Source organism: Gordionus sp. m RMFG-2023, chromosome 2 (assembly GCF_954871325.1).
Source record: "Gordionus sp. m RMFG-2023 chromosome 2, tfGorSpeb1-WG-v2, whole genome shotgun sequence".
Taxonomy (NCBI): Eukaryota; Metazoa; Nematomorpha; class Gordioida; order Chordodea; family Parachordodidae; genus Gordionus; species Gordionus sp. m RMFG-2023.
The window spans coordinates 24,081,285-24,200,513 of record NC_088776.1 but is presented as its reverse complement, the minus strand read 5'-3'; the positions used below and the strand labels follow the sequence as shown (position 1 = coordinate 24,200,513).

Below are 119,229 nucleotides of genomic sequence, written 5' to 3'. Positions count from 1 at the left end.
AAGAAACTCAGATAGTTCGATTAAACTTTGCAACAATCTGGCTCAATAGCAACGACATGAGATATAATCAACGGGAATGCCATCATGATAGAATATGATTCTGGAGCTTATACAGCAGTAACTAATTTAAATATTTTTATGATTTGAAAGGCTAAAAATAATCCAGGGTGAAAAACTTGTGCTCATGGTAATAATAAATTAGAGGTTTAAAATAATATTCAAATTAATTCAGCTATTCTATATAACCTTCATCTATAAAATCGCAATAAAATCAACACAGCCTGAGTAGTAATTTTCTTAAATCTTGTGTAAGTTGCTTGGCGAGACAAGTATAAAGGTTTCGTGATGAATAAGAATCATATAAATTCTTTTGATTCTTTTCGGTTTTATTAAATACAAAATTTTGGCCCTGCTCGTTAAAACACAAATTTCTCGGCAATATTTCTCCCCACGAATTAGGAGTTTCTATTGAAGAAGGAAAAAATCCGTAAAAACTCGTAGCAACAAATTATATGCATTTAAGCTATTTTATAGATAAGTGAATAAACGCACGAGATAACACAGTGATGATTGAGGAAAGTTTAGGTTGGAAATCTTAAATACAGACGATACATGAGCATGTTATGTATGGCTATGTCCTCAGTTCATTTAGTCATTATGAGTACTCAATTACCATATGTCAAGGGCTTTAAATCTATAGTCCAGCTTCCCTACCATGATTCATGGGCCGTACAAAAAGAGTAGATGTGCAACTGGAGCAAGTTTCAGAAAAGTTATAGCAAAAACATGTCAGGATCAGCAGCAAAGTTTCCCTTTGCCGTTAGTGATTAAATCTCCAACACCAAATCTATGTAAATATTATTCATCGTCATAGTACCAATCACACGTCATGCCTTCAAACAACCCCACCCATTATTCAAATACAATTGCGTAATAAGCACAAAGGGAGGATATCATCAACCCTCGAGTCAATCCTAGAAAGGGGTATAGTAGAGGTTTAATCTCGCTCTCCACAGTAGCCATCTAAAATCTGGTAGATATTAACCATCGAATAGCAATTGGTTGTAATCGACAACGGATCATATTATATAACGACAAATTATCTAGCTAATCACACCTGAAATTTAAAAACCCTTCACGGAATATTATATTTTCATTTAAAAATTCTTTGTTTTATTAATATCCTTAATTATGGAGCGGAGCAACATAAAAGCGTGAAATATAACCTAAAAATACTTGCTAGTGATCTGATCTGATTTCAATTTTAATTTTTAAAATACTAATTTTATTCTTTACATGTAAACAATAATACTAATGGTTATAAAAGGCACGTCATAAATTTGCAATAAATTATTAAATTTAAAAAATAAAATATTTCTAATTCATTAAGAAAATAAGCGGTTCGGGTTCGGTTCAGGGAAATATTATATTTAAAAATACAAAACATAGTCATGTATCAATAAATTTTATTTAGACATATTAGCATAATTTCAAGAGTTGTTTACTCATCCTCGAACCATGTGGTGAAAGAATGAATTTCAAATGTGAAAAATATCTTTCAACGCTAACCTATATTAAATATATTTATTGAAAATATGATAAATTAACTTGGGTTGCAGGAACAGAAAATAGGATTTTGGATAAAATATATAAATCAGGGTGCTCCAGCTTAGCAGACTCCCAAAAATGCAAAATATTTTCCTTCTTATCTAATCTTTTAAAATCGCCAAATCCTGTAATTATAGTTCCAATACTTTTCTCTGCAATTGTTGGCCCTCTTTTAAGCATTTTCTTCTACTTTTCTTTAAGTTGTATCAATTTCTCTAGATCATCTTCTTTTTCAATAACTTCGTCAGAACTAATATCACCATATAAAATCGACGTTGTTATGCTTTTAATCCGACTCCATATATTTACAAGATGTCTGCAAGAGTTTTTTTTTATAGCTTTGATAAAATTTGCACCATTGTCAGAATTAATTGTGTATATTTGTTTAATATTAATTTTAAATTTTTGTAAAGTTTTTAATATATTCTTGTAATTCTTTCCTTGCTCTACAATTCTAAGATTTCTCAAAATTATAATGGACTTTGATATAAATTAAATATTTACACCAATAATTGACCTGTCTAGTGGTTGAACTGCATCAACTTTTAAATTTAATATTTTTCCGTCTACCTCTCTTGATATTTTGTCTCTAATGGATTGGGCTGTTCGATTAAAAGTTCAGGATAAATTAACTAAATTAGCCCAGATAAAAGTGGATTTATATTTCTTTGAAATCCCGAATTTTCAATAATTAATAGAGGTCGACCATTTACAGTAACCAGTTCTATGATAGAACTCATTAAATTATTAGATTATTAATTTATATTTATAGATTTTTTGGAAAAAAGGTTTCTATATTAATTTTGGGTTTTTTTGCAAATAACATTTCCTGATATTTTGTTTTTTCATTCAAATAATTTAGATATTCATTGTTGTGATTTTTTTCCAGATGTCTTCCTAAATTTGACAAATGACTACCAGACATTTTTAATTATTTTTCTAATATCAAGAATAAAAAGCTTCTCAAATATGATTTTTTTTTTGGATCTTTTATAATACAATGATGAACTTTATTAAACTTTCAAATAAAGAAATTAAATTTTTTAAATAGCAATGATTTCATAGAATTAAAAAACAGATATATAAATTTAATTTCATTTTTAATATGCACTTCATTAATTATGGTAAAAATTAATCTGAATAAAAAATAAATGATTAGTGTTACATGTTAGTAACTATATATTCTTTTTAACGATATATTCTTATTAATATACTTTTTCATTTTAGAGGTTTAAGGCGATCGTTTTTTAGTAACGATATATTATTATTAACGATATATTAGTATTGTATTAATATATTATATGTTGTAAATTGGATAACGTGATTTTATATGATATACATTCTTTATATTATTGATTTACTTTGGTTATAAAAAGAGATTTTATTGATAATTTATCAGTTAACCATAATAAAGAATCATTTAAAATCTTATATTTAAATTAAATTCCTACTTCTAATATACATTATACCAAGCAATTCCCCTCAACAGACTTCAAATACCCTACTAATTCCTATCAACTCTGACGTCCAAGAAAAGCTAATTTCCCCGCTTGTCAACAATTAGCATTTATAAATTATAAAATGATTTTAATTATTTTACAAAAACTGCCTTATATCTTTGTTTAACAATTTTTAAGTTAGATTTTAAGAATTCTTTAAATTAACAATATCCAATATAATAATTTTTATGACTTGTTTACTTTCATTTTCCTCTAATTAATAATCTTTGAGAATAAGTTAAAAATTAAAAATAAATGGCCTAAATGAATTTAATTGTTTAAAATGAATGTATTAAGACTCCAATAGGAATCTTTGAGAATAAATTAAAAATATGGCGTAAATGATTAAGTTGTTTAAAATTTATTAACATTTCACTTAATTGGAAATTTGAAAATATTGTAAAATCTCAAATAAATTATTAATATTTGTATTTACAATTATAAAATATCTTAATATATGATTTTAAACAATACACTAACCTGGTTGAACTCTGGTTCTGAAAAATTTCCGGTTCGGTTCGGGGTTTTGAAAATTTCATAAACTGGATTCCGGTTCTGTTTGGGTTAAGATTTTTTTTCAAAAACCTGGGTTTTCTTCTCTGGGTTTGGTTTTGGTTCGAATCCCTGGTTTTAACAATAGATTAAAATTTTACATGATTTTTTGAGATATTTAAAATAAAAGATTCTTTACTCAGCTCAGTTATTATAAGTTCTTATAATATTTACTTGAAAAGAGCGGAATTAATTGTCATAATAACGTAAATAGTAAATAATTTGTGCCATGAAACTTTGCAGTCCGACAAAAAAAAATATACCCACATTTAGACAAGATATTAGTTAATTATTATATTACTCCTTTCAAACACTTTTAGAAAAGTAAAAAATGTATCGAAAAAGTGTGGAAAACTTTGGTAGATCAAGTATATAAGATATATTAAGTATGTTAAATGCAATATTACGTTTTATAAACTTTCTGGTATGTCCAGACCACAGTCCAAAATCGAGAATTTATTGATTAACTAAAAGCGAATGAAAAAATAATTTCTGCCAATCTTTATAAATAAAGAGTATATCTTTAATGATATATAAAAATTTAGCCTATAAATCCTATTTGTTATAAACTCTTTTAGACTATACAATGAGTTGCGTTTGATTCCCATATAATTTTAGTTTAACGATAATTTTTATTTTATATCTGAACGAAAAATAATAAATCATACACAAACTTGAATTTTTTTTAGTCGTTTTCAAATTTTCTGATGTTTCGGAAAATCGCAAAAGGCCATTTAAAGGTTTCCAAAGTCAAATTTTTTATGATAAAATTTTCCTTTTCAATAAATTATCATTTTTTATTTTATAATATCATTTCTCAATGTTTTTACTATTTGTACTTATATGATGGGCAAGATGGTGAAAAATAAGAAAAGAATGAATAATAATTGTGGGATTGTATTTCAAATAGTGAATCCGCGAAAAACTTAAGAAATAATAAATTATTTTCAAAAATAACCAAGAGATAAAACTAAAAATTAAAATAAAAGGGAAAATAAAACAAAATTATTAACCGATTTTTAGACTAAGCCTAATTATTCTAAGCCGATTTTTTCAAGAAAAACTAGGGATTACAGAACACTATAACAAAAGTCACTTTTTAAAAACCAAAAGTAAAACAATGATTTTATTTTCTATTTAAAAGAATTTTTATGGCTAATATTTATAGAAAACCGTATTTGGTTTGAAATAGGAAAAAAATTAAGTATCTTTATCGGCTAGAATTATAGATGATAGACAATTAGTGGATTATTATAAAATAAAATTTTAAGAAATAAATACCTGCGCATATCTGATAAAAAATAATTGTTTAATTGTGTAGTCTACATCTGAAATTCGATAAACTTTATTGAGTGAGTTATGCAATTTAATTTCATCAACAAAGGCCTAAAATTATATCAAATTATATATAAATTTGGTTAAAAAATTTGAAGTACGCATCTATCTAATTATTTAAATGCAACTAAAAGATTTTCTGACTTGCTAACTAAGCTTTTTTGATCAAAGATAATAAAATATGGCTTCATAAAAACATTCTTGAAGGGTAAAATATAATATATAATAATATTACTTCATAAACAACTTGCAGTGCTATTGAGCTAGCCATTTTATATATATCCGAGTGACTAGTTGTTGAAATATTATACACCGTATTTTTTATTGGTTTCCTGAGAGATTCAATATATTCAATAATACCACGGACTGGATGATATAAAATTAAAATAATAAAGTTTATTTATATGATGTAGGGCATTAGAAAGTCAAATTTTGCCTAAAATTTGTTTCATTATGGGTATAGTAACTGTATGAACTTCACAAATCTTGAGTTAACTTGAATTAATATATCTAAAAATAACAATTTTAAAAAAATAAAATTAACTCAAAATTTTATAGTGTAGTTGCCAGAAATGGGTATTCGCTATAAATATGTCTAAATATATTTTAAACAAAATGATATCTTCTAAAAGTTTATAAAAGCGAGTTGTAAATTATTCAAAGCTGGAAAATTGGCAAATGAACTGAATTTTCGTTAATGCGCTTTGCTTTATAAAATTTTTATTTATATATTAAAGTCAGGTATATCAAAATCTTATGTCGCTGAACTTCGTTCAGTCCATCTATATTTTATATCCAAATCTCATTCACGCCAGTCCACGTTTATTTCTTAACCGATATCCAACCTGGCCCATTGAAACTAGGTAAAATTTTTAATTTTTGTTAATATAAATTTTTTTTAAAATATGAATTAAAATATTTGAAAACTTAATATTTAATGTTGAGAGAAATTCGATATAATTTTATAAAAATATTTATACCTTTTTAAATTCATTAGTTAAATCTTATATATTTTCGATTATATATAAATAAAAATTTTACAATGCAAAATCCTTAATCATAAAACTCTTAAAATCTTTAATATATTATAGGTGGTTGCCACTATGTAAAACATATATAGGCTTTAATCAAAGTTTATATTTTACAATATTCCGCTACTTAATGTGTAGAAGATGCGTAACTGACGTTGTTAATTTTTATGTGTATTTCATAAAATATACATTAGCGGGGTAAACTATCCTTATATACAACATTTATCACCTTTTATTCTAGTTGTAGCACAGGAGTTAAAAAGCTGAGCTAATGAGATGCAAGCCCTGGTTTGAACCTGGTATGGGCCAAAAAATATTCAGGTCGCTAAAATGAATTTTTTATTAACTCTCTTTTAGTGTGAAATCTAACCGAACAACTTAGGGCTCGATCATCAATAAATGTTTGTTTGATTTCACAAAAAAGGGAAGGAGGGGGAAGGGGAGGGCTATAGGCTAAAATTAAATTCGTTATAGAAAAAAAATAAAACATGGATGGTCTAGGAAAATTTAAGCGAAAATAGAAAATTATAAATATTAAATAAAAATATATTAAAAGAGAAAAAATTATAATATATTTGAAAAGGATTTATGAAGGTACATTATATACATATAAAGTTATTAATATTTATCTTAAGTGATGATGCTAGGAGATAATAATTCCATAAAAATAAAAGGCCTTGATTGAATAGATTAGTATTGAATTGAATATTAACATATTTTTTATTAGTTGTTCTCAATCTAACTGTGATCTAAATTTATAACCATTCATTAATAATAAAAATTGTATCTTATTATTTTAATAAGTTATATCAAGGCCAATTGTAAAAGAGGAATAGTATTATGCTAGAGAAGAATGATCCTATCATTAAGTCTTAGTCTCAATAGGTAGTAAATTTGATATTATTATGAATAATTTACATATTTTGAAATTTATACTGATAAAAGATCTGCAGTAAATTTTCTTATAATCCTTTATTGATCAATAATATTATATTATAGAGAATACAGTCAAAAGCATAAAATTTGCAATAGAGTTAAATTTGCTTATATTTTAAAAATATGTATATAATTTATTTAGAAACTTTTCCATTGATATAAACAATTATGTTCAATTAGAGGAAAGACTTTAATATATTAGAAAGTATATAGACCACCTAATAATTAAAAATTAACAAGATCCTCCTAAAAGGAAATTAAGATTTCAATTTAGTTGGTTTTAAAATTGGCCATGGATGGCCTACTCACCTTCACAAAATGGGGTCTAATATAGCCTAAGAAAACCCGGCCAAAGGTCAGGCAAAAGTGTGTCGAAGGCAAATTTTATTAATCCCCCTCCCTTAGAAAAATCCTAACTACGCCTATGGTATCTAGTAAATTCTTTAGCAACTGCTGTGAAAATGTTAAAGATTGAAATCAAATTACTTTACTTTTCTATAAAAAAAAAACTATATAAAATTAAATGTGAATTTTAAAATCAAGGGATATCTACTGTTATTTAAAATTTACATAATCTGCAGGGTTAATAAATCAATATCTTCATAATTATTTTAGCTGAACAAGATTGTTTTCAAGGTTTTTTTCAAAATTTCGATAAGACGGATAAATTTGGGAGCTAAAACTTGATATTTTTTCCTTAGTTATATTATGGATAATATCAATACAAGAATTTTAAAAAAATTTGAGGGGATCTACTGAATCACTTGCTGATTTATTGTAGGACTCTATTTTAGAAAAAATAATCTGAATAATACCTTATAAACATAATAAAAAATATTGTTGGTATTTTATATACCTTGCATAATTGATTGGGCTAAAGGTCGTATTATATGGGGTCCATAGCTAGGAAAATTCCAAAATCTTTTTTTTAAAATAAATATTTATATATTATATATATAATTCCAGTTCTTTTATAATAAACGTTATTATTTTTATTTATGGTATATAGTCATCTATAATGGCAAAGAAATGATAATTATAACCTATAATGACTTAGAACTTAAAAAGTGGAATAATAATTAAAATGTAGTTGATCAGTGAAAATAACAATTTATTTATATGTTAGCATATACAGGCGCGTAGGCAGCCCCGCCAAAAATGTAAATTATTAAAATATTTGTAAAAAACCTATCAATTATATTCAAGTATTTTATGTAGTTGGAGGTGCTTATTAATTCCTAGTGACATGGAAAATAACCTAAAAAAGATTTCATCAGTTATTGAACTCGATGATTTCTTAACATAATGTATCAACAAATAATTTAAAATTATATATAGCCTTTTATGATTATTTTTCCAAAAGAATATATATTAATTTAGTTGATAAGATACCATAAAAATTTCAGTAATTATTAGATTAAAGAAATTGGTCAAATGTTGATGAGAAATTTCAGAAATTAAATGATTGCCCAGTTCAAAGCAGAGTTTTGTGAATTTAATATTCGAATATCTCAACTGGCATAAGACAAGCTCAGCATTCAAATAGTACTGTAGGATCAGTTGAATAATATTATAAAATAATTTTTTTTTCTTTATTCCCCAGTTTATAGTGTTGTTTAAAACCAAAACCTTGAAAGCCATTGTAGTAAACCTTCAGATTTTACCAAAATAGGGCCAAACCTTGGAAACCTTGCATAATCGTGTTGATAATATTTTTTGCTAAAATATGATCTATCTTTTTTAATATTTCGTTAAATCGAGGTTTTCACTCCATTTTGTATACTTTTTTTATATGAAAGAAATAAGAGGTTCATGATTTATCATGCATTCCACACAAATTTAAGAGTTATTTCCTAATATATTGAAATTATTATATGTACCATTATGTACATTAGATTTGCACAAATAAATGACATTTTCATAAGAAGAGAAAGACCTACATAGGAAGTGATACCTCAGAAAATAACCTTCTAAATGTATACATAGAGAGTTGGCGTCAAATACTGATGAAATCATTTAAGAATTAGCTCCACAAAGGAAGCAAGATATAATTCGTTCATAAATCATTAACTAGACGATTTATATACAAATACAAAATTTCTTAATATTTTTATGTATTAATTTATATATTCAACATTTTAATTATATGTATAATTAAAATTTGTATTTGCGACTATTTTTAATAAATAATTCTTTAATGCTCAGAAAATTTATATTTTTGAATTTTTTATAGCACACATTTATTTTATAGTGATTCATAATATTCAGGCTATATTATTAACCCTTTCACCCCAAAAACGACTAAATTGAGTTTTCGTTAAAACTTGTAGTTATGACGGTTATATATATCAAATATTTTAAAACAAAATTTTTGTATATAAATTTATATTATATATTATAGTAATATATCTTTGATCTTACAAATTTATTGCTATTATAAGGATTAATATATATTTGAAAATGAAAATAAAAATTTCCATTTTTATCAAAATCGCATTAAAAAAGAAAAGAGAAAGTATAATATTTCTTCATTTGTAAAAGGAAATGGAAAGAAAGAAATAATTATAAGTGATGAAGGAAAGAGGGAAAAGGTCTAAATTATTCCGGTTACTTAGAAAGGAACCCATGAGCATATGAAAATAGATTTTATAATCTGAATTCCAATATGCTGACAAAATACCTTCCTTTGAATCTGCTGATTTAATCCCTAGGGTTTTGCCAAGCCTTTTAATTAGGCTAAGCACATGCTTCCAAATGATGTTAGTATTGTAGTAAAAAATGGTATGAATTTATATTCATCTGCTACAAATGGTATGCATTTATATTCATCTGCTTCCGTAGATTTTAAGATGTCTTTATTGATGTTGGAGGGTATCATCTATATTAAATAATTTTACATATTATTAAGAAATTTTCATTATTTAGTCATTAGTTTTAATAAATTTGCGAAATTTTAGATACTCATTTTGAATATTTTAAAAATTGTTCCCCTTTTATCTTCGTTAATGTTAACCTAGCGATTCGCTAAACAACGCTTACAGTTTCTTAAAATGCTATATGATCCCTTTTTATTATATAGTAACGGATGACACTTCGTCCAAATCATACCATGGATTTATATCTAGTATATGAATACCATGTATCACAGAAAAACCAAGGTTAGCTTCTATAAAAATAACCAATATCATCTGGAATCGAACCCAGTTCGAAGTTCATATTAATTCCGCACTCAAAGCTTCTAACATCTGAGCCACATATGCCATTCAAAACAACTATTTTATTTGTATATTATAACCTCTAAACAATAAAATTATAAAAAACTTCTTCGTTCAAACACACTAAATGGTCTATTCTAACACGAATCCATATATATTCTAACACTGTTATCTTATAAGATCGTTAAAATTTTTAGAATTGATTTTTCCACAAATTACCTTTTTTTTCGTTAGATAAATTTCTTTGCCCACATTATTATTCAAATCTAGATTACATTCTTAGATATTTTTTATATTTTTCAAAATATAAAAAAATGTTACTTGAGGGAATAGTAAGTTTGATTTTTTTCCCCTCTATCATTGGTTGTTGAATTCATTATCCTATATTCTTAATATTTACCTCTTATTTGCGCCCTATCTATCATGAGCGGAGGCTAATTTTAAACTCAGGAGAATCATATTGGAATTGATGTCATCTTGTGAGATAATATATCTCGCCTTTCCTTTTTTCCAGAAGATTATAATTTATGGCTGATTTTTAGTTCTAACAAATATCTCTATGAACAATCTCGATATTTAGAAATGAATAGAAAAAGCAAAAAAGATTGTAAATTAAATTTGAGGGTAATGATCTCCACAAATGCTTAACATATTTTACCCAAAAAAAATATATGTTTGAGGGGTCAAAAAATAACAACTTTTCTAATACAGCAAAAACAAATGAAAAAACTAATCACTTATATGAAAAAAATATACTATATCTAGTTGATAAATATTATAAAAAATTAATTACTCACGGAGAATTAGGTAAGATGACATCTTCATGCAACATTCCTGGATATATATCTAATAATATTCAAGAAAATATAATCATTAAAGATATGCTATAGTGGTGCATAAAAACCATTATTTCTAATATTTTTTTTATAAATTACTTAAATATTTTCCCGTGGACTGGGTATATAACAACGTTACCATATTTCTATTTTAATTGTTTTTATTAATACAATAATTATTTTAGGAAAAATACATTTAAAAATTTATCCATATGGCTAACATTAATTAGTTTTTATTTCTTAGGCAGGGATCTAAACAGAACCTTTAAACCAATATTAACTTTTATTACTTATAGAACCTTAATTGAACCTGAGAAGGTAATTTTGTCACCCAGACCTGAATCAAACCCCTAGAAAGGTTTATGAACCGGTTTGAACGTTTGATATAACAACTCTTTTAAGGTATCTTAATAATCGATTTTGATTGATAGTAGTATATTTAAAATATTTTTGTATAATGCTATTTACACATGCTAATCATCGGTTAGCGTATAGAAGTGTTCTCAGTCATAGAATAATTTGACAGAAGAGAATATTAATAATATTTAATTTTAAATTTTTATTTGTATATGCTTAATATTATTTTTTAAGGGATAGGGACAAAATTAAAAGATGTGCTTCAATTTACATAATTCTAATAAGGTTGTATACGAAAAAATTGAACCGGTTATTAATGATTTAAGCCGAACCGATATTATTGTTTCATACGAACTGAACCTGAACACGAACCTTTATTTTGCCTGAACCGAGCAGGCATTTGTTATGGTTCGAATACTTGTCCTTAGATAAAGACTCCAACGATCAGTAGGCATAGGCACCATATAACAGGAAACATTAAATAAAGAAGCACTAGTCTAGGATAGGGGTAGATTATATTCAGGATTTTCTTCCTTCTAAACAGGCCCTGTTCAATTTATTCTTAAATTAGTCAATTATCTTATCCTCCTCAATACTATTTGAGATCACAAATTAATTTTTTGCATGCATTATATAAAATTCTTAATTTGACAATTAAAAAACAGTCACGGTTTCTTTTTGTGATAGATTCATTTTATTTCCAGTTTAACGCTATTTAAAATAGAAATGTTTTAAAATATCATTTGAAAACTAATATTATGAGACGTTTACGTTTGTCAATTCCTATAATCTATATTTGAAATATTAAAGACCAAAAATGCCAATATTCCAATCTTTCTTAAATTAAAGGCCTCATATCTTCCCGTGATGGTATGATCAAAATCTAAATTTTGACAAATTAATATTCATGAATGCTTCGTATACTAAGTTTCAGGTGGCACCATGAAAAATTTTAACAATCTGTCGATTTGATATGGAATTGACTATTTGGAAAAAAAGTCTGTGGAAAGATAAAAACTACGGAAAAAACTTGACGGAAAAAGATATACTAAGGATAAAAATCTTAAGGTAAAAAACCCTGAAAGAAGAAAAACAACTGGAAAAAATCTTAAGGAAATTAAACCTGCTGACTTAAAATTTAGTCTCTCTTTTAATTATAGACTAAATTTTCCTCTTTTTTTTTGAAAATTAAATACTGATAAAAATTTGTTATTTATTTATTGTCTATAAATATTATGTGTGATGTAAGACATTTGAAAAAATGAATGAATGAAAGTGAATAAATGAATGAATAAGAATGAATGAATGAAAATGAATGAATGAGAATGAATGAATGAGAATGAATGAATGAGAATGAATGAATGAGAATGAATGAATGAGAATGAATGAATGAGAATGAATGAATGAGAATGAATGAATGAGAATGAATGAGAATGAATGAATGAGAATGAATGAATGAGAATGAATGAATGAGAATGAATGAATGAGAATGAATGAATGAGAATGAATGAATGAGAATGAATGAATGAATGAGAATGAATGAATGAGAATGAATGAATGAGAATGAATGAATGAGAATGAATGAATGAGAATGAATGAATGGAGATTGAATGAATGAATGAGAATGAATGAATGAGAATGAATGAATGAGAATTGAGAATGAATGAATGAGAATGAATGAATGAGAATGAATGAATGAGAATGAATGAATGAGAATGAATGAGAATGAATGAATGAGAATGAATGAATGAGAATGAATGAATGAGAATGAATGAATGAGAATGAATGAATGAGAATGAATGAATGAATGAATGAATGAGAATGAATGAATGAGAATGAATGAATGAGAATGAATGAATGAGAATGAATGAATGAGAATGGAATGAATGAGAATGAATGAATGAATGAGAATGAATGGAATGGAATGAGAATGAATGGAATGAATGAGAATGGAATGGATGGGAATGAATAAATGAGAATGATTGAATGGGAATGATGAATGAGAATGAATGAATGAATGAATATAAATGAATAAATAAATGAATGAATCTGTATTAATATATAATATTACATTTACTATTTAAATAGTGTTTAATAAAGATTTTCATATATTTTTATTTTTAGGTTTTTAATTCTGCAGATTTTTTTTCTTAAGTTATTTCTCCCCAGTTTTTTCGGTTGAATTTTTTTTTCCCACAGACTTTTTTCCGCGATTCGGAATTGACAATATAAATTATTTAAAAAAATTCTTTATTACTTGTTCACGAAATCATTTGTTGATGTTATAAAAAAATGTAAATTTTGCATCATGGTCATATATCGTATTTGACAAATATTGTTGAAGTAATCGCTGGTAAAATTGAACTATAATTATTTTTCTTTAAATAAAAATTATCAAAAGAAATATTATAACATTTTTAAAGCCTTCGTAAAGCGAATTTATTTCTAGAAGTGATTTGAAGGGTTGGTATAAGATCACTTCAGCCTGGTTTATCTAAAATATATAATATACATTTTTGTTTATTATCATTTGGCCACCAGTTAAAATCTAATTATAAGTTAATTTAGAAATTAATCAGTAATAAATGTAATAAATGTAATAAATAATTTTAGAAGGACATTTTTTTAATAATTAAATAATTTCATTCGGTTATTTAAAAAATTTTAGTAATTAACTTGGTGAATAATACCCTTTTCTTTAATGGACGTATTATATTGCAGGATGTCATAATATTTGGCGATAATCTTTTTTGACAAATTTGATATCTAATTTTTTTTAAAGAGGGGGTGTATTATATATAATTTTAATTTTTCTTAACCGAATAATTAAGATTATCCATATTCAATGTTCCCATATATTCTGCTAATAAGACCTTTCCAAAAACAAGCTTAATTTCGTCTAAACACGATTTATTTGTTTCCATATCCTGAAACCCATCTATTGTATTAAAACTTTTTATCAGGGCATATTTCAATCTTTTAAGAGTATCACTCATATACCAGACAAAGCGATCGGCAATATATGTAAGCATGTAATGATACAATGTTCTGAGAATGGATGGTTTCACAAATTGATGAAAATGAATAAAAATATGTTTACCGTCTATCTTCAGTAGAATCCATAACATTGATCAATAAGAAGCTCAATTTTTGCAAAAAGGAATCTTGCACATAATATTTTATATTGTGAAGGTCTATATTAATTTTTGCGTCAGTAAATCTCTTGTATAAAAGTAAGGTCCAATTAATCTATAACATATTAACCAAAGTGAAAATTTTATATATTCTAATCTTAAATAATAATTTATAATGCCAAGGAGAAATACAAACGTTTAAGTTAAGTAAAATTTAATATAAAACTTTTGAAAATTATTACGAAATTTAAGAATGAAAAGGCTTATAAAATATTAATTAAGGTAAAAATGAATTCTTATCAATGTGGGATAATTTATTTACACAATAGGCAAGCATTAATAACTTACAAATTTGTAATTATCATTCAGTTCATTTAATGTCATTTTGATTGGATCTTCATTGATGAATGCAGAATAAATCTTATACATAAATTTTTTAATGTAATAAATAAAAATATAATGACATTCCGATCAAACAAACTATAATGCCAGCACACTGCATCATTGCCGGCTAAGCAAAGAGGTCATAGATCCAAAGGATATGTTGGTCATTTATGGTACTGGTTTGTATCAAAGCTTGAGCCAATTTTTGACCCTAAGTTCTAATATTCACAAATAATTTATAATAAACTAATATAATTAGCATGGACCACGGTGTCTGGGCAACAGAGGTAACTTACAATTCGCTGGACCAAACCGAATTTTTACAATTAGCTGAACCGAATCTATATAAATTTTTCTTAAGAATCGTAGTTAATTGTTTTCATTATGAATTTTTATATACTGAACCGTAACCAAATGGAACAGTTATAAATAAAGGTTCTGATTCCTGATTAATTATAACTTGTTGATAATACATAATTGATGATTTATAAGATAATAGTGAATCTAATAGAAATATCTTATAATATTATTATTTAACATTATAGACTAATTTATATTTGCTATTTTTTTAGTAATCTAAACATCAACAATTTTGAACAAATGAATATTATTGTGAACTTTTCATAGTAAGTTAAAAATATTAATAAAAAATATTTAAAATTATAGGGTTAAACTTATATTAAAATTTTAAAAAGTGACCTATACCTTAAAAAATCTTAAAAGGAGTGCCAGATCCAAGATTCCATTTCATGTCTCTGATTACTACTCTTGAGAAAGGTTCCAGAAGGTCATAAAGAATTATGATCATCATAACTGAATATTTAATTTTAAACGCGAAAAATATGTAATGCTAAGTTCCTAGTTTTCGCCTATATATGCAAAAATTATATAACCACTCATACAACTTTACATAATTAAACTGAGAAAAGAATGTAAGAGATAACCTGGGAAATATAGGGAGTGGGCTTAGATGCAAAAGATATTCAATATCATTTGGATTAAAAAAAGAGGAAGCATATTAGAATAATAAATTGATAAATAGTGAGAACTCGGTCACGGGACAAGTAACTTAATTCTAAATTGAATGAAGAAAATGAAAGCATCTCTACAAAAAAATAACATCCCAAAACTGTTGTGAATATGAACTAAAATAATTTGATCGTATGCGCGGGAAAAAGAATTGTTTGGGATGGGAATTTACGAAGTCAAAATAATGGAGGATCAGAATAAAAAGAAATTAGATGATTTTAAGAAAATATATTTTAATAAAATAATGAAGTCTGTGGATATGTCTATAGAGATTGAAATACCACTATATATTGATTTCTTAGTATAGGCTCAGGTTCATATCAAAAATAACAGTTCAGATTTAAGTTTAAATATGCCTATATCTGGACATGTGCGCCGCCAGTCAAATACGCCGCCGCCGATGTAAAAATTCGATGCCGTGGCGGCGTGATACATATTTTTTATAATTAAAAATGATAATTATTTTATATATTATTTAGAAATCGTAATTAGAAGAAAAATAATATTAAATATTGTTTGAAATATTAAAAAATGCGATTTTATTTTTTAAAATTAATAAATATTATTTGCTATAAAAACATTTGAGTTGTAACAATCCATATAATACACTTTCGCCCACTTTTTGGGACCAATGTGCTAGATAAGATAAGATTAGGCTAGTAATTTACAGAAAAGGTATTTTATTCTTTTAAATTTTGTTGCTTCAAATATATTGTATAAGACCTTCAATTATTATATAAGGAGTAATACAATATTTTCTTAATGCAATCTACAGCTCATCATATAATATTTATTTTTTATCATAAAAGGAAATTTTAATTAATGATTTTTATTTTATTGCCATTATAACTTATATAAGCATAGTAGGACTAAAACAATTATAATGTATTGCAATACCCTGTAACAAAATACTATATATATGCAAGCAAAACTTTTTTGCATGGAGACATTTTGGATCCTTAATATTAAAAACTGACACATAACAGAACCAGTGTTGCTATAGATAAAATCTTTTGTAATATATGCTTGCAAATAGCACTTGATAAATATGGTGACGATGAAAATAATTCTTCATTTTCAGAGTAAATTTTCTGATTATTTTTAAAATATTTGCGAATTTTTTAATTAGTTATCCAATCAAATCTTTTTCAAAAAACATCAATACATCAAACATAATTAAACATTTACATGGCTTATCATGTATAGAAGAAATATTAAATAAAATTTAGAATTAACAAAAATCCTATAAATATTCTATTAAATAGAATGGAGAAACCGGATCTCAAATTATTTAACTCCGATTGGGGCTTGGTGCAAGAACTTTTAATTTTTTTTAAAACCTTCAAAAAACTATTGAATTTTTATCCATCCAAAAAGGAGTTACTATAAATTTATCCTTATCATTTCGTAGTGAAATTATAAATCATTTAATTGTAAAAGAATATGATATTCCTTCCATAGCATCCCTTAAACAAAATATGTTTTCTAAATTTGATCATAGATCTCTAATAACCGATCTTCAGGTAGTATTTTAAATACAAAAATTAGTTTTTTTAAATATTATTTCTCTTTGTTTTATTTTTTTACTTAGGTGTTAGGAGCATTTTTGGATCCTCGTTTTCAATCTATAATAGTAAATGAATATTTAAAGGAAAAAAATATCTCCGGTGCAATTTTTATGTCAACACACTACCTCAATTAGGATGCTAAACGACCAAAGTTGCTTCAGAATTCGATTATATTAAACCACTGGCTACGAAACATTCACCTATTCATAACAATGATCTGGAATAACAAGACTATTTAACTAGTCTTGAAAAAGAGTGGTATTCATTAGTTTTGCTAATTTAGAGATAAAAGGTGACTTAGATTTTTGGAAGATAAGAGCATTAGATCTTCCTAAACTTTCAATATCATCTAGAAAGGTCCTGTGTGTTTCAGCTACGAGCATACCCAGCGAGTGTGTATTTTTATCTGAGTTCACTCTGAAATCTAAAATGCCCTATAAATCTTAATATAATAATATTTATACATGATAATTATAACTTAATAAAATCATTAAATTAAGTTATAAATATAATAAAGCATAAATTTTATTTTGAAAGTGTTTCCAATGAATTTATTTTTAATTGAAAAAAAATGTAAGTTAGAAAAAAAATTTGAAGCCGCCGCTGATTTTTGTGGCGGCGTCTAAATCAATTCGCCGCCGCCAGTGGATAGCTGTAAAAAAAGAAACGCTGCTAGTAATGCTGACGGCGCACATGACTACCTATATCTTATACTTCATATTAGTGATAGGTTGTTCAAATAAAATGATATTGGCAGTGTGTCAAGTAGCCAAAAATAATTATTTTGGCCTAAAATTAAAAAAACTGGCAAATACTGCTCTGATTTCACTATAATTTTATTTCACATTTATTCCTGAGCTAATTAGATTTATTCGATTAAAAGAAATCATTTAACTATTTACCTCCCACGATCAAAAACATGGCTACTTATTCCTGTCTCCTTTATATTTATAAAGTGTATGAGTTAAAAATAAGAGCTGATTATTAGAGTGAGACTCAATCAATACATTACCACATATCATCTAAAATATTGTATGTAAATACATTTGCTATTCTGTGATCCAAGTTGTATATTCGTTCAAAATCCAAATAATCACCCCCCAAAAGTTCTATCAAATCATGAAGGTACGATGAGTAAATTTTATATTGTTCAATAGATTTCTTTGAATATAGGCTCGGAAACTGGGAAATTGGTATCCCAGTAGATATTCTTAATGCTGGTGAATTCGTCACATTTTGAAAATCGATTTTCAAAATAGTTTCCATCCCTAATTTCCAATTGAATTCGTGAAACAATTCCCACATCTTTGTATCGACAATAAAATTATCATCAATATTCCAACCACCATATTTATTTATCAAATTTTGTAATGGGGTTAAACCCAGCTTATTTTTTTTGTCAGTGTCAATACAGGCTTTATAGTAGTTTTTCGCTTGATTTAACATATGGTTTTGATAAAGGTTGCCGGAATTGTAAAAATCTTTTTCTATAAAAAGAAATTGAAACTATTACTTATATATATATTAGTAATATAAGCTAGAGCTAATATACAAATTTAGTTAGTTTATAATAGAATATATACAAACTAGCTAGAGGTTTATATGGTTTGAAACTAGCCAGTTAGGCATGGACAAAAATATCAAGGATAATGCTTTCCATATCTTTGGATGACTTTACCCTTAAAGCGTGATATCATAGTTTGTATTTACAGTAAAAATCTGATTTGTTGTAACACATTTCTATAATGTGAAAAAACATTCTTATATAGTTAAATAACTTTCAATAATTATTGTAAAAACTTGTTGAGATTTTTTTAAAAAACCTTTAAAAACTTGAAAAAAAATGTTGATAAAAAAAATTAATATTTTTAAAAACTTCCGGTAATTTAACTTAAATTAAAATTTTTGCCACAATTTTAATTTTAAACTTCTAATAATTTTTCATAAGTTATAATTTTTTTTCGATTAATATATTTCTATTTTTTTTAAATGTCAAATTTTACTATCGCATCGTTTCAGGTTTGTTAATATAATATTTGATTATTTACTAACTTTATATTTATAATTTTGGATACACCTTATCTGAAATAGAGCAAGGATAATTAGTGAAAATTATCCAAATATCATATTTTTACCACCCTATTCGTCAAAATTATATTCGATCAAAAAATTTTTCGGAATTATTAAAAATTAATACCGATCGAATTCTCCTAAACCCATTAACCGAATAGAAGTTATTAAAATTGTTAAGAGTATTTTGAGCAGTTATTTTACATACAATTTTTCGAATTTTTATTCTCACACCACAAACTTCAATGAAGATGGAATTAGATGAATTCCTTTAAACGATTGAATTTATAATTGATTTGTATTGTGTAATAATTTATAATGGTTTTTATTTATTTTAGTGTCTTGAATTGATCATAAAAAAATCTAAACAAATAAGAATTATCTGAAAACCCTAAATTCCAATTTTCCCTCATGTTTATTAAGAAATTATTCAAATTTCTTATCCTGATTTCCATTCTTTAGATAAGTAAAAGTAAGATATTGTAATAATATTTTAAATTTTAAAAAATTTTTGTATTTTTAAAAATAAGTTATTGTAATAATCTTAGAAATTTTTTTTAAATTCTAATTTTTCCACTTAAACTTGTGTCCAAAACATAAAAAAACTAATTCGATTCATAACTTTGACGTTAGCCTTCATTAAAGTTTAAAAACATTTATTATTAAAAAAAAATTTTTTAAATTTATATCAAAAATATTTATTAAAAAATTTATATCAAAAATATTTATTAAAAAATTTATATCAAAAATTTTTTTTTAAATATATATCAAAAATATTTTAAAAAAATTTTTATCAAAATGTTTTTTACAATAATTATGGAAAGTTATTTAACTATATAAGAAAGTTTTTTTACATTATGGAAATGTGTTACAAGTACAACAAATCATATTATTACTGTAGTTCATAATTCAGTTACTTTTTTTTGTGGCTGGTAAAATTTATTAAAGAATTAATTAAGGCACTATTGTTAACACAAACCAGATAGTTATAACTTCCATATTTTCCATTCGATGCTAATTTTGACAATTTTTTTATTTTTTACAAATAATCTTTTCCCCTTTAAACTATCTACCAAACAGAATAAAACAATAAAATGTTCTATTAAATCCCTACTTAATGGTTTGGTATAAATTTCAGATTTTTCAAAAACTTGTACGCTTAAAGCGTGACGTCTTAGTTTTCATGCTGTTTATAACTCAGTTTCTTTTTATTTTTCTATATTTGATTGGGAATTGAAGGTAGTAGTCAGGCACTAAGTATTAGCGTACGCCAGATATATAATTATTTTATATTCTTCATTCTAGCATAATGCCAATTTATTTTTCTTTCTACTCCAAATGGATTAAATTAATTTACAATTGAGCACTAAACATTGATGAAATTTTAAGAAGAATACTTTCAGTTGCTTTTAATCGTAAGGGTGGCTTAAAATTATTACTAATAATTTTTTCATTTATACTGACTACTATACTGGTTAAAGTCATAAAGCAGAAAACATTGGCATATTTTAGTTTAGAATTAGTAATTCCAATTGTTCAGCCAACTTTAACGAAGATAATATTAAGATAACCATAAAAAAATAAATAATATAGAATATTATTTATAGAAGGAACCCGGCAGTAGACCGAGCAAAATATTTTGAACCCTCCACCCCCCCCCTCCCAACTCCCTATCCTTTCCTTTATTAATAAATTCTGGATACGCTACTGATTGTAATATAAACTTTATATACAATTAAATCAAAATTCATTCTTTGTGATATATGGTAGTTTAATTAAAGTGTCTTTAGAATATTTTTTTTGTCATATATCAAAATATAATATTAAAATATTCCTAAAGATTTATCTGAATTTGAAGCTTATTTTTAGAAAATGAAGAACTTCACATTGCAAATTTTTGGGTTTAAAATATATCATATATAGAAGCTTTCATTTATATTATTTTCATAATTTTCTTCAATTATATTAGTTGTTGTTTTGTAGATTAACAAAAAAAAATTGACCATTTTATTCATGTTTATAAACTTTATAGACCATTTTATTCATGTTTATAAACTTTATAGACCATTTACGATTTCAACCAAAAAATATCGTGAAGCTGATGTGTTATTACCAGAGTTGGGTAGTACCGCGAAAACTTGTATCTAAAATACAAGACCCTTTTGTATCTTGCACTTAATATTTTTTTAAACATTATTTTAAAACATTTTTAATAAGATACTTGTATCTATATCTAAGATACCTTATGATATGTATTGAATTGTTATTTTTGTATTTTTTGTAAAATGTTTATTTTCATTATTATATTATTATATGAATTTGAATAATAGAAAAAGAACATATATTTTTGATATGAAATAAAAGAAAAAGAATTGCAGGAATTATTAAATGACTAATATTTCTATTACTACTAACAATACACTACAAGAATGGCGCAGTAATAAAAAGTCTAACGGATTCAAACCTGTGTTACAAAGATTGGTACGAACTTATTTAAAGAATTTAAAAACATACAACCAAGTTTAACATCATCACAAGAAAAATCCTTGTTATTAATAACAATAGAGTGTGATACTTACAAAATACTGGTAAATTTATGTGCACCTGATAGTCCGGGAAACAAAGAGGTATTCGTAATAAATAATATTTAAATTTTTTCATCCCAAATCTAATATAATTGTAGAGATATAATATAATCAACAAAATGAGGAAAAACTAATTACTATATACAAAATCTTCGAAAATTAACAACCACTTGGGAATTTGGGGAATATTTAAATACTGTGTTGTAATTGTGGTAACATGCAAATTTACTAGATTAAGAAAAACGCCAGACAGGCAAATTACTTTTAAACAAAATTACGAAGCCCAAAGATATTCAAATCTACTCAAGAAAAAAGAATTAAATCTCGGTACATATTGAGACTATGCAAATGTTGATTAAAGAAAAAGGATATATAATGGAGAAATTATGATGCGAAAATAAGGATTAAATTATTATTTTTAACTTAAATTTACTTTTTATAATATTAATTTTATTTTTATTAATTTTAATTTTTCTTTTATTTTGATTATGTTTTTTACTTTGGATTTAATTATATTGATTATTATTTAATAAAGGATTCAACTATAATTTTAGTATATATTTTATTTTATATTTAGGTTTTGATTTCCAATGTCAAATCCCTCAATTGTGACATACTGCATTAAGAGATAATTCGGAAAAAAAATCTTAAAATTTTACAATGATCATTATCCGAAGATGATATAGACATAAATAAAGCTATTCAAATAGCTACTGTAGTAGAACAGTTATAAAAAATATAAAATTAATATAAAATGATCTAAAATCGATCAGTTAGAAGAGGAACATAATCATAATATGAATATAATTAAAAATGTTAATAATGATAATGATAAACAATCAAATTCATATAATAATTATAATACCAGCTACAAAAAACCAAATCCCTGCTCTGCAGCGGAAACCATAGAAGAGAAAATTGTCTTTTCAAGAATGCCACTTGTTATAAATGCAACAAAATGGAACACATTGCTCGAGTCTGTAGAAAAGAAATAGTAATTTAATACAACAAACGAATATAATCCAGAATTTTGGGTGGATATCAAAATAAACAACAGCGATATCAGAATAGATTTAATACTGGAACTGGGATAAGCATAATTTCAAACGAAATGTTGAGTACTTTAGGACACAATATTTCTAAAAACGGGATTACAACTACCGAAAAGTCAGTAAAAAAAGCACCAGAACTAACAAACTTAAAATAATTACATTGATTTCTAAGGTCAGCAACATACTATTTAAAATTTATTTAAAATTTTGCAGCCAAAGCCAAACCATAATACAAATTATTAGAAAAAGCAGTTGTTTGGAGATGGACTAATGAATGCACGTATAAAAAAATAAAGCAAGAAATAAGTAGTAATCCAATATTACAATATTATGATCCGAAATTACCCATTATATTAGCCACAGATGCGTCAGCCATAGGAACTGGGCAGTAATATTACATATAGAAAGATGTAAGGAGAGACGAAATGCATTCACCTCAAGAACGCTAAATGCAACCGAGAAAAATTGTAGCTAAATAGAAAGAGAAGCTCTTGCCATCATATTTAAGGTTACAAAATTTAAAGAATTTATATATGGATAAAAGTTCACATTACAAACAGACCTTCTAAATGATGTACTTTCTATAGTATACAGGTATACAATAGACGATAAACTATGATACATGTTTGAAGGTGTATAGCCAAAGGAGAGAGGAAATTACAACAGAGAGAGGTTGTTTACTGTGGAGTCAAGACATATTGGAACGGTAAAAATTTAGATAAAAGCAAGACAATACGCGTGGTGGCTTAATATAAAAGATATAGAAACATGGGTAAAAAAATGTAGAGAATGCCAGGAACAACACGATATGCTCAAAAAATATCAATTCAAAATTGGCCAAAATCACCAAAAGCATGGTACCGAGTACATATTGATTACGATGGACCTTTTCAAAATCATTATTGGTTGGTGGTGATAGATTCTAGCAGTCGCTGGCCAGAAATAGTTCCCATGACTACTACTACAACCGAAAGCAGGATAAAAATATTAAGAAATATTTTTACCAGATTCAGATTTCCTAAGATAATCGTATCTGATAACGGACCACAATTCAGCAGCAAAGAATTCAATGATTTTTGAGAAAAAAACGGAATACAATTAGTGCAAGGAAGTCTATACAATCCTCAGACAAACGGCATGGCCGAACTTTTAGTTTGTACTTTTAAACAGAGATGAATAAAAGAAAGGGGGACTTAGAAACCAGTCTAGCTATTTTTCTCTACAATTTCCGAAATATACCAGGGGTAGAAATTGGACAAAGTCTCACTGAAATACTATTAAAATTTAAACCTAGAAGATAGTTAGACCAAATCTTCGAACGGGGGAACAAAAAGGAGAAGTTAGAATACTACATTCAAAAATTCGAGATAAATGAAAAAGTGTGGTGGCGCATTTACAATAATAAAGAAAAAAAAATGGGAAAAAGCCATTATTAAGAGCATACTCAGATCACTACGATATGAAGTGAGTATAGAGGGTAAAACAATTATACGTCATACTTATATTGGTTCATGAACGTATATAAACAAGATATTAATTGCAATACTAGATCAAAAGTAATGTTATTTATTTATTTTATGATATAATTATATTTAGTAAAAAATATTTGAATATAAATAAATTAGCACATCAATTATGATATTAAATTAAAAGTTAATAATAGGGAGTATCTAAATATACATTTTAATAGTATGAATATAGCTTACACATATTATAAGTAGTAAATTGTATATTTATAATCTAAACATATTTTCGCATTTTTCACGATTGATCTTTATTAATGAATATAAATAGATTTTATGATAAATATGAATAGACTTGATAATGAATTTCATGTCTGTTTATTTTTAAAATATTAATTTATAACAAAAATTTTTATTTTGAAGCGTGTAAAAATTGATCAATAAAATTCTTAAAATGTAGTTAACTGCACATGTTGGGAAAACCTATTCATCGCCTTACCAAATTTTTTTCCATTGATGACAAATATATTGCTTTTTGGCATTATTATTATATCTATACTTTAAGAACTTATGAATTGAGTTGGATAATTAAAAAAATATCTTCAAAAATATATTAATAAAAGAAGCCCTAATATAAGTGGTACATAATCAAACTACAATACCATTCGATTTTATAACATCCAATAACCAAGAAAATGATGATTAATTTTTTTAGTGGAACAAATATTTCTGAGTTTAATTTAAGAATTAACATTTAGCTGGAGTTTTTATATTATCTTAAAGATAGTAGAAATACGTTAGTAATACTTAATTATTATCCTTCCATTAAAGATTTTTTTAAAAATATTATAATACTTCATCAGTTCCAGTTGAAAATTTTTCATTTTTTATTTTGGCACAATGTTAAGTAATTAAATTAATTACATTAATAATTAATTTAATAAATTTTAAAATACTTATTCATATTTCAACTTTATAAAAATTTATTCTTACCTGTCTAATGGTATGAATGAGATAAAATTTATCTTAAAATGCTTGATTATGAAATCTGCCTCATCAATAAATATGATAATTTGAAATATATTATCAATTAATGTAAATATCAATATAAATTTCAAAGTGAGCTTTAATATTTATATATATAAATTTCAAATAAATTAATCAAACTATATTCTTATTATGTTCCTCACAAATAAACTAAACGTTATTTGATATAAACTATTTTAATTTAAGAAGTATTATTATATAAAGTAACTTGTATTTAAGATGCTCTCATTTAGTAAAAGAAACAAATATCATATATCTTGTGTCTTTGATATTTCAATTAAGATTCTAGTATCTGTATCGAATATGATTTTTTTTAGAAATATATCTTGTCTCTTTCTTTTTTACAAGAACTTACCCAACTCTGGTAATTGCCAACTAAGCCTTAAAAATAAGTTTTAGAAAAGAATCCATTAAAATAATAAGAAATCGTGATTGGAGACTTAAATTAATATAGTGCTCAAGGCCAAATTTAATAATTAAGACGTGGCAGCCATTTGCAGAACAACTATTTTATTAAGTCTATACTTATAATAATTTTAAGGTTAATTATTTCATGTATTTATGAATATTTTATATAGATCGCATATATATATAAATTGCAAAAAAATTTTCAAAAAGATATAATATAAAAATAATTTACTATTGTTTAAAAATTCATATATAAATAAATGTAAAAATTAATTATATATATATATATGTCGTATGGGGATTCGGAATTCGTGGGATTCGGAATCTCTTGATTTTAAATCCTTTACAGAGGGCGATTTAAAAAATTTTAAAATCCGATTTAACCGGAAATGTATTCTAGCATGTGTAGAGTATTTGCCCTATAAATTTCAGCCAATTTTGTCATGAACTTTAGAACTACCTACACATGCTAGATTTCCGGTTGAATCGGATTTTAAATTTTTTAAATCGCCCTCGGTAAAGGATTTAAAATTAAGAGATTCCGAATCCCCACGGATTCCGAATACCCATACGACATATATATTTAACAATTTATATAATAATATATAATAAGAAAATAGAGTAATAAGAAAATAGAGTAATAAGAAAATAGAGTAATAAGAAAATAGAGTAATAAGAAAATAGAGTAATAAGAAAATAGAGTAATAAGAAAATAGAGTAATAAGAAAATTTCTGTAGATGAAGCATTTATAAAAATTTAATTTTATGTTTTTTATATAATAAAAATATTAATATATATTTTATAATATAAAATGACATAAATTTAAAATTCATGTAAAAGTTTTTTTTGTTTAGCACAAATCAAATAAAGGTGTGTCTTTCCCATATGTATAGTCAAAACGTTTAATTACATATGGTTTACGTGAAAACACTTTTAAGTGTGAAAAAGTGATTTTTATAAAAAATTACTAATTGCTAATATATAATTATATCTATAGTTGCGAATCGGTTTGCAAAATATGGATAATTGAAAAAATTTTAAGGTTTAATTTATATGACAAAAACGTTAATTTAATCGGATAAGTGAAAAAATAAAAAAAAATTCTAAAAACATTATTTGGGATTTTTTTTTATAGGTAGTAGTACCTTTAACTTTTTTAACACAAAAATCTTAATTTTTATACATTTATAGTTGTTAAAATTATTTTTAGAATAAAACATTATTCCAAACGTTACCCTCAAGTAAAAGGGGGTAATCATTGAAAAATTAAGCACAAAAACACAATTAGCATTAAGTTATAAATGTCATGTTTCCACAATTTAAAGATTGGAAGCTAATAAAGCAAGTATAGGAATAAACCCGCTGCAACTAAAGGAGTTAGAATCAGTTGTTCAAAGGCAGAAGCAGCTTTATTGACTTAATTTATCCAAATGCTAATTAAAAATTGCAGTCTAAATGGGCCAGTGGGTTCGAAAAAGCTATGTTTTTAGCCAAACATTCAATGGTAAATTTAAGTTTTACAATATGATTAATTATAAATATAGGCATTTTTACTAGCAGCGGATTGCAGAGATTTAGGAAAAATCAGAATATAAATTTTTATGATGTTTGCAGAGAAAAATGAAGTGCAGATATTTGCAAATGGCTGGAGGAAAAATACACACCAAAGTAATATTTACAATTGTGATGAGACAGGATTATAATACCGAGCATTACTAAAGGGAATAATGGAATTTAGTGGAACTCGACCACTGGGCTACAAACAAGACAGGTGCAATTAGGTCCTTCAAATATCATAGATGGGGTATCATGAGAAAGATTATAGTATTGATAGAATGAAATGAAACCACCTAATTTTATAAAAGATTTACACTTATATAAAAGCCACTATCATATAAAATTTGCATGGGGTGAGGTGACAACTACCACAATCATAAAATGCTTTATTGAAGTTAATTTTTTTGATAAGTCTATGGCATTTGATTGGTAATCTGAGGATGATATGGCACTAACTGACAACGAAGAAAATGAATTTGATCCCATATTTGTAGAATAGATTTTATTTTTTATAGAAGATTATGAAAACTCTGAAAGTGATGAAAGGAATCTAGAGATATTTGATAATTTAATTAGAAAAAATTCAGACTCTTGATGGTTATACTTTTCTTGAATATGCTCATGATCATCTAAGGGACCAAGATTCACTAAGAAAGCTAGAGTATATAGTAAAAAAATGAATTATTTACTCCAGAGTCTTCCCAACCTCTTATCACTAAATATGTTTATTAAATCTTACATTATTTTATAATATTCTGTTATAATACAAAGCATTAATAAACGTTTATTCAGGCATGACAATACATTTCCATAAGTTTAATTATATTAAAAAGGATTAGTTTATTTTAGAAGATAGTGAAAGCTCTGAAATGGTAAAGGGAATCTAAAGATATCTGATAATTCAATCTAAAAAAATCAAGATATTTATGGATATACCTTTTTTGAATAGGCACAGGATAATAACAAGGTTCACTAAGAAAGCTAGAGAATATAATAAAATTAATTAACCATAAAGTCTTTGATAACTCTCATCACAAAAAATTATCTTATTTTATAATCATTAAAATAATTTCAAATCAAATATAATGGAAATTAACACAAAACACCTTTAATAAACCTAAATTTTTAGGGCTGGCCTGCTTTTTAATATTTATGTTTTCTTAAATTGCCACTTGATATTTAAAAAATAAACAAGGATTAAAGAAAATAAATTGAATATCTTGTATCATAATATATGAAATTCAACAAAGATAAAAAAAATATATATAATTATAAAGTTGGCTTTATATGTATCAAGTCTATATAAATGTATAAAATAATTTGAAATATAGTATTTATGAAAAATATTATTTCTATATCGAACAATCATAGTATTTAATAATTCTTGATATTTACGTTCAAATTCATATGTTTAAGCAGACAAATTTTTAAAATTTATGTTTTTTATTCGTTTTGAAACTTATACAAATTTAAATATATTTACATTGACTAAAAAATGTATTTATTACTAAGTTTGATGGTTTATATGCTTAAAATATATATAGATTATAAATATTTTTATAAAAAAACACAAACTGACTTTTAATAAACAAATTATAGATTTTTAATGGTATAAATGCGAAAAATCGGATAATATCGAAATTTTAAATATTTTGGTCCCAAGCTTTCGCACTTTACCGATTGATTGTATTAGCATTTATTTATTTTTTTGTTTTTACTAATAATTACATTCTGAAATTTTCTTAAACCTTTAACAATCTTTATATAATGAAAATTAAGTTAAATCTAAAATAATATATAATATCATGAGTAAAAATATATTTCTATAATTTTATTAATAATATTTTTTCCTATTTTTTAATTTATAGACATAATGTTAATATCTCTGACTTTTTTTTCAATTATTTTAATTCCTGATCAAAGTAGGCAGCGTCTACATGACAGGATTTTCACTGGATGCAAGCCCCCTTCAAAAAGTTTTGCCTACCCCCCTAAAAAATTCCCGCTACCTATTATTTTCACCTATTTATTTATTAATACTCTTTTCAAAGAATTTATAAAGGATAACTTAAATTAATCTATCTCTACTACCAACTATCGATATTTTGTGAATATAAAGAATTTATTTTTTAGATAATAAATTCAATTAAAACCTCCATTATTTACAATGAATTAATTATTATGGCATTATAAGCTTGCTGAAATATCTAAACCTTTTAAATTACATTTAAAAGGATAGTTTATTTGGAAAACAATGTGTATGATTGTTTGCAATATATAGATTTGGTCGATGAATTGTATTATAATAATACTATAATAAAAGTATTAATTTTTACAGCAATAAATTTTTTCCTATTTCATCTCAAAATTTAATAGATACCCCCCCCCCCCAAAAAAAAATAATTTATCCTACCCCCATTAAAACAGCTTTCCTCCACCCTACCCCCTCATAAAAATAGGATGCAAACTGTTCCTACCCCTCCCGCTCATGTAGACGCTGAAAGTAGGATATGGCTTTGAATCAAGATAATAATTTTTTTTTTTAATTATTTAGGTTTTCAATTAACAATAAAGATCTTTTAAGTAAGTGGACCCATGCAGTTAAAAGATTTTTTAAACAGCATATGCTAGATCAGGAATTAGTATCTCTTAGTCATTTCCAAATATTAATTAAGTTCATAGTTCGTAGATATATAAACATTTTATTTCATCACTTTGCAAGAAAAGATTTAAATTAAATATTACAAATAAATTATTTAAAAATGTATAATTTTTAGTTATAAAACATATTTTCCTGTTTTTTTATAAACTTTTCTCTTTTCATGAATTATATGAGGTTTGTAGTTATTAGCTACCGAACACGGGGATTGGCAGACAGGAATCATTAATCCACCATATGGTTTTAGAGATAGAGGAAAGTTTGAGAATGATTGCTGGGGATTATGGAATGGGATGAGGATGTTTATATTGAATGTTTATGATTGTATTATTCTAATGTTGTTATCGGATTAATTATGATTAATATTATTTGTATAAATAATTTATTTGATTGCAATAAAGAATTACATAAAGTAAAAGTTATTTTTATATGCTACAGGGCTATATTTAATTTCTTTCATTTTGTAATTTATTCCTTTATCTTTTCTTCCAAAAAAATCAAAAAACTTTTACATGAATTTTAAATTTATATCATTTTCTTGACATATATGTCATTGATCATTTTATATTATATAATATATATTCATATTCTATTGTAAATTAACCCGCTATTGTTGTGAAATAAAAAATATATAAATTAAGTTTTTTAAAAATGCTCTATCTTGCGATAATTTTATTGCTTTATTTTCTTATATATTTTCTATATTTAAATAAATTCGGGCCGGGCCGGCAAAATCTTTTTAAAAAAATTCGGGTTCGGGTCGGGCCCGCCAAAACTTTATAAAAAAATTTAGGTCCGGGCTTGAAAAATTAGGCCCGATGCAGATCATTAGTATGGATATGAAGATAATTTATGAAATATTTAGCTATTTTAGACATTATTCCTGATTATGCAACTATTTCTCAAAATATAAATTCTGATTAATAATGAACAGGTGAGAATTATTCTTGTATAAAGTTTTTAGAAGTTAGCGCAACAAAACAAGGAAAAGGATAAACACTTAGTAAAATAAATAAATATTAGAATTACAACATATTTATTAAGATTTTTTACCTAATATATCGAGGAAAGCAGAATCTATCTTATCCTGAATAACAGTAAATCGGTTCCACCTTTTCCTATTATAAATGTTTTTTTCTACACCGCTTGAATATTTTTTCATAAAATATCCACAGGCAAATGAATAAAAATCTTCACATGGAGGTATCTTCAAATTTAATTTGTCGATAACTATTGCTTCATTTTCTAAAAATTCTAAATGTATGACAATATATATATATTGTATTGTATTGTGGTTAATGTATAAAATATTACAATTATCGTTTTATCTTAATAAAAGAATAAATTAAGTTAAGCCCGATTAATATGTTTTGTTTCCACTTTTCAGGCCAACTTACGGCACTCAACCTTGCATTCATTTTATTTTACTCTACCTAAAAAATCTAATTTTTTCGCTTCGCAAGTTCAGGTAAGAATCTTTCCTGTCTCCCCCAATTGGTCTTCTGTTCTATTTTTTGGCAAAATTTTATATTAATCTAATAAGTTTATATGATTGAATGTTTAATAATGATGTTAAACGGATTTGTCTAGTATTCTCAAGTACAGTGGTCTCAAGTTTTTGGTTAATTTTTTCGATCTCACTTAAAAAACCCGCAATATTATTGACCTCAACTTAATTCACTCACAAATGACTATGAACAAAAATTTGGGACCATTTATTTAATCCTTAGCTAATGGATGGTTTTAATCGACCTCTACCTGATCATAATCTAGAAAACGACCTATGCCATAATCTGAGTCATTTTGCTATTTGATTTAAAGTTTAGATTGTCTTTTATGAATTCCACCCAAAGTGGGTATCTTTCTCCTCAAACCGCCCAATAAGTCGTTTATCCTAACTCAATTGGAGTTGTTGTTTTTTACATGACCCAAAATCTTAACAGTTTTTTTTAACCCTGGCCAAAGATTTAAATAAAAAACCTTTCACAATATTAATGTATTTGATATCTTTTGATTGATTGCAATGTTAATCACTAATTAATAATTAATAATTATTATCAATTTAATTTAAGGAAGTTATATAAAATATATATTTACTAACAAACAATACAGTATTAATAAATAAAATTATATTATTTCTAATATTTAGATTCTTATATAATAAATAATATATCCATTTCAATTTACTACTTTAATTTAAATGAAATACCATGATTAGGCTCTGTTCTGGTCAACCCGTTTTAGCTACAGGTCAAGTTTTGAGTTCCAGGGTCGGTTCAAAAAAATTCACACTCAGATTCTTGGGTCGAGGTTGAAAAAACAGCTTTGAGTCAAGGTTGATAAAGCGACTCATATTATGGGTAGCTCTAACTTATGGAAGGTGCCAAAAAAGCAACCAAGATTTTTAGTCCGAGTCTAGAAACACTACTCAAACTTTAAGCCAAATACTTTTTTGTGGCTTCGACTCAGGTTAAGTTCAAAATAAATGATATGAACTTTGGGGTCGGGGTCAAAAAATGACTCGAACATTAAATAGGGATTACAGCTCTTATCTTTTTAACACTACTGCTCAGATCTTTATGGCTAATATTTAAGACTACCCCCATATAATAAAACCCCTGTTAAATCAGAAATCGACTCATAATCTATACCTTTTTGTCCTTAATATTTAATTAATGAAAAGTGACTTTTTAACAAAATATTTTGTAAATCTGAATATTATTTCTTTTCTTAACATATGTTTGAGTAGTACAGTCGATTGTCGAGGATAAATTTGATTTTCATAAAAATTATAAAGTATGTAAAGTAAAGGTCTGTGCGAAACCCGAAAATTGTTAAGTGGGAAAATATTTTTCAGGTGAATCGAATTGTGTGGAAAAATTTTATTTTGCAATTTCAAATGTAATCAGTGATAACAAAAAATAAAAGTTTGATTGTATATTATATCATTATTATTCATTTATGACAACATGCTGAAAAATAAAAAAATTGAGGGTTAATTATTTGCTATTTTTATTTTCGGATCGGCTTGATATAATTATTGTTATGTTCGGGTTTGGCTGGGTTGGGTCGGGCGGGGATTTATCTTTTAAAAAAATTTCGGGTTGGATCGGGAAAATTTACGGATAGGTAAGAGTTGGAGTCCTATAAATTGATCTCTTGCAAGTTTCTAATGTGAAACCCTATTCTAGATGAGGGGGATTTCCACCTGACATTTTCTATTTCAGAATAAGCTAACGGATTTTAGAGTAGTATAAAGTTTTGACGTTTTAAAGGATACACACAAATATTTACAGTGCAATTTTTTTTATTATAAATTTTTCATACAAATTTTTACACTCTTAATTTACTAACAGAGATGTTAAACTTCTTAGGTAAATAATATATTTTATTTTGCCTTTTTATATTCTGATGTTTCTAAAGGCTATCATTTGCTACCTCAAATTTTTATATTATGTGTTTAAACGATAAATGATAGTGATATGTTTTTTTAGTCATCACCATTATGTAGTAAAATAAAATAAAAATTCAATATCTTTATTGTAATAATCTAAATTGATGATTCTTATATTTATACGTTTTTTTTGTAAATATTCAAGCTTAAAAATTGAAATCAAAACATATAAATTATTCACTCACCTGACGAAAATACTGTTGAATTTTGATTTTCCGAATTTATATATATTTTAATATTTATCGTTAGACTAATAATTAAAAATATTATATATGGCATTAGAAACCTTAAAAAAATTATATACTAAATTAAACAATTTTTAAATTTGTATTCTTATAAAATATTTTATTAATAAAAACAAGTTATTTCCTAAATAAGTTGTCTACAAGGTTTATCAATCATTTTTAACAAAAATATATCCAAAAATTTGTTATTCTTAAGGCTAAAAGGATCACATCAATATCGCCATGAATATTAATTGAATATTTACGTAAATTGATCTAATTATCACAAAAAAATTGTAAATTTTCCATAAAAACAGCGACAATGAAAAGGGCATTGTCTAGTAAACAAAAACATGTATGATAAACGCCTGATGTGGGTTATTACTCAATGTTAGATTAGTAAATTAATAAACGAGATACCATTTAAATGAGTCACACGAATGGATGGACAGCGATTTTTGTTATTATTTTTTTTTACCTAAATTTTTTAGCGAATATGAGCAAAGCGAATATAGATTGAATGATAACCAATTCAATTTTAAAATATTTTAGAGAAACAATTTTTCTTGGAAAATTTACTAAGATATATTGATTTTTAAGACAGCAGTTAAGTTGATGTTGATTGTTATACTTCAAATTAAATTCATGGTTGTGAATTTACACATTCAATCATTTTGAAAAATCCCTTATAACCAAACATCTCTGCATTATGAACTATCTAGGAGGTTTTATCTGTAATTAGAGATGGACACGGCCTGTGAAATTACACGTGACACAGCGAGTAACAGTTGATCAAGGATGGGCTTAATTTTTCCGGGGTATGATTGGGCGTGATCATAAATTTCCGCTAACAAGTACTTGATGCTTGGCCACAAACGTGTAGAGGGATACTTATATTATAAATTCCTCCATTTAAAATTTTCAATTAGATGGGAAATGAGGAATACCTAGGGTATCTCTATTGAATCTTCAACATTAAAAGGTTATTGAGCTTAATCACGTATAATATTTCAAATTGAATGAAAAATATCTTAGTAATATATAAATTAAATTTATACTTTTCATTTATATTTACTGTACACTAATAATATACACTCAGATTAGATAACATAAATTTCCTTATTGCAAATCTAAAAGGGTCTTGAATATTCTTTAATTAAATTTGTCACTTGCACAAAGATATTCGCAAAATCTAACACCCACGAAAACTCTCTTTTGATGACTAAAATTAACAAAACAAACAAATATTTTTGAAACTTTGGACATGAAGCCCTTTCCATCTTGAAGAAAATAGGAAGAAAATTAACCAACTCACTGGCGAACATAAAAAATGCTTCTACCTTCGTCAGAACATAGGTTTAGACAGAGTTGGGCAGTACCGCGAATACTTGTATATAAGATACAAGGTTCTTTTGTATCTTGTACTTAGTAGACATTTTAAATAAGATACTAGTATCTGTATCTAAGATCCTTCTATAAGAATTTTGAATCTTTTTCATTTTCTTGACAAAAGATACAGATTCTTTAATATTCATGTTAAAAATTTACATATCACATAATATAACCTTATTTTATTTAGGAATCTTGTATTAATTTCTTTATTTTTTTCGCCATATTTTAAATATATTGACAACCAAAATTAGCCGGAAAAATTACAACTAACATTAAGATGGATAAATAAAAAAATAACAATATCCCAATCCTAAAATAGATAAATAAAAAAAAATAACAACATCTCAATCTTAAAATAGATATAAATTTTTTAAAATAATTCAAGTTACTTTAAAAGAGCAAAAAATGTATAAAATTATGGAATGCATGTGGGAGGCCCTAAACTTATAAAAATATTAGAAAGATAATAGGCGGTAATCAGCTGAAAATCTCATGCCCAGGTGGAAGAGTATATAAGATAGTATGACTTTAGTGTTAAAATATAAATCATATTTAAATTTATTATTTGTAACAATTTATGTACCATTTTAAAGTAGCGAATATTGTTTATATTGAGGAATACTGTAAGTTTTTAAGCCTATAGCAATTGCATAAGACAAACTACAAGGGCAGAGTAGTGCCCATTCTATTTGTAGTTAAAAGGGATTTTGGTAAACTTAAAAATTCAAGATTGAAATATTGTCTACCTTATTTAAAGCTGTTCAAGATGGTATGGGCAAAATATTTGGTAAAATTTCTTCCTATGATGATGAATATAATGAGGCTTTTTATCATCATTGTCACATTCATATTTTAAGAACTTGTGGATTTAGTGGGATGATAAAAAAATACTTTCAAAATATATTATTAAAAGGCGCCCTAAATGTAGTACCAGTAGTATATAATAAAGCTCAAACCATAACACCAAATAGATTTAACATCTAATAAAGAAAATGATGATTATTTTTCTTTTGGTAACGTTGCTGAATTTAATAATACAAATAATATTGAGCTGGTGGTTTTAAATTATATTAAAGACCGTCGAAATAGATTAGAAATGCTTAATTATTATTCTTCCATTAAGGAACAGTTGAAAGGTTATTTAGTTTTGGCACAATGTTAAATAAGCCGAACGGCAAAGGCTTAATGATAAATTATTTGAAAAAATGATTATCTTAAAAAATACTGATTTTTTTAAATCTATTTTAAATACCCTTTTGCAAACTAAAATTTCAACTTCCATTATAAATATTAGTCTTCTTTCCCTCTATGCTATGAATGCGCTAAAACTAATATTAAATAACCTGATTATTATAATTAACTCGTGATTAAATATTTTATTAATTATTGTAAATATTCATATTATATGCCAATGTATGTTCTTCGCCAATATATAATAGTAATTTTATTTTATAACCTATTCTAATTTAATTGGTGATGACAATTATACAAAAGTATCTTGTATTTTATAAACTATTCTAATTTATTTGATAATGATAATCATAAAGTATCTTGTATTTAAGATACTCTCACTTAGAAAAAGTTACAAGTATCTTTTATCTTGAATCTTTTTGCTATTTTGAATAAGATACTAGTATCTGTATAGAATTTTTTATAAATAATCTGTATCCGATTCTTATTCAGGAAGACCTGCCCAGCTCTGGGTTTAGAAATTTGCCGTTCAAATTTTATGACTATATATTTAAATAAAAAGATATAGATAAAAAAAAATCTCTTTAAAATAATATACTTTTATAAGTATATAACATTTAACTTAATTATGAATCGTCTAGAACTAGAAACAAAATCAAACAGTTTAATAGCTTATAATTTAAAAAAAATTCCATTATTATGTGTAAATCTAAGGTAATCTAAATTTTAAAGTATTATTATATAATTTTTTTTTTAAATTAATAATAATATTTATCACAAATAAACTTTAAAATTTAGAAATCATTAATTTTATTGCTATATTTTATTTAAATTAAATTAGAAATCGGTCTAAGGCCACTTCTAGACATAAAGTTTTTTCAAAGCGGGTTTGGGGTAATTTTCCAGCAATTTTTTTTATTTAATAAGATATTTTTTTTATATAATATAATATTTTTTAAAAAAAATGCTCGACGAGCCCCATCTCAGACGTCATTTAATCGTTAATAAATATCAAACCAGATTGTTTTCTATTTCTGATTAAATGGCGTCTGAAATGGGGCTCGATTAAAAATAATATATTATATAAAAAATTTAATTCAACCAATTATTATCTTTTGTTTGGAAATAAATATAAAAAATTTTATGGAAACATTACCCAAAAACCGTTTTATAAAAACTTTCTGTCTGGAGCTGGAGGTGGCCTAAGGAAAATCCCATATGGTGTTTAATTTGTTTTCTCTTATTTGTATTCCTAATTTATTATTAAATTTTTATAAATGATGTTATTTTTTTTTATTATAATTTTTAGTGATTTAAAATAATTCAAGACAAACATTTAAATAATAATTCATTGATTTTATTTTATATTAAAAATCTTAATATAAAATAGATGATCTGGAAGAGAAAATCATATACAATGCAGTGGAGATAATAATAATGACAATAATTTAGGTTGAAATAATTTTGACTCTTGGTTGAACAGGTGAAAAAAATTCTGCGAGAGACTAACCCAATTTAGAAACGCTATATTTTAGAATCAAAGTAGCTTTCATATTTTAAACAATAAACTCTACTTCAATAATTTTAACTGAACTATTAATTTAATAATTTCTGTTATTTTATCATCTTATGACAGCTTTTGTCAAGGGACTCAAAAAAGTGACAAATTATTTTAAAATGTCACAATGATATATTACACGGATGAGGTGGGGTCTATGCAGACATCAAGCTCCAAAAACCCTTATAACTCATGAACTACTGAACAAAACTAAATTAATTTTTCACACATATGCTTTACCTAAAAATGTTAAGCTACTAAAAAATTTAGGCAAAAATATCGGAAGAATTTTAAATAGTAACGTTTTTAAAATCACTGGGGTGTGCATAGTCCCATCTGTTTAAGCAAATTGTTAAAATATTATCTCATAAAAATGTAAGATGGGTACAGTCATTTATTTTATTTCTAAATATCTTCAACCTCTAAATGCAATAGAAATTGAAGGGTTAATCATGTAGCCAGCACTTAAGTTAGGCTTAATTCTAGATCTAAATTTTAAAGTATTAAGTTTTTAAACGGCGCAAAAAAGGCAGACATATTTACAACATTATAAATGCGAAATGTTTTAAAATTAGATTATCTAACTAATGAAAGTTGTGAGGATGAACTAAAAATATTCATAAGACATAAAACAAATAACAATTAAGGAATTTGACGTTTTGGAAGCAAGAAAATTCCTTTCCCTTTTTAAGAAAATTGGCCAGTAAATTTTTATTGTCCCTAGCAAGCGGCTACCAGTGAAAGGTTATTTTCTATAGCCAATCGCTTATTAGAGGAGAGACTAACAGAATTAAAATAAAATTCTTCTAATAAAAATATTGATTTAAATAATAATTTTTTTTGCTATTTATATAGAATTATTAAATAAAAAAGGAGGAATAATTTTAAATTTAAAGATGAAAAACTGAAAGGGAAGATAGAATAAATTCATAAAACGTAAAAATAATAGCAATAAAGCTTCGAGAAATTCAGAAAGAAATTTAAAATATCGGTAATTTGTCGAACGTGATCAAAATATTGTATTTCGTGAGTAGCTGGTCGGGTTAAAAAATTTTTAGTATCTGGCGTGAAAAGTTGGAATTTTATTTTTGTCAGCGTGAGCGGGCAGATTGGGAATAAAAATTAGGCCTGTGCCCACCTCTAATTGTTATACTCACAAGTTTTAAATAGAAAATGAGATCTAACTAAATAAAATATGTTAATGTTCTTTTATATTCGACTTAAATAACAATATCAAAGTTCTGTGTCCTATACTATATGCGCTATCTATTATATTTTAATTTTTGAAACGTAATTATGCTTTAAAAAAATGACTTTTAACCCGCAATATTCGAATCTTGAGTTAGGGAGTTTAAACGCAACAAACCCAACTTCCGCCTTTCATGTTAGAATATAATCAAATCTGATGATGCTCAACAAAAGCTTAGAAGACTAAAAATAAGTTACGAAAAGAAGTTTAAAATTTCAATTTGAAACTCAATAAGTTAATAATTCTGAAAATAAGCAACAAAAAGAAACATGTCTTATAAATTTATATTTTTTCTTACAAAATGTTATCCCTAAATTTTCACTAAAAACAATTTGACCATAAGCATTGTTAATAACTGGGAAAAAGTTAATTATTGAAATTTTACTTTTCCTAGCCACCTTTAATAATTTTAGATGGCCAGAAAGGCCTTGATTTATTCCCAATTTTGTGAATCAAAATATCTGGTTGAAAGAGATTAAGTTCTTATAAAATAACTAGAGTATTACCTATTGCGTATCCTGTATTGAATATCATCTATGGCAATCTTATGAAAGCTTTAGATTTAAAGCATTTTTTGAAGAATTAATTTATATTTTTTCTTAGAATTTGAGCAGGAATAAGATAACTCCTGAATAACATCTTAGGTAGCAGGTTGATAGATAATAGCACATGTGCTACCAATAAAATACACCTTGTATCATAGCATAGATATAATCCATAATATAACGTATTAATATAAATCATTTACATCAAAATTGAATATTGAAACTATAATGATCATCATCGTCGTCATAAATGAATTTGTTTTCAAATGCACAGGAATTAAATATTATATTTAAGCATATCTTGTTTAGAAATAATCAAAATCAATTATATTTTGAAGAACCCAACCTTTTTAACCCTTTCGGTCGCGGTAGTGCAAATATAAAACCACCTTTTAACCTTTATATCTTCTAAAGGAGTTAATCATATAAAATGAAACCACCACGAATATATATTAAAAGATATTCTTTTTCATATGTTTGTGGAGGAGTTATTTTTTAATTTTTTTTTTCGCGCCTTTATTTCAAAATACGTTTTTTACGGTGATTTTTCTTAAAATTCCAATTTTAATTATAAGTAAGTATATTTATCAAATATTTTTAAATGTATATATTCCTCACTATTTTATCTATCTTTCTAATATTTATTTTTGCTCAAATAAATAATATTTATATATTATTTTGATCTCTTTAATGTGGTATATTAAACTAACCACTGCCACTTAACAACAATATTTTTAATATTTATTTTTTTAAATAATTGATAAATTTTGCCAACTCATTTCGCAATAATTTTAGCTTGTTATATATATGGATGATTATCTGGACATTCCATCTGAAGGTTCTTCGTTAGACAACTCATCCACTGATTCCGAAGATGATTATGAATCGGATACACGTTACCAAATTGATAGTGATGATTATGAATCGGATACACCTTATCAAATTGAAATTGATCGATTTAAAAAAGAAAGGTATATATGCTACCGGAACACTAAACAAAAATAGGAGATACTTGCCCATAAAGAATATGGAAACAAAATTAAAAAGAAGTGAGTTTGACTGGAGAAGTGACAAAAATAATATAAGTATAATTAAATGGCGAGATAATCGTGACGTATTTATAATGCCCAATTATATTGATCCGAGATCAGTGGATACTGTGAAGAGAAAAAATAAAAAAGGGGAAGTATTTGACGTAAAATGTCCAATAATGATAAAGATGTATAATAAATATATGGGGTCTGTTGACCATTTCAAGTCTTTATATGAAATTTCGCGAAAGTGGCGAAAATGGTGACTACCAATATTTTTTTGGCTGATAGATGCGGCGATTATCAATTCATTCATAATATACAATATTCTTACAGATAATAAACTCTCATCGAAAGAATTCCGAAGACAAATAATTGCTAGCGAATTGGCATACTGTAAAAATGTTAATAGGGATGATAATATTCATAATGATAATAATTATATATCAATGCAAAGAAAAAATAATAAAGCTTATATCCTTCCAGAAATTAGACTAAAAAACTCAGCTCATCAACCTCAGGCAGGAACCTCACGAAGGTGTACCTTCTGTAGTACAAAGTTAAATCCCAGAAGAACAAGGTGGTCGTGCAAATCATGCAACGTACCACTATGTCTAAATAAAAATAGAGACTGTTTCGAAAGTTTCCATAAGGTGTCAATGATATGAATTTGAAACCACCAGGGAGAGCCGCCATTTTGAATTTAAAAAACTTTTTTTGTGTGTTTTATATTATATTATACTAGAATCAATAAAAAAATTACTAAATATCGTGTTGCAACATATTAATTTTATGAGGGAACCTAAAGGGTTAAACTCAATAAGAGTTACTGATTATAGGAATTTTTTTCCGTACAATTTTATCTATTCTCGGGTAAGTTAAAAAGTCTGCAATTGATAAAAGATTTTAACATTGGGAGGATAGGTTGGACTTGTTAAAATTATTTTTAAAACAAAGAACGAGCGGGATGACGAATTAAAATTTTTAGGGTGAAATGAACAGAACGAGATTATATTTATTAAAAATTATTTTTTTTATTTCATAATATTGGATATTTTAAAAGTTTAAGTAAAAATATATTGAAATAAAATAAATAAGAGCAAACAATTTTAAAAAATTGTGGCAGGAGGATTAAACAAATTTTTTAGATGAATTAGGTGGGTCGGTAAATTTTAAAAAATGCATGGGCGGGGGAAGGAGTTAATTTCTTTAAATATTAGTTGGGCGGGTATTTGGGTTGCCCATTGCAAAACTTTAGTATGAATTATTCAGACAAATCTTTTTGAACGTTTCAATTTCGTTTTTCTATATCTATATATTAAAAAAAATCGTATTGTGTTGTAAATATAATTTGTTTTATTAGGACATTTAGATGGATATAACAAAATAATTAGCAATATGAATTATCAACATGATTCATTACAAAAAACATCTATAAATGGAACTTGACATCTTTAACTTATGAACACTGTCTAGATGCTTTAATTTGTAAAATTATTGACTATCAAAATAAAAGAGGCGGATGATTATATAAATTCAAATAGCTAGTCTAATTTATGAACTGTCCATATTAAGTCATTACCGCATGATATTTTCGAAAATGCTTTACCGCAAAAGCTTTCGAAGAATGCACTATCGCCAAAATTATATTACCATGAATGCAATTGAAATAAATTGTGAAAATTATTTTATTATAAAAAATATATTTTGGTCAAATTTTTTTAGTAATACAATGGAATATTTTAAAAACTTTATCTAATTTTTTTAATTCTTATATTATATAAATTTGCTATGATTTTTTTTTCAAAATTTTTCCTTAATTAATGGCCAACTTCGACCAAAATTAAATATAAACTTAACGTTGTTAAATTAGACTAGCAGCGTAGAATAAAATGGGGTCAAAAATAAGTTAACCAAAAAGTTAATAGAGCAACCATTAATTCCAACTTATGAGTTATAAATTGATGAAATCTTTGAATATTTTATATATACTTACTATATTTTGCACGTAAATTTTAATTACTTCTAAATTTATTATAAATGATTGTAATCCTAAAAATATTTTTTGCTATAATCAACTCCTATAATTTATTTATATACAAAAATTTTATTGATTGATATTAATTATAACAAATAATATTGTTTAATAATTTAATTATATTAAAAGTCATTTCCAAATTAGGATATATATATTTAAAATATAAATAATCAGTAAATTTAATATTTTTGGTCCTTATTATAAGTATTATGATTTTTCAGAAATTTCTTTTAACCATTCGGGTTCTATAGCGCTGATTATCTTCATGTAAGGTTTATTAGTCACTAACAAATCCGAAAAAACTATTAATCTAGGTTTGGAAATAAAGAGAGCAGAGGTTGGATGTATATAAAGAATCGGATTTGAGTTATTCGAACAAGCAGGGAGAACTATATTTTGATTTAAAAGGGTCAATTTTTGTGTCCAAGAGTTGTCGTGAAGGCTTAGAAGTTCATATTTGTGAGTTCCTTTGTGCAAAAAAGCGCAATCGTTGAATAAACCTAAGATATTTTTAAGATAAGATTATTTATAATATACTATATATTTATTAATTTTTAAATTAACGTCGGTAAGCCCATATCCAACGCAATAATACAGCCTCACCGAAATAGACGCGCTGCAATCGAGAATATTTTTAAGAAATATTCCACCAGCCAATGAGCATTAGGGTGCTCTATACTCAATTTACAATAATATTTTAAATTGGGACACCTGGGTACTTAAGCTTTAACTCTAAAAAAAATGAGGGTTAATGTATACCTTCTAACAGTGTTTTTCTAATTTTCCAAGTATCTTGTCCACATGATATAATTGGCATATTCAACCCCTTGGCTATACGTCTAAGTTGTTTGTCAATTTTGAAAGCTAATAACAATACTTTTCGATTCAATTTATTGATCAAACACCATTTCTTTATAAAGAAAATTTTTTTTAGTTAATAGTAATCTAAATAATGTATTTTTTGCGAAAACTAGTGATCGGGTCTATCTTAAATTTCAAAATCGCGGTCTGGACCGGTCTTTATTTTCTTTTCCTGGTCAAGATTGGTTTTTTATTATTATTTAAGTCTGCCTTACTAATACATATAATTTAACCAAATTTATTTTTTAAAAAAATAAATACCCTTAAAAACTTAGCCATAAAATTTAGAAATAAATATAATCTATTTTTAAAAAACTCGGGCCGGGCCGAAAATTTTATTTAAATAAAAAATCCATGCCGGGCCTAAAAATATGAAATGTGGACCGGGCGAAAAAAAATTTTTTTTAATCCAGCCGAGCCGTGCAAATGGTACCTCTGCAGGTCTCTGATAAATATACATTTAAAAAAAAGATCTATTGATTGCACTGATAATAGAATTATTATCTGTTGGAATAATTGAGGTTGATCAATATTTTCATTAAAACTATTAGTGTTAGCTGCAAAAGTAGGCCCGGTCCGTACCGAGCGTGAACGGGCTTCGGGCCGGACCTATGTCTAAAAAAATATTTGGATAGGCTTAAATTTTGAAATATAATATAATCAATTTTGTAAAATACATCAAAATGCAAGAAACAAGGTGCAAATATTTCCATTTTAAGTAATATTTTTATAAACCAAAACAAAAATTAATATTTTTATATAAACTGCATAAACTAATTTTCTTGGTATCAAAAAACTGAATAATGATATTTATTTCAATAAGAGAAAATTAAAATAATTAGAGAGACTTTTCCTTAAGTTAAAATAATAATTTAAATAATTTTTTAAAAAACTATTTCAGGATTAATTCAGTATATAACATTATTTCAGGATTAATTAAGAATATAAATGATTTTTAATAAAATTTAGCTAATAATAAAATATTACATAAGATAAAAAAAATTTTTTAAATAAAAAAATTATTAATTATTAAAATTACAAGCAAAAAAGAAAATTGATTTAAATCGCGATCTAAATAAATTTGATTAAATCATGCTTATCATAGCTTATAAATTCAGCAGAATTGTTTTTTCTAAAAAAAAAAGCTTCATTGTTTAAATTAAAGTGGTATATTTTATAAATATATGAAATATGAAATTAAAAAAACAATCAATTTTGCGTTATTTTAATGCAATACAAACGTTTAGCAATTTGAAATGGATTATTTGAAATGTTACAAAACACAAACGCTTCAATTTATAAACACTATAAAGCTTATAGGTTTAATGATTAAGTTAAAATTTTATTTCCCCTTAATTTAAAACGACAGTCATTAAGTAATAATTTAAAATTTATGGATACTTTGTTCCCGCAATTGCTTTTGTAAGCCTGGTACGTTCTTAGCAAATTTAAATGATCGCTCTGAAAATCGTTAGAAAATTTAAAATGTCTCGAGGCTTTGTGTGAACTATTAGATTCAAAGGTATTAAAAGAGGAGCGAGAAATGGCGATGTTACCACTTTCGGTCATTGCGCTTAAAATAGATACAAGGCTAATTATTTCGTCGGAACATTGCCCCGAAGGGGATTTCAAAAGTATTTTAGATAGGACTGGATCTAACGGTAAAAGATTGCATTGTAGGCCCAGGGGCGTTAAAACGAAAAGGGACGGAGAACAGGCCAAGGCTAAAGCGCTATGAGTTGCATTTTGTTGTTGATTAGAGAGTGCACTTTCAATCGTTTCCTGGTAGGCCTTGCAAAAAACGCGGCTCAACTTAGATTCCCCACTGATACAATCTTTGTCGATCGTTTTCAATCGCAAGATACCTAGATCGGATAATTTGTCCAGGGCGTGTAGGATGTGTTTAAAAGGCGGATCGTCTATTAGCTGCAAACTATTTACGGCAAACCTTGAATCGTGTATCTGAGATGAGATATGCAAAATGGCGGGCAAAATGGAAGTAAGATCACACCTCGTCAATTCTGGTATAAGGTGTTGCCGTTTGGATGTTACGGGGTTATTTTCGAAATATAATCGGTAACAATTGCAACTGTCATCTCCACTATTGCACCCGTTTGTTGTTGAGTATTGAGATATATAAGGATCTCTACCGGCCCTACCAGTCCTTTGCCAGGCTTGGTCCTGGCTTATCCAATCGGTCGTCAAGCATTCCCTCAAGAATCTGGTATCGTGGGTGGAAGTACTTTCCCCGTTCTAAGTATTGATTTTTGAAAAATGATTATCCATATTATATGAATAATAGATTTAAATTTTTCTGAAAATTAAAGTTATCCAAAAGTTATGATTTAAAGGGTTGAATTGTTTTTTTTCCCTGAATCCCAATGAACTTTATATAAAATTTAAAAATTTGAATAAAATATAATTGATAGATTTTTTATATTTATATCTCCGTTCGTTTATATAAATGTATCTAGCAAACATTTTAATATGCTTTGATAAATAGTTGTCATGGGCGAAAAGGGGAAGTTACCTTACCCTAAAAAATTTAATTATTATTTTAATATATATATCATTTTTAGACTATTTACGAGATTTGCTTTTCCCTGGAAAATTTAGTTCTTTTTTTTTTAAACAATAAAATTTCCCTAGTTTTAAGTGATTATTTTATCAAGTCTTTTTCAATATTGTTTCGGGTTCTTATCGAAAAATATCTATTTTATTTAAAAAAATATTTTGACAAACTTTAAAACATAATGATACCATTTACTAGAAAAAGCTCAATATTCCCAATATGTTCATCCTCGATTTCGAAACAAAATGGGAATCTTGCCATTTAAGAGAAGCAATTTTATTTAGAGCGAGGATATGTAAACAGTGTAATATTTAACAAAATTATTTAACATACCTGCAATGTTAATAATCCTTCATATTTATAATGACGGAGGTTAAAAATTATAATAATCCAATTTTTGATTCTTATAAGTTTTGTTTATTTATTTTAATAATTTCAACAAATCCAAGAATATAATAAAGAATCGTCGAAAATGAATATATTTTTTAAAAACAAAATATATATGATTGACGATATTTAATAAAAATGCAATCTGCAACAAAAATATAGCCATTATGGTTGGGAAAGAGGAATGAAATTGGTTTTGTATTGGTTTGGTTCCTGCTTTTAATGCGCTTTCCATTAGCCTTGTAGGTCAATCGTGATGTCTAAGTTTTTAAAATTTGATATGCTGGTATTTGATTTATAGTCGAATGACGTGAGAATGCTATTTTCCGATTTGTTAAACTAAAAACATCGACCAAAAAGCATGCGAACTTTAATGGGATGTGTAAATTGTTCCAACCTTGTTTATGCAATATGCGACATAATAAGTACGTTTGGTTTTTTTAAAATGATTGGTGGGATGATACATTTTTTATCATAATTCCATTTTTTCGTATTACATAATAGTTAAAGAGTTTATGAGAAAGTGAATCTGGACTAAATATTATTTTAAATTTGTAATTTATTTATTTCGAGCAGAGTTGTTAAGGAGCGGCGCTCCCAAAAACACCTGGAGCGCCCCTCCTTTTTAAAAATGAGGAACGGGAGCGGGAGCTAGCTCCTTTTAGAGCTGGAGTAGAGGAGCGCCGCTCCACTGCTCCTTTAAATTTAAGGTATAAATTAAATTATTTTTTAAATATTATTAATGTGTGTTAATTAAAATTCAATAAAAATGAAATTTTATTTTATTTAAATTTATCCATTAATAAATGTTGAGCCGAGTTTTATATTGGTTTTTCATCTAATCATTTAAATATTAAACATCAAGTTTTTCATTTTTATATTGAAAATTTTTTGGAAAATCTTGTAAGTCATATTAATTTTATAGATATATGATAAAAAATAGTTTCAGATATTATGGATTTAGAGATCATAGAAGAAGAAATCGAATTTCCATCATACAAAATATATTTTAAACTTCTAAAAGATGTTGATACAAATGATCAAACAAATTTAAGGGCAAAATGTCTTTTGTGGTTAAGTAAAAGTATTTCATTTTCAAAAGTGAGCAGCTTCAATCTAAAAAAGCATCTAAGTAAAAAATCTTTCTTTACAAAATGATAACTATATTTTTTTTATTTTGGAATAATTTTTTTTAGATGGTTATAATTATTTTTGGGCAATTCATTATAGTTGAGCTTGGGTTGTTAGATATGATGCTTTTTTAGATACATTTTAATTTTCTCATTACTTGTTCAACCTCCCTTTTTATACCTGAATTAAAAATATCTTTATAAAATACAATACCCCGCTTCCCTCTAGTGCTCCTGTGGAGCGCTTATTTAGTATTGCAAAACAGGTCATAGGAGAGAAGCATGGATGTTTTTTAGATTTTAATTTAGAAAATTTATTACTTTTAAATGCTAACAAAAGATTATAAATATTTTGATAGATCATTTAATATAAATAAAACCTTTTGATAAAAAATATAATTTTGTTTCTCGTACCTTCTAAAAAAATGAAAATTAAAGAAGCGGTTATGGAGTGGCGCTCCATTACTTGGAGCGGGATCTAGCTCCCTTTAAAAATGTAGTAGTGGGAGCGGGAGCTAGCTCCTTTTGAGAAGGTAGGAGCGGGGGCTAGCTACTTTTAAAAAGGAGCGTTAACAACTCTGATTTCAAGTCAAATTAGTAAGAAGTAATGATGTACGCACCAATACCATATATTATAAGTTAATCTAACATTATTGGAAAAATGTTAAAGAGAATGAAATATCAAAAAATAATATCAATAAAATAAATATGCATATAAAGTATATGAGCCATTCGAATTGGTTAACTGTTTTTTTTAAATTTCCATGATGCTATATTAACCCATTAATAACCAATGTTTGATTTTTGGTACATCAACTTTGGTGTTAAATAATTTTTATTTTATAATTAATTTATAAATAAAAAAAAGGTGTGGCATGTTTAGCCATATCTTTTTCTTTCTAAAAATGCAAACAAAAAGAAATTTTGAACTTATTTTGTAAAATTTATTAAAATTTTCAATTTCCTGATTTTTTTTTTCGAGCATCAAAAACTTTAAAAAAATTTAGATAAAATTTTAATTCAAAAAAAATATATATTCTAGTAACTCATATCCTTAATTTTTTAAAAAAAATTTTATGCTTTGATACCTTGGTTACTAACGGGTTAAGATCATTTAATTTTAATCCGATTCTTCAAAATTCCACGATCACTTGCAACAAGTATAAGCCCCATTTTCATGTTATAAATCAGCACCACTACCACATATTGGTTTCTCTTTTCCAACTCTTACGTACAATTAAAATTAACACTAAGATGATAGGAAAGTTGATATAAATTAAGATGATACCAAAACGCTCATTTCTTATAAATAATTTGGGATTAAAAAATAATAATTTGCATAATAATTTTTGTATTGTACGCTTTGAAGGAAAATGTTTATTATTTCCAATTTAATTAAGTGTACCTTAAATGTGTATATATTAACTTTTAGTTCAATAAAAAAAATTAATTGTTAACCCGTTAATTACCAAGGTATCAAAGACATAGAAAAATAAAAAATTTAATTTTCTTTATTAATACATTAGTATAAACATATTTATATATCAAAATTTCAAAGAAAAATATTAATTATATGATTTTTTGAATGTTCCAAAAATCAAACATTGGGAGGTAATGAGTTCATTTATTTGGTGCACAGTTTCATATGGATAGTGACGCCTATGGCTTAATTGCATATGATTATCTCTATCCGATCTGGGACTTGATAGGCATATATCGTCTTTAGGTATTTCCAATCAAAGATCAATAAATCTTCCGAATAGAAGGTGAGACATATTCCCATCAGAAGTAATATGTATTCTCCAAGCGGCTACAATATATAAATTAAGAAAGTTTGAGAATAAACACCACCACCACCACTTTTGCTGGGCAGTCGAGGGCGATAATCACTCAAAAATCTATCCAATAAATCAACACCTCCCATATGTTGATTATATGAGGTAATCATAATTGGTTGATTGATATCAATATAAACCTTATGTTTAGAACTCCATCGCTTAAATTTATTTAGAGAATATATTCCTTGATAATTGCTCACCACTGCTACAGGACGACTATCATTCAAATAACACAGAGCATCTTTTCATCACTGAATTCATAAGATCCTCTGGGACTTTTTTTCATTAGTTTATGATCTAATCTTTAGGTTCGATTTATGCGGGTTCCTGCACAACGTAAACCTTTGTTTCCTAGCATTCTGCATAAATTTGTGGAAGTAAAAAAATTATCAAAGAATAGTACATATTCTTGAACTCTGTAAATAACAGCTGTTAATTTGGTCACCCTTTGTCATAAAGAGAACTAGTTTTATTGTAATCCTAAGTATAAATATCAAAAGCAAAAGGATATCCACAAGATGAAGATAAAACATAAACTTTTACGCCAAATTTTACTAACTTCCATCGCATGTACATCTTTATAGTTTGATTTCCCATAATAGGGGATCATTTGTCCATCCATTAAATTTTCTTCGAATTTCCCTTATTTTTGTAAATTTCGACCAATAATATCTAAAAATAGTCTGATTTTCGCTAATTTGTCAGCTTAATCGATATTGTGCCAGATGTAAATATCTTTTTATTTCTTAGAAACGATTTCTAGATATTTTTTTGGAAATAAAATGTGAACCTACATCTCCATCTTGAGACCAATATAAATTTTCTTGGGGAAGAATATGATATCCAGTATATATAATAATACTTATAAAAATGACCAAATCCAAATCTTGAATGTCAAAGGAATGGTTTAATTTTTCATTAGCATATAATTTTGTTTGATTTATGATACAAATACATGTCTTTATCAAAAAACATAAGTAATAATTCTAGAGGGGATTTTACATTTATATCAGAGAAATAATTTTCTAACTGAATTGGTTTTTTTGAAATCATATTATAATGCTTTCGCTATTTTTTTTCCAATTTATATTTGAAAATTTTATTCTCTAAGACAGGCGCGTAGAATTTGGTCTGGGGGGGGGGGGGGATAATAAATTTTTTAAATAAATATTATTGTTTTTTAAAAATATCCAGCATAAATTTATTAGGACTAATAACTATTTCTAATATAGAATTTTAAATTAATGTGAATTATAAAAAATTATTTGTAAAGAATCACTTAAATGACCCAAAATAGAAATTTGAATTTTTTGAGCCTATACAAAAAAGTTTCTTAGGAATAATTGCATTTTGTATGTTATACATTTACAATGTAAAATCCAATCTTCGTTGTGATTGAGCTAATTTTTCAATTATCTCATCCTTGCTTGTCGTCAAATGCCTATGAATATTTAAAAGATCCAAACCTTTCAAACTACTTTCAGATGTTGTACATCTTGGTATGTTTTTCAGAGACCTGCAGGCCCGGCCCATTTTAACTTTTTTAAATCCCGGGCCGGGCCCGAAATTATTTTTAAAAAACACCCAATCCGGGCTGTATATTTTAAAATAGCCTATATTTGAAATCGTTATTATTAGCTATAAAAATCAAAAATAAATATAATTTATTTTAAAAAAATCTGGGTCGGGCCTGAAAATTTTATTTTAAAAAAAGCCAGGCCGGGCCTGAAATTTTTTTTAAAAAAGCCGAGTCGGGCTTAAAAATTTTTTTAAATAAAGCCGGGCCGTGCCCTGCAAATGGTACTTCTGCAGGCCTCTGTTATTCTTCTTAAAAAAGAGAATGTTCTCTCATTAGTTTACTAATGGAAAGAGTTTATAAACCCTTTTAATACAGTGGGATAATAAAAATCTAACAAATATTTTTTTTCTATTACCATCTAAAAAAGGTTGGGAAGGCTTTTGTGGAAGTTATTTGCAGATTAGTAAGTGCTGTAGATGAATTAAAAATTCATTTATTTGGGTTATAAATGTATCTGTATTTAAGATATACTCTTCTACTGATCCTATATTAATGTTTTAATGATGAGCTTGCCTTGCTACAAGTCGAGGGAGACAAATGTTAAACACGTATAGCTCTGCTTTGACTCAACAATAAAATATGAAATTCTTCATCTACATTAGCCCTAATTTCCTTGAGTTCTTATAAAATGCTCTCTGCTATCATCTTCTTAATCAAGTCAGTCATGTTTTTGAAAAGTAATACTTAAAATAGTTGTATAATTAAATAATACATTCTAATGAGAAATAAAATTTGGAATAAGCATTGAATCCAAAATTTTCTTGCTTCTGAGGAAATATTTCTTTCAGGCCATTGTGATATTTCAGTAATAGCAAATAATTGGCTCTTCTAACTCCTTAAAAGCTGTTACTGCTTGATGGCAGAGACTCTATCTCGTTGGAGAAGGTTGCAATTTCTTTTTCCCTTTTGGACAAGAAGTTTCAGAAATAATTATTATTTGACTAGAAATTTGAAAATGGTAATAAATATTACGCTACTAAAAATTTGAAAATAATAAGTAAATATTACGCCGGAAAACTTGAAATCGAAATTAATTGATAAAATAACTTTTAGTAGATAAATGTGATAATAAATGTAATTAAATATATATTTAATATGAGATACGAATAAATATTAACAAATATAAATTAATATAAACAATAATATTTTTAAAAAATATATCCGGTATCTGCATTCTTTGGCTTTGGGGGGGGGGGGGGGATTTGTCCACCTGTCCCCCCCGCACCCCCCCCCCGCTGCGTACGCCAATGCTCTTAGATGGTTGTATATTATTTATCATATTCTGACTATTTATCTCAACTTCTCCCGCAACATCTTCTAATTGTTCTGACGATATATCTTGATAGTTATCTTCTTCATCTGTGACATCTCTATATTATCTGGTAGTAATGTAATAATTCATATGCATCATCATCCTTATTTTATAATAATGCGTCTAAAGCTGTTTTTAAACGAGCGAATTTCAAGCTGGCAATAAAAAATCTAGAAAATTAATAAAAATTGAAATTTATATATTGTTATTTACCAATGTTTGAAAAATGGAACATAAAAATATTTTACCTTATATCTTTGAGAAATGAATACTTTTGAGGCTAATATTTTAATGAATTATAGTTAAGATAATTAGTTACTAGAATATATATTATTTTGAAATTAAAATTTTAACTAATCTAATTTTTTGTTAAAGTTTTTGATGCTCGAAAAAAAATCAAAATTGAAAATTTTAAAAGCTTATAAATTTTACAAAAAAGTTCAAAAAATTTTTTGCTTGCATTATTAGAAAGAAAAAGATATGGCCCTACAGGTCACACCTTTTTTTAATTTATAAATTATAGAATAAACGAATTATTAACGCTAAAGTTGTATTCCAAAAATCAAACATTGGTGATTAATGGGTTAAACAAAGGTTATAACATCATTCGTTACTCGTTTTTAATAAGATAATAATTCCCTCGACAATATTGTTTCTGAATAATTTAAAAAGTGGTGATATCGATATTAAATCGGTGCAGGCAGGTGGTAAATATTTCGAGGCAGAAGAAATTTGCCTTCATTGAGGTATAAGGAGTAAAAATATTGGGGATGGGAAATCCCGACATGTTATATCCAAAGCTATTGTGTGATATAGACATTGTTTTGCCCTAAAAATTAGTATGTATTTATTTTATAATATGTACTTGATTGTTGATCCCTTCGCTATAATCTTTAGTTGATAAATCAATCAATTTTTTGGTCTTAAACTTTCCAGTATCGATAACAAAACGAATTCCGGGAATTGTTATTGATGTCTCGGCTACATTTGTTGCAACAATAACTTTCCTTCTCGGTATTCTACATTTTTGGCCCTTTTCTTAAGATTAATTAAAGAATAATTTAAATGAAAATCCAAAAGTTTTTAATACCTCTACATAATTAATATATGCTAAAAAAAAGTTGAATTATAATTACGGGAAGATATAATAGCTACATTTTCATTATAGTCATTTTCATTAGCATCGAATATTTTGTTTTGGTATTCTTTAGGTAAACCAGCGTAAAAAGGAAAAAACCTTAGCGAAGTAGACAATTGAACTTGATATGAATAGGGTATAACACAATCCTTTCTCTCCGTCTCTTCTTTGATAATTTTTTTGGCTTGCCGGATAAAAGTTTCGATTTCTTCTTTGCCCGGCATGAATATCAGTATATCACCTGGTGCTTAAAAAATATTTTTACATATCCTTAATTTTATATTTCCCTAATTTATGGCTGGTGTTTTATAATGTATTTCCTTATTTTAGATGTTCATTTTAGTATATCATGCCCAACTCGCCCACTTCAAAAATAGAAGTAAAAAAATTCAGGCTGTCACAATTTAATTTTATCAACTTACGAAATGCTATATTTTACTCACGCCAATTACACCCTATTTATTAATGATATTTTTTTAAACGTGATTGACTTTACAAACCCATTATGAGTGAGGAGTAAATATATCAATCTTTTATAAGAATAAAGAATTATTTAGAAGCGCATAATTTAATAATATCTTATGTATTAATAAAAAAGATATTCGCATTAAGAAAAAAATAAGTTGTAGGGGAAAAAAACAAAAATAATCCTAGAAAAAATTTTAATTTAAGAGCTAAATGGCGCTGCCCAGTAACATTTTTAATCTTCTATTTAATTTTCACTTTAAATAAATGAACTAAATTATTATATAATTAGGGGAAGTCAACGGTCGGTTTTTTCGAATCGACCTTGATGAATCCTTTCCGTGATTTGGTTTGTTCTTTGAAATCGGTTCCAGGTTCGGTCTGGACCAATAAAAAAATTTATATTCTCTTTTTAAATAAAATATAAACAATTCAATCAACTTTAGTCCTGTTGTAATCATAAAAAAATATTATTGATGATGTTAATTTTTTTTCACTTTTTAGTTTTTGATAAATTTTAAATATGATTGTTGTAATTTTTTATATTTGAATATAAAGAAACAAATTAAATTATATAGGATTCTTTTAATTAATAAATTAAATTGGATTATTTTAATGGTGCCGTGATGACGATGGAAACATTAATTCTAGGTTAATATGGATCACATTAAATACAAACCAGTAAGGTAAAACAGTGTTTTTAAATTCATTATTTATATATGTTAATAAGTTAGATAAAAAATTCATATTATATAAACACAAATCACGGTATTTACTTTTTAAACAAAATTAAATTTATAAATTAAATTTGTAAGTTTTAGTTCCATTATCCTTCTTCAATTCAGTTCCTTGATAATTTATCTGTGGCCAGGGTTTGTTTCCGTACCTTCTTATAATAGTATTTTTTGACTCCGAATTCTGTGGATCCATGTTATAGTTTTTTGAACCACTTCATCATTTCTTCCTTCTGAAGATAGTATATCGACTGTTATTGGTTTAAGACATACGTTGGTACATCACAATCAACCATTAGATGTTTAAAAGAATGACATCGGAAGCACTTAAATTGGAAGATGTTTGCATTTGGACGGCATACTTTGAAATTCTCCTATTATTATTGTTATTTATTATCTTTTTCTTTATAATTCCCAATATGTTTGTGAGTCTCTTAGGTTTTTTTGGAATTATATTTATCTGCAAATAGACCACAGTCCAATAAGGGAAGATCATCACTGTACATAATTAATTAACAAAATTTTTTTTTTATTTTACCAAAAAATATAAGATCTTAATTAATTATTTTTTTTACAAAAATAATAAATAAAGGAATGAACACTTTCACACATGTATACCATACCATTATAGAATGAATATAGGAAAATAATTCCCCGGTAAAAAATTCCCATTTTTTAAGATATTAATAATTCCAAAATTAATAAATAGGAGAAAAAATAAATATATGCACGAAATAAAAATCCTCAAATAAAATATAAAAATTTTAAGAAAATCAATTTTGGGGAATTATTTTCGAAGAATTATTATTGAGGATCTTTTTTCTAGGGAATTATTTTCCGCTTGCCTCCCAGAATACTTCCACACATGTTTATATAACATACCATCACCGAATATGCATATCGAAAAATTAAATAAATTCAAAATGAGAAACATTAAACACCATTCTTATATATTATGATTTGATTTTATTTCATTAATGGTTTGACTTAACAAAAATTATCCACAATAAATAACCATATATAAACCATTCAATTTGTGAAACATTAAAAGTTTCATTCCATACTTGTTTATTTATTTTCTACTAATATTTAATTTACTATTTCACTTGACATCAAATAAAATCCAAACCAATAAACTTACAATTGTTAAGAGAAACTTCACAAATTATTCAATCAGGGGTTTAATGAAACATATATGATATATATTTCTTTATAAAAGACTAACAATCAAAATATAGATTACATCTAAATACAATTTTATTACATATACATAATCAAGGTTATATTTTCTTTCATAGAAAAATTTAACAAAAAAAAAATAAGATAAGGGACAGTAATATTTTTAACATAAACATTGGACAGTGGAAAATGTAAAAAAAATGATCTTGGCATAATCACAATGAAAAAATATATAAATTAAAGATAAATCAATTTTATTAAATCTACATAATTAAGGGAATATTTTCTTTCAAATAAAAATTTAATATTCAAAAAAAAAAATAAGATAGGGGAAGGAATATTGTTGGACATGAGGGACTTAATTAAATAATATTGTAAAATCAAATGATGTCCACATCAAAATGATAAGACTTCTTTAAATATACATATTTTAGACCTTATTTTTAATACAAATTATAATGATAAAACTTCTTTAAATTTAAACATTTCACCTCTCATTATTATAAAAAATCATAATGATGATACTTTTTTACACCTTATCATTAAAAACCAATCTTAATGAAAAAAAAATTAATTTAACTGCATCACACCTTATCATTTAAAACAAATGCTTATGATAAGATTTCTTTAAATTTAAATGCATCACCTCTAGTATTTAACAATAAATAATCATATCATATGTTTCAACAATGATAAAATTTCTTTTAAATTCAAATATATCACATATATGTTTATCAGTTAAAATTAAATATTCAGATATGATTCATATAAAAAAATACAAAAAGAATTATCAATTGTGGACGATTGTATAAAAGGTGGAAATCGTACTGTAATGGCATGCAAATTGTTCGATAAAATTTTATGTTTATTACATGCCGGTCATCAAAGCAGAGATAAAATGAAATCGTGGGCGCGTGAATATGTTTGGTGGCCTGGTATGATTTGGAAATCAAAAAATTATAAATAAATGTGTTCAATGTAATACCTGTTTCTATGACCCATAAAGAGGTGGGCAGTGTGTGACCAAAGTTAAATCAACTGTAGAAACGTGTTCACATTGATTTTTTTGATTTATATAAAAAAGAAATTGCAATGGTAGATGCATATTCTAAGTGGATTGAATATGAAGTTGATGGGTTAACAACCAAGATTGTCATAAAAATATTACAAAAATAAAACTATTGTATCTGATGGGGGTCCGGCTTTTGTAAGTAGAAATTTAGACATTTTTATGCTTCATTACAAATAAAACATGTGCTAGCTCCACTATATCATCCTAGCTCTAATGGTCAGGCTGAAAGAATGGTACCCATAGTGAAAAATTGGATTAAAAAGGCCAAACAAGAAAAAACTGAGGATGGCTCAGTTATATTATAACAACTCCAAAAATCGGGAAGGTGTTACTCCTTTTGAATTGTTTTTGGGTCGAAGGACCAGAGTGTCCTTGGATTTTTTAAAACAGTGCTATTATATCACCTAGTAAAAAAAATAAACATGAAATCTCCAGTGGGACAAATTATATGGGCTCGTGTATTCGACAATAAGAATAAAAAATGGGAAAAGGGTAATATAATAGAAAATGTGGGTGCGAAATTGGATTGCATAGAGTTCGAGGACGGAATTATGGGAATCCGCCACAATAACCACATAAAAAAGGGAATAATAATAAATGAGAAATTATTATTAGATATATATAAAATAGTTATCTTCATTAACTTAAATGATCGTGGTGGAACATTTCTTAATTAACTTAAATGATCGTTGTTAAACATTTAAATGACCAATGAGGAACACTCATATGTGTTATACGACATCAATTAATAACGATATCATTTATACGACAAAAATTGATAACGATATCATAATATGATCATTTAATTTATTTCTTCACACTAAAAAAATGTGTGTAGTATATAAGAATAATATAGTTTGTTTAAAAATTTATATATGGGAGTAATGGTAACAAGGAGCTCTCACACAAATTGAACTCTTGAAAAGGATTATGATATGATAGTATCAAATAAACCGATGAAAAATGAAGTGAATTTTGGAGATTATATGGAAAAATGAAGCGAATCTTAGAAATTAAAAATGAAATAATTTTTTTTTTGAGAATGTAACAAGTGGCCTGTGAAGGTGGGTTGTAATTGTGTATTTTTACATTATATATATAACTTTATATAATATCCAATCTCAATAAATAATGTTTAAATGTAGATTCGTAGATTATATATTTAGTTTTATATAATATCTTATGACAAAATTATATGTTATACATGTCAAACATCAATATGATGTATATCACTATGGATTAGTGAGATGAAAGTGATCATCTGACAACTAACTCCTTTGTTGTATAACACTTACATATATAATGATTGTATTTATTGAATCAAATGTAATTTTAGTTCCTAGTAAGTTGTGGATAATTATTTTCCAAAGCAGGTGGCTTATTAACAAAGAAAAAAAGATTATCAAGTAAGATGATACAATCTATCATGTGCATTTGGTAGGGTTGTTAAACTTGCCTGAGGCTTATTCAATATTTTTTGGCTAAAATCATGATTTGCCCTGAAAATAGGCTAAACGTGATTCTTAAAATGAAATATCTTATGTTTTCTATCTAAAAGTAATGAAGCAGATTTTTTATTATACAATCTAAATGTAATCCTTTTGTAACTGTTGTATTATTATTTAGATATTTACAAATAAATAAAAAATTTTAGTTTCATATGATATTTTGTTTTATATAGGTACACAAAATCCAAATAAAAATTGGTCCGGATCATGGTCCATGTTTTTATATTGTGGTCTATGGTTCGATTTGGTCTTTGAAAATCGGTTCCAGATCGGATCGAACTATTACTTTGGCTATTATATAACATAAAATATTAAATTTTTATTTAAGTTTATATTTGAAAAAAATCATGTTAAATAAAATTGTACATCAAGAATTTTAAAAAAAATCACAATTCCCTCTCAAACAGTTTGAAATCAAATTCTCACGCCCTTTCCAATTTTTTATATAAAAATAAATTACCCACGATCAGAAAATTTTACCCCCAAAGCACACTCTATTTCATATCCTGCTCAAAAAAATATTTATTCTATTTAAAATAAAATTTATAAAAATAAATAAATGTGCTAAGCGCTTATTTGTCGATCATAATCCTCTTTCTATTTTAGAGTAGAAATATATTGCCAATAAAAATAATACCTTGTGCTTCATGAATTTGAAACAAGGTGACAAGTGCATTGCGTACATAATCGCCTTCATTGAAAGGGTTTCCTGCTCTCCTGATATTACTATTATGATTATCACCACCGTGATTTGAAGGATAGTATAGTTTTATTGGGTGTAACCTTTGGCCTTCGATATAAATGACAGGGCAATCGTTAAAAAACTTCGAAAATTTGTCGACATCCATAGTCGCGGACATGACTATGACTCTCAGTAGTGATAGATTGGCCTCGTTTTGATCTATATTGTAATAAAGTTATTTTTGATCAAAGTTAATTCGGTCTCCCTGAAAATCGAATAATGAAATATTCTTATTTTGGATCGAATAATTTATTATTCGCATCTTATGATAACGAATAATTCGATTTTTTTTAAAAAAATAATTTTTCTCGGATATTTTATTTAGCATTCAGCAAAAAAGACAAAATTCAAACATTTTATTGCAATGATAATAAAAATATATTTTTAAAAAAAATATCAGGCATAAAGTTTACCTACTCGTTTTTTTTAGAGCCATGCAATTTTTGGTAATAATATTTGAAATAAATAAACGTTAATAAGATGTAAAAGAGCCCTATGATTCCCTCTCAATAGAATAGAAAAGGACACCTGGTGGTGGAATTGAAGAGAGGGCAAAGAAAGATCAATTTAAAAGAAAGGAAAATTAATGAAAATGATATCAAACCATGAAGGAATACAAATTTGCAAAAATAAATGCACCTAAAAGGATTGCTATGCTAAAAAAAATCAAAAGGTGAACTATATAAAAAATTACAAAAGCGTGAATGGCTGAATTGGGTTTATAAGATTGAGAGTCGATATTAACCACAATTAATGACCGAGACTGTAGATGTTTATAAGAAGGTTCTATTCACAAGAGATGATAGTATTTTGAAAAATTGCTTAGTGAAAAAAAAAACAGTTGGGGATATCAGATTATAATGTGGTGGAGGTGACTACAATAGAAAAGGACGAAATATGAGGAAGGGATCAAGATGAAGAATGAAAAAGTGAGATGATCAGATGATATTCTGATCAAAGCAATAAAATTCCTAGCTTATGAAGCAATTGGTAATCTCTTAGTTTCATTTAATAAATTAATAAGATGGGAAAAGATGTCAGATCCTAGTTTTCAAAGTAAAAGTGATGCAAAGGAATACACAAACAATAGGGCATTAAATTAATACCAGATAATAATGTTATGTAAATGAGTAATGAAAAACATTTAAGACATTACCTGTGATTGATAATTTGGGTCCCAACCTGGCTCATAATTACCCCATCCAATCCATAAAATATATTTTGTAATAATTTATTGAAGGAAAACTAAATAAATTTTCCTAATTATCAGCTTTGAAAACATTTTCAAAATTTTGGCCCAACCCATAAATATATTTTCAACAATTTTTCCAGTTTGGCCTAAAATCTTATTTCTTAACATGGTTTGCAGGCCAAGTTGCACTAACCTCTAATTGTATTTAAGGTATATAAAATCAAATTTTTAAAAACTTTTCATTGGTGAATTCCTCACAAATTGAGCACTTTTGACTATGCTAAGAAGTATATCAGTCCTAAGACTCCTTTCATGAACCTCGTCAATGATAATAACTGAATAGGTGGACAAAAGAGGATCCTTGAGGGCTTCCCTTAACAAAATACCATCAGTCATATATTTTATCTTGGTTTGGTCAGAGGTTGCATCTTCAAAACGCACACTGTAACCTACAAGGTTACCTTGTTTTGTAACAAATATAATATATGGTGCATTTATTTAAATCCAGACTAAATATATCATACTAAATTATTTATTCATTCTTTTATTGAGTGTTAATAAAGGAGTTGGTATCTTATGAAATATAAATGAACTCATATAAAGGTTATGTAAATAGATATCTACAGCTATTATTGTAGATATTAAATTGCAAAGGTGTTAGCAAACTGGGTGTTAAGTATCCCTGATATTATATGTATAATTAAATTATAATCATAATAAGTTCATATTTAGAAGTAGTATTATAAAAAAATAAATATTAGCTAACAGGCTAGTAAGAAAAAAGAAATATAAGCAATTTATCATAAATAATGATTTAAATTTATATAGGGATCAACATGGCTAAACTCAAACCAGCCTAAGATGATTTTTTTTTTAAATCAAGCCTGGTCAACCCAACCCAGAACAAAAGATATTTCACACATGTTGTACACTCCCAACTCAGATTTTTTTGGTCAATAATTTTTTTGATTAGGTAAAATCACAAATTTTCATTGTTTAAGATTTTAAAATTTATTGACTGGTAAAAAAATGCTTTGGACATATTAAAAAATATTACCCAAGTTGCCTAGCCATAGATTTGTTTTGTTGCTTTATATTTTATGGCCAGAATATTAGCTGATCCAGCCCAAACTTTTTAGCATGGCCTAAAAAAATTAGAATTAGTCAGCTTATAAATTTTTTTAAAATTTGCATTACAAGGTTTAAAAAAAATTGGATCAAGCTTTGGCCTGGCCCAAAAAATGCAAGAATTGTATGTCATATAAAATATTTTGCACAAGTTGTTTGGTCCAAAAATAAAAAAAAATTTGCCAAAAAGGCTTCCAAACCTCTAAAGCGAATCTCCAATTTTATATGTGACATATTTTAGACAGCCAATAAAAATATTATAATTGTCCTTCTTTTAAAATTTTAAGAAGCTGTTCTGAATAGTGATTTTTAGATTTAAAAAATAGATATAAGCATACTTTAAAGGGTATTATCATTTTATGTTATCATTTACCAATAAAAAAAATTAAACTGGTGTAGGATGCTTTTTTTAAATATAAATTAAATCAAACTAGGGTGTAGCCTATTTAAAGTAAATAAAATATTAATTATAAACTCACATTTAGGTAGGTACAATCATTTTTAACAAGTTTATGTAAGGATGGAAAATTAAAAATCACTTTCATAAATAAAATTAAGGCAGTAAATTCTTAATAATATAATTTGCAAAATATAGTTATTTAATTAATCAAGTTTGAAGGTTCTACTAAATATATTTATAAATTTGATTTATTAATTATATAATAGCATACCAACTGATATTTCTTTCATTTGTGCAACCCATGTTGCAATTGAAGTTGTGGCAACTCTTCTTGGTTGTGTGCAACCAATTAATTTGTCTAAATTAATTTTTGCATCATATATATATTGAGGAATTTGAGTTGATTTCCCACAAGCAGTTTCTCCTATTATAACTAAGCTTAAATTTTGACGTATTTTAAGGATTAACTTTTTTTTAAAGTTAGTTATTGGTAGGATATTATTTACATTTAGACTAATATTTTTATCAGATGTATTTTTAAAATCAAGTTTTGAGGAAAAGTGTGATGGGTTAAAGTCAAGAATATCATGTCTAGTATTAAATAATTTCGTAAGGTCATTAGATTTTTTTTTATATCTATTATTTTTGCGATTTTTATAGGGCGTTTTAAAAAATTTCCTTCCCATTTTTAATTTATCCTATTTTAAAATGATGAAATACTATTTGATATAATATGATAGCTGTCATAAGCAATGAATTAATACTATAGACCATTAAATACATAATAAGTAATAAACAATTATATTATGAAATTTGAAATAAATATTTAAAATAATATTTAACATTAATATAACGAAGGTTTCTTTTTAGAAATACCAATATTTGCAATTTATAAGAGGTCAGCTTGCGGCAATAACTGTCAATATCACCAGCTTCGAATCTCGCACACCTTTATAAACAGAATGCGCAAAAAAATAACAATATGGCAGAATGTTTATTAATTGATTATTAAACATAATAATTTTCTTTAATGCATTTTAATTTGATTAAATTTTGTAAATAAATATTGTAATGTAATTTTACTTATATCATAAATAAATAAAAGTAACTAATAAAGTTAAATTCTACCTTATTATAAATATTTTATTAAGAGCCTTTTAAAATTATCTAATATTTTTATATATCAATTGTAGCTTAAATATTTCCTCTAATAAGAACTTGCTAAAATAATTATATATAAAATATATTAATGGATGCCGATTTTTGATCGGATCGGGCCGGTTTCACCTATTTTTAAAAATCGGTTATCCGCCAATATTATAAAATTTGATCCGATATAAAATGGCTTCTTTAACAAAAATAAAATGTTATAAAATTTTTAAAAAAATTATTAATAAAATCATTTATTTTTATAAATAAAATCGAAACTCTTTTTTATGTATATTTTTGATATTTTTTTAATAATAATTATGTATTTAATAATTATAATATAAAATTGTACATTATTATGATATTTTTTATATATAATTAATGATTTTGGAAATATATGAAAAAAATTAAAGAAATTTTAATGATATTTATATATATGATATTACAAACGCAAGAATTAATAAGTCATATTAGAAAATAAACTATTAAATAATACATAAAAATCACAAATATGTAATGATAAATACTTAAATGAATAAAATAAAACTAGTATATTTTTATTAGAGATGCCATTTAGCCATATACTCCGAATATAAGCTATATTTAAAACAACACAGAAAATAACCTGCAAATTCTAATAAATCATTTGATTTAATTTTATTTTTCTTATTTGCAAATTTTCAACTCCCATTAAATATATTACTCTCCCTTCCCTATTTAAGATATTAATGGGCAAAAACTAATATTAAAATCCATGATTATTATAAATAATTTATTAATAAATATTTTATTAATTATTGCAAATATTCATTCTTATATGTGTATGCTATGTTCTTCACAAATAAATAATAAAAACTTATTTTATAAACTATTCAATTTAATTGGTATTTATAATTTAAAAGTATCTTCTATTTAAGAAACTCTAATTTAGTAAAAGATACAAGTATCTTTTATCTTGTATCTTTTTGATATTTTGAAAAAGATACTAGTATCTGTATCTAAGATTAATTTTTTATAAAGAATCAGTATCTAGATTCTTTTTCTGGAAGACCTGCCCAACTCTGATTATATATTTACAATGTAAAATCCAATCTTGGTTGGGATTGTGCTAATTTTTCAATTATCTCATCCTTGCGGCGTTAAATGCCTATGAATATTCAAATGATTCAAACCATTCAATCTACTTTCAGAAGTTGTACTTCTTAGGTATGTTTTTCGGAGACTTGCAGACCCGAACCCCAGGCCGGACCGTATTTTAATTTTTTTAAATATACTCGGGCCGGGCCAAAATTTTTTAAAAAAACACACGGGCTGGGCATGAAAATTTTTTTAAAAAAATATCCGGGCCGGGCTATATATTTTAAAACAAAATATTTGAAATCGCCATTATTAGCTATAAAAGTAAAAAACAAATATAATTTATTTTAAAAAAATTCAAGCCGGGCCAAAAAATTTATTTAAAAAAAACACACTGGCCGGGCCAAAAAAAATTTTGACATTTTTTAGGACTATATCAACCTATCTTTTAATCATAGTTATTCAGCTAATAATGTATCATAAGATACTTTAACATCTTCATGATAAAAATCTAACAAATATTCATTTTTTTTCTATCACCATCTGAAAAAGGTTGGAAAGGCTTTTGCGGAAGTAATATCTGCAGATTGGTAAGTGCTGCATAATGAATTCAAAGCCATTTATTTATTTGGGTTATATATACATCTTTAAATATTATTGCTCTACTTTTCACTTAACAATAACATATAAAATATAAAATTCTTCATCAACATTAGCTCTAATTTCCTTGAGTTCTAATAAAATGCTCTGCGCTATTCTTATCTTCTTAATTAAGTCATGTCATGTTTTTGAAAAGTATTACATAAAATAGTTGTATAATTAAATGATACATTCTAATGAGAAAAAAAAATTTGGAAAAAGTATTGAATCCAATAATATTCTTACTGCTGAGAAAATATTTCTTTCAAGCCATTATGATATTTCAGTAAAATAATTAATAATCGGCTCTTCTAATTCCATAATAGCTGTTACTGCTTGATGGCGGAGACTTGATCTCGTTGGACAAGTTTGCATTTTTTTTCTCCCTGGACAAGGTGTTTCAGAGATAATTGTTATTTGACTTGAAATTTAGATAAATATTACGCTACTAGAAATTTGAAAATAATTGGTAAATATTACGTCAGGGAAAACTTAAAATCAATAGTAATTAATTAAATAACTTGGTAGATGAATGTAATAAATAAATGTATAATTAAATATATATATGAGATAGGAATAAATATTAACATATATAAATTAATATAAACAATTATTTTTGAAAAATATAATCCGGCTTCCCCTCCCCCCCCCCCCGCTGCCGCGCGCCTGCTCTATATGATATGTTCTCTTTCTAGTTTATTGTTAACAACCAGCAATTTTGATTTTTTCGAATGTTCCTTACATTTATTGTTATGTTCTTATTTTTTTACACTCTAGTTCATAATTTCTAGTTATGTTTTTCCTTAGCAGCCCAATTTCCAGTTCAATAATGTAGTTTTAAACTGTGCTCTTCGTCTGATTTTAGATTATTATTTCTCACTACAAAGTATTATTAATTATGTTTTCCAATAATTAGTAATAAATTATAAATAGAATTATAATACATATTAATTCAACATGAATTATCTCATTGCTAAGTGAAATAAAATATAAGAATGATATCTTATTTTTGTGCCATTGTAGTCTTTTAATTGGTAATTAAATCAAAAAGTAATTTTCTAATACTTATTAACTCAAAGAGAATCAACCTATTGCCAAATGAAAAAAAAATATGATATCCTATTTTGTATTATTGTAGCTTTTACTAATAATAATATTATATCAATTGTATTTACACAAATAATTAGTGAATAAATTATCATATCAATTAAAATATTTAACTCCATAACATTTAACAAGAAATAAATAATAATTTCTTACAGTTTAACCTCCTAAAACTTATAGTTTAATAGTATTAGAGAATTTATCTGGATAAATTTTAAAATGATAAATTTTCCTTATAGTTTATAAAATTAATTAAATCAATAAAAAGCAATTGTATTTGGAATTAAACATTATGTTCTTATATCTTATTAACCCTTCTATTTTACTCTTTACTAATCAAACTATTTACAAGGGGTATGGGTAAGTTCCACCCTGTTATGTTCCATCTGGGTACAAGGTTTGTTGGTTTGGTATGCTTGAGTAAAAAATCGACATAATTGTATGAAGGTCACGTTCACTCATTTTAGGCAGGTCTATGACCAACGTGCTAGATAAAATAAGATAAGATATGTGATAAATAACGCGAATATCTCATTTATTTATTCTTAGATATGTTTAGCATAAAATATTGTATTAAATCAAGAGACAACGCATTTCAAATATATAAATATATTAATAGAACAAATTTTCAAGCAAATAAATACAATTTATTAACATATAAATTAAATCAATTTAAATGCAATTTATTTTTACAAAGTAGAGCTCTATCTTATTCAAACATAAATTACATACCTTTTGATTCCAATAAAATAAAAATAGTAAATGGCAATGATAAGAAGAATATCGATGAGGTCAACACCCACGAACCAGAATCAAAAATAGAACTTACGATTAAAGCCTTAAAAGAAGAGAGGAAAAAATTGCAAGAAGAACCAGATAAAACTAAGCTAATAAAAGATGATAAATATGGAATATCTAAAGGTTTATCTACTGTCAGAGAGGAGTCCAGCATTGTTGTTGATGGACAATTAAAGGTTAAAAAGTCATTGTCAAAAAGAATGTGGGAAAAAGTTAAACATGAAATTCTTCATTATTATCATGGCTTCAGACTTTTGGGCTTAGAAATAAAGGTGTCTTCAGGCCTTTTATGGCAAGTTTTAAATGGCCATACATTGACTAGGAGAGAAAGGAAACAAGTTATATAAAATATGTAATAAATTCCAAATATAAATTCTGCTTATGTAATATTAAATGTATTTTCTCTAAAATAGCTTAATAAGAAATAATTTAATGTCAATAATTTTTAAACTTTGTTAAAATTCTCACAGATAACACTTAAAAAGTTAATGAATAAATTGAACTTATTTCATAAATTTTATCATAATCCATATTGTATTTTTTAAAAATAAAATATACCAGTTTTTAAGAACTGTTTCCGATTTATTTAGACTCATACCCTTTTTGGTGTTCATTATAGTGCCCTTTATGGAATTTCTACTACCTGTTGCTATCAAATTATTTCCCAATATGCTTCCAAGCACTTTTAACACAGATCCTTCAGCAGTAATTATTATATATCACTTTTTATATAATAATTTCAATCAATTAATTATGAAAACAGTTTAAAACACAAAAATTTGATGTAAAAATTATTACATTATAAATATATTCTAAAAATTAGTATCTATTGCTTAATAAGGTTTATAGATTGTTTTTAAAATTTAAATTCCATTATAAAATATATTATTCTTGATAAAATATATTCTATTGGCTTTCCTTAACCTAAATTTTGACAAGATTTTAATATTTTATTCATTAAAAAAATTACTTTATCACCACATTTTTTCTTTGAAAAATTGCCTTAGATTATTTTAATTATAGTTTGTTCACAGCATCTTATTATAAACTTATCTCCTTTTCTACTCTAAATTATTTTAAACTACCTTTTAACAGAAAAATTAGACTACTTAATTTTCTACTTATAAATTTATATTGTAAAAAGATATTTGACTCCCCCAACAGCTCCAGCTTGAGTTATTGGTATTTGCCTGAAATGCTAAAAAAAATTGTCATATTTAGGGCCCCACAATTGGTTTTTTAAGGTTGCCTATGTTGAAGAAAGCTTTTCTAAGCTTAATTTAATAAAAAAAACTATGACATAGGAATTCGATATAATTTATCCATTGTATTATTAGAGTAAGAATGGACATCATAAACAATTTGAATATTGAAAAAATATATAATCTTGCAAATAAAAAAGCCAGCAAAAAAATATTATAAAATTATGTTTGTCTTTTTTATTATTATATTTATTTATTTCACATAACACCTAATTTAAAATATTATAATTTATAAATTATAATTATATAATTAAAAATAAAATTCTATAATTGAGTCCCCAAAAAGGAACCATAATTGTGTCTAAAAATTTCTATTTGAATTTTTTGTCGAATAAAAAGGAATTCTCTTGGTTCATTTGTGAAAAGTTGTATTTTATTAGCAAGATTTTTTAAAAACAAAAATGTTGAAGGCGAAAAATGTCCGTTAGTAGAAGTCACAACTGGAGTGAATAAAAAGTTTTTAAAATTTTTGTATTTGTTTATCTTTTTAATTTCAGCCTGTGTTATTCAATTGAAATTTATGTTTGAAGGGAATGATGAAACACACGTGTAGTCCCATATGAGTGATTTGCCGAGGGCCCAAGGTATGGTTGTCATACCATCAGGTCTTAAACCATCTACTTGAGATAAATTTGATGGTTCGAGATTGTTAGGAATGTGTGCAGCTGTTAAGCTTCTATTTATTATATGGTTTACAGCTGAGTGGCGTTGATGTCGCCCTTGACTAAAAATGCAATTTAAGCCATGTCTACCCTTTGAATCAACGGGTGATTTGCATTTGACACAGGCATGAGGCTGTATTATATCGCAACCTAGACGTAGACCAATGGTTACTCTCAGTTGTTCATCTGATAAGAGATTACCAAGGTTGCGACTAGGGAGTGATTCTAACCATTCATGACCACCAAGTCTGTCTGAATGCAATCTAAAGGTGGATTGACTGATATATTTGTCTGGTATTTAGAGATTAAAGGTGTGAAAAAATTTTTGTGTGTGATGATTGATGGTAATACGGTGTTAATGGGTGTGTTTGTCTTCCATTTGTCAATAGCGTCGTCTAATAAACGATCGGTAGGGCATATGAAGCCAGAAATAATAGAATTGTTAGATAATCTAGATGATACGAATGATGATAAGGATAAAAGATTGAGCGGAAAAAAATCTAAACCTCCTAGTTTAGAAGGTAGCTGAGCAAGTGACCAATTGAATGAGTTTAAATTTATGTTTAAAATTTTTTCCAGAAATATTTTAAATTTATCCTGAATTTTAGATATGAATTCATTGTTTTTGAAAAAAGGTGATGATCGGAAAATATGCATAAATTTAGGTATGTACAGGCATTTGCGAATTAAAAATAAAGATTGATGAGCTGGTAGGAGACTAAGAATGTGCTCCATACTGTAAAAGCTTTTAAAAATCTTGTTGAGAAAATCTTCCGATTTGGTCGCATTAGCTAATGGGGACCCAATTAAGGTTAAGCTGTCAGGAGCAATGATTTTGTAGCCTTCCAACTTTTGTGGCTTATTGTTTAAGAAACATAATTCTGTTTTATTTATGTTGAGTACCAGGCCGATAGCTTGGGAATTGATTTCCAGGTGTTTTAAGGTGCTTAGTACATTAGCTGAAGGGCCACATATGGTCCCATCTTTAAATATGATGAACTTATATTGTTTGTTATTGGTTTTTATAAAAATGATTCAAAAATTTACCTTATTTGATGTCCATTACTTAAATTTTTTCTTGAAAAGTTTGAAAATATTAATGAAATTTATTTTTTTATTCTATTAAAAAATAAAAAAAAACCCTTAAATTTTTTTAAATGTTGGAATTTCCTTTTTCAAATTTTTTGGCATATTTGGGAAAATAAAAAGTATAAATAAATGATAGGTTGGAGCGACAAGGCACAAAATAAGATTTTCCCGATCTTGTATAAAAATGTCACGCTGACTCTACTTCTCATATATAATTAAATTATTATTTTTTAAACCATATTATGATATTTTGATACTAAAGTGCTCGATTATTTTACATTGATCAATTTTATATATAATTTTTTGGAAAATAATTGAGAGTTTAATAAAAACTCTAAAGATAGACGTTTAGAAAATAATTTTATTTTCCTTTTCTATTTCTATTGAAAGATTTTCTCTGTATTAATATTTTGGATATTTTTCCTTTTTCTTTCTTTTATTCAAAAAATTATTTAAGTTGAAAAAATCTTAATTATCAAAATAAATTATTATTACTTGATTTTATAAAATTATGTCTGATACATTATAGATAATCATACAATATATTCTAGGGGTGTAACGATACCACTTTTTGGAGGCCGTTCCGATATTTAATTGATATCGGCCTATTACCAATCCCATCATATATCTTATCTGATTTTGTATTCTATAAACATACTAATCGCTTTAATTTTAATTCATAAATTTACTCATCGTATATGCTTTTAAATAGTATAACATCAATTTTTAACTATACCATAACACAGGTCATTTAATTATATATTATAAAGATCAGTTATAGTTTATATTCAAGAGTCCAAAAGTATATAAAATATTTTTATTGACACACTTATTTATACAATAACATTATTTACATAGTAAGTAATAAACAAATATATTATGAAAGTTGAAATAAATCTTTAAAAAATTTAGGCGCCATTTTATTGGATGGAAAAATTTTATAATATCGGCCGATAACCGATTTTTTAAAAGATGAACTATCTTCCCGATTCGATAAAAATATCGGTACATCCCTAATATATTCATAAAATATGTTCTAACTTACACACATGCTATTTCCCAAGATTATTTTTTATACCGATAAGAAAATTTAATATGACCTAATGATTGATTATTTTTGAAAAAAGATAATAAAGTTATTCTTTTAAACACCAACCCTCAGAATTTGTTTTTAATTCTTTTATACTTTCCATATTATATAAGGCAAATTCATCTAGATAAAATTTTAAAGAAGGTTGTGATATATTTTTCTATAAAAAAAATACAAAATTTATCAGGGAAAATATTTATTTAATATTATAACAAAACAACTAAAGATGTATCTTGTACGTTATATTTACATTTTTAAGATACAGATATTAAAATGTATTATATATATCTTTATATAGATATAAAATACTTTTTCAAGTTTAACATAAAGTAAAAAAAATGTAATACATTTTACCATATTCATTAAAATTGTCGTCCATCTAAATGTTTTTAATTTGGAATGGCTATATTGAAATTTTTTTTAATCTAAAGGAAAAACTTCAAAAGCAGTTAAAAGCACGTTTAGAAATAGCCAAATTTTTGCAGGAAACTATCACAGAAACTGCTTTGCAGTACAAAGACGACAAAAAACATCCCACCGAAAATGTTAATTCTTTCTTAGAATTTATGGAGAAGGTTTGATTTATAATAGTACTTGGTTTATCTAAATTTTGTGAAATTTCTTAAACATCAATTTTAGAATTTAACCTGATAATTAATACCTCTATTCATTAAGTGTGTTCTCGTAGACCATTAATCAATGTATAGAATAGTTTTGTAGCTTATTTTGATTGTCCTGATTGTAGTCATTATAAAGCTATTAGCTTGTAACTATAGAGATGTATTAAAATTTCAAGTTATCATTTTATTTATTTACAGGTCAGGAAAGGTGACAAATCGCCCACAAACGATGAGATCATTAAATTTTCTCGCCTCTTTGAAGATGAATTTACTTTAGACACGTTAAACAGAGATCAATTAGTCGCTATGTGCAAATTATTACAGCTTAAGCCAATTGGCAATAACTATTTACTTCGATTTCAATTAAACACTGCTCTTAGATCCTTAAAGCAAGACGATATAGTAAAACATATATAATTGTTAATTTAGAGTCTCAACTCAAACATTTTAATTGACTTTATAGCTTAAAATCTTGGCTAAGTTTTCAAAGATCAAACTTATTTACATTCTTTTTACATTTAGCTGATCCGTAATGAAGGTGGTGTGGATAACTTAACCATTTGGGAGCTTCAAGCCGCTTGCCGGGCTAGGGGCATGAGAGCACTGGGGCTATCGGAACAAAGGCTTAAACAGCAACTCACTAATTGGCTTCAACTTCATTTAGATAGTGATATTCCGGCGTCCCTTTTGCTTTTGTCTCGAACTCTCATGGGAATAGAAGACACGCCATCGACTCCCAGCGTCGATAGAATGGGGGAGCTAGTCGATATGCCATTTAAAACGGAGAGCGTTGGAACTACTGGTAAGCTCAAACCTATTAGTGTGGCCGAAGAAGAGGATAGACAGTCGAATATGCTGAAAAAAACATTGGCCAGTTTACCAAAGGCAGCGGTAATATATTCTATATTATTTTTACAGTTTCATTTATATTGGTAGAGGTAGACCTGATTTATTATTTATAAAAGTGAATTATAATAGTTTCAATTCATTTAAACACCGTTCCCTGCATTTATAACCCTTAGCCAAATTGACTTATTTAATTTATAATGATATTTATGTGAATATGAAATTTAATAATTTAGGAAGAACAAGCTAATTTAAGGGCCGCGGAAATAGAAGGAATAAGGGTTGACCCTAAGACTTTGGCTGAAGTTATCAAGAAAGAAGCCGCCGCTATCAAAGAAGAAAAGGCCGAGAAGATGAAGGATAAATTCAAAAAGGTTATTTTATTATAATTTCTAGGGGTTTGTTGATTTCCTCATAAAATATCATGAAACCTGATATATGAAACTAAATAAAAACAATATCTTAGTAGCATTTCAAAAAATAGCTCCCTTTTTTTAATGGAGAAACAATTTTCACTAATTCAGAGTCATAATTAGAACTTTTTCTTAGAGGGCACGAGGGAGGGCTGGGCATTTTTTTAAATTGCATATTTCCGTCAATATTCATTTTGTAATCTTTTTCTCACACGCTAATAATGAAAGGTTCACTTTTTTCGAATTGGAAATTCGTGAATAATTAGTGTAGAATATTAATTAGCAAATATTTATGCCATCTAATTATAGTAAAATATATTTTGTAATAAATGACCTAACAAGGGAAAATTTAGTATAATTATATAATATTTGCAACTTTTAGGCCTGAAATATTTATGAAGGGGGGATGGCAAATATCCTTGGAAATTATGGATATGCTGGTTATTTTAATTTTTTTAACCTTTTTAAACACTATTTTATACAACGGTAACTATATTATATATAATCATATCATTTTTAGGAAGATGTCATGGTGGATAAGGCTCCGACACTAAAGGATACCGCTAAATTATGTAATATCATTTTGCTACGATTTTTATTACTCATATAAATAAAAAAAATAAATCATTCTTATTTTAATTTAGCTAGAGTCTTTAAAATTAAAGTATAATATTGGTTTCAATATAAAAAATGTAAATATAGTACATTATTATTTTTATTATATATAGCGTTTTTAGTATCATATCCTTTTTCAAACAAAAAGGGTTCATTTTTCAATCTAGTTGGACTTAAGAGGCTAATTTGTTTTAGAAAAAAATCACTATGAGATTAGAAAATTTACATATGAAATTATCTTTTAATCTTAGCATCTCAGAATATTTCCTAAAATAAGGAAAATATAAATTTCCGGAGGGCAGGTGGTCTTTTTTCCAACCATGGACAGATTGGTTGAAAAAAATTTGAAAAAATGGTACTTATGGGTTAGAGATTCGCCCATACTTCTAATGCGAACTGACTACGAATACATATGATTTGAGCTTTAATATTATCATATGGAGGTTTTACTGTTTACAGAAACTAATATAATTTGAAATGTTGGCAATAACATATAAAACACTTGAAATTTGCAATAAAATAAAAATTCTAAAATTATTAAGTAATTTATTGTTTTTTAGTCACTGAACCAAAATTGATTAGCGCTGAAGATAAATCATCAAAAGAAGATATTACTCCCCAAGAATTACAGGATATCGTTAAAGCGGTGGAAACTATAAGCGATAAACGCGAAATTGATAAGGACATCAAACAGGCTAAAGAGATCGTTAAAGATATCAAAGAAAATTTGCAAGAATATAAGGAGGTTATAAAAACATTTTGGCATAATTTATTTATATTTTTATCAAAACGTTTAATTTGTTGGAATTTGGATTAGCTCTCGGACTAAAAAAAATTGAATTTAAATAACTAAAATACGAGATAAAAATATGAAACCTGGTATTGAATTTAAAATTTATTAAAGCTCTAAAATCTTATGAGCGTGACACCAGAATGATCATGATCAATATTTCCGCCATATAATATTGGCCTATCTTCTATATTATTTTTTTAAAATCACTTCATATATTTTATATCTAGTCATTATATCTGATTTTGCCAAAATCTATTATAAATAAGTGGAAAATTTTATTTATTCTTCTTCTCCTTTTTATGGCAATTTCTAGGTTTACCCAGGTAAACCAGTTTTCCCTCTGATTTTTCTTTTCCATTTTTGACGGTCCTGAGCATCAATATTTGTAAAATTCGTGCTTCTCATATCCGCCGCTATCACATTTGTCCACGTAATTTTGGGCCTTCCTTTAGGTCTTGATCCTCCTACTTCCATCAAGGTGCATCTCTTTACCCAGTCATCTTTTGTCATACGTTTCATATGCCCAAACCATCTTAGTCTATTTAGTCTCATACTACTCCATCATTTCTATACCCAATCTTGCTTGCAATTCCTTGATAGTTTTTCTCTCTCAGAGATACCCCACACATCCATCTAATCATCCTCATCTCTGTTCTTTCTAATTTGGCCTCGTGAGTCGCTTTCATTGCCCATGTTTCACCGCCATAAACTAAACAACTCTTCACACAGCTTACGTAAACTTTCCCCTTTAACTTCAGAGAGACTTTTTTTATTTGTTAGAATGTCGACATATCTCTGCACTTCTTCCATACTTGTTTGACCCTTGCAACAACAGCAGAATCTACACCGCCATCTATCTGCGTTTAGCATATCATCCAAATAACAAAACTTTTTCACTTTTCCCAGAGTTAACACATTGCTATCCAAACCACCATTTTCTACGTTATCAGTATTATGTACCCCTTTTATGCACGTTCTACAAATAAAGGTCATTCTTGCTAACACCGCTACATCTATTGTGTACCCATTTCTGGCATCTGGTGCATTGGATTGAATTTCTAGCAACTCCTTTCCCACATATACCACAAGGTCACCGGATTCCTCCATCTTTAGATTTTCTTCACCAATCATCACCTTTGACTTTGCTGCATTCATTTTCAGACCCTTATCTTCCATAGCCATCTTTCATTTGCTAATTATATCCCGCAATTCTTCCTCACTGTTTACCATTAATACAAGATCATCTGCATATAATAGCTCCCAGAGAAGTCCACACATTTCTCTACAACACATCCATTACTAAGATAAATAATCATGGACTCAGCACGGATCCTTGATGAAGTCCTACCTTCATTTCAAAGCTCACTATCTCTATCATCCGTCTGTACTGCAATTTGGGCTTCACATACATTGCTATCACTGCCATAACCAACCATTACTCCACACATGATTTTCTCAAGACCCATCTAGTAATCTCGCGCGGAACCCTGTCAAATGCCTTCTCCAAATCAATAAACGCATAATACAGTTTCTTTTCCTTCGCAAGATACTTTTCTTGTATTTGTCTCACCACAAAGATTGCATCTGTCATGCCTTTTCCCGATGTAAAACCAAACTGCATTTCATCAATTTTAGTTTGTTCCCTTATCCGCTTCCCTAACACCCTCTCAAATACCTTCATTCCATGTTCCAAGAGTTTAATAGATCTGTAAGACCCGCAATCTAAAGGATTACCTTTCCTCTTGTATACTGAGATAATTATACTTCTTCTCCAGTCCTCGGAAATAGTTCCTTCTGTAATAATTTGATTGGCTAAATTCATTAACCATTCAATATACCTGAGTCATCAGAACCTCCAAACATCTCTGATACCACCCTCGTTAAACCCGATGCCTTTTTTTCATCTTCTTCACTGCTCTCTTTATTTCGTCCTTGCCAAATTTACACCCTGAACCTTCTACCTTTGCAAAACTAACATCATTATCCCATTCATTTTCTTCGTTCAAAAGTCCTTCCATGTATGTGTCTACCAGGTGTTCTTAATACCACTATTATCAATCACCATTTTTCCTTTCATATTTTTCATACATTTAATACCTACCACATCCTGCCTCTTTTTTGCCATCTGCTTTGCTATTCGAACCACATTTTCCATTCCTCCAACGCATTCCATTTCGTTAGCAAACTCCTGTCTTTTTTCTTCTTCGCCTTCGCATTTAATTTCTTAACATTTCTTTTCGCCATCTTGTAATCGTTATCACTTTTTTCTTTACTACTATACCATTCTTTGAAGCACCTCTGTTTCTCATCTACAGCTTTCGCTACCTCCGGGTTCCACCAAGTCTCTTTATGTCTAAGCGGCCCTTTTATCCATCCACATACCTCCTCAGTGTCATCACCCAGCTTTCTTCAAGGCTTCCCACTTGTCTACCCCAGATGCTTGTGCCACCTCCGCCTCCCTTATTGCCAATGTCATATTGAATTGACTTTTAGCGCTCTCCTTCAATTTCCAAACCTTCAGCCTTGGCACAAACTTTCTTTTAGTGATCCTGGCGCCTTTAAATGTGAGACCTCCTAGAACTAGTCGATACTGATTGATACATTACTCTCCCGGTATCACTTTCACATTTTTTATTATACTTTTATCACATCTCCTTAATAGCAAGTAATCCTACCCGGCTTATAAGTCACCAGCTTCTCTAATTCTTTCTTAAACATTGTATTACAATCATAACCATAGCATCACTGAAATTTTCTCCCCTTTCAGATTTCCCATGCCACTAAATCCTCCATATACTCCTTCATAACCCTCACTACTCGCTCCCATTCAGATAACCAGCCAGGATAATCTCCTATTCATTTGCCAGTCTCGATGTCGCCCCCAATAGACTGTCCATAAATATATCTTTCTCTTCTTCATTTCTTCCAACCTGAGGAACATATGCCGAGAAAATATTATATGGCTTTCTACCAAAAATCATCATGATAACCATTATCGTTATCTAGCCTTATCACTTAGACTACTTTGTCCATCAATTTCTCCGCGACCAATACCCCAACTCTAGCCTTATCATCATTACTTCCTTGCCAGAAGAATTTATACTTTTCACTAGTCTTGTCAATCGTTCTTGCGCCATTACCTTTCCATCAGGTTTCCTGTATGCAGCACACATCTATATGCCTTCTAATACATCGACCACTTCTCCCGCTCTTCCCGTCATACTCCCAACATTCCATGTCGCGACCCTTCTCTATCCCTCGTAAACTGGTTTCTCCACTTATTATCAGGTCTTTAATGCCGTCATAGTTCCACCAGGTTTTCCATCCTTCTTTTTTTCGTAGGCGGTTTAGGAGGCCCACGGGGTACTTTGGGATGTACCCCGCCCATGCTTTGTTGTAATCATTAGGAGATTTTGTAGCAAGGTTTTTACATTCCTTCCTGACATAAACCACTTTAAGTGGTTATTACACCCCGTCTAGGAGACGGTGATCCTATTCTAGACCTAGATCACAGTCAACTATTTAGACCTTAGTCGCCAAAAGACGTTGCCACTCCCCCGCCACGATGAGGCTGAAGGTAGGATTTTGGGAGAAAAAAAGCATATTATTTTCTTTTTAAAACCATTATGTATTTTGTTGTAAAATCATCCATCCACTATCGTAAAAGGATATTGAAGAAGCTAAAACACTCGTGGAAGAAATAAAAGGTGCTGATGACTTGAAAGAAAGTAAATCAGCTATACGTCTTACCAATAGTTTGAACAAGATGCTGGGCAAAGCCGATAAAATAGTTGAAAAATTGGAAATTGAAAAGAAACATATCGATACTATCGAGGAAAAAAGTTTGATTCGTTATTCATTAGTTTTTTCTTTATTTGATTTGATGAAATATAGTTTTTTAGGAAATAAATTATTGTGAATTTATACAATAATATAAAAATCTATATTAATTTTTAAAGAAAATAATCTTTGTTATATAATTTTATTTTCCACAATAAAATAATTATTTATAACTTTTAAACTTATAATTATAACATTTTTTACAATATGCTGAATACTGATCTTAGTAGGCACTAAGGATAGAAATGGAAACAATGCCAATAGATATATAAGAAATTTGGATCAGTTAAAAATGCATGCCTAATTAATTTTAAATGTAAAAAAATATTCGCATAATATTTTTCTTTTAATTTTGTCTATAGATCATAAATTTTATGCCACCGAATTAAAAGATGATTTGATGATTTCAGAAAAGGACAAAGATGAAAAAGCGTAAATATTTCCTTTTTCTATTAGTCATAATTTAACCACCATATGTAGTTATATATATATATATATATACATATACATTTTTATGCCTTACAGTAAAATGATCAGTATACCCGATCTAGTCAATGCTATCAAAAAATCAAGACAAATTCATATGGATGATTCAAGGCTCAAAAATTTGGCCGCCATGTTTGATGAAGATAAAGATGGGAACGTTAACATGGAACATGTTTTAGAGGTTGAAATGAATCATTTTTAAAAATTAACTGACTATATATTACATTAATCTATTGATTCTTTTTAAAGATTCTTATTTTTGTTTTGTCGGACTAGTTTAAGTCACGGGTACCCACCGGGCCTGAAAATATAAAACTCGGTAAATTGGGCTGATTTTTGTTAACTTCTTTTTTTTAATAATGAGCGTTTAATGTGATAAAACCTTTCTTAACGGGTTTAAAATGTGTTTTTAATTTCAGGCGATCGAGATGATAGCTCGAGAAGACGTTAACCTCGACAAGAAACAAATTATGGACATAGTCAAAATGCTTAAGAAAGAAGATAAGTTGGAAGAACAACAAAAAGCTCCTGATTCCGCGGCTCAGCCCAAAAAAATCGAATAATTTTTGAATTTGAATATTTTATTTATATAAACCGCGATAATATTTGTATTAGTTGGCAATATGTGAAACGAGTTATGATCATTTAATTTTTGTTTATAAATATACACTATATATTATTATATAATATAATCGTTATTATTGAGTTTAAATATGCCAGACATATTGTGCGATTTTAATATAAAAGGTATAGTATATATATATTCTTTTTAAATTTAATTGTATTTGGATAGAGAATTCAATTCGTGAACGAAATTATTATAGTAAATTAATAAATAAATTATAAATATATTAGCATGATAGGTTTCGATACAACATTTTATAGGCCGATCCAATATTTTCTATATTAAATTGATATCGGCCGATTACATATCCGATATCACTAATATGATCTTTTTCGTTACGCACATTTAATATATTTTAATTTCATTGTATGCATCTACGTTTAATATAGCATAACATAAGTCATTTAAAATATTTTTTTTGTTTCAAAATCTGTGTAGAAAGTTAAGAATCCCATCTAGTCTATACATAATCAATGTAAATTGTTAGAATTTTTTTTAAATTATATATTTTATTATATTTTTATAGTTATTTAGTGTTTTAAAAAATATTATTTAAATTATATAACAACATTTTAAACTTACATATAAATATATTTTCTTAAATATTAATTAATTAAAATAATATTATTTAGATGCCATTTTATAGTAATATCGGACGATAACCGATATTTCAAAGAGACGAAAAATCGGTCCGATGCACTAAAAAATATCAGTACAACTCTAATAAATTTTGTTTATAAAAAAATCTTATAATCCAATAGATGAATGAATAATAAGAATATATTTTTTAAATATTTATATAAATACAAATAAGAATACGTTAGGGAAAGAACACCTCGACAAAATAAAATGGGATTAAAAAACGTTAGTGATTTTGATTTGACTAATTAAAGAAAATTACATATAAAATGCATTTAATAAATTAGTATCAAGATTATAATATAAAAATTCAAAACGACATAATTAGTTGTCCCGGTTTGGGTAATCTATGTTTCGGCGATACCAAATCGTCGGTTGAGAGCCCCTGCTTCTTTTTCTATCCTTGATCTTTTTATGAAAATTGACAGCAATAATATAAATTTCTAGCCTTTAGAATTGAAATTCAACATACATACTCATTTTAAAAATTAAAACCATCGTAAATACATTGATTTTTATTTATCAATAAAGTTAACATCTCTATAAGTTATAAATATTTCCGAATAACCATATGTATAGATAGATGTTAAACCTTGTAGGCAAATACTTCAGTATTCGTTTTAAACAAATTATATTATTTAACTCGACTTTTGAAATATTTGTAAAGAATAATAAATTTAATTTCAATATTTAATTTACAAGCAATTTCTAAAGATAAATATAACCTACCAAATATAATATTTGATTTTGAAATGGTAGCTTATTAGAATTAAGGGTGTCTAAAGTATTTTGAATGGAGCAATTTTAATATAACTAATAGACAATATAATAAAAATATCATTACAATGAAAATAACTAGTAGAGTTGGGCAGACCTTTAAAAAGGTATCTACTAGATATGGACTATTTAAAATATACCTAAGATACAGATATCAAAAGGCATAAAATATTTGTATCTTTTTCTAAATACGAAGGAAGAGTAGCTTAGATTCAAAATACTATTTATAAAAAAATTTATCTGGTCTTTTATATTAGAACATACATATATTATTAGTAGAAATATTATTTTTATTTCATTTATAATTGTGATAACTATAGCATTGTATTAAAATATAATTACAAATATGGTTATTACATTGAATAATTTAATTGTATATACTCAAATTCCTTCCGCACAATGGGTCATTAAACCCGTTGTTCGCAAAGATTCCTCATAGCTTTTTCACTTAATTGCAATAAAGGAATTACGTGATTAACAATAATAATAGAGAGATATAAAAAATATGAAATATATGTTAATTGTTTGAGCTAAGTGAAAAATAGATATGCTAAATAATTGACATGAAATTCTGTGATTTATGTTTCAGGAATCCTTCCCATAAATTTTTCGAACAGTTTAAGAAAAAAATTAAATAATATTTTACAAGAGAAGTGACTGAGGCAGAGTTGTTAAAGTAGCGCGCTACTTATCGCGCTATCTTTTTTGGTAGCTATAGCTAATAGCCGCTACTTTTTTTTAATTATTTAATTTTTTAGCGCGCTCGCTACTTTTAAAAAATATAATGAATGTAAGTATAAACATGAAAATTTAAATATAATATCATAATTAATTATAATTTTTATAATTTATTATTTAATTTTGAAATTTAAATATATTTTCAATTTTTAATTTATATTTTCAATCTGTGTTAATAATCTAAAATGGCATTGCCCATGGATATCCAAATCCTTGAAAGTGATTCAGACATGGAAGATTCAATGGAAGAAAATGTACTTAATAGCTCTAATATCGATTTCCCATTCCCTAGATTTGAAAATTTTTTTAAATTAATAATAAAACAAAAACTGGATTCAAATTCCTGTGCTTAAAATGTAAAAAAAATATATCATCAAATCAATCGAGTAGCTATAACCTGAAGAAACACCTAAAGGTAAATTGTTATTTTTACATTATAATATTATTTATTTTATTAGACTTGCTATAAGGAAATAGAGAAACATATAAAAAATTTTGGTATAGGAGAATCTTCATTCAAAAAGACAAATACTATCCAAACCAAATTAACTGATAATAAACATGCCAATATTTCACAAAAATTGGCTGATAAAGTAATTGTTGATTTTATTATTGACACAGTTCAGCCATTGTCCTTGGTTGCGATAGGCTAATGGCGAAGCTGAATAATCTTACTCCAACAAACATAGATTGCCGAGTATCTACCATGAAGACATCCTCAAATAATTTTTTTGAAATTAAAGATGATTTAATAGAAAATCCAATTGATCTTTTTTTTCAATCAAAAAATATTGAAATGAATATTTTTGATAATTTTTCATATATTAATAATTTATATATAAAATTAAATACCCCCTTGCCCTCAAGTGCTAGTGTCGAGAGATTATTTAGTAAAGCAAAGCTTATACTTTCTGATCGTCGCTCTAGACTTGGGCATGATAATATTGAAATGATATTATTATTAAAATGCAACAAATTAAAATAAATATTTATTTATATTGCTTATTTTTTTAAAATCTAAACTAACTATATTTTTATATTTATAAATGTTGATTTTTATATATTATTTATTATACATTTACATTATAAGCAAAAAAATAATAAAAAAAATTTGTTTCATTTTTTTCTAAATTTTTTTTTATAAAAGGTAGCTTAAAAGTGCTACTTTTTTTGACAAATAGCGAAAGTGGTAGCGCGCTACTTTTTTGACTAATAGCTATAGCGGTAGCGCGCTACTTTTAAAAATAGCGTTTAACAACTCTGGACTGAGGTTAGATAAACCCCGGGGCGTGGCAAACCATTTAATCTCATTTTAAAATTAAATATTCCAGAAGGTTAAAATTTTATCCTAATATTGTTTTTATTAGTTTACATCTATAGACAAAAAATCTTTTGAAATATTTAATAATTAAAATTTATATTTAAGAAATCAAATTTTGATGAAATTTTCAAAAGATTTTTACATGACAGAATTTTAATTTTAATTCAAATATATAATCATTTTTAAGTAAATTAAATTTTATAGCAAAGTTTAAACTCTTCTATAATTTGAGAAAGTTTTATGAGTATTTATTATATCTAGATATTATTTCAATAATAATTTGTCAATTTAGAGCTATCGGGGCTTCCTAAACCATACATGTCAATTATGGCAGTTAAAAATGAAAAAATTTCAAAATCTTGAAAAGGCAATTTCATGTGTTTTATGATTGGTATTTAGGATTTATGCTAAGAAATCATAATCTCTCCTTAAGGATCCTTATTTTTTTATGTCCAAAATGTTTATTAAATTAACCAAAATGAAGTTTCAATTTTTATATATAATTAGCTTCAATTTATAATTATTATGATATTTTGAACAATAAAATTATTCTATACGTATCATTATTAATAAATAAAAATGCATCAATTTATTATGACCTAAAAAAATTAATAGTTTAGGAAGCCCCATAAAGTGGTTCGTATAAGGCACCTTTATAGAATATAGTTTTAGTTATCTAATCATATATTATTTTTAATATTATCAAAAAACCAGTAGCCAATTTTATAAAAATCGGTTCGACCTCATTATTTATATTTTGATTTTAATACTATTTAAGACAAATAAAAAAAACAATTTAAATTGTAAAAATCATATAAGGCCACTTCCAAGCAAAACTTTTTTTCAACTCATTTTTTGAGGCATGTTTTTCAATAATTTTTTATTTATTTCCAAACAAACGTTTTCTCTTACCGATTAAATGGCCACTGTGATGGAGATACCGATTGTTTTTTTTAAAAAAATACTATATTATATAAAAAAAATTAATTCAACAAATTATTATCCTTTGTTTGGAAATAAAAATGAATTACTAGAAGCCTCAAAGACCGCTTTAAAAAAACGATCTGTTTGGAACTAATCTAAGGGGAAAAAACAATAAATTTTTAAAAGCAAATAAAAACTTCATTGAGATCCGAAGAAACTAATAGTTGCCTCGGAACACAGCAATTTTTGTAAAATTTTAAAAGAGAATCCACGATCTCCTTTAATTTTCGAATTTTTTTTTATCTAAAATTTATAGAAATATAACTAAATGTAATGACAAAAAAAAGACTTCATATAAAGTAAATTTTAATATTTCTATTTTTATGCCCAGAATACTGTGTCCAAGGAGCACCACAAAATGTGGACAATGAAATATGGATAAATATGTTTTATTGTCGCCCCATAGATAAAAGTGGGAGTGTGCCTACTTTTTTATTCACGACCCGTCCACTCACTCAAGCTGGCTATAAATATTTTTAAAGCATTTATGCCCGATGCTCAAATCTTTTTAGCCTGACCCACCCACTCACGCAAATTTTTATCACGCCTGAATAATTCACAAACTAATTTTAAATTAGAATTAATTTTTTCTAACTTTTCAAAGCATGCTTATTAATTTTTTTAAATATTTACTTTTGACAAAGAGTGGCAATTAATATAGTCCGGGATAACTATACCAGTTTCATATTCTCCATTGATAGATAAAACATTCATTAACGGATAGATTCTATCTAATTTTACCTCACACCACTACCTAATATCCAACAACAGTTAGTGTCTCATATTTCTATTGTTCTAGATTAAATTTTTTCAAATATCGAGCTCATAAAATGATACCCCATATCTCTCCGTCCTCACACTAATTATATAAACTTCCTATTAAATAAAATAAATACTTAGGTCTGTCTTTGATTTATTACTCAACAATGCCGCCAAACACTTAAAACAAACCATAATAGGGTGTAATTGTTTAAAAGCTGTTTAGAAATAAGCCGAACCAGAATACGTCCTTAATATTTTTTTGAGTTTGATCTTTATGTTCAGTATATTTTATATTTATAAAATTTTATAACAAATAAGATATAACTTATTAACTTGTAAAAATATTATTGATATTGAAATTTAAAAAAAAATGAAATATAAGGTTTAAATTTTTTTCGGGATCTTCGGGAGGGTCTACTTTAATCCTCCCATTTGTTTATTGAGTTTGGTTATAAACAATGTAGCAAAATGAAATAAAAATGTTCTTAATTAGGAATCAGTGCATCTCTAAAAAATACTTAATCAATTTTTCAAACCTCTTTCTTACACCATGCCTCACTTTCATCGCTACCATCATCGCATTCTACTATTCCATCACATATTGAACTATAATCTAAGCATTTTTGATCACATTTGAATCCGGGGCAGGTAAAATGATCTGAAATAATAATTTTGTTACATAAAAAATAAATTTGGAGATTCACTCAAATATCGGTCGACTGAAAACTTTATACCTCATATGGTATATAATTCTTAAATTAGCCATATTTCTTATTGGTCAACACGATTTAAAGTGTTTTGTTTTTTAAATTAAGTTATAATTATCACTCTCTAAATATATGACTTAGACTTACACGTGTATAAGAATGATGTGAACGTGGGGAAAAATGAAAGGTAAACAAGCAATATTATGAAATTATTAGTTTGACGTCGTAACATAGCTAAATATATGTAAAATTTATTCGAAGATAAAATATGAAAATAATTGAAGATATTATTTATTTTTACAAAATTCAAAAAAGGAATTAAAATGATTTTTTTTCTTGTTATTAATTTCAGTTAGCAATTAAATAGATTTAAAAAATATTTTTCTTGGGTTTTACCAAAGAAAAACATCAGTTTTTTCTCCTTTATTTAATCAGGTGTCTATCTTTTCGAATGAAAATTATATTGTTAATTAATATTTATATTATGTTATTGTTTATTTCTTCAATTCATTTTACCCCTTTACGATTGGGTTATAAAATCTATTGTCTCACAAGATTGAGATTTTTTTTACTTTTCTTTATTACTATTTTATTTTCATAGAATAGAATAGACGAGCACATAATATGCATTTTATTATTTGGGCAGATAAGGTATTTTATTACCTACGAATGAAATTAGGACTCATAAATGAAAAAAAAAATAAGGATAAAATAAAATATATTTATTCATTAGAATATTTCAATTCTAGTTGATTGATAATTTATGGTTCTTTAATGCGAGGGTTAAATACAAATTGATTCATTGAAATTTCAAGATTGAAGGGAACTTGGTCAGCTTACTTAGTTAATATATATCCATTTTATAATAAAATAGTTTAAATTTTATTAAACAATAGTTCTCAGCGTCATTGATATGTGGGATCTATATAGCTAAGACTATGTAGTAGGGTTGTAAAAAACTTCCTAATAACCCGAAATTAAATGCAAATTTTGGACGAGTCTTTTGAAGAAATCTAGGACTCGAAGGCACCAAGTGTGCCGGAAACAATGGGGATTAAACTGATATAGGTATTTTATCAGGCGGGACATTTTTTTTGAATTATTATTGGACCAGGCCGGGATGAAGGTAAAGTAGAACTCGGTCAGGCTGCGAACCTTGGTAAAGATTTAGATTATTTATATATTTGATTTTATTAATCTATTATTATATTAAACTCTTATAATATTATATTTTTTCTTCTTTTATTGATTAAATAAATCGTGATTGCATCCTGATTAAGGCCAGATCTGTCGATTTTTAAAAACATTTTCAAGCGGGCTTAATTAACAATGCATGGCTTTAGTTTATTTTACTTGTATAATATAATAGGCTATATATAGGACTGAAATACAGAGAACCAAAACATAATTGATCAAAACCCTAATAGCTCTCCTCGATATTCGTTTAATAACTTTTTGTATAAATAAATATTTTTTAAGTTAAATAATTCTCTCATTATGTAATAAACTTTTTAATTTAGAAAATGCATGTTCTAAAAATAATTTAATTACTATTCTTATATAATTAGGTCTGTTAAAGGTAAAAAAAAATTTTTATTAGGTATCTTCATTAAATTTATTTTTAGTATAATTTTTATTTTAGTATAATATTAAATTTATTAGGATTAAAAATGCATTTACAATACAACCTTTAATAATTATTTTTTAAGTCTAAATAATATTTAAGAACTAAAATATGCCAATACCGCTTGTCAACCTAAATTAAATATAAAATAATATATTGTATAATATATAATTTTTATTTATATAATAATAATATTTTCTACTTAATTTTAGAAACATATTTTTAATTCACTTTCTTTCCAAACAAAAAATATTATTATAGCCTTGAGTTTTTCAAATTTATACATAATTCAAGATCCTTCACAATTTTTTTAACATCAGTTTAATATTTATCTTACATCCTTAAATATAGTATATACAGCATATTAGAATTAATGTTATAATATATGCAAAGTTTGGAAATCTCCCATTTAACTCTCTTTAATTTTTAAATCCTAATAGATTAATTAAATTTATCAACTAAAATAAAATATCTTAATTGCCTAAAAAAATATTAAATTTTTTATAATGATGATATCCAATATTTTTTTATTATAGCTAAAAAATAGAAACCATGTCAAAACATTCTTTTTCAATGTGGGATTACTTAGTTTTAAGTTCAACCCTGGTAATTTCTGCTGTAGTGGGCCTCTATTTTGCTATAACTGGAGGAAAACAAAGCACGACTCGTGAAATATTTTTAGGGAATAGGAAAATGCATCCAATACCAGTTGCTTGCTCAATATTTGCCAGCTTCATGTCGGGAGTTAGTCTTTTAGGTTTGGCAGCTGAATCATATACTTTTGGATGGGAATATTGGCAGATTTGTACCACTTTTATCACGGTTATTTTGGCGTCAAATTACTTTTACTTACCAGTATTTTACCACTACAAACTAACTTCAACATTTGAGGTAATTAAAAAAAATTAGATTTAAAATAGTCCTTATTATGTATCTCTAATGTTTGGTATTTAATTTGATTTTATAAAGACGAGACAAGCTTTATGATTATGTCTTTTTTTACATAATTAATTATCTACTGTAAATATGAGAATTAGTATTAAGATTTTTTGAGGATATTAGGAATGTATATTAATCCTTACTAGTGATGTGCATTGGGCCTAATTTTTTAAACCAAGCCCGGCCCAAACCCAAATTTTTTTTTAAAAAATTTATCAGCCCGGCCCGAATTAATTTAAATATTGGAATTAATTTTTATAAATACTTTAAAATAAAAGATGTGTGTTATATGGCGTCTAGCTTCTAAGATAAAATCAAATATTTTTATTTTACATGAAAAATTCAATAAAAATGAATAAAGTTAGATATAATTTAAAAAATTTCCAAAGTCAGACCCGACCAGGCTTGATTTTTTAAAAAAAATATTGGTTCCGGCCAGAATCTCTAATCCTTACATCCCTATAACTATCAGTGAAGTTTACTACCCAGTTTAAGACTGGATACCGAAAAGGGGGGCCAACGGTCTCAGACAAAAATAATATAATCAATTTTTTTAAAAAATATTAGGCATGCTTTTATAATTTATATTTCATTAAAACATATAAAAGTATTAATATAAATTTAATATTTATTCAAATAAAATCAGACAAAGCCGAACCTTGGCCAAGCCGGTATTATTTACTGAACCAAATAACAGTCGTTAAAATTTTGTCATCCGTGCCTAAACCAAACTTTTCAGATATTAATATTTTTTATGAACCTAACCTAAACGATATTCTTTACGGTTTAGATCCTTATATAAAATTATTTAGGGCGAGTTTCAGCCGGCACTATTGGTCAGAAGGGAAGAATTATTCAGCAACCCTAAATTTTTTAAAATTAAGCGCCTAAATTTATTTTTAATTTTTAACCCTAAATTAAAAAAAAAGGAAGCTTTAAGGCGACCCTAAATGGTCAGAGCCAGTGAAGCCACTGGTTCGTACTGAACTAAAAGACAAAGCGAGACTATGGGAGTCTCGGACTAAGCACTATAGGACTCAATCTATGACCTTACCTAATTATAAATATACTCTGACAATAATTCATTTTGCCTTTATAATGTTAAAACTTATTTTTAATTATTTATAACTTCCTTTAATCACAATTCTTAATTTATTTCGCTATAAAAAAATATTATATTATAGTTATTCGTAAATAACATTTTAAACTCATAAAATTATCTACCCTACACTCTACCCATCGACTCTCCCCTAAAAAAAATGAATGAAATATACTATTATAGACAATAAAAAATATTAACTTAAAACCAAAATATATTTTTTAAATGCAACCTAGCCAAAGGCTTGTGAAAACAGACAACAGACCTAAATCCTTCTAATAAAAAGCTATGAAATGGGGGAGAGCAGTATTTTAAACAAATTAAATTTAAAGAGGTTGATGTTACTCAAAAAAAAGTAAATTTATTATATTTCACGTTATTCTTTTGAAATATTAACGTATTTGGATTTACGTTAAGCCATTTTACCTTACTTTTTTTAGGGTACCGAAACCGTTAGTATGCAAAAAAAATTGCATAAATAGTTTTCCATTTGTATCATTTACTAATTTATTACACACACTCATAAATAAATAAATAATTAAGCAAAATTATTACTATAGTGATATTATATATAAAATATAATTAGTTTATTATAAAATATAATTAGTTTATTATAAAATATATTAATTTTTAATCATAATCATTTTCAAACCCTCTTTTCAATAAGCATCGGGATGGAAGGAGTATATCATATTTGGAACCAAGGCTCTGTTTGGAAATCGTTTAAGGCTTTACAATTCATTTTAGAGTCATTAGAAAATACTTATTTTCTTATCTTGGGAATGAGTCTTGGTGCCAATTTCCTCCATAGATGTCTTATTTTTGCATATCTTTCTTCAACAAGAAACCAAATACTGTTTTTTTCCTTCATTTGGCCTTAACTAGGTTTTATATTTGTTTTATTATTGATACAATTTTTTTATATAAATATTGAACCTAACTGGGCAATAGAAATAACATTAAAATATAAAGCAACGAGTAACGTAAAAAATAACGCAAATTATAAGATAATTTTAAAAAATAATTTATATAAATTCAATTTTAAAAAAAACCATTCACTTGGGGAAATCCTGGCTACATATATATCATTAATAATATAGATTTCTAAATTTACAGTCTTTCTGTATTTCTATATTTAAGAAAATTTTACATTTTTTATCTACTATACCAAAACCAATTGGTATATAAGTTACTTTTTCACCCGAAAAACGTAGATTTAAAGTAGTCACGCCATGTCATCGTCAAAACGAATATTTTGTTAAACTTTAGTAATTTTATAAGATTCCTAATGCGTCGATGGCATTTTTCACTTTATCATTTTTTTAACTAAACAAAATGTTCTACTTATTAGGGAGTGAGTGATAAATCATTTAATCTTTTGTCAATTTATTGATATAACTTTTAATATGCTACAACTTATAAAATGATCTCACTGCAGTAACTATTGTAAGGAGAGCGCATTCTCTTAAAAAATGTCCGTCTGTGGATATTATTAGAAATGCATTTTTCCCAAATGTACAATATACTGACATATAACATTTGTGAACATTTTCTAGTATTAGATATAGTTAACAAATCATTTTTTATACTTTATTAATTGGTTTATAATCTTTTATTATTGTTATCTTTATTACAATTAATCTTATCGTAATCTGTAACATAGCTAAAAAGTTAGAAATGGTACTTACCAGTGTTGTTAAAATAGCGCGCTACAAGCGCTATAAATAGCGATAGCGGTAGCTCGCTACTAATTTAAGCGAAGTAGCTTACATAATAAATACATCTAAAAATTATTAAAATATATTTTTTATAAAATCTAAAATTATAATCCTTTTATTTTATTTAATTTAATTTTGAAATTTAAATTTATATTTAAAAATATACATTATTGTTATATATTAGATATAAACAGTTGTTAAATAGCAATCTGTATTTAATTTATATTTCGCGCATTCATTAAATTATATATTTTTGAAATTCCGTTATTGGTATGTCCTTGCTTTTATCTTATTTTATATTTCATTTTACATTTTATATTAAGCATTATAAATCTTATTATGTGTGAGATTGTTGAAGATATTGAAATTTCTTTGGAAAATGAGCAAAATATAGATGATCCTTTCCCAAAATTCAAGAAATACTTTAACCTTGAAGAAAAAATTAATACTGGATATCGGTTTCGGTGCAAGATGTGCCGCAAAATTATCTCTCAAATCATACGAGCAGCTTTTGAAAAAACATTTAAAGGTAATATATTAAACAAATTTAATATCAATGTGTAGGCTAATCTTTAATTTTTAAAATAAATTAAAATCAAGAACCAATCATTTTTTTTATATATTCATAAATTTTATCTAAATTATTTAAAACATTTTAAAATAGTTATTTCAATCATTTTTATGTATACTTATCTCCTACATAATTTTTATTCTAAGTATTTTATAATTTTAGACTGTGCACACTTCAAATTATATAGATTGAAAAATATCTCAAAAGTTTTGGGGTAATGGAAGAAGATAAACCCACTTCCAAATCAAATTTAATACAAACAAAATTAACCAATTTGGATTCATCAACACCTGGCGTATCCCAAAAATTGGCTGACAAAGTCATTATGAACTTTATAATAGATACAGTTCAACCATTATCCTTGGTGGATAATGATTCTTTTATAAAGATGATAAACACTTTTTCTCCACGGACCAAGATCATCCTAGTTTCAATTAAATTGGCCATACATTAATTTGACTGAATCTAAATGGCAACTTGATAGGCTGATGGTAACGTTAAAAAATGGCATGCCTAATCACGGTATTATAGCAAGATCGAAACCGCAGCCTTCCATAGACGATTTTTTTGAAATAAATAATAATAATATTATTGAACCTCTAGATGTTTTTTTTAAATCTAAAAATACTAATTTAAATATTTTTGATGATTTTTTTTATATAAAAAGTTTGTTTATTAAATTTAATACTGCGTTGCCCCCAAGTGCTAGTGCTGAACGATTATTTAGTATGGCAAAGCTTATACTTTCTGATCGTCGCTCTAGACTTGGGGATGACAGTACCGAAATGTTATTATTATTAAAGTGCAATAATAAATAAATTATATATATATATGTAACAAATTATAGTCATGTTTTTATATCAATATTTTATTTGTGGAAATAAAGTTACGTAAAAAAAAAATATTTTAAAAAAAATCAAAGTAGCGTAAAAAGTAGCTAATAGCGCGCTACTCATTTGAAAACGATAGCGGTAGCGATAGCGCGCTACTTTTTTTATAAAATAGCGGTAGCGATATTGCGCTACTTTTAAAAGTAGCGTTTAACAACACTGGTACTTACTTTCTATCAAAATGATGTTAATCTACTCTTAATTTATATTATTTTTTGGTAAAAAGATGTATTTCGATACTACCATATGTTCATTTAGTAACGGGACCTCCTTATTCAAAAAATATTTACAAAGATTTTTAGTCATTTCAATAACTTTTCTTTTAAATATTTTTTGAAAAAAAATACTTCTTCAAATTTTATACAATTTATATGCCGTAAAGATAAAGGAGAGTAAGTAGACTACGATGTTATGGACACGTATTAAGGACTGGGTCAACTAATGTGAATAAAAAGGGCAAAATGTTTATTAAAAAATTATCTTCAATATAGATATGAATATCTTAGAAAAAAACAAAAATACGTATATGTATCTTATTTGGCCAAAATGTATCGTGTAAAAAAAAGTTTTATAAAAATATTAAAAAATAATTTGTTGATAAAAACTTCTAGTATTTGAGCAAAAATTATAATTTAATATTATATTAAATTAATTACAAAATATATAAATTTATTTTTATTTTGAGTCACCCTTAAATTTGCAGTTTAATGATCTATATATTGATATATAATATTTACTTTTAAAAGAAATTAACAATATAGAAATTTATGTATGATGAATATATAGGTATATAATATTTATTTTTAGAAAAAATTTCAACAAATTTGGTGATTCCAAATTTATAAAGATAGATTTATTAAATAAACATGCTCAACATTAATATATAATTTTTGCTCAAATACTAGAAATTTTTATCAACAAATTACTTTTTAAATATTTTTTTATACAGTAAATATTTTCGCCAAATAAGAAAAAATAATAGTGTATATATTTTGGTTAAATATGCTAATTGATAATTTTGGGGTAAAGGTAATATTTTAGATAGCCTGGCTGGAGATTAGGTCATCATAGATGGCAGAAAGGTTTGGAATTTTTTAGAGACTTGTATAATATGTTTTGGCTATGATCTTAATTTAAAATCAGCTAAACCGAGTTGGTTAACACTAGTCCAAATGAATGTTGGACAGTTAAACTTAAATAAATATATTTTATTCTACCCTATATGATAAGATGATGATTGTTTTAATATAATTTTTCTTTCACTCCCTTTAATGACAGTTTTCAAGGTTTACATGGGTAAGCCAGTTTCTCCACTGATCCTCCTCTTCCATTTTTACAGTCCTGAGAATGAGTATTAGTGTTATCCATTTTACTCATATTATCCATTATTCACATCTTTTGAGTATTTCTCAAGGCCTTGATTCCCTTACTTCCATCTGCATCTCTTCCCATCCTTTGTTCAACACCACAAGTTAATTTCTTTCATTTAAAATATAAGGATATAAAAAAAGGCACAACAAAATCAATGCAATAATCCAAGAAAGTAATGTTAAAAGTGAATATCAAGTTTTTAAACAAAGAAGTGTTGTTATCTTTTGTCATGAAATGAAGATATGATTTTGAAAATAAAACATCTCCAAATCCAATATAGATATATCTTTGATAGACATAATATAAATATCATAAAGATATAGAATGCATGATACAGAGTACAGGAAACAGAGTACAAGATACAAAAGAATTTTGTATTATAGAAATAAGTATTCATGACCTAATTCTGATTGTGTGATAATGTGAATTCTATATTTAAATCTCGAGTCCTATGTTTATTGCAATAAATTAGAATGAGTTGTCACTTAGATAACTGAACATATGTAATTATATAAAATTTTAAGTAACACTAATAAAGCTTGATTGAAGGACTTATTATAGTCATCAGTTGAGGTTAGGATTCATTTGATTATTTTCTTTGTTAATATTAATTAATAGAATGGATATGTTGTAATTGAGCATCTTCTTGGCACTACAATATATGAATTAATAATTTGATGAGTCTAGAATGGGAAAGGTTAGCTAATATTTATATAAATATTTTAGGGATTAATCTATTGAAGTAGAAAGGTAAAATTAAATTAAAAAAATGGATATCATGATAATTCATTCAATATATTAACATTATTAAATAATGTTATAAAAATCAGCTGTTAAGGCTTGGATGTAACCAGCTGAAATAAAAATATGTTGGTAATCAGTAAATTTTAATATATTGCTAAAATAACTTTGATGTAGGAAATAAATTTTATAAGCAAATGTGACACTTATACTTATGCATGAATATAATTGATGATATATGTTGATTTTAAAAGTAACTTTAGTATAATTATGAATTGTTAATGTGAGTTACTATATATTTTTTGATATTTTTATTTGCATCATTTTGTGCTCTATTGTTAATAGCAACATCAAACTTATAATAACTAAATTCATAGTATAAATAAATCATTCTCGTTCCATATTGACCAATGGGCCTGTGGCGCAATGGATAACGCGCCTGACTACGGATCAGGAGATTCCAGGTTCGAATCCTGGCAGGCTCGAAGGATTCATTTTATTTTTCTGTTTTTTTTCACCTTAGAAGTTTAAAATATATGACGACCAGGATCTTTTCCTTATTATTTAATTTCGATTTTAATCTTTTTAGATTTATCAATAGCATTTATATTATTAAATAATTAAATAAAGAAATTCTTAAAAACCAAGAAATGTAGGTGTCAGAACAGAGAGTTTATGAATTCTTTATTTTGACAAAGAAAAGAATTAGTGGTCAATTCGGACTATGAATGTCTTTATCGAAGACTTTTATTTTAAACAAATTTCCAGAAATTAAACCTTTATACATCAAACTGTAAATGTAATACCTCCTCTGGAACTGGTATAGTTATACTATAAGACGCTTGCTTTGTATGAATAAACGCGAATAAGTTTTTTTTTAAAATAAATATTTATAGAACTAGAAATTTGTGTAAATTTCTTATATGGGTCAAAAGTCTTGATTTTTGAATTAAATAAATTATTTAAAAAATATCTTTAAAAGTTATAAATTAAAATATTTAGGATAATTTAAATCAAAAATTAATTATTAATTTTTTAATCAATTGTAAGTCGGCATCATAAAGTTCTGGATTGCTAAGTCCCGAAAATTATTATAATCATTAAACGAAGTTGGAGTATATGGAAAGGAAAAGGAACATTTTTAATTTCCTTACAGAAATTCAGAAAAAAATAAGCCAGATATTTTAATATAGGTTGCATTAAATTTGGATATACCAAGGAAAGCACATTGAATGAATTTAAGGTCTATAAAAAAATTCTATCTCTCAAAAGAAGGCCAACTCGAAGCAAAATAAATAATTTAATACAAATGGGTACTCAGCCAGCAATTCAAATCTTATTAACAAATATTATCAAATCTCTATAGAATGACAAAAATAATATATCATCCTGGTAGAAATTGTCTAACTGTCCATTTCATTTCACATACTTAAATACCAAAGTTTAAAAATTGTCTATTGTCAAAGGTCATTAAGGGCAATATTTTAATATTCTTAAATAACCTATCTGTTTAAAAATGCACAAAAACTACTCAACATAAAAACATACAATATACTGATAAAAATTGGCAAATTTATTTCAAAGAAAATAAATAATTATATGTAAGTGCTCTACAATGTTTTTCCCAATAACTATTTGTAGCTCCTAACACTAAGAAGTGTGCAAAGAACTTTTTGACAAGTATCCTGCAAATGAAAACATGATTAGTTTCTATCCAAAAAGATCACGGTATTATTTTATGAAAGAGGTTTCAGATGCAATCAACCCTCTTCCGATAAATTTAACTGAAGGACTTAATGGAATCAGGTCCATTTTTTTAGAGATCTAATAAATATAGACATTGGCAACTCTATCTGCTATTACAAGTAATAACAGGTAATTTGAAAGTCACCGGAGGGTTATCACACAATATAATCCCTCTAGCTTTTGGTGCACGACTAATAGCACTTCAAAAACCAAATCAGTGAATTAAGCCTATCGATATAGTTTGTTAAGCCAGAAGAAACAAACAAATAAAAGATTCCCTATATGACATTTTAGCACCCAATCAATTAGGATTTGAAATTAAAGGAGGATGCGAAATCGTAAGCCATTTAGCTAGAATCACTCTGGTGAATCTACCTTCAGATCATTTATTTATCAAGCTACTCATTAAACCGCAACATTATAATCCAGAGTTTTTCAAAAAATATCCATAATTTTTTTATTCATTAATATTGCGTTTCCAAAAGCGCACAATTTAGTCAGTGAAAAATTTTTAACAGGTCGATACCTCTAAATCCACCCTTGTTCGGCTTAGCAATGAATAAAATAATTAAGGATATTAAGATTAAATATGACCTTAACCTGAATGTTTTGGCATTTGGATGATGCTACACTCTCAAGCCCTATAAAGAAAATAAATATAACCCTCGACATTATCACCTTTAGCTTTCAACAACTAAACTTATTAAATATGTGATAATTTATTCAATAATATCTGTGTCCTTATATCATTTATAGAGGGCTCAGCCAAAGCAATTTTAGAAAAGAACCTCCATAACTTAACATCTAAGGAAAGTATCCTTAAACTCTTACCTTAAAATCAGGCCTAATAAATTTCTTAAACATTCCCACAATTCTTTACTATTTCAGATTTTCAAATCCATGTTAGAGAATATTTAAATCTACCCTTTCCACAAAATATGAAGGACTTGGATTATGCTATCTTTTAACTCATTGTATCATTCATATCATCTTCCATTAGTAACCGTGAATTTATTTGAATCCAATAAAACCAGCCGAAGATTTGTTATTTAATCTTGCATTATCCAGCTATTCAGCAAACGTAACAGAGGGAACAAATTAACCCACAACAAGCTAACAAAAGGAGGATACAGCTCTCGTATCACGCTCCATTGGCAATCATTCAATTGTTATGGACAAGCCCGGCTATGAATGGGTAAAGGCTTATCCAAGCAAACCAATAAGTTCATTTCATACAGACGCCGAATTTCGTTATACAGTGGCAATCAGGTTAGGGATAAAAATATTTCAACCCTATAAATGTCATAGATGCGGGTCCAAGTAGATCAAAAATCAAGATATCCTATCCATTGTCTTTGATAGATACAAATTCATAAAATAATTGATAAAGTGTTCAAAAAATACACTTTATGGAGCTCATATTTCAACACATCTTGAACCACATGATTCCTCAATCATTAACAACACTCGGCCGTTTAGATATACTTGATCCCATAGGATAATGGCAAACATGTGTATTGGACTTTACTTCTATCGATTTGCCCCCATCTCATATCATTACGATCGACTTGGAATTGGTAAAAGAAAAAAAAATCTTAAATATTCTAACATTTATGTTAATAACATATTCATTCTATCAGAATCAACTTCCCATTCTTGAAAATGAAGCCATATTTATTTTCAAACTTATAATAAGAAGCTCTAAATCCACAATCTCAAATTCATTTAAAATCAAACTAAAAATAAGCTTCGAATCCATGATAATTTTAAATTATTCAAAGATCCATGGTCACCATCTAAATCTAATGATGACGAAAACGAATAATATTTCATTTTGTTGTTTTTAATATTTTTTAAAAAAATACAGTTTACACATTTATTAAATATATTTTTTAAAATATAAAGTATTTATTAAATAATTATATAATATCTATATAATATCAAAATATTATATAATTATATAAATAAATATTTAAAAAAACGAATAAAAAAAATATAAAGTTTTAAATTAAAAAAAGAATTATAATAAATTATTTATTGATGATCAACATATCACTTCATTCAATATATTATTTGAATCGATTTCCTATTTGAAATGCCCACCACGACGTCTGACAATATAATTTGTGGTCATTTTATTTCTTACTTGTGTTTTTGATTAAAATATATAAATCAAACTGGAATACTCAAATCACTTATTTTATCTGTTAGAATGTGATTTTCTATATGTATTTTAATTCTTTATATAAAAAATCGAACCCTTTTAAGATTATATTAGAATTTTGAATTAATGAGTAGTGTCATTAAGGGAGGGCGTATGCATGACCCTGTATGGAGAGCGAATCAATTGCGTCATTATAACATAAGAGGCCCTCTTAGTCAATACACGTCACTCTTATCCATTTTATAATAGAATTATTTTATATTTTAGTCATCAGGCAAAGCTCATCGTTATTGCCTTGATGAGAGCTCTTGAAACAGGAAAGCCCAGGCCAAAAGTTTGGATGCATCTCTAATATATATTTTTTTAGAATATAAATCCGTGCTGGGCTAAGAATTATAAAATTGGGGCCGGTCAGGAACAATATTTTAAATTTCCCTATTATCGTATATAAAAAAGTAATATATTTAAATATTGCTGAGTTGCTATAAGATACTTCTCAAATAGATCTAGATACAAATACCACGCCTAAAAACGTATCAAAATATTGTTACATTAATTACAAAATGCAGATACCGTTTATGCTATATTTATATATAGTTATGCAAAATCGCTCTATTCATGCCGATTTTTTAAAACGGCTTGCTCAATATTTTATCCACAAAAATATTTAGCAGGCTCGAATTTTGCTTATAGATGGCCTAAGGGTTTGGAGATCTATTAGCTCAATCTCGAGTCTTAGGCAATATTTTTCTAGCTAAAATTATTGATTTAGCTGTTTTTATTAATTGGCTAAAATAGAGTGATTTTGCATCTAAATATATACAAGGTTAGCCGTTTTTTTTCAAACAGAAACACACATATTATGAGAGCACAAAATACGTAAACAACATTTTTATATTTTGTTCTCATTCAATTCGAACATTTATAAAAAAATATTAAACAATTTCCCTATTTTTATCGTTCTTTCGAACAAATTCTAATTTATAGCGAGTATTTATTTAAAAAAATTTTTTTTACATTAAACTTATAATTTATTTATTAAAATTAAGCGGGATATCTATAAAAATTTTAAAAATTTGGAATAACTTTCTTTGCTCAAAATAATTTTAACATTAGTGGTATTGTTTTTATTAATTATAAAGAATCATAGCTAAGCAAAGATTTATACATTCCTACATGAGAAAAATATCCTTCACATCTTGAACTGATATCTATAGTTTTAAAAGGAAAAAAAAGATTATTTGATTAATAATATTTTTTTAATATGTAAGTTTTAATATTTTATGTATATTTTTCTTTTTACATTAGTTTTAATATTTTTTAAAATATATTTATTTAAATTATATGCTCATATGAAATAAAATAAATTATTCATTTAAATTTTTTATTTTTAATATAAAAAAGAATTAAATAAATATATATCAAAATATATTTAAAAACAGATATGGATACCTCTAAAATAGTATCTTGATATAATTTTCATAAAATTGCATCTAGATATAGATACCACCTTTTAGTATTTAGATGCAGTATTTAACAGCTCTGAAAAATTGTATTTTAAAATAATATATCACATTCATTTACTTCTCATATTTCCTATTTCAATTTCAAAACCATTTATATATCTCTCGTTAGAAACCAATAAAACTTAGTTTATATTATATATTTTTTTTAAATTTAATAATCTATATAAAAAATTACCAATAATATTAGTTAAATTTGATTATTATCTTTCTAATAGTTTATGCAATTTTTGACTAAAAATAAAAATTGGTTTCAGTTCCAACGAGCTAAAACAAAAATGGCTTAAAATTAGGAATCTCGCTTAAATCTCCTAGAAATTTTTTAAAGCAATATTGAAATGAATATTAATAGGTAGTAGGGAAGATGACTCCCATATTTAAATTGAGTTTTTAAGAAATTGGTTAAAAATGGGAAAATATTATCAAAATTACCTTATCGTTTATTTAAGAACTCAATTTAAATACAAGTGTTTATTACTCTAGCATATATTAATATTGTTTTTCTTTGAGATATAAGGAAAATTCCCTATTTTAGCGGTTTAAAACCATTTTTTATTTTAATCAGTCAACAACATTACAAAATAAAATACTTTTCGCCAAAAATGATCACAAGTTTACTCTTTTTATTTGGTATTAATCAAATAAAATCATCCTTTTAGAATAAAGAATACAATTTTAAAAGTTATTTAGATATTAAATTATTTTATCATAACTGAAAAACTAATCAAAGCGTAATTTTTATTTTGAAACGATGTAGAAATTTTTTTTATATACCCCAGGCCGGAATTTAAAAAAAAAGTCTAAAACCTGGGGCCGGATCATGGAATTGGTACCTCTGCAGGTCTCTGATATTTATTCTCTTATTTCTGTAATTCATTGTCAAACTGTATAAATTTTATGTTTTGAAAGAAAATAAATAAAATATCATGTGACTTAGGACATATTTTTTGCAAAAAAAACTTGATATAAAGGGTTAACAGGCAGATTTTAGATATTTAGAATTCCAATCAAATTTGTAGTTTTCATGATATGTGAATAAGAATATGATATCAACATATTTCAATATACATATTCCAAAAATATATCCCTCACATTTTATACTATTAATTTTGAGGGATAGCTTGTTAAATGTAATCATTATTTTTCTATAGATTTGATTTTCCAATTATTTTTAAACATTTTATTTTAAATTACAATTAGGAAATAATGATAGGAAACAAATATCAGAGTTGTGAATCGCGATACTATACCATCGATACACTACCCGATATATTTTGTATCGATCGGCGTCGGCTATACTTTTAAAATTTTGGTGTATTGAAAGCTTATAGCTAAATTTCCTATCCTTTTACTACATTTTGACAACATATCATATCAGTAAATATTTAAATAAAATAACCCATGACCGGAAAAAAAAATTTTTTAAATTTAATTTTACATAAGTTATAATTATTGAATGGTAAAATATTTAGTTTTACATTATTCAAATAAAACATTAACTTTATAAAATAAAAAAATTATTGTTATTTTTATAAAAAAATTAATCCCATTTATTTAAATACAATAAACATTTTAAATAATTTTTCTAAATAAAATAAAAAAAATTAAAAAGCGATTCAGAATATTTATATTTCAATAATTAATTTATAACTTCCGTTCTCCCTATATTATTTAATCGTATTAGATCTAAAATGTAGAGAATAGAACAACAAATAATAATGCGACTTAAAATTCATTCAAAAAAAACACTGCTCAATGTTATTGCTTATAGGGAAAGTCTGATAATAAAAACTTTGAAATGTGTCTTTAATATATGTCTGGTACCCTGCATTCACAGTTGGAACGAATTCGTGGCGAATTATATAAGCTATAACCAAAATTAGTACAGGTTTCAGGTTGTTAGCGCTAATTTTGTATACTTCGCAGAGAATTTGTGCTAACTGAATGCTGGGTAATAATTAATAAAAGATTTTCAATACTAAAAAAATCATATCGAAAATATATCAATTTATTACAAGGTATCGATATCGAATAATATGTATTTCAGTGATTTATTTTGATATTATACATAGTATTTGGAGAAAAGATTTCACAAGTATATAAGGATAGCTGGATGTGTTACCTTCGTGATGCTAACGGTTAGATATCGGCTACTAATTGAAAATTAATGTTATATTAATAGATACTTTACATGGGAATCGTTATGTATGCTCCTGCTATTGCGTTAAATGAAGGTTACCTATATTTATGTTTTTATATCATTTAAAATTTTATTATTATTTTAAATAGTGACAAAATTCCCAACATATGCATCTATAGTAGTAATTGGGCTCGTATGCACATTTTATACTTCAATCGTAATATTAATTTATGGTGAATTTTTGTGTGGGAGAATTAAAATATTTTAGATTTTTAATGTCTATAGTGGGTAAATAAAAAAGATCGTCTGTAAGGATTGAAAATTATTTTGTTTAGTTAATTTGAGCATTTAATTTACCATACAATTTATATATATGCTCATTTAATTAATAAGAAATCAAGGCTATGGTCTTATAATGTGGTTTCGTTAGTGACAAAATTTAGTTATATATAACTAAATTTAGTTTTAATTTACAAGTTACAGGAGTTTGCCTGCCAACTTATCACTATTCTAATTTTAGTATAAATATTTAATCTAACTCAATTCTCCTAATAGACTTTTATTTATTTTTGTTAAAACTATTATTATTCATACTAAAATGATCATTTTTGAAAAATAGTGAAACACCCAAAGAGTCAATGAAAATTTCTAACATTTTTCATTTTGTTTTTTGGCTTTATATGAAATATAACAAGTAAGAAATTATTACATTTTTAATTTTATAATTTTTATAAAGAAAACAATTCTGCAAAATAAATCACTCAACTTTATGATTTATTATATAAAAATAGAAAATGTTCCTTCCATTTTTAAAAAAAAACTAATATATAGTCCTAATAAAAAAGATGACCTTCATTGATATCAAGTGATAGATAACTCAGTATAAACTTCAATGATTTTCGCTTTTTAGGGGAGACCAGGGTAAAACCATTGGTATTTTGCATTTTTACCATAATATTTTGAAACATTAACAAAACAGAACAAATTATATATATATATACTTAGTCAAATCCCTTATCTATAAAATAAAAAAAGTGTAGCTCTTTACATATAATACTTTAGGAGCTGTGATAAATTAACTGAATCATGTATTTCGCCATTTTACTCCACACCTTGCGTAAAGTGGATAGGCATTGAAATGGTTAAAATAAAATTGAACATAACTGTTTAATTGAATAAAATATTACAATTTTGACAGCTATTCCTCACTTTTAGTTTAAACCAATCAATAGAATACTGGAATGTAAAAAATTATATAAAAAATTGCACAATTTTAATGAGACTATTTTTGGCACATCGTATATTTCAATTATTCTTTCCCTTCACGACTATTCATAAAATATTATTCCAAATAACACAAACTATTTATTTGATCCTTTTTGCACAAAAGTATCCTTTATATGATCTAGACGTTAATATTTAAAAATTACATTTTTACAGCTTAAACCAGACCCCTTATCTACTTTACACCAAGGTGAGTGTAAATGGTTATTGCGTGACTTCTAGTTAAGCTATAAACTTCCGATAAATTTTATTATATAGCTATGAATTTATGAAACATCTATGCTACGTTTTAATCTATTTTACTAAAAGAAAAAAAAACTAGAGGGTAATTTTTATAACTTTTGGGTTAAAAAACGGTTTTTTAGGGTAAGAAATTAAATATAAAAATACATCTTCCCACAAAATTTAAAGTCTTTATGCTCAAGGGTTAAGAAGTTATTCGCAACATTGTTACCCCGTCAATCGCTTTACTCGGTCTCCTCTACATTATTATTCAACAAAAAAATTAATTTTGTCTGCGGTCCAATTGTAAAGGGGGTTTAAGTTGTTTCTTCCCATTCACAATTTTATTAAATAAATCTTTGAGTTTATCTTAGACCTTGGATTAATTTAAATACCCTTTATAACTACTTATATACATTTGTGTTAGGAATAGCGCTGCTTGATTACATAATAATACACATTTTATAACCTCGTCTTTAAACTGAACTCGAAAGGAACTGATAATTTTGTTCATTTTTATAAATTATGTATTTTTACCTTGTGAAGTAATTACTCATGTAAAATTTAAAATAATGCTTTACATATTTTAAATGATGCAATTCAAGTGTAAAACGATTTTTTTTTACCATTTTGAAATGGTTTATTACAAGAAAATGCTATAATGTTATCATATGCAATAATATATTAAAAAGGTTATAAATCGAGGTAGGTAGCGTAATAATTGATTGCTTCGGCGAAACCTATCTACAAATTTGAAATTCACGTTGAGGTGTTATTTTTGCTAAACTTTATCGATTTTGAAGAATTAAATAATTTCAAAGTTTATATACTATTAGATCAAAGAAAAACATTGTATTAACAAGGATTTATTTATAACCAATTCCAATTTAATAGAAAAGTTGTCCTCAATTTAAAAGGTGGGTTTAAGCATGGTTTTTATACTTTATATATATATACTGAGTGGTGCAATCGCCGGGGTGGCCCAGTCGTGTATGATGTATGCTTGGAAACCGAAGGTCCCAGCAATCCTGGTAAGGAACCAAAAATTTTCGGGTTTTTCTTCGATGACAGATGGGTATAGACATATGATATGATAAATTTCTGAGCTGAGAAATGCCACCCCAGTCACCGTCAAGCTTGGGAAAGCCAGGTGCTAGGATACTTGTTAAACCAAATAAGACGGCCAGCTGAACTCGTGGGTCAGTAGAACAATTTCTTGGCCAGCGCTATGATGATGGTGACCTCGAAGGCCGTTCAAGCTCAATGTCTACCATGTTACAATGGTCATAACAATACTCCGGTGGGAGATCCATTGGGATCGATACTTCGATGGGAGATCAAGATTGGAATATCTGTCGATTTGATACTTCGGTGTGAGGAATACTACGGTGGGATATCTGTCGATATTGATTTGATACACCGGTGGGAGATCAAGATACTTTGGCCTCGATAGCAATACACCGGTGATTGATACAAATGGAATCGATCAGAAATAATTAGATAAAATAGATAGCATGAGTAATAAAGTGGAGATAGTGCAGGAGCTTACCACCAGAAAATTTGAAAGCTAAAAAGAAAAAATACTGGGTGGTGCAAAAAAGGATACTTTTAAAAATGTTGTTAAAAGGGAAATGATTTAAATAATTTCAATGAAATTTAGAATTTAGTAAAACATAATTAAGTCTCTTTACAAGAATTTTTACTGAGATCATAGATAAATATTTTTTAAAAATTGTTGCATGTGCGCTATTATATATTTAAATACTTAAATAATTTATATTTAAAATTCAGTTAAACTATTATATATTTAAATACTTAAATAATATATATTTAAAGTTCAGTGAAATTTATTTGTATATCTCAAGGCAACAAAATATATATATATATTAATATATATTTTCATTTTGTCATCACTTGTTTTTCTTTATGATAATAAATTGTTTTTTTCTTATTTTTAAAATAAATTATAAAAACATATTGGGAATTCCTCCGTAACTTATTTAATACAATCACACACTTTATTCTATTCTATTCTATTCGTATTCTTATATATTATACTTTATGGTGGAGGATAGGGGTGATGTAAAGATCAAGGTATTATTGAAGACGTTGGATCTGAAATTTCTTGCGGAGAATATTATAGATGAAGCTACAAAAAAATATAAATTATTCGAAACATTGGTATCATGGATAACATTGATAATTTATCATATCAACAAATGAAAGATTTAGTACAAAAGAAAGTTGAAAAGAACAAGATCACGCGTATTTTGGAGTTGTTCAATACAAAACCGGACAGACTTGAGTCTTCCAGAGAGTATTTCGATAGACTGAAAGGGTATGGTTCGGGGCTCAATCCTGAATTTTTGTCGGTGCATTTTATATTGAATTGTCGTAATGAAAAGCTAAAAACAAGGTTGATTAAAGAAAATACTACAGAAATTAATATTATAGAGGACATTGTTGTCAAATTTCAATCGTTGGAGATCAATAATAATAAAACATATGTAGAGAAAGATTCTTGGAGAAGAGAGGATAGAACCGATTAGCAAGGCTATTCGTCATGGAAAGAGAACAAGCAGACCTTTAAGGCCAACACCAACAACAACAGCATTAACAACAACAACAACAGCAGCAGCAACAACAACAACAACAGCAATTACAACAATTTCAAAAAAACGGAGATGATACAAACCACTTATAATTTAAGGCCAAGAAATAAAATTAATTTTATTAATGATATTATGATTGACCTTCAAGTTAATAATTATAAAATTCTTAAAAATATTGATACGACTGAGGAATTCTTGTATATAACAAATTTAAGATGAAACCCGCGACCCGATCAAAAACTGAGCAAGATCTGAAAAAAGAGTTTGGAGAAGTGAACCCTTTCCCCCAAATATTTCCACTCACCCCATAGAAAATCTTAAATACGCATGTGCTTGGCTTAGTTTTATAAATTATTTTAAACATATAAAAATATATGGGGATTATTTAATTGTAGGTGAAACTGGGGCTATTTCGGATATGGGGTAAATCTGGACAGCCTTTGTATTTAAAACTATTTAACTTTGAGACTTGAAATTTATAAGTAAAGTAGGTTAATATAAAAAAATTAATTCGTAAAAAAATTCAGCTTCGGATACTTTTAAAAAATTTTAATGCAAAAAAACATCTTTTAATAACTAAAAGTAAAGAAAAAAAGTGTGCTAGATTTTTTTGTTTAAAATTAATTTATTTAAGTTTCACACATTAAAATTTATACTGCAACTTTGGACCCTTAATAAATATAAAAAAAATTTCAAAGATTTTGAACAAGGATTTACTTGATAATGATCGAATTTCTGTTAAATACTACTTCCATGAATATGCTAGACGTGGTATTTGCCGGACACTATAAATATTTTCATAATTGACATTTTTTTATAATTTTTTTTAAAATGCAAAAATTATTAAAGAAAAAATAATTAGTATTATTAATAAAGATTATAATAAAATTTTAAAAGTCCACGAGGACAGAGTATCTATTAGAACATATCAAACATTTGTTAATGATGGGCCTCAAGGATGCATAAGATTATTAAATTCATTAATAAAGTTTATTTATATAATTTGTCAATTTTAAGATCCATTTTTATTAAAATAAAGCCAATAAACATTATATGCAAATATTCCGGTTTATATCCGAGAATACTCCGAGCTTGGGGCAAATTCGACCAAAAGATGATTCTCGTTTCGTTCGGGGAGGGATACTTAAGGCAAGAATTATTTAGCATAATGAAATTATAGCCTAATGATGGGGGTTCCCTTCTTTAGCCAAAAGTCTTATTTCACCCATTTATGGCACTCCAAATCAGCCCGAAATAGCGTCAGTCTCCCCTACAAGGTATTCTTTACCTATAAATAGGAAAATTTTAGCTGAGAAATCTTCAACAACTAATTTATGGAAGCCTCGTTATGTAAACTAAATAATTGTTGCATACCCAAATATATTTTATTCTATAACAACACTAAATATTAAGAAAAGGATAGAAACAAATTATATATAATAAGTATATAAATAATAATATAATTGTTTTTTCTTAAAACTGCGTATGTTTAATGTATCAAGTAAGCCATATAATTAACATCATTTTTTGAAAAAGTTAAGGTAGCTATAATATAACTATTAAATTTGAGAACTGTAATCCAGTTACATTTCTAATAAATGCTATTCAACTAATTACATTTTGTACAAGGTAGCTTTTTGGAGATACCTGATAATTATATACTATCCACATACTTTCTTGTATATTATATATAGATTATAATAATGAAATACCATATTAATGAATTTAAATACCTCAACATCATTAGGGCGGAATGAAAGCGGTCATTTGGACGGATGCCATACAATGTGCATTTATGTTTGCCGGAATAATAGCCATCATATGGAGAGGCGCCTCTGAGGTGGGTGGTATGGGAATTGTTTTTAAACGAGCTATAGAAGGAAAAAGAATATATGTTTTTAAGTAAAAAAAAACTTTGTCAAAAGTGTTAAAAATGTTTATACTTCCTTTTTCTCATAAAAATAATGTTTAAAAATACATGTTTAACGTAAAGATATTATCCTTGTTAATAATAAAAGTGGAAAAAATTGGTGGGACATATTTTATGCTATCCCAATTATTTTATATTTGAATAAATGTATAAGATATCTCAACCCCAAATAAAATTCAATTCATAGAGCTGTAACGGCCAATTTCGCCGCACGGGTATTTGAGTTCAGCAGACCAAATTAAAAGATAGTGGAGGGGGGGGGGCATAAGAATTTTGTTTTTAGCGATGGCCTCAAGATTTCCTTATGTTAATTTGAATAATTCTTTGTGTGGTAATTAGATCCGATTCACACTTATACACCAGGGACGATAACCCTCTTTCTAAAAAATGGGTTCGGGTTTAGGTTTGGGTTCAACGAAAAATCTCTGAACCCAGTTCGGGTTCAGGTGGGTTCTGGATTCAGAGACCAGAAAAATAATGACTTATTGAAAATTAGTTAAAATAACAGTAACATCATTTTTAAGAAATTTTTTTATTATAATAAGTATCACCATAAAAATAATTTATCATCATAATTATAATACTATAATACAATTAAAAGAATTACTAAATATAACAAAAATTATTACACGAAAAAATGATCAAAAAAATGTTTTTTTTAAAATTAATATATAAATTTTTTAAAATTAAAAAATAAAGATTGAACCCTGAACCCTAAATTTTAAAAAAGGGTTTGGGTTCAGCAAAATATTGAGAGTTCGGAGTCAGGGTTTGGGTTCGGGTTCTCGTCCCTGTTAGACACTCTTTAAAAAAATAATTCTGAATAATCGTATAAATATAACTCTTTATATAAAGTCCTAACTTAAAATGTTTTAATTCTTTTTCAAGTAGTGTGCTCTCAATATTTAACTCGTTCTTTTGTTAATCATACTTCTTTTATTATGAAATTCTTATTTTACTTGATTGTTTTCATTTCATTTTTAAAATTTTCTATTAAGCTTATCTGTATAATGCTACTAATTAGCCTAAACTAAAATCTTAAATACAGGTTGATATCATATATTTACAGTAAAATAATATAAGCTGACCTATATAATGCCCAAAAATTATTATTTATATTAGCAAATATAAAAAAATATAATATAAATTATAAAAACACATATTTTAGGTAACAGTTGCATTTTCCCCTGGAAGGGGGGGGGGGGGTGGTCCTAAGAATATTGAAAAAACACTAATTTCGAGTTGGGCATGTAAGAATTTTGAATTTACCCCTTGTCAGTTCTTCCCATAGTTATGCCATAATAATTGAAGAATTAAATTTAAAATTAATCTATGTAATTAATGCAAACATTTAGAATTTATTTATTTCCATTTATAAGCAATAAAAATAAAGTAATTATGTTGTGAAAACCAAGGATTGTAAAATAAATAACATTTTTTAATCCAACTCCTTTTGATTATTAATATTAAGGGGAAAAATGCATATTATTTATTTTGATTTTTCCTAGTTATAATCCGAATCCCTTCATACGTCATACTTTTTGGAGCATAAACGTTGGCGGATTTTTTATGTGGTTATCAATTTTTGCTGTCAATCAAGCTCAAGTTCAACGATGTTTGAGTTGTACATCCCTAAAAATGGGTAAAAAGTTAGTTTATATATTAAGATAGTAAGGCAAACATTACATGTAAATCATAGGGCCATGTTATACGCATTACCTGGTTTAATTGCTTTCATGACAGTATGCAGTCTTTGTGGTATAGTTATATATGCATTATACTACAAATGTGACCCATTAACGATGCGTTATATAAAGACATCTGATCAAGTAATATCTAAAAAAAATTATTTTAAAATATACTTTAAAAATAAATTTAGCTTTTACCTTATGTAGTTATGGATATTATGAATTATCCTGGACTTCCCGGCTTATTTATCTCTAGCTTATTTAGCGGGTCTTTAAGGTTCATAAAAAAATATAGACTATTTTTTAATTTCAACAATTAATATTTTAAATACAAGAAAAGTTTTGCAATGGAGATATATACTTTTTTTGAAATGTATTTTAACTCATAAATATAATATACCATATATCTTAATTCCAGACAATATCTCTAATCTTTAAAGATATTCAAGTAATCCCAATTTTTCATTATTATATAATTTTAGCACTATGTCATCGGGATTAAATTCATTAGCTGCAGTGATTTTAGAAGACATCATAAAAGTCTATTTTACAAAAATTCCCGAAAATAAAGGCGCTTTATGGTCTAAAATTATATCCATATTTTTTGGTTTAGTCATAATTGGGATGGCCTTTTTGTCTGCACATTTGGGCACTGTTTTACAAGTTATTTATAATTACGCAAGTTGTTAATCTTTTATTTCAAGGCTTCATTAACAATATTTGGTGTGGTAGGAGGCCCGATGTTGGGATTATTTACACTAGGTATGTTTTTCCCATGGGCAAATACCATAGTTAAATGATATTTAAACTTAACAATTTTAAATTATTACAAATAATATAGGGAAGTTTGATAGGATGGATTATAAGTTTTATCGTGGTATTATGGCTAGGAGTTGGTGCACTTTTTTACAAGGTTGTTGAGCAAAAAGCTCCTATGAGTATAGAAAATTGCGAAATTCCCTTAGTATTGACCCATTCTCAATATTTCTTCAAGGCATCAAATATAAGGCAAATTAGATTTTTAACATTATAATTAACTATTTTTCAATTCAAAATTTTAAATAAGATATCTTATTTTTCAAATATTATTGTAAGATAAAAAAAAAATTTGAATAATATAATAGTATTCAATACGGATTTTAAATACTACAATGATATATATGCACATTATTAGAATTTATAGTTAAGTATCCTACTATTTTATACCTTCTAGGCCAAACGAGAAGATACCTCTGCTATACAAATTATCATATCTTCACTTAGGCCTGGTTGCCGTGTTTTTAGTTATTGGGATAGGCCTACTAACTAGCTATTTCACAGGTTAAATTTAATTAATTTACCAACTTTTAATATAGAAAATTAGGCTTTCAAGACCCAAATAAACTGGACCCACATTTAATTTCTCCGCCACTAAGAAAATTTTATCGCTTTTTGGCTACTCGATTTAATTGGAAATTGAATATTGATAGCAAATTTTATGAAGTATTATAAAGTATTTTAGGGCACATAACAATGAGGAATAATCTTAGCCGACTAGTAGCCAACAAAAAGAGCTATATTATATAATATTTTAAAACGTAGTACGACAAATAATACATTTAAGGGTCATGTTATATAGCTAGCTTACCTGATATAATTGCTTTAAGGACCAAGGACTGTCTCTGGGGCGTAGGCATATACATTTATATGAAAATGGGACCCATTATTAATGCGTTATATTAAAACATCCATTTATAATATCTAAAAAAAATTATTGTAAATTTATTAAAAATAAATATAGCTTTTACCTCATATAGTCAAATGGATCCTAAAATCATATTTGTTTTTGTAATTATATATAAAATTAAAATATATTCTTGTTTGATCTTTCAATTTCTTTTGTTTGGTTTTTTTCAGTCATTAGGGGTAGGGTTCACTAGTAAAAAAAAATAACTTGAAAAAACTATTTGCCAGAGCTTTTAAGATTGACAATGGATATTAGTCATCATAGTCGTTTTAATAAAAATATAGAATAGCAATAATTATTTGTTATAAGCTACAGCTTAGTCGAAAGAGGCTATAACTTAGCCAAACCTCATATATTTATTAACTTTATAAAAAAATATTAATTGACACAATTTAAAATGCAAAATGTTTTATAGGAAAAAATTAACCTTAATATGATTTGAATTTATTAAAGGATACAAATATGATAACAGATAGCCCCCAAAAAATTGAAGACGGTGACAATCTTATAAAAGAATCATCATTATCTGACTGACGATTAAAAATTATTATTAAATATATTCTTTTTTAAAATAAACCAATTCAATTAATTTTTGCACTTTATCAAGAAGTTTACAAAATAATTGTTCAAATTATTATATTTTAGAAATTAATTTGTGTCATTATAAGTTAAATTCAATTTCCTTACAAATAAAATTTAATGACATATGTGAACTATGTGTTTATTATTATCACTATAAAATAAAAATTTAGAAATACAAGGATTGGGATTGTCGTTATTCTGCCGAAACTCTTTAAGGATTTTGAAGAAACAAAATTAAAATTTTTTCAATATAATGTAAATATTCTCTTATTTTGATTTTGAATATTGAACCACGCAAGACAGAAAAGCACGAAAAATGTGAAATAACATAAAAACTTAATTTATATAGTACTCTGATGCAAAACGATATAAAATATTCATTTTAAAACTTTTAAATTAGGAAATGGATATTTTAAATATATATTTTATAATTTTCAATGAAAATGCAATTCACAAAGGTGACTATCGATATTGACATGTCATAATCTTAATTTTAAAAATATTTGGATCAGAAATATTGGAATTCATAAAGGGGATAGATGCCATAATCGACATTTTAGACAGGGGTGTGAACCTTTCGACAAAAAAAGAGCCAGTGTTTAGGAATAAAATAAAAAAGGTTTAGCGTCCTGGGTCCGGATTCAAGGATTTGGGGAGCATAAATAAGTATTGGCTCAAAATAACACTATTTTTCCCCCATTTATTTATTTATTTATTATACACCATAAATTAAATACAAATAAAAAAATTACAAGAAAAAATTTAAAAATTAATTTATAATTTATATTTTAAATGTTTTATTTAATCGCATAGTCTCAATGCCATTTATAATAAAATATTATTGTCTAACTACAAAACATAGGTGTATCAGGGATTTTGTCAAGAAGCGGGGGCAATTAGATGGGTTTTCTCACAAATTTTATTGTGGATATTTCGGTTCACTTATTGCAGGACTAGGGTTATGTTAGATTTTTATTAAATGAATTTTGTGTTTTCACTTTTTTTTTATAGATATTTTTTTTATAAAATTTGAATTATAGTTTTTATTTTAAAAATTTATTAACTTTTACTAAAGTTTGTAGAAGAAAAATTATAATTAGCTTAAAATGATATGCGGGAAAGAGAGATTTGCGACGGAGCCCCCTTGTTATGCGCCTGCTACAAAATTCCTAATATTTTGCTTTCTAAAATTGATATAAAACAAGATAAGCAACGTATTCCTATTAAATATGATATTAATAAATTATCATTTATAATAATTTATTACCTACACTATTAAATTCACAATATTCCACTTTCTAAAATTATAAATTAAAACACGATTTTTATAAAATGGAAGTATGAAAGCCGGAAAATTATGAAAAATGGGAAGAGAAAAAAATATTTAACTTTATTTTTCATAAATTAGAAAAAAAAAATGCTTTTTTAATTCTTTTTGATATACCAAAAGTGCCTCATATCGATTATAACTACAAAAGCATAATCTTTACAAGTAAATAGACCAAATATTTATCAAAATAGACATTTAATCGTTTTTCAAAAATAAATTTATTATTTCTTAATTACCGATTACCTTGTTTCTTTGCTAATGAAAATTTAATTGAATAGTTTTGAAAGATTATTTATAAATGGAAAAAAAATGAAAATTTCATTATAAAAATCAAATTTCTTAACTAAAAAATAAATGAAGTTTTTTTTTACTAAAATGTAAATCAAATTTTTTTTTTATAATGGCTATACATGCCAAACCTCTTTTAAAAAAAATCATAAATAAATTTTTTACAAAAAAAAGGAATAATGCCTTGTAATGTAGTATATACAAATAAACTTTTTTTCAAGAGACTAGAAATAATTTAGTAAAATTAACGGCGTCTAAACTTTTCTAATTTCGGCTACCCGTGACGCTTCCCAGTGAGCAAATCCCTGGCGCAATCCGAGGCCCGAAAATTAATTATTAAAAATATAATCGTTTTGTTTCATCGATATGTCAAAATCATATGATTTATCATCTAACACATTTCACTTATTATTTACTTAATTCCCATTTTCTAAATTAACTATTTTCCGTGATTGTGATTTGTATTGTGTTTAATTAAAAACTTTAATACATCATATTCTATCAGGTTAAATGAAATATATTACATTCTACATTTATAAAATCTAGGATATAAATCTGTTTATAGCAGTTATTAAATATTTTCATTCGATAACTTTTGTTTTATCTAAGATATATTAAATTCAAAGGCCTCAGATTTTCATATTTTTAAATCGAGGTTAAATATACTTTTATTTAAGGTGTCAATATGTAAATTTTTAATTTTTCCTTAGATATTATAATATTTTAACTTAAAATTCGGACTCAAGTTGGTCTCGGGCTGTGAAAAATTACTTTGCAGGACTCTATGCCAAGTAGAAAATATTTTTTGGGAGAAATTTTTATTATATTTTTTTTATATGGGGGCCCCGATACTTTCTTTTCGGATTTTCGGCCGACCTTTTTCAGGCCTTCAGAGAATTTATTTATATACTTATTTAATCTAAAATACATATTTCATATCTGTTAAAAAAAATTGAATTCATAAATAGTAGATTGCACTGAGGTAGTTGGGTTTTTGAAGTTGATGATGACGAATCCATTAATAAAATTTTAAAATCTGGTAAAACCGAACTTAATGATCTAAAAAATTAAGAATTTTCCTATAACTATGGTAAATCGAAAAGTAAAATAATAAAAATACGAATTAGATACTTTTTAAAATTTATAAATATGAATAAAAATTTGAAAGATTTTGTGGTTAGAATTGCAATAGATTTTGTATTTTTTTAAAAAAAAGGCAGTCTCTCATAACACATTGTGGAGACCTGGCAACCCGTTATGTATAGTAATTCATTTCATTTTGAATTAGTCATTTATACAATAGATTATATTAGACTCAAACAGATAAAAACTATTTATAATTATCATCCTAAATATTTTGTTTGTATTTAAAATTTATGTTATATATGCTATTAATATATGTGACTGAGTAAAAAAAATTTTATAAAATATTCGATTATAAATATATTAAAGCATGAGAAAAAGGGTTGGACACGGAATGGTTTAAGAATAATAGCAATGATATAAGAGTACCGAAATAAATTTATATAAAAAATACATTGAATAAACTAAATTTCATATTTTTTAAAATGAGCTGCAGCACCACAAATTTATTAGGCGGCTGTGAATTCAACGCTGACAACCACCGGTGAAAAATATTAACAAAGCGCCGCTAATTATTTATACCTTGACTGACAGGTCTAACACTGAAATTATACCAAAATTTTTTTAAAATATATCTTATTTCAATGCTTTTCTGATATTGCGTCATTTTACGGAGTTTTTGCTATGCGATTTTGTATATTTTACATGCTTTTGACATATTCTGCATGATTTTGTGTCTTTGTATATTTTGCACTCTTTTTGCATATTCCACATTATTACGATCTTTTTACAGCCTGCTTTTCTGTCATTTTCCTTGCTTTACTAATAATTTTTTTTAGTTTTAAGAATTGTTCATTCTTTTGCGTATTTTATGCATAGTTTAGAATTTTACTTACATTTTGCAATATTTTATCTTGTTTATTATTGCCTTTTAATATTCGATTCTGAAAATTAAAAATAAAGAAATTATTTTCTATTTATTTATTTTCCTTGAATTTTATTTTAAACCATATTTATTTTATTATATATACTTGTTTTGTATTTATATCCATGTTAATTCAATTTTAAAATGGGTCATTGTCAATTGTCATTGCAATAAATTAAAAAATAATTTTTTTTATATTTTAGCAATTTATTATTTTGAATGTTGGTTTACCAGACTGAAAAAAATTAGGAAGAAAGGGGTATGGTCAATATTTTGTATTTTGCCAAAAAAATAAATAATAAATTATAGATCAATATGTAGCACCTTCAGGCCTCAGCTATAAGAAGAGTAAAAGTGTAGCTCTACCTATAAACCTTTTAATATCAATTATGTGAAATTTGATATAGGGTAAGGTCGATAAAACTTTATTGTTAACAAATAATTACAATGTAGATATTTATTTATTAGTAGCAACAGGGGAGCATAGACACCAATGAGCACACACTCCAATCATATTTGTTTTAAAACTATTGTTTGAAATTTAATCCTCTAATTGATAATTAAAAAAATTATAATATATATCTCGACAAAAAATTTTTGGCTTATGTCAGCACATTAAAATTGTACACTCAAAAATAGGTTTATATCGGGAAAATGTGTGTCATATATGATGTATTAAGTGAAAGTTAAATCCACTTCTTTCATATGTCATGTATAATATTATGTCGTCTATTGATATTTTTTATATCACCTTTTATCATCATTACTGAAGGGGCACATTGGACCGGAGTAGGTAGAACCATTTATATCATTAAGTTATCGTACAAAATTTTATAATTTTTTTTTATTTGAACAAAAATTTGAGATTTTAGTATCATCAGTAATCTTTATTAATAAAAGGATATATTATTATTAAAAAAATATTTTTAATGATACTATACTCAATAAAGTCATAAAAAATAATTTTACTAGGAAAATTAATTATATAGATTAAATACCTATCCTTTGTCCTCCGATCTCACCAACTTTATAAACTAATTAATACAATAAGGGCATAATAAAATTATCACGTTTAGAATGTACAATTGGGTAGTAATTTTTAGCACATGAATTTATTTTATTGTTTAATGTTGTATGTTTTGATTGACTAAAAGTAAAGATTATAATAATAAGTCTCTAAATATAATGTATATAAAGACAGATTAAATTGATGTTGGTTATATTGTAAGTAATTTTCTAATAGTTTATAAAAAATTTTTATTCTATCTAAACATTATCTGTAATAGTAAAATTAGTTGGATTTAGTTTAAGATCTGCTAAACCTGGCTCGGCCAGTAATTCGTAAAAGTATGCTCCAACTCGGGCATTAGAATTATATTTTTTTTTAATTTTAAGCTAATATATTAATTTTGATTACTAGTATTTGAAAATAAATTACAATATGCATTTCTTTATAATTTAAGAACTGTCTAACTAAAATACTAAATCCATAAATAAAATAGTAAATTCACAAATATTTATACAAATTATTTATGATATGTTCTAATTCTAATACACATCAATACAGATATCAAAACATAATTGATTTATAAACCAGTTTTTATATAAATAGATAGCCATAAAGTATAAATATAGGAACCTTAATTGACATTGGTAAAAAGATATATATAATATAGTCAAAATATGCTAGCCGAAAAATTCGACTATAAATAAACATCCAGGGCCGGGCCTGAGTTTTCGTAAAATTATAACTGGCTAAGCCTGGGGGAAAATTAAAAATGGTCGGGGTTGGATGGGATGGATAAACATTAAAATAACGGGTTGGGCCAGGTTTTGCAGATATCTGATTAAGTTATTATATTATATTTTAATTTTTTAAATAATAACTCTTTCTCATAGCCTATTTAATTCTTGAATAAAAATATAAATTATAAATAAGTTTCCTATATTAATAGCTATTTTATTTACCATGTATATTAAATTATATAAAGACTAAAATTGTGCAATTTGACTAAAGATAGACATTATTATAATTGGTGAATAATTTTTGAACATTACTTTTCTTTTGTAAACTAGTTATATGTATTTTTAAGAGATATAAATGATTTTGAAATTTAAATAGGAAATATGAGAAGTAAAAGAATTTAATATATCATTCTATGATACAATTTTAAGATACCCCCCCCCCACCCCGGGTGTATATTAGGCCGCCCTGGAATTATAATTTAAAAAATATATGGCCTGGCCCGTATGCTAGAACAGGGCTATGGTCTGGGCCAAAATTTTTTTATATATTTAGTCAAAATTATAATTATATTAATCTTAACCAATATATACTTTTTTAACGTTATCCTAACATCTTCCAGTTGGTTCAGAAAAAAATCTAGTCCCGCAAAGGATTGAACTTTAATCTTTGGATTCTTAATCCATATCTCTAACCTTCTAACAAACCTTTCACTTTAAAAATAATATTTTTTGGGCTTTACTATAGTCAAAAATGATTTAAGACTTAATATCTAAAATAATTTTGACAGGGGCGTCACTAGTCTTTACAATCCCATTACTAAAGAAATTTTATGGGGCGATATTGGCCCTCATGATCCCTATTTTGCGGCCGGGAAAATTTTTTTAAAATTTATCATACTTTTGAATTGAAATTTGCAAGCTCTGAACTAGTATCAAAATTTGATATTTAGTCATTTATTAGGCAATACTAATACTAGCATATAAATAAGTAAAACAATACAATACATTTGTTAAGCGAAAGATAATATTTTTTAATAAAAAATATTTGCCTATTTATTACAGTATTAAATATTTACAATTACAGAATATATATTATAATTTATAATATCAAAGAGGATTTAATATTTTGCAAGTAAAGAATTACAAAAGTATTAAAAAAATATCATTTTTTTCCTTCATTATGCAATATGCCTTTATATGGATTGTTGGTACTAGCAATCAGATTTGTCACAGCATCCTAATCAGATTGCATGCTTATATTTAATTTTATCTTTAATTACATTAGAAAATTTAATACCATCAGAGATATGATCGAGCCTCACATATAGCTTCTATTGTTTTACAAATAAAATATCTTATATTTAAATTAATTTACATATTTTCCTTCTCTTAACTTTTTTGCTTTCAATATTATCTCTCAGTAATACAATTGATCTTCTTTTATTATATAAAGCATGGTTTGAAATTAAAAACTTTATTTAAATGTGCTTTACTTAACTACAACCCTTTCATTACCTCATCTTCCCTTTGTCTAAAATATCAATATCAGTATTGCTTCCATTTCCATTATTTAAAGTATTCATCTTAAAATCAATATCTCTTCTTTCTTTATTATCTAACAAATATAAAATAGATGAATAAAAGATGTTCTGTTAAATATACTTTGTTCGACTTCAATTTCATTGCCTCCTCTTCTTTTTGTCTAAATTATTATCAACATCAATATTGCTTCCATTTCCATTATTTAAAGCTATCTCAAACTCAATATCTCTGTTTCTTCATTATCTAATAAATATAAAATCACCTTAACTGTTTTACACACTTTTCCACAAGATTACATTTATCGTATGAATCATTACTTGCATTACTTTTGGTTAAGCTATAAGTTTCCAATATATTATATTTTGTAGTTAATACTTTAAGAAACATATGTAAAAAATATTAAATGATAAGAATAAATGTATTTTGCTAAAGGTAAAAAATAAAAAAAATACCAGAAGTGATTT

General features: G+C 26.3%; 3 protein-coding genes and 1 non-coding gene across 9 annotated transcripts; 3 read left to right on the top strand and 1 right to left on the bottom strand.

Moving 5' to 3' along the window:
- Positions 1-43,159: 43,159 nt before the first annotated feature.
- On the bottom strand, positions 43,160-65,091 carry LOC135924201 (ATP-dependent RNA helicase DHX33-like). Its single transcript, XM_065459248.1, has 10 exons — positions 65,012-65,091; positions 63,122-63,194; positions 62,517-62,712; positions 60,954-61,178; positions 59,421-59,684; positions 53,824-54,072; positions 53,553-53,725; positions 45,271-46,122; positions 43,768-43,918; positions 43,160-43,508 (listed from the first exon to the last, which is right to left on the bottom strand). The coding sequence occupies exons 1-10, from the start codon at positions 65,089-65,091 to the stop codon at positions 43,216-43,218; spliced, it is 2,556 nt and encodes an 851-aa protein (XP_065315320.1). The 3' UTR covers positions 43,160-43,215.
- Positions 65,092-67,082: 1,991 nt separating this feature from the next.
- LOC135925333 (mitochondrial proton/calcium exchanger protein-like) lies at positions 67,083-79,504 on the top strand. Of its 2 annotated transcripts, none has more exons than XM_065460601.1 (12): positions 67,083-67,350; positions 67,574-67,717; positions 71,547-71,690; positions 71,934-72,137; positions 72,258-72,626; positions 72,818-72,955; positions 73,515-73,566; positions 74,170-74,354; positions 78,070-78,244; positions 78,605-78,674; positions 78,768-78,909; positions 79,148-79,504. In XM_065460601.1, exons 1-12 carry the CDS (start codon positions 67,213-67,215, stop codon positions 79,289-79,291), a joined length of 1,905 nt encoding a protein of 634 aa, XP_065316673.1. In that variant the 5' UTR covers positions 67,083-67,212; the 3' UTR covers positions 79,292-79,504. The 2 variants fall into 2 exon arrangements, with proteins under 2 accessions (XP_065316673.1, XP_065316674.1); XM_065460602.1 differs by having other exon boundaries at positions 67,239-67,350; positions 67,603-67,717; positions 79,148-79,499.
- A 7,732-nt stretch (positions 79,505-87,236) lies between these two features.
- Positions 87,237-115,160, top strand: LOC135924800 (sodium-coupled monocarboxylate transporter 1-like). 5 transcript variants are annotated; one of them, XM_065459912.1, is made up of 15 exons: positions 87,237-87,297; positions 87,442-87,796; positions 101,740-101,805; positions 101,850-101,901; positions 101,957-102,024; positions 107,673-107,827; positions 109,364-109,504; positions 109,555-109,684; positions 109,735-109,820; positions 110,026-110,206; positions 110,248-110,334; positions 110,385-110,551; positions 110,757-110,863; positions 110,907-111,025; positions 111,723-111,942. In XM_065459912.1, the coding sequence occupies exons 2-15, from the start codon at positions 87,458-87,460 to the stop codon at positions 111,801-111,803; spliced, it is 1,779 nt and encodes a 592-aa protein (XP_065315984.1). In that variant the 5' UTR covers positions 87,237-87,297; positions 87,442-87,457; the 3' UTR covers positions 111,804-111,942. The 5 variants fall into 5 exon arrangements, with proteins under 5 accessions (XP_065315984.1, XP_065315985.1, XP_065315987.1 ...); XM_065459913.1 differs by having other exon boundaries at positions 87,238-87,255; XM_065459915.1 differs by lacking the exons at positions 87,237-87,297; positions 111,723-111,942 and adding an exon at positions 115,049-115,160 and having other exon boundaries at positions 87,330-87,796.
- Trnar-acg (transfer RNA arginine (anticodon ACG)) lies at positions 94,647-94,719 on the top strand. Its single transcript has one exon. It is a non-coding gene; the product is annotated as a tRNA-Arg (tRNA).
- Positions 115,161-119,229: the final 4,069 nt, after the last annotated feature.

What these genes read in the sequence shown, in the direction of transcription:
- LOC135924201 (XM_065459248.1), bottom strand. Translation starts at nt 65,091, where the DNA reads ATGGCTTTGAATTCATTATGCAGCACTTACCAATCTGCAGATATTACT. An exon ending in GCGAAGGGATCAACAATCAA is followed by an intron (nt 46,123 to 53,552) that starts GTACATATTATA and finishes ATCAATACTTAG; the next exon opens with AACGGGGAAAGTACTTCCAC. An exon ending in TAGAAAAACACTGTTAGAAG is followed by an intron (nt 43,509 to 43,767) that starts GTATACATTAAC and finishes AAAATATCTTAG; the next exon opens with GTTTATTCAACGATTGCGCT.
- LOC135925333 (XM_065460601.1), top strand. Translation starts at nt 67,213, where the DNA reads ATGTGGGAAAAAGTTAAACATGAAATTCTTCATTATTATCATGGCTTC. An exon ending in CTAGGAGAGAAAGGAAACAA is followed by an intron (nt 67,351 to 67,573) that starts GTTATATAAAAT and finishes AAAATATACCAG; the next exon opens with TTTTTAAGAACTGTTTCCGA. An exon ending in CCAGTTTACCAAAGGCAGCG is followed by an intron (nt 72,627 to 72,817) that starts GTAATATATTCT and finishes TTAATAATTTAG; the next exon opens with GAAGAACAAGCTAATTTAAG.
- LOC135924800 (XM_065459912.1), top strand. Translation starts at nt 87,458, where the DNA reads ATGTCAAAACATTCTTTTTCAATGTGGGATTACTTAGTTTTAAGTTCA. An exon ending in GCACATTTTATACTTCAATC is followed by an intron (nt 102,025 to 107,672) that starts GTAATATTAATT and finishes CAACATCATTAG; the next exon opens with GGCGGAATGAAAGCGGTCAT. An exon ending in TTATTTAGCGGGTCTTTAAG is followed by an intron (nt 109,821 to 110,025) that starts GTTCATAAAAAA and finishes ATATAATTTTAG; the next exon opens with CACTATGTCATCGGGATTAA.